At 44.4% G+C, this 116,661-nt stretch overlaps 1 protein-coding gene and 1 pseudogene across 1 annotated transcript; one reads left to right on the top strand and one right to left on the bottom strand.

Moving 5' to 3' along the window:
- Positions 1-15,499: 15,499 nt before the first annotated feature.
- Positions 15,500-66,173, top strand: Tapt1 (transmembrane anterior posterior transformation 1). The gene is made up of 14 exons (XM_075943666.1): positions 15,500-15,746; positions 23,961-24,091; positions 35,813-35,931; positions 44,900-45,062; positions 45,759-45,894; positions 46,942-47,039; positions 47,208-47,277; positions 54,645-54,725; positions 57,563-57,672; positions 58,757-58,816; positions 59,029-59,097; positions 60,874-60,950; positions 62,120-62,280; positions 63,950-66,173. The coding sequence occupies exons 1-14, from the start codon at positions 15,557-15,559 to the stop codon at positions 64,177-64,179; spliced, it is 1,695 nt and encodes a 564-aa protein (XP_075799781.1). The 5' UTR covers positions 15,500-15,556; the 3' UTR covers positions 64,180-66,173.
- On the bottom strand, positions 20,926-21,268 carry LOC142832517 (small ribosomal subunit protein eS27-like pseudogene; annotated as a pseudogene).
- Positions 66,174-116,661: the final 50,488 nt, after the last annotated feature.

Below are 116,661 nucleotides of genomic sequence, written 5' to 3' on the forward strand. Positions count from 1 at the left end.
TTGATTAGTCTCTCTCTCTCTCTCTCTCTTTCTCTCTCTCTCTCTCTCTCTCTCCACCCCCCCCCCACAGACACTTTTTAAAGTATCCATTAAGCACTATTTGTAACCACCATTAGAAAAGCCTGGCTACTAGCCAATCAGTGTCTTATTAAAACAATGCAAGTGACAGGGTACAAGACCATTGTCCCACAGCATACTAGTATTTGTATTAGTTAGAAATATATTTTGTAGTAAAAGGAGCGGTGGACTGCATTCCTGGCACCAGGCCACCTGGCTAGTTTACCCGAAATAATTACACGGAAACTGTATTCATTTAAACACTGGCTGGCCCATTAGTTCCAGCCTCTTATTGGCTAACTCTCACATACTGATTCAACCCATTTTTAATAATCTGTATGTCACCATGAGCTCGTGGCTTACTGGGAAAGATTCAGCATGTCCGACCTGGCAGCTTTATGTCAGGTGGCTCTCTGACCCCACTTTGTTCCTCCCAGAGTTCAGTTCTGTATTCTCTGTGCATCTAAGGGCTGCCCTATCAAAGGCCAAGGCAGTTTTCTTTATTCAACCAATGAAAGCAACACATAGAAAGAAGGACCCTCCTACATCAATATTTAGACAGAATTCACTATTCAAGGGGAACCCTTTAGTGGTTGGCCAAGAGCAAGATACTATAGGGAGCCTCCTTTGGCATTCTGGGTCCTCTGGTTGATTCTGTAGACACCAGAAAGGTTCAGTGTTTGGGGGAATAGATGGCTAGAGTAGAAAATAAAAGCACATCTGATTTACATTCCCAGTTCCTCCACCTGCAGAAGAAGGTGCTAGAGCAGCCTTGGATCCTTAAGAGGAGACTATGGTGTCGCTGTAATCCAGAAGCAGAGGGTCCCACAAGCAACCTTCCTGGGCCTGTACTCCAAGCAAGGCAACCTGGAGACAGACACAGAGACACACACTAAATGGAAGGGGCTGTGAGAAAGTCATGTCAATACTACAAACAAAGAGCAAAGCCAGTTCCCAGTCATAGCAGGCAGTGTGTTCCAGCAACCAGTGGAAGCCCTGTCATACAGGGAAAGAGTCACGGAGAAGGAAGCAGGTCTCTTTCCCTCCTTTCTGTTTTCCAACGGCATATGGTAAGGAGACTTCGGAACTCATATGGAAGTGGTACAACTTAGAGACCATCTTAACGGTGTTTACTGCACACTTCAGTTTGAGGATTAAAATGACACCCGGTATCTCTGACGATATTTCTACCTCACTGGACATATGTCAATCAAAGCATCAAGGCTTGATACGGGGAAGCAGAAACAGCTGTCTCCAGGTTGCCTAGGCTCTTCCAGACTCTTGATGTCCCCTTCCTGTCCCCTATATAGTGTGTGAACAAGAGCTCTGAGAAAGAAGCTGTGTCTGTGGAAACGGACTGGCCGACAGAACTGAAGTACTGTAGGGAGACTGCAGTGTTACAGGTCCACATGCTGATTGTCGTATCTTGGGCTATTTTTAACACCCCCACCCATATAGCCATCTCTGATCCACCTCTGTGTCAGAGCTAACATTCTGTGACTAATAAAGAGCCTTGGGAATTTCGTACCTAGCAGACCCCTTGCAGTGACCAACCCAAAAGCAAGAATGTCATTAGATGCTACCGGATGGCCTATAGAGAAGCTTCCCCCATCTTGCTGTAACCCTGATGTATCCATCCATGTATTTGAATTGCCTTGCTTTATGACCTTCTTTGTTCTATAAACTACAAAATTTCACAAAACTACATTGGAACGTGGAATTTGGGGTAACCTAAATCGGTGTCCCCAGGTCACAGTCACTTATCATGGCACCAGAATAAACTACCTTATTCCCTTTAAGAAGAGAACTGAGAGCTGTGGGGGTTGTTTTGTTTTAGTTGGAGTTTTTGTTGTTCTTTTATTTTGTTTTTGCATTGATCAGTGCCAACACTAGCACCCCAAAACAGTGGCAAGCCGGTACTGAGGTTACCTCAGAGCCAGCAAAAACAGAGGCTTGGGGACTTGTCAGGGAAGAATGAAGATGGTGGCAGGTCAGTCCACTTTTTAAAAAAAAAATCCTCATGCCAGGAACTCAGGTTGGCAGAAGTCAAGCCAGAATGCTAGACTCAAGATCAGCCAACAAAGTTGTTCTGCCCTTTGTCCTACAGGCAAAATGACAAGAACAAGAACAGTGTCAGAACAGGATGGAAGGGGGATGCAAGCTGGAATTACAAAGGGACTCAAAGAGAATGCCCTTCCTCCAGTGTCCTGGAGATTCGGCCACCGGTCTCGACTGCCATATAAGCAGGCAAGTTTCCTTTAAGGTACAGAGTCCTGGAACCTGCCCCATCTTGGAGACGAAGTTAACCTTTGAGGCTGTGTAATCTGGCAGGGAAGAGGCACTGTTAGAAGAGCACATTTCATGTTTGGAGTGGACTCAATAGTTTGTTAATAGATTTTATGGCAGGGAGAGAAAGGGGAAAGGAGAGATGGGGAGTGAAGGGCAGGAGAGGGAGTGGAGAAAGAGGGAGGAGAAGTGGGGAGGACAAAGATGAGGAAAGAAAGTTTACCAACATTGATTAACCTAAACTAGCTGGTTCTTGGCCCATCTTTTCACACAGCAGAGCAAAGAGGACTGAGTTATCTGTTGGACAGGAAGCTCCCCAAGGACTGGGCTTGTTTCTTCATGGTGTGAGCTCTCTGGCCTGGTATTAGGAAATGCCCAATAACCAGTGACAATATGGATGAATGGGTCTTGCTTGATAAATACAAATGATACATGTGTTGACCACTGTCCAGTTTCTGTGAGGCAGCATACATTTTCCTATAATTTGCACAGCCGTGGGACAAATGAGAGGAGTGATGGTGGCAAGGTTGGCCAGAGCAGAGGACTTTGTTTTGTTTTACCTGACCAGTTGAGTGATGGGTCTCCATACATGTGGTAATTAAGTCTTCAGCCCATAGCTAGACAGTATATATAGCAAATTCTATCTGATGCCACGGCATTATGGGACAGCAGCATTTCTGAAGGGCAGTAATAGGCAGTGTGACAGGTGACATGACTGTGGATTAGGAATAGACTCCTTTCAATGAGCTGGATGTGTGTTAAGTGTGTGCGTATACTGTGCGCCCGGACTTCAGAGTGGGCGCTGAGGATCTGAACTCATGCTTGTAACAAGCATTTTATGGACTGAGGCAACTCTCCTCCAGTGAATATTTTGAAGTGCTGGGCAAGTAGGATTTGGCTAATAATTGACCCATAGAATCAGAAGCTGAAGGAGAAATCAGAGGAGAAGTATAATTAGATGAGCCTGGTGGGTGATGTTGGGCATAGGCTGCTGAAGGATCCCGAGACATGGAGATGCAGGCAGGTAGACAAGTCTAAGACCCAGCCTATGGAGGGGACTAGGTTCTTACTATGTTCACCAGGGAATCCAGCTCTAAGTTCATCCTGTTCTTGTCAACCTATTAAGACTGCACCATGCTCAATTCTCCTCCATACTAAAGGGGAACAAATAGACCAGTCGAGAAATAAGCACACTTCCCTCTTGGCAGGCAAGCATTACCAGTTTAAATTATCTCCACTTTCATCTGCCCCCAACTTGTGTACATGCTGAAGGATATATCTTTCTCCTCTCGCGAGATGGCTTTCCGTGAGGACAGGTGCACTCTCGTAGCTGTTGCTAAGCCTCAACAGCACACTTCTGAACGCATCCTCGCCCCGGCAGCCAACCTCAGTGACCACTTCCTCTTCCTTGATCAGACTCCACCCTCTCGCGAGTTTCTCTGTAGCCTTGCCTTTCCGTGTTCCATTCCTTCTCTATCTACTTCTTACAATAGTATTGGTCCTACTGGGTTTGGAGGGTAACCTCTCATGATGTGTTCCCCTTGTGAGAGGTAATTCATTCTCTTGGGTTTCAGACACAAGCGAAAATGACACTGGACCCAGATGAACTTCACAGATCTTTTATCAAGCAAGTCTCCATTCTTGTGTCCATGAAGCTGTTTCCTGGACATCTCCCCTGGGTTATCTCTGAGCACATATACCCCATTGATGCTCACAGGGGCAGTTTTGATCTGAGAGACTATCTAGAAACCGACAAGGGCCAAACTACACATAACAAAACTTTCTATAGATAGGAGGTTTCGGAATCACCTATTACAGGCAGAAAGATGGCAGAGAGGCTAAAGGCACTTGCAGCCAAGCCTGACCACCTGACCTGAGCTCCATCTCCAGATCTTACATGGGGAGATGGAGGAGAGTGAGGGGAGAGTCCACTTCTATAAGTTCTCCTCTGGCTTCCCTGTTCATCCACAGATAGATAGATAGATAGATGATAGATAGATAGATAGATAGATAGATAGATAGATAGATAGATAGATAGATAGATGGATGGATACATAGATGGATACATAGATAGATGCATAGATAGATAGATAGATAGATAGATAGATAGATAGATAGATAGATAGATAGATAGATAGATAGATGCATAGATAGATGGATAGATAGATAGATAGATAGATAGATAGATAGATAGATAGATAGATAGACAGACAGACAGATGCAATTAAAATAGAAAGAATCACTTGCCATGAGTAAATAACAACACTGAAATAATTCTCCAAAGAAAATATTGGGCTTTTAAAAAAGATTTATTTATTTATTATGTATACAGTATTCTGCCTGCATGTGTACCCCAGAAGAGAGCATCAGATCTCATTACAGATGGTTGTGAGCCACCATGTGGTTGCTGGAATTGAACTCAGGACCTCTGAGTTAAGATAGTCAGTGCTCTTAACCACTGAGCTATCTCACCAGCCCCCTAGGCTTTGTTTTCTAAGTTAAGGTAAAATACACCTGAGAATAACAAAAAATATAAAAGAGAAAAATATTACTGCTTGCAACTTGATGAAAAATCAAAACGATCTGATGAAAGTTTAGATGTCTAAAATTTGATGCAGTAAAATTGACACCATAGAAGCAGTTCCATAAGCTCAAATGAGATTTTGCATGGAAAAGAGTTAAACTGCAAATATCTGAAAGACGAAGAAAAACGAAGTTGATATATCAGGACTGTATTGTAAAATTCACATTAGAAAGATCCTGTGCTGGTACAAATTATACTGGTACAATAAAAATCCAAGAGGAAAGAATTTAGATCTGTCATATTGAAAATTAAAGCAAAGATTTAAATGGTGCAATGGAGTTCTCCCAGAACAAATATTTGCCACAAAGCCCACCAGTGTTTGACATGTCATATGATGACGGAGTATTCACATACAACAAGAAAAGAATCAGGGTTACAATATATAGAACTATCACAACAAAAGTCAAAAATGCCCTACTCTTCCAAAGAGCACCCCAAATCCTAATTTCCATATCAGACTCATTTTATATCCCCCACATTCTTAGTTGTTTTTTTTTTTCTCTGTTGCCATGACAGAAAACTACAGACTGGATAAATGACAACAGAAATTTGTTCTGCTGTGATTTGAAAGGCTGGTGTATTAGGTACTTTCTCACTGTTATAAACTATCTGACAAAAAGTAACTTAAAGAAAGGGGGTGCTCTAGTTCATTTCTGTTGCTGTGATAAGATAATTAACAAAAAACAACTTAGGTAAGAAAGGGTATACTTTACCTCTCAATTGAAGCAGCTAGTCACGTGCCATCCCATCAAGAGCAGAGAGAAATAAATGCGCTTGCTTTCTTACCTGTGCTCAGCTAAAATTCTGTACTCTTACATAATCCAGAATCTTCTTCCTAGATTCTTCCTAGATTCTTCAGGGTCTTCGTATCACCACCCACAGTGGGATAGGCCTTCTCGTATCGACTAATTTAAGATAATCCCCACAAGTATGCCCACAGGCCAACCCAGTGTAGACAACACCTTACATAGATATCTTCCAAGGTAACTCTAGGTTGTGTTAACAAAGATAACCATTACAGGGGGGGTTATTGTAGCTCACAGTTCTAGAGTCCTGTCTACCATGGCGTGGTGTCAGGAGCATGAGGCAGCTGTTCACATTGCATCCGCAGCGAGGCAGACAGCAGTGGCTGCTCATGCTCAGCTTGCTTTCCTATTTTGATTCATCCCAGCACCTCGGTCCAGGGAAAGCTGGTACCTATGCTTGGGCGGGTAGGTCTTCCCACCTCCACTAACACAGTGCGTGGACTCCCTTACAGGCACACCCAGAACTTTTTCTCCTAGGTGACTCCAGACCCTTCCAAGCTAACAGTCAATATTGAACACCACAGCTGGGAAGACTTTTCACTGAATCATAACACCGTGGGAAGCAGCACATGATGAGAATGTATATGTGTGCATATGCGCATGAAAGGGAGCCTGAGAGAGACAGAGAGGAACGGAGGGTGGAATGTCCACAACAGGGCCCACTCCCGTGATAAATGCATGAACCTAGACATGAGCGCACAGCCCCAAAACGCTAATCACTACATAAAGACACAGCTCTTAATGCTTATGATAGCAATTAAATTTCAGCATGATTTTTTGGAAGAGACATTTAAGACACAGCAACCAACCGTAGCTTATGAATTCTCCATCTTACATTCCCTATGTTACACAATGGACCATCAGCCCAAGTCAAAATCCTATAATCTTCCTTAAAGTTTCTCCTCTCTTTCCCTCCTCTAGATGACCACTGCCCCGCCCCCCACCTTTTCTGCCTCCTTAAGTTTCTCTGTGTGTTGAGTCTTCCCCATTCCCACTGCTGCCTATGCTACCTTTGGTCTAACTGCAGCCTCCTAACTGGTCATACTGGTTCACGGAACCCTTTCAAAGAACTCCACACCTTGCCAAGGAAAGAGATCTTCTGAAAACACAAATAGGATCCTGTTCCCTTCGCGGGTTCTGTGTCCTCAGCTGGCTTCCAAGGCCCCTTCTGATGCTCACAGCTCTAACAGAGCCACTTCATCACAGAGACATTGCAGCTCTCCCTGTGTTTTGAGCTTGCACTGCTCTGACTCTGACGTAGTCTGCGCACTTGGCCCTCTACTCAATGCCCTCCTGAAGCCCTCACTCCAACCCTTATCCTCACAAATCCTGCTCATTCATCACTGATGATTTTGCAGTTGTCTATCTTCTTGTCTGTCCCTTTTCATAAAGTCTTTAGGGCAGGGTCATGGCCTGTTCACCTTCATGTTCTTAGTACTAAGTATAGTAAATAATAGTTGCAATTACCAATGAGTAATAGGGCTCTCTATACATGTTGAGTTGAGAGATGGAAGTTATTTAATCTTGACCACAATCCAGCATAACAGGTATTATTATCCTCATTTAAGGAAGCTCAAAGAAGGTAATTGGTTCCTGTCCCCAGGGCAGGTAAGGAGGAATATTCACCCTCCAACAGCACAATTATGATGCGTGTGTGCCTTCTTTCTAGTCTAGTGTTTTGGACCTTACAGCTGAATGTCATTAACAAACAAAACCAAACCAAAAACCAGATTCGGGGGAAAGGGCTCCTACAAAGGTGGCATTGAGAACTACAATGACTACTTTTCTTGTGGCTGTGGCGAAAACATCTGACTGAAGAACTTTACTGGCAGGGTTTACTTTGGCTCCTGGCTTGAAGGTAGTGAGGGCCTGGTGTCAGGCGCTTGAGGCAACTGCCTGAATTGCATCAGCAATCAAGAAGCAGAAAGCATTGAATGCTGGGACTCAGCTTGCTTTCTCCTTCTTACTCATCCCAGGACCCTAGACCATGGAATGCTGTCCATATACAAAGTGGCTCTAATTGACCCAATCTAGAAACCACCTCGCAGACACGCTCAAAGGTTTTTCTCCAAGTGACTTCAGGTCCTCTCGAGATGACAATAGTAGCCACCGCAAAGGTCAACAGAGGAGGAAGCACTTTTAACAAAATGCTATGCAGTGCAGTCTGATGTTGTAGGGGGGTAGAAAGTTGTTACAACAGAAGAGAGAGGTGGCCACAGAGGAAATGCTAGTGAAAGATGGCTATGGGGAACTTCAAAGATTTAGGGAGAGATAGAAGGGCAAAGTTGGAGGACAATCCTGGGAAGATAGAGAAACACATAGTTTCCTTATCCATCAACCACTTTATCAAAATGAGTAAGAAATTAGTATTCTCGGTGTGGCACAGATGACAGCGCTGTGCACGCCAATATTTTGACATCTGAAAACACTGAGATGATTAATGTACAAGAGCATAAATGCCAGCTAGGGCGAGTTCTCAGAAGCTTATGCATCGCACAGAGAGTGTCTTTTCTGGACGCTGCCAGAGTCCTCAGGCAGACCATTGTGAATGTATTTCTTCATGTCTTGTGCCTCATCAATGCATTCCACTGTGTTCCAAGTGCTAATTAGAATTGCACACCAATTGCCAAAGTAAAAGCAAAAGCACTTACATTATAACAAGTGTCTAAATGAAATGGCTCAAAGTGGATAGCCTCATTGCAGGCTGACATATGCTCCGCAGCCACCCACAGGAGGGTCTGGGGAGAAGATGGACACGGACCAGAAAGTCAGATAGTGCGCTTTCCTTCTTGGAATTTATAACTATTCCAAATCTTCTAGAATTTCGAAATTTACAAATAACAGCTTCCTAAACGTCATCCCGTTCTACCTTTTCAGCAGAACCAAAGTGGTTCGGTTTGGGACTCTGAAGGAGCAGTGATGTGCATGTGATAATCATATCGCCTGTTAGGAAACTGGATCTAAGTCCCTTGAGAAATCCCCTCAAGTAGTGATCATCTTACAGCCGTACAGAGACAATCTTTAAAATGTTTGCCCTACAAGTGTTACCCTAACTTTCCATAAAGAAAAAAGAAGCCAGGTGCTAGAAAATTTTCCTAACTACATATTGGACTTGCTATTGAGAAGAAGACTTAGGACACCACTATGCTTACTAAACACAAGCTAATCCTCAGCATTTCCGCCCAGCTGTTGTGGAAACAAGTGCAAGTGAATTTCCACACGTAAGGGTTTCAAACTGTTCAGTTTGTGAAGGTGAGGGCAGTGTCTGCACCCTTTTAAGATTCCCTAGCTTCCCGGCCTGTTTCTTGGCCATTCTTGCCCATCCTTCTGCCGAGCCAATGTCTCATAACATGTTCTTTAGGATTATCTGGACACTGAAACTTTGTCTTCAAGTTCAAATCAAAGATTGCTATGTCTTCCTGCCTCACTCTCCACATTTGTCTACATCATCTGTAGGCCCTTCGGATGCCTTCCTTGGCCCTGTTTTCTGCTTGGCAAACTCATCTTTGCAACCCCAGTCAAGGGCCACTTCTTTACAGCCTTTGTGGCTTCCCTCAAACTACAACTAGTCAGCCTCTTCTTTGCACTACCATGACACCTCATCCACTGATCCCCACCCCCGCGTGAGTGTGTCCACACATTCAAACTACTACATCCATTTGTAGTACTTACTTCTGGGAGGGAAGTGCCTCTTAGTTATCTTGTCAGGCTAAGGCTTTGTGTAATACCTACCGCATACAAGCACACCAACAGCATGCACTGAAAAAGAGTACTACAGTCTGTTGGCTGAAGGTAGGCCATCCAAGATAAACATTACAACTGAGGATTCAATACAAAAAAATGATATTAAAAGAGAATGCAAAATCAGCATTTAGTGACAGCCTAAAATAATGCAAAAAGTAGCTAAAATTGCATGGTTCTAGACTAGGAGGAAATTTATTGAGACTCTAGTTTGTCCTTTGCTACATGAATTAGGACAATAAGGCCAACAAGCACAAGGCATATCTCAGGACAAGAGTGGCCAGCCTCCTACCCAGCTTTCCCAGTTCCGAGTCAGAAATTTCCCCTGCCATATTCCATCGTCTTTCTGGAGAACATTTCTTGGCACCACTGAAAATCCCAGCCTATGTTCTAGTCTCATGCAACTATTTTACCCACTTTGATGCAGAAAAAAAAAAAAGCAGTTGTTTTGAGAAACCATCCATTAGTTAAAAACATGTACTTGCCTGGGTGAGTCCACCTGGGTTTACTCGAGTCCCTGAAGGGATACCGGATATTGCCCCAGTAAAATGCTGGTGATTAGCAACTTTTAAAGCAAAATATTCCTAATACCAAGGAAAGTATTTACTTGCCACGGAAAAATCAGTTATACAACCTACAAGATACCACTGTTAATCACACCGGGGGCTCTTTCCATGAGGCACGATGAAGTGTTAGAAACAAATGCAGACTGAAGGAAAACATCACGTTCCATTCAGTTCCAAAGTGAATGGAATCCGTTTATTTTAGTTCCTTTACCTCCGTATGAGACTGACTTTTATGGCTACAATAAGATAAATCACATATCATGTAAAAACCACATTACATAAAACAGCATTGTGCTAAAAAGGAGTATCTATCCAGTTCTCAGATCATAAACACCAGCACCATAATAAACATCAAAATTGAATACTTGAAAATGGTTTGCAGCTTGATAAGCACATCTCGATGTACACATTTAATGGTGCCGGTGCCATATATCTATTACATATGTAGATGAAAGGTCAGCGTGAACGCTAAGGAGAGGAATGAAGATCAGTGTCTAGCCTGGCCTTAACTTGCGTAGCGAGCAGAAATTCATGTGTGACTTACATGTGTCACATTTTAAACCCAGCACGTATGTGCCACCAGAGGACATGTGCTCAGGGGAATGGGATGGAATGTTTGTATTCCTTAGGCAAAGCAGAATAAAGAAAACAAATCGTCCTCAAACACAGTCTGGCTAATGCCACACTGTATGCTGTCTTTACTGCTGTTTTAAACACGTGACCACACGCTGCTCCTTTCTGTGAGGGAGACCGTCTTCCCAGGTTATAGGGGGAAGCCAGGCAAGTTGTTCATTATTTGAAAGTGGCACAGAAGGAGAAATGAGAGGAGCAGAAGCATTTCACAAATATACGCCCAACCCCGGAAAAGAACTAGAATAGGGCAGACATGTGTAAAGACAATTGGAACGCAGGTGGATCTCTAGAATTAGGAAGGCACAGACTAAAAGGATTATTTTGAAAATGCGAAACTTTATTGAATATTTGTAATGATTTGTGGTAATCAGGACAAAAGTGAAAGATTAATCATTTGGTTACTATAAGAACAGCTGATACTGTAGAGTGAACCATTATTTGGGTCCCTTTCATCAGCATTTTAGATTCATCAGCATTTTAGAATTTTCCAGAAAGTTAAACACCTATACAGAGTTATATTGACCATAAATTTTAAATGTTGTCTAACAGAGCATGGATTACGTTCATACCTTTTTTTTTTCCTTTTAGTTTTTTGAGACAGGGTTTCTCTGTGTAGCTTTGGTGTCTGTCCTTGAACTAGCTCTTATAGACCAGGCTGGCCTCGAACTCACAGAGATATGCCTGCCTCTGCCTCCCGAGTCCTGGGATTAAAGGTGTGCACCACCACCGCCTACCCCACACTTTTGTCACATAAATAGAACCGGTCTTTCAGTTTTCAGAACTCAGTATCTTTGGCTAAATATTCCTTTTAGCAAATAAATTATTAGATAAGAATATTTTGTATAATTTTCAGAGTTTAAAATACTGTGATCTCAGTCAAATATTCTCATGCTAAAGAAATACTTGGGGATAAAATTCTGCTGGTGACTGTTAAGTTGTAATGGGTATATTACAATTAAAGGTGTGATTACTTCTTCTAGAAACAAAGTTAGTTTCTATGGAACAAACCCAGAGAGGATAAAAACATGAGAGTCAGCCATTGGAGGGGGGCGAATTGCAAAGGCAGAAAACACTACTGAAACCCAGAGATATAATAACCTCACACCAATTTAGCGCAGACTCATCATAGACCCAACAGTGTCTTTTTATTCCTAACCTTACAGCAAAGCCGTTTAGATTTCTTCAAAAGACCTCAACTCTTAAGCTGGGTGTAGTGGAGCACATGTGGAAGGCCAGCACTTGGGAGGCTGAGTTGGAGGATCATTAATGTTAAGGCCAGCCTGGGCTACATGATACTCTACCTCCAAAGCAAACAATCAGGTGCTGGGCGGATGGCTCGTCAGTTAAGAGCTCTGTGTCTCTTGCAGAATACCTGGGTTCAGCTCCCAGCACCCACACGATGGCCCACAGGTTATCTGTAACTCCAGTTTGAGGGGATCCAATGGGCTCTTCTGGTCTTTGCAGGCTCCAGGCACACACAAGGTACACACACAGGCACCAGGGCAAAACATCCATACACACATAACACAAATCTCAAACAAACCTCTATCTTTTTTCTCTAAAGATAAAATAGCAAATAAATTAAATTCAGAGCTACAGTTTCAAAACTAAATATTGGCTTTCATGGTTCCAGAACTAGAAGTCATGTATTATCAAAGTGGATTCCTACTAGAGACAGACATCACTGTACAAGAGATGAGTTGGATGTGCTATCAGGAGATTAAACTACTTCATAGTTGAAAACTGAAAACATCACAAAGGTGGCATTCTATGTTATCACAAAAGGGAAGTAGTACTCTTTTGGCCTATATATTAATTCCAGGGCCACACAAGTAAATGTGTCATTGCGACAGTGTTAACCCCGAGACTTGTAACTACAAGCCCCATACTCATTGCTGTACTATTCCTTGAAGGAGCAAATACACGGAAAAATCCCTTACACTGAAGCATCACTCTAGGGAATCTTGGCGCTCTTGCAGAAGACCCAGGTTTGGTTCCCAGCACCCACATGTGGCTCACAACCACCTGTAACTCCAGATACAGGTGATCAGATGTCCTCTTCACGGGCACCAGGCATGCCCGTGGTATGCACACATACATGCAGGCAAAACACTCGAACATAAAATAAAAATGAATACAAAATGGCTTTCTGTCTTACCATTTTCAATAGCCACACGGTGGCTATAACAACCGTAACACTCTTCCCAACTTCTCAGCTTCTATCTACTCTATTAAAATTATTTCCCCCAAATAGAAATTTTGTTTCTTGAATTTTTTTTTTTTTTGAGACAAGGTCTCACTATGTAGCTTTGGCTGTCCCAGAACTCACTGTGTAGACCAGGCTGGCTTCCAACTTGAACATCTGCCTACCTCTGCAACCAGATGCTGGGATTAAAGATCTGCACCACCGTGCCTGGCTGGTTAATTCCTTTCATGAACACACCTAGTCAGCAGCATGTTTCTTGCTTGCAGAATTAAATTTACTATAGCTCATTATCATCCAAGTCTAGTCCTACAACTCAATGCAAAATATTTGATTTGGAGAAGGCTGTTATTTAAAACACCTGTTTTTAAATGATAGCGTTGTAAACCTAAGCCCTCGTCTTTCTTTTATAAAAATTATGTTTAATTGGTATCTAAGTGTTCCTCAGAGGTTTCCTGGTTCTGTACTAAGTAAGTTATTTGCATCTTAAGGTTATTTGTAACCTAACTTTGAGGGTTCTGAATGCTTATTATTTTGAGGTTTGGGAGGAGCGGCCTCCGTCACCTAGGTGTAGTTTCCAGTTGCTAATCTTGCCTTGACCTTGAGTGTTAGAAGTACAGGTGTGTACCACCACACCTGGCTCCTAAATGTAGATTAGAAGCACTGCTTCCTGGATTCTGAATTAACTGCCACAGGTCAAATTATCTTTAAAATGAAAAGAAAAAAAAAGCTGGGTATGGTGGTGTACACCTTTAGTCCCAGCACTGAGGAGGCAGAGGTAGGGAGGTATCTTTGAGTTCAGAGCCATCCTGGTCTACATAGTGAGTTCCAGGACAGCCAGGTCTATGTAATGAGACCCTATTGAAAGCAAACAACCCCCCAAAACAGAAATAAGTAAAATAAAATTAAAAAAACCTTTGTATATACAACAGGCTACTTGATGATTTAATTAGATACCTATACAAGGAAAGAATGCTGTCTGCATTTAAAGCTTTTTGTGTGTACAGTGAGTTTGAAATTATGCAGTTTCACAAGTCAGATACAATAATGTAGGCCTAGTATTAAAGCCCAGTAAAAGAGAAGCTCAAAAGCCCTTGAATTTTTCATGTGTCCGTCATGCTTGCTCTGGCTGGAACACCTTCACTTCTTGGACAGGCTGAATCTCCTGACTGGGCCCCTCTCTCCCTCTTTGACTATTTAAGATAGGAACAGCCTTCGAAATATAGCATCTTTCCTCAGGTTTGAGACTCAAAAAGCGACAAGCCCATTCCTACAAACCTCCCTTAGCAAATCGAGCAAATCCCTTCTAGATCCAAGCGAATGGTGGGGGCTGAGGGCCGCAGACACTGGTAAAAGCAATAAAATCGGCTGCCTTCTTAACAATCAGCAGATAAAACAGGGGGTTGTTTGCACAATACCAGAGAATAATGCAATCTAGGCTGGAAGGAACCTTAGAGGCTATAAAACTTAATGCCTTTTGATTTTCATGATTCTGTTTTGACCAAACAAAGCCAAAACTGATTTTATATATATTGCATTGTTCGGGTTTCCACAAGGTAATGGATTGGTATTGGTATTTCTTGGACTTTGCAAGTTCCTCTTTAACCTTTCCTCTCCCCAAACATACTACTCTACTATCAAATGGGATACAAGCTGGGAGTTTACAGTCGGGTGTCAGGCTACCCCATAAGATCTCTTAGATGTACCATGACCTGTTCCATCGGTTCTCTTAAGTGCAGGGCAGATCAGTGCGAGGAGAGGCGTTTGTTATGCTTTTACTCACTAAAAAGTTGCAACGATACAGGTAAATTCAGAAGTGGGCAAGGAGGCAATCGAGGGGCCACCGTGCCAGTTGCTGGAGCGCACAGCAATCACGCGGGAAGCTCGGGTGAAGGTCTCCAACTCTGAGCCGGATCCATTTCCACCCAGCCCGCAGCGGGTGGGCTCAGAGCGGCTAGCAGCGAGGTGTTATGGTCGCGGCCCCAAGGAAAGCGGTGACCAAGTGACAGAACCAGGCCACCTAGGCTGTCACCCGCTGTCACCTAACCCGAAAGGCAGCCCAGAATGTCCGCGGCGCGTCAGGCGCATCAGGCACACTGCCCGTCGGGCCGAGTCCCCCACCTGTTGGCACGCTCCCCCGAGCTAGGCTTTGGACACTGTCCACGGACAGGGAATGTGACAGACGATCATAAATATGCAGGACAGATGCAGCCAAGACAGCAGAGCCACCGGGCCGGCGCCGGCGGGAGCCGCGGAGCTGGAGCCCGGCCTCAGTCGCCGCGCTGCCAAAGCCAGGCGGGTTGCGCCGGCGCACTCGGGTCACCGCAGTGGCACCAGGGGCTCGGGTCGCGCCGACAGCCACGCCGAGCCCCGCCGCCGCCCGCCGTCCCCCACCGCGCCACCCGGCAGCATGGAGCCCGGCGCGGCGGCCCGATCCGCAGAGCCCGCCGCGCGCCACGGCGACGGCAGGAAGAAGATGGCGGCGGCCGTGGCGGCGGCCACCGCGGCCTCCCACGCGCCGCTGACGCCAATGGCGCGCGCCGGCCGGCGGGCTGCGGATGGCGGCGGCCCCGGCTCGGGCGAGGGGCGGGGCGAGGCGGCGAGGGGGCCGGCGGGAGGCGGAGGCCGGGCGGGCGGCTGGAGGGAGGTGGTGGCGGGGACAGTGTGTGGCGCTCGGAACATGGCGGGCGTCTGCGACGCGGCCGCCCCGGGAGAAGGCGGCGGTGGCGGCGCGGACGGCCCCGAGCGGACGGGCCGCGGCGAGGCGGAGCAGCCGGGCGGTGGCGGCCACGGGCCCGCGCCGCAGCACACCGAGACGCTGGGCTTCTACGAGAGCGACCGGCGGCGGGAAAAGCGCCGCGGCCGCGCAGGTGAGGCGGGCGGCGAGCGGGCGAGCGGGCGGGCGGCGCTAGGCCGCGGCGGGCTGCCGAGGGGCCGACGCGGGCTGAGGTGGCGGGGACGCCGCAGTCTCGGGTCGGCGCGCGGAGCGGCCGCGGCTCCGATGGCTCCCGAGTCCCCGCGGCCGGTGACAGCTCCCCCGGCCGCTAGTGCGCGCGGCCCGACGCTCCCGCGGCCATCCCCGAGCCAGGTGCGCCCCGGAGCTCGGCTGTTCTCCTGGTCACCGTCTGCTCCCGGCCGGTCTCAACAGTGACAGGCGTCTCCCGCATCCGAAAGAGGTCAAAAATGGGAAGCGCGGGGCTTTCTAGATGATGTCCATGCCAAGGTGACTTTTCCCTCCTGTGTTATATGCAAAGTTGAGCCTCGGAAACCTGTTAACTTACTCTTGGAATACGTTTTTCGTAGACTCAGCTGACAGTGTGGTCGTGACCGTGAAGTTCAGTAGTTTTCTCCGAAATGTGCGGCACCCCTTAAAAAATGTTATATGTGGACTTTTCCTCAAACTGAAACTTCTGCCAGGAGAAACAGCATTGCCACACAAGAAATCATGTACCACTTTTGAGCCCCGCCGTCCGTAAACACTTTAAAGCATACTGCTAAAATATTAGATTTCCTGTGTGTTCTCGGGCCTTATTATTTAAAAAGAATTTTTAATAGCTTTGGTGTTCATAGGGAAGCTTTGTAGTCAGCCCGGAAGAAAAGGGAAGATTTTGGCGTGTTCCTTTCATTTGGTATACTAGTGATTACATTTTAATTCCTACATGGGAAGCCCAAGGTCTTGGACAGCAACTTGATGGTATTTCTCCCCACTTATTCCAAGCTGCTGCAGCGGAATGAGAGCTGTTTTAGCCTCTAGAGCATGCAGCCTGTATAAACACACCTTCACGTTACCATTCGCTGTGGGGGTTGAAGTTTTAGCAGTACAGAATGACGAGTGGATAGATCTGATAGAGTGGCCCCTTCTCAGTATTGGATGTAGAGTTTAACGTTGGTCCCCCGTATCTTTGAAAACTTGGGCACAGGCTGTGCCTTGTTTGGTCTTTTTCGATTAGCCACTTCAAATTTTTCCAGCATTCTCTATTTGGTTTAGTTGTCGGTTAAACTCTCCCCTGCAAGAGTGTTTGCTCTCTGAATTGGCAGGACCTAATAAGACAAAGTCTTCCATCTCTCGGCTGCTTGTTTACTTAGATTGACTGCAGCAAGCAAATCGAGGTGACCAGGTTTCAGTACAGTTTCTTTGAAATATTTCTGAGCTTCGGGAAAGCCGTTACTGTTGAAACCGTATGTTGTTTGCACGAAGAAGAAAAGAACGAAGCTGTGAGGAGCCCTTGGTGAACTCAGACCTTGAACTTGTGAAGAGGTGGACTTTCCTAGCTAGGGTGCCCCTGGATACTTGGATTTCCATACACTCACCTCTTAGCACACTTGTTCTTCCCCAAGGCGGTCCACTGAGCAGAGTGTACTTAGTAGGTCAGAAGCTAGAGTTGTCAGCTTCCAGTCCTTACTAGGGAGATACACAGCATTAGCTATTGGGATGACCCCCTGGTTCCTCTGTCCATAAGTCTTGTGTAAAGGACGGGTAGTGGCTACCCCTGTTTTGGTAGGTGACATTAGGGACCTAGGCAGGCATCCCGGGACCATTTCAGTGAGAGGTACCAGCCAGTGGTTTTCCTCTGTGGGTTCCATATGAACCACCCCGTTCTGTCCCCTGGTGTCTGACTTTAAAATTCAAGCAGCTCTCACTGCCCACCTCTGACTGGGACTTCATTTGGCAGTGGCATCTGCCTAGAGTAGAAATCTATGCATTCTTGACTCACCTCCAGTGCTTTCTTTCAAGGCTGTTATTTTTCTTTGCCTCCTATCCAAAATATAGGAAACTTACCGGTTGGGCCGGAGAGCACCACCTGGTGTCCGACTGGCGACATCTCTCCCTGAGTCATAGTCTCTCCTAAAACTGGGTGCTCACCCTAAAGAAAGTATTCCTTGACCCTTCTCTGTAAAGGCTCCTGTGGACTTGCCCTGGCCTCCCTCTGCAAGCCAGGGCAGTCTTTGCTGCTCCCTTTGAAAGTCATAATCTTGGTCTCTAGATGGCCCTAACCGTCACTTAGTTCCACTGTCCCCTTTACCATTTTCCCCCAAGGAATTCAGGGCTTTTATTATAAGACATTTGTTGGTCAGTCCGAGCAGTCTAGCAGTCTCTTTAAATGAATATCCAGTTAAGATGCTTGTTCATACTTTAAGTGAAATAAAATGAAGTATAGTGGTCAAGGTTCATTTTGTTATTGTGTTCCTGCCCATCCTAATTAGCTGTTGAAGAAAATATGTATATATGTATATTAGTTTGAGTATATACAGCTATAAATATGACGTGCATTTATCTGTCAGTTATGTTTTTTTTCTGCTTCGCAGACTCTGCTCTCATTTGATTCTCAGCAGCATCTTTTTTTATACTCATGTATTGTCTGACAGATACTACTACTTACACTAGCACAGTTAGAAATGGATACACTACTCACCATTCTTGTATGTGGTCCCTGGCCTCGAACTCTGGGAATAGTGATCACCAAGAACTGCAGTCTCACCTTGTTCTTTCTTCATACTCTTAAATTCTTGCCTGTTCATATTGCACTTTCAGACATAGACCAGATAGTAAGTAGTGCATATCATCCTATTCCTGCGTTGTCCCGTTTGACTCATCCACAAAGTTCCAGGTGAGAGAGGCTCTATGTAGCTGTACTTGCCTTTGGGAATTGATGCCCAGCAAGTCAACTTTGGACTACAAATTAGGCAATCTGTGTTCTTAGCTTGGTTCAGTTGTTGAATTGCTTTTGTTTAGACTACTTGCTTAATCCACTTGGCTCTGTTTCATCAGGCCACTACTAAACAGTATTTAGCTATTTTACTCTCCATGGAGACTTAACAGGTTTGTTATGAGATAAACATGACACCTGCCCAGGAGCATGAAACAGTTCCCAATAAGGCAGGTGTAGGGGGTGAGCAGATAAGCCTTGCTTGTAAAATGAGACGCCTGATGGCAGGTGTGGTCATCAGTGCTGTTGGTGCTGGACTGCTGTTCTCTAGCATGCTGACTTACGGAGCTCACCCTTGTCCCATTTGTTTCCTCTCCTTGCCTTTGCACATCTTGCTGTAGCCCCATGAGCAGAAAGAAAAACGGAAACCCAGAAAAGCCAACTGGTTTTCTGTTACAAGTTCCCACAGATTGACAATGTGCTTCAAACAATTCATAGTTCCTGCATCTTATTGTTTGTGACCTGTAAGCTGGCTATAGGTTTGTTGATACACTTCTCACATTTTTGTACCTTTCTGTCTCTAGACTCTTCCTCTTTACTGTCCTAAATAAGGTCGTAACATTTTTTTAAAGGGTGGGAGGCAGAAGTAGGAAGATTCTGAGTTCAAGGTCAGCCTGGGTTACAAGGGGAGCGAGCCTAAGTCTTAAAAAACAAAATAAACAATAAAAAGCTTCAAGAAATTAAATATAGTATCAAAATGGTTCTTTTTCTTACATTTGATTTAGGAGGGCAAAACTACTATTGTGCTGTCTCCTAGAAAAGTTGATTCCTAGTTTCCCTGTACAAAACACGCCTATGTGTAAGAAAAGTATGTTTAGTATTTAAGGTATCTGTTTAAACTTCAGAAACACTTTCTTTTCTTAAGGCTGGAGATATGCATGTTTCATAGTTTAACAGTCAACCAGCATTCCTTTCCAATTTGCTGTCTTAAATGTGCAGTGCAGTATTTTAAGAAAGATATATTTAGACCTATTGCTGAACATATAAATATATGTATGATTACTCATTATTTTAATAAATACTTTTTGATCCTAGCTTCTAGTTTCTAAAGTAAGCTGTAGTAAGCTGTCTCTGATGAGGAAGACTAATAGTTCTGTTTCAGGGGTGAGGAAAAGGATTGATACAGTTATTTCTCAATTTAAAGAACAGGTTTACAGAGCATTTCTGTGATAGGTGAATACTGATTTAAATACACTGGTGGAATTGATTTGGACTTATGATTGGTGTTATTTTACCTTATTAATGTGTACACTCTTCTAATATAGACATACTTATAATTAAATAGTAAAGTTGCTCTATTTTCAAAAGATTATACCCTAAGTCATAGTACAAGTAAACTCAGATAGGTCTATAGAATGCCACCTCTCCGGGGAGTGAGGAGGATAGGGGCACAGGCAGCAAGGCCAACATGACAGGTCAGGTCCAAGGCAGTGGACGCCCCTCCCTTTGACACGGGTCCTTCTCTAACATAACCAACAGTGGCTGTGGATGTAATCATAGCAGGAGAGAGAGCGTCATGCATTTGCCGGTCAGAGTTCTGGGCTTTGCTCTCATGTTTGTGTGTCCTTTAAGTGGGTCGACAGATCTGTTGATTTTCTCTTTCTTCATTTGTATCATGTGAATACTGTTGTCTCCCCCTCTTTAGTTATAATTGTTCTGAGAATTATATGAGGCGGTGAAGAGAAGACATTTGTAAGCTGCCTCAGAGTAGAAGGATCCCATCCCTTAAACAGGATCTTATCTCCTTATTGTTAAGGAGGCAGGATAAGGCCTTCACGCTTTTTCCTACCATGAAGCCTGGGCTTTAGTAAGCATTATTTTACTGTACCTTTGAAAAGCATTCTCCAGCACATTAGCATGGGTTGTGTGCAGAGACAACTGTTACATTTAGAGCTTGCTTAGGAGGGACATTATAAAAATCAGGTACATGGTACTTGGTTTATGGTCTCCTAAGGGAGTGCACTGGCTTAGTGTGGCTGCACAGAAGTGACCTCAGGTTCTGTGGAAGTACAGAGAATAGGGACTGACGGGGTACTAGGCTTTTCAGAAGGAGTACAGGTGTCTATTTTCAAAAACACTTGGAAGCTGGGCATGGTGTCTCATGTCTATAATTCTAGTAACTTGGAACAGAGACAGGAGGATCACTGCAAGTTTGAGGCCAGCCTGATCTGTATGTGAGTTCTAGACCAGCCAGCCATAGCAACTCCCTGTCTCAAGAAAGAACAGTACTGGAATGTGCAATCTAGTAGTGAAAAACGCCCACTTGACCAGAACTCTCACTTTGGTCTATCACTTGGTTTTGGGGTAACCTCGGAAGTGCCTTTGCTTCTCTATGCCTTGGTTTTCTTTTTTTTCTATTTTTTTTTATATATCCAAAATGTGTTTATTGGGATGGTTCCCACTCATCTCGAATCCGGTGCTTTTCAGTGCTGCTTCCTCCTGAAGGAGCATCCTTCTGTCAGTCTTGCTTTCCCGCCTGTAGGCTGACAGAGGACAGGGGAGCAGCCGACACACAGGACTACCGTCGGTGCATGGCTAAAGACCGTGGTGATTCTATAGCATCCTGGGCACTTCACATCCATAAAGTAGGAATTGGGGCTCTGCACCAGGCGCTTTTTCTTGTGTTTCCTCTTTTCCTCCTCTGGAGAAGGATGAAGGAGATCCTTTGCGAGAGGTATGTTCTCGTAGGGAGGTCGTCACCACTGGAAAGGTGCCTTGGTTTTCTTTTTCTTTATCTGCAAGACAGCCGTAGCTATAGAACTGGTTTTACAGTTTTGAGTACTTGTAATTAAAGAATACTCGTTTATGATTTAATGTTTTAGCATTATAGAATCTAACGTGGGGCAGGAGTTAAGAATTTAACTTGATGCTTAACACTAAGATTCTTGTATTTCTAGAGGTAGATTCCTCACATGGTCCTCTTTTGTGTTTATAATACAGTCATAATGTTTTTGAGCATATCATGACCTGTTTATGAAATCTAATGTAGGGTAGGTTATATTGTTTGTTAAATGTACTTGTGATACTTTTCACTGTAGAACCAGGATTGCAGAAATAGTATTAATAGATATTAGTTAACAAGCACACCAGGAATGGTTACTATTATAGCTAATATGTAGACACAACACTGCATCTGTCTTGTGGCTTTCATCTGCTCTCCCACAAACACTGGCAAGTGCCTCAGGATCTGTGTGGAAGGCAAGACATAAACAGCTGGAATTGGCAGCAGGCTCAGTTTTCTCTTTGGGGAACTTGAGATTTGTGACTTGACCGTCACAGACCTCAAAGGTAGGAGAGTTGGTACGGTAGTCCCTTCTCCAGCTGACCCCACGTTCTTTTCGTGGACCAGAACAAAGCACTGAATATGTCAAAAACTGACCTCCGCAGTCACCAAGCAAAACCCCACTATGGCAGAGAATTTTCCCAGTAAAACAAGGTGTATCCGGGGCTTTTTGTTATAGTTTGCTCTTTTAAAATATAAAGCTATTGTATAATGACCTGCCTGTGTGTCTCTTTAGTACAGATGACAGACTCCTAGTATCCCCTCCTTCTGGCTCATGTTGAGCAGGAAACCTCCGATCCTGAGATGGCACCTTGACACCGCTCCAAGGGGTTAGGCCCAGGCCCCTTAGGCTGTCATTTATAATCATAATCACTGAGAACCATGGGCCAAGGCTGAGGGCCTTAGGTGCTGCCAACTCCCCAGTCTCAGACAGTGCCAGCCATAGCACCCAGCCCTTCTCTTCTAGAGACTTGTATTCTCTTCTTTTATACTTCTGAGTTGATTGTCTTTTAAAGGTGTATCATTGATATTTACTAAGTTCCACTAATGCTGAACATTTGGATTAATCCTCCTTTTATGTTCATGTAGATCATCCTCAGTTAAGTCCGTGTTGGATTCGATGGGTAGTGCCACAAGTTGACACTGAACTCAGTATAAGCGTAGCTTTCTTTAGTGTTTCTCGTATGCAGCACATTGGGGCTCTCTTTTTCCCTTAAAACTTTGCTGTAGTTCTAGAAAGTTTCTCACCCAAAGTTTTACTCTTTGTGGGTGAGGTTATAGCGCTCCTTTAAGTCTGAGCATCTGTTAATATAAGCAGAAGCATTTGTATTTTGTGTCTACTTCACCCCATGACTTAACTGTAACACCCTAAGAAGGGAAAGCAGGGTGGGTGCCCAGGGTGCACAGTGACCCTGCCAACCCTATGCCAAGCAACTATGGGGAAATGGTGACATTTCTCCCCATGAAGTCTTGCCCTCCCCCATTTCAAACTCAGATATTTCTTGGTATATTAGCAATTCTGCAAATACAATATTAGTCTGCTGTTTAGAGGTGTGTGTATGTGTGTACTTACATACAACATTCCACTTAGCAGAAGTCAGGCATGTGACCAGAGCTTGGAATCGTTCCAGTGCTGATGCAAGTAAGCTTTAGGGCATACTGTTCAGACCCTCAGCTAAGCCTGCTTCCGGTTCGCAAGAACCTTCTGAGGCTCATTTTGACTGTCCCCACTTGCCACATTTGTTAGAGCAGAGTGCAAGCTCAGGGGTGAGTTTGAAAACTTTTGCTATCCTGGAGGAAAGTTTGGCCTCCTGTAGAGTGAGTTGGTGATGGCCAGGTTGTTGAGGTACCATGGGAAACATGGCACACCAGAAAGAATGGGCTCGGACATCTCCACCTTATCTGCTTACCTCAAATCCAGCAGAGCCGAACACATTTCAGCTGCTTTGGCCTTGCTTTCCTCTGCTAATCTAAACTGCCCGATGAACTTATGCTGGAGGAGCAGAGGAAACATGCACAAGTGGATCAGCCTCTGGAAAGGGAGGTTCCACTTTGTGTGGCTAATGACCTCAAGGCGGTGGGAAACTTCCACATAGCAGGAATAAGCTGTCACAAGGAGAGGTGCCGCTGCTAGCCCACTTCTGCAGGCTCTCCGGCTTACCCGAGTGGGAGGGAGCTGACCTATATCTGCATGGCTGTCCTGGCATAGGGATGGGCTGAAAGCAGTGCCTTCCAGGCCTCTGGGCTACTGGAATACCTACTTGATGGAGTCTTCATAGCTACTCTTTCTTCTGTGTCTCTACCATCTGTCCACATATGTAGCACCATGAGACCCAGATCTGGTTGGGAAGATGTTCTGACTTCTCTGGCTCTCGGTAACCATCCCTTCCATGCTCGTTAGTGTTTTCAGTTTATGCACCAGCACTCAGTCCCCAACAGTAGCCTCCAGTCATTTGGGTGTCCCTCTCATCAAGGCACAGATTCTGGCATTCCCCTTTTGCTTCCTATGTGTATTACTTATGGTCCCAGCTCCCCTGTGAGTTCCGTGATAAACACTGTTCTTTTTGTTTTGTGTCATTTTCTTTTTTCTGTAGAACTTTCATTATTGAGGTTCCTCAGTGCTGAGCTAACAAGAGGGTACTTCCTTGAACATAACGAGGCCAAGTATACAGAGCGAAGAGAAAGAGTGTACACTTGTATGCGAATCCCAAGAGAATTGGAAAAGGTACTTTTTTTTACTTCCAAACATTATTTGAAAGTTTTAATTGTGAAAAAAAAATTGTGAATAGCTTGTGTTGAGTTTTTAAAATACTGTAACTAACATGGTAAGTAACTGAACATGCTTGGGGCTATAGGATTGCTGTATAGAAAGCGGCTTATGGCAGCTAGTTTTAGTGAGAAGGGAACATTACTGACTCCACGCCTTAATTTGGTACTTACTAAACTTAGATATTTTCATCTTATTCAAACAGCCTTATCCAGGATTCACTTTCTGTCTCTGAGCTCTGCTAGCTCCCTTCAGTTGTGTGCATCTAGAATAGCACTTTCTTTTTTTTTCCACTTAAGGTATTTAATTTCAGCCTTTTCTGGGGCTTCAGTTTCTTAGAATAGCCACATGTTTGAAGACATAGGTGACAAACCTTCAAAGGAAAAAGATGAGTTGTTTAACCCTTGTCACAGAAAGCATCCTGTTAAAACAAGACCAAGTCTTCAGTAGCTCATTGCAAGGTCAGTCAGAGGACAGGAAAGCCCTTTTCCTCTGATGCTACTGGGCTAGGAGTCCTGAGAGATTTCAGATCTTATTACAAGGAAAGATGTATGAGCTAACGCATTGGTTTTTATAGTAACAGAAGGCTTGTCAAGTCTGGCTGCTTCCTCAGAGCTGTGCTTCCTATTAGAATGGCTGTGGGGAGCTTCCCTGCTTGTTCTCTTGCACTGTGAAGCAAGAGGCATGGCAGGCGGTGGGAAACCAGCACCCAGCCACTGTGGATGAGGAGAAGAACAAATGTAGGCAGCCAGCTTCGGCATCTTTACTTTGTTGAGGTTCTTGGTAGAGTGTCACATGCTACAGATTTGAGGGAGCTGGCACTGGAGCGAGATTTGAGATTTAGAGGACTGCCGAGGAGAGGCAGAGGCCCTGTGTGTGCCAGTGAACAGCACATCATTGTCTCTCTGAGAAGGATGGGGAGCCCTGGAGCAGCCTGAGGGACTAACAGAGCAGGGGGAAGAGTAGCTGCATTTTCTCTTGGGGGATTCAGCTAAAATTGTGTCTGGGGTTTAGCAAGGTGAGACAGATGTTTGTTATGGGAAGAAAGGAGATTTGATATCAGTTATGTTGGAAAACACTGGTTGCCTTTTAAATCTCATTGTTTATTTTTTCCAGTAGTAAACCATGGGACAGAAGTGTTTGGACATAGTGTAGAGGCAGGGGTAAGACAATCTGCTGACATCTAGTTTGTCTGGGGTAAGACCAACATGTACCCACCTAGCCTTAAGTTTTTCTCTCAGTGAGCAATCCCAGACAGTGTTTCTCAGTAGAAGACAAAGGAGGAATTTCTCTGCCACCATAGCCAAACTTCTCAAATGCAACCAGGGTCTGCCTTACAGTGGGACCATATATATCTGGCCCCTTTGTTACAATATCCATTAATTGTTTTCTTCATCAGAACAGTGTATACATCATTTTCCTTCATAGCAATTTTAAAGTGGCAAGCAGATGCCATGTTTCATGGTGAGGAAATGCCCACAGGTCTCAATAAGACTTAATACAAGCAAGTGTTCTTAAATTAGAGTCCACTGTGAGACCACATGTGTGTTAAGTAATGTATGTGGTGTGTTGCCATCAGGATTTGCCTTTTCAAAGAAAGAATCTATACCAGGAGTTAGTATTGTTTAGAAAATTGCATTTATTTGTAGGAAGGTTAAATGAATAATATCCCAAATTTGAATTAACTTTCATTTCTCAGTTATTTTGCTTTCCATGAAAGTGACTGCTGGCTGTAAGACTTTTAGGAACATGGAGAATGCTTCAGAAGAGAGTCATATTTTCCAGTTGAGTACACTTCTCCTTGACTGCTAATATAGAAGCAGGACCTCACTAAAGCCTGGGAGACTCTTGGATATTCAGGTTAATCAAGATGATTTCCTCCCTTTTAGTTAACATTGTCTGTATCAACATACAATACCTTATTGACCGTTTTCTTGGTAAACGCTGTCACATAACATTATCTGGGAGAGACACTTGCAATTAGAGAGCTCTGTGCTTCTCTGAATTCTGCAAGGATTATAAACATTGCTGTTTATACTTTAAGGCCAAGGAAAATCAGTTCCATATCTTTTACCAAACCTGTCAACTAATGTGGAACAAAATAATCCCAGAAACTACACGTCAGTGGATTAACAGCTTTACACTTGATGTTGTGTAGAGATACGTCCTCTGTTTAAAACAGTACTTCCAGCTTTTCTCCAACATTCCATTTCAAACTTCTTCAGAGGAATAAGGCCCTGACATTTTAGAGTACTTCCTTGGTCTGTGTAGGGATGAATTTCTTTCTTTCTTCCCCCCCCCCCCTTCCCTCCTTCGTTCCTCTCTTTTCACGCAAGCCTCCCAGTCCTGCTCAGCTTTGAGACTCTTCTGAGGTCTGCTCCTAAGTTCTTATGGTCCATTTGGGGAGTGTCATCCTGTGTCCCATAAAGCTGAGGAGACTGGCATTCTCTGAGAGAGAAAGCACGAGCAGTGGCTCTCAAACCAGGTTGCTGCTGCTGCTGCTGGCTTCAGATCCCAGCCCCACGGCTTCTGGCTGTGACTCCTGGGTTATTCCCTCACCTTCCTGGGCCTGGATTTCCTGCTTCTGGATCAACTACATGTCAAACCCTGTAGAAGTGTTTTAAAATCTTCAGTCCTTCACTTTAGCACCTTTCCAGGAGTGTCCTGCTGTAGAACAAGATGAATTTCTTCATCCACAGGTTTCACTCCTAAGCTTTCAGGATGCGGCAGGAGGTGCTTGGGAGAGACCTGGTTCCAAGGCTCCCTTGGGTCCCTTATCTCCTACTTTGCTTTCATTAAACATGACTTTGCCAACTGTGCAAGAGATGGTTGTTTGCCAGCCTTTCTCAGGTTGCTAACCACTGGTAGACAGAACATAGGGAAAGCCGATGTTCCCACTTCCCTTTTAGTCAGACTCTCTTGGGGTAAACCTGATCTTGTTCATGAAGATTTACCAGACAGGCACACTAGGTAGCATGGCCTACAGTTGATTCATAGTTCACAGCTTTTGAAGTTTAGTTTCAGTGGGATACAACTAGAAGTTAGTTGAGGACAAAGTCCCATGTCTTCTGCCCTGTGTGGCAGTTTCTATGCTGACTTCCAGACTGAGTTCACTTCCCCTCCATATTTTGGTAGGGACCAGTACTAGGGAATGATTTACTATGTGTCACATATGCAATTATCTCTGTCCAAGGGCTGTTTTTGTTGTCTCTGTGAATCTAAAATTACAATTTTGCAAAAATTAAAATTTTGCAAACCTGCCCATCATAGTGTTTTCTAAAATTCCCTGACCAGTTTAAGTGCTAATTTAAGGAAATAAAGATCACATACTTACTGATTTATTTGCTCTCTCTCAAGTACTTGTAATATATCCTAGGCATTTGTAGCATGGAAATGAATAGGTAAATATAAAAATCATATTTTATCTTATGGTTATCTTGGGAAATATTGGATACAGAAGTAATTATAATAGAAGGTAAAGAATGATAAGTGCTTTTAAGCTGTATAAGTAAAATGCTGCTAAGAATTTCAAGAAGGGAAAGTTTGCTTAGAAGGTGAGCTGCAGAAGAAGGCTGGGGCAGAACCTGTGAAGGAAATTGGTGTGGCAAAGTTAGAAAAGGAAAGGCAGATTGCAGAGGTAGAGCGAGCATCGCAGGGTATGTGTGCATGCACCAGGTGGTACAGGTGACGGTGCTGGAAAGAGTCAGAGATGGGCACATGGTGTGAAAAAGGAGCCACCAAGAACTGGAAGATGAGCTTCGTGTAGATTTTGTCTTAGGATCAGGCTGAAGAGTTTCGAATGTAGGCTTCAGGAGGAGACTACCCAAGATGTATTTGTTAGGAGTGCTCTGACTGTGTGTAGCAGACAGTCAGGGTAGTAGAGGCTTGCTCAAACATGCTTTATCTCCTTCCCTTTGAGCAAATGTAGTCCAAAGAGGTCTCAGTTGGTCCAGCAGGCTAGTGACCTGCCACAGCTCCAAGACGTCGTTCCACCCATTCTCCGGTATTTAGCTACTGGTCATCCCGATTATTGATTTTAAATAGAAAGTTGAGAACAAGTTATTAAATCTGCACTATAATCAGAAAAAAAAGAGGGGCTGGTAGTGCCACCTTTTGATACCCTTCCTAGGGAATTAAAGATTTCCCTGAGCTCTTAACACTCCCCTTGAGTCTTGTTGACTAAATAAAAATAAGCACATGGCCACTCCCAACTGTAAGGGGGACTAGGATGATGAATGTGGGGTTTGGGCAACAGAGCAAAGGACTGAGAACAGTTACTGGGTTAGCCTCAGAGTTCTGCTCCTGAAAAACTAGGACAGCAACAGTCAGTGTGGACTTTCTGTAAAATATTATCTACAATTGATTTATTCACGTCTACTTGTCGTTTATCCCTAATGTTGGATATGTATTAGATATAGGTTACAATAATTATTGTTGTTTGTGAACCTTGCCTGTTATGAAAAGTTAAACTAAAATGAAAGTATGTTTTACCTTGTAATGGCATGCTTTGGGCAGCCATTTATTTCACGGTTACCATACTTTGTATATGATAGTTTCTAAATACATCTTATGTAAACTAAGCCCCTCTGTTTAGTCTTAAATGCAGCTACCATTTTTAAGGAATCTTTCTACCACCTATTTACTCATTATTTATTTATTTTGTTGTACTAAGGATTAAACACAGGGAGGTGCAGTGAGGCAAGTGCCCCACTACTGAACCACCCCAATTTTTATTATTTCAAAACAGATCTCTTATTGTGTAGCTTAGACCAACTTCAAAAATGAAAATTTCCTGCCTCTAGCAAACTCACAAATTTTTATGAACCTTAAATTTATCAGGTTGAAGGTTAAAAATAATGATATTTATGTAGTTGGTCAGATTTTTGAAACTGGCATAAACAACTAGGGAAAACAAAATTTACTTGTTCATATTATTTCAGAAGTACAGTGCATAGACCTTAACTCTGTGGCTTCTGAGTTGCTGGTGAGGCAGAACCTAGTGATGGGAGTGGGTGTCAGAGGCAAACAGAAAGCTGAGAGAAAGCAGAAAGGTGTCCAGGATAGAATACAGCTCCTAAGGATAACCCTTCCAAAACCTCTCCCCTCCCTAGGCTCTGTCTTCTAAATTCTCAGGGTCTCACCTGGGAACCACATGGTCAACGCATGAAACTGTTGTAGGACCTTCATATTCATCCACAAGACACCAGAAGTTATTACTAAGCATGGACTTTTAACCAAAAAGAAGAGAGGTTCCCAGAGTACCAGAAACATGTGGTCCACCATCAGCTGCCTGCTCGTTTGAGTCTCCTTAGGACTTTACTATATTCATCTAAGATAAGAAGATTGACAGAGTCATCTCAAGAGGCCTATTAGTATATGAACCTGTCATACTTCCTATTCTACTGATGTGAAAAGACACCATTACCAACACAACTTATAAAAGAAAGCATTTTATTGGGGGTTTGTTTACAGTTTCAGGGGGTTAGTCCAGGATCGTCATGGTGGGGAGCATGGCCACACCAGGCAGTAGGCATGGCTCTAAAGCGGTAGCTGAGACCTTAATTCAAATTCAAAGCAGAGACAGACAGACAGAGACTGACCTGATGTGGACTTTTGAAACTTCAAATCTCACCCCAGTGACACACCTCCTCCAAGGCCACACCTCCTAATTGTTTCCAAAACAGTAACAATGACTAGGGAGCAAGCATTCACATATATGAGCATATGGGGACCATTCTTTTTCTAACCGCCACAGACCTTTTAATGAGTTTGCTTCTGAGAAACAGAGAAAATAGATGGTCACAGAAAAATTCTAGTAGGAGAACTCAATTCTTGCTTTTTTTGACAGTAAGCAAAGTTAACATTTAAGCAGAATAATTCAAAAGTTTATCTCATAGTAATGAACTTAATTTTCATCATATAAAGCTGGTTTTGTTTCATCACAAGGCGTATGTAAAGAAAACTTAGTAATAGCTGTCAGTTCACTTTATTTCGGTGAAACAGCTCCCGATTTCATTGTGAAACTGACATACTGCTTACTCAGACCCCTGTTTCTGTCAGTGACTTATTGGTCATCCTCTTGGTTTCTAATTCCACGATAACACGTTTATAGAAACTTCCTCTAAATCCATCTTGGGATGCAGCCTTTCTTTGTCTGGGACGCACACATTGCCCAGATCCCCATTTAGGGAGTTACCCAGAAGATGGAAGACCAGTGCAGCCTGATTGGACTCGGCATTTTGGCAGGCCTTCCTCCTCTTCTGTATCATCCCTACCTGAGGCCATAGTGGCAGAAATAAGGCTTGATAAGACAAGATAGCAGCCAGTGAATTATCACTACCTCTCATTGTGAAGTTGCTGTTGCTTGCTGGGCACATAAGACCATCCAGCTAATTATAATTAGAAGACGACTGTTTGTAACCTTGCAACTTAGGAGCTGTTGGTCAGGAACTTTTTGTCTTGTTGGCTTTGGATACCTTATATGATGCCACCTTGATCCCTTACTCAGGCTGTTTTGACTCTACTGCTTACTGTCCAACTAACAAGGCTGATCTCTTCCTGAAAAGTAGATCTGAGCCTAAAAGATGTGTTGTCACCTTGTGTCCGCTTCCTTCGTCTGCAGGAGCTGTGAAGCCCTCATGTATTTGCGTAACTTTCATCCTATTCCAGCTTTCAGGGCACACTTACTGTCCTGCATCTGGCCAGCTTCTCAGCAGGACCCCCTCTGCCCAGTCTGTCCCATTAAGAATATCAAGTAGTAGTTCTGCCTGTGTATTGAGAAAAGTCCTAACCAAGTTAACATAAGTGGAGTGCTTAGGACATACCATCAGATAAGAGACTAGAAAATAGTAGGGTCATTCATTGTACTTACCTTTCTACAGATTCAGTTCTTCAGTTTCTCTACCCTTCATGAAGTCTGTCTATTGTTAATTGTGCACCAGATGTGGATTATGATGACTGTGATGCATTGATTGAGATTGCCTTGCTTTCTGTGCTTACAGGTGTGTATATAAACTCACCCAGCACAGAAGAACCTGACTCAGCAGTCCTTTTGTTGGCCATCTGAGTATAGACTTCTTAGGGACATGAATTTTTGAGTTCAGGTACATGGAAATTATTTACTCTGCAGATATCCTTGAATGTGTGGCAATTATGTTCAAAGTCAGATCCTTACATGTGCGTTTGTGAGAATTGCTGGATAAGAAGTTGAGCTCTTTAGCTATGAACTGAAGATGGTATTATGCCTCTTATATAACTGTATCCACAGCCTACACCCCACATTGCATGAGGTGCATGTTTCTGTGTAGAATTCTGGTCCTCTTGACTGCCTGGTGACTCTGTTGTTTCCTCTGTGGAAATCTTTCCTGACTGTCTTGTGCATAGGCTTCGATGCACCCCACATCTACCATCACAGACACCACAAAACACTGATCCTTCCCTGGGGCTTTTAAAATAGTCACTTTAGTTCTTAATTTGTAGGAAGGTTATACCTCATGCCTGGCCTCTCTCACCATGCTGTTGAACACTGCTGTATCCCAGGCACTCCACTTAGCCTTGCTTGGACTCTTCCTTGGCTCACCACTCATTGCCTGCCCTCACTGCACTGTTTCCTTTTGCTCTGAGATCATTAATACCCTGTGGAGCCTCTGTCCCCAAGTGTAGAACCAGATACAAAGGGTCAGTTGGGGCCAGAGAGGGAGCTCTTCTAGGCTCTTTACCCATGTTTTCCAGCCAGCACTCAAGGCTGCAGTGCCTTGACATAGTAGAAGATGTGTGCTGGCCTCAGTAGAGGAGACAATACTCAGAATTCTGATGAACTCTGAAGAAACAAATACATTCCACAACCGTTTCTGTTTCTTTTAGCCATAGTTTTATTTATTTTGAAATTTTAAATGACATTAAGGGAGGGGCCCTGGAGATTTTTTTATTTTCAACTTAAAAAATCAAATTCCCCATGGATAGAAGCTATGTTTTTGTTTGTTTTAAGACAAGTGTTTCAAATGGCTAAGAATAACTTTATTAGGTTCTGTGTAAATGCTTAGAACATTTCACAAGTATTTAATGTTTATTGCCCAGCAGTGTTACAGAAATATTACCACTCCTATAACAGCCTCAACACAGAGTATCAGATGGGAAAAGCCTTCAGTGAATCGTTTTTAATATAGAGGACTAGGAATTCAGCAGTGAATTTGAGCATAGAACATGGTGTGGCTTTCTGCAGAATGACCAACATCTTTGCCATGGCCCTGCTGCTCCAGAACATATCCGTAGTGTCACTGCAGAGTTAGTCCTGGCCTGATGGCCATAAGAAGAGCCTGCACCTATAGAGGCCTCAGTAGACTGAGGGACAGATCTCAGAGTCAGACTAGCAAACAGTCCTGCCCCTTGATTGCACTCAAGGGCTTGCAGTGGTCACCTTATTAATTAAGCCCGCAGTTATTTTTGAAGGAATCTTTTTATGCACGTTTGATCAGTCTGTGCTCTGAAGACTGAAGAGAATATATTTGAGAATGGAGTGTCTGCAGTTTGTAACTAGTAATTCAGATTCACCTTTGTAAGAACTTCCCACTGTGTTCCAGCACTGCCCTCAGCAAAGGCCCACTGTCTCCATGTCTACAGTGTCTGCTCCAGAAGAAACCAGACTTTAACTCGCCTACCTTCCTAGGCTGAGGTTGTTTTCATACTATGAGCCAGCATGGATTGGTGGTTTATGGACTCCCTGAGAACACGTTTCATTTGGCGCTCAGGATTGGAGATATCATTATTTACAGGGAAAATAGAAAACATCAGCTTGTGCTCCAAAAGCAGACACTAATTTTGTGAGGCTTCCCATTGTTTTGAGAATGTATATGAATCTACATAGTGAAATACAATGTAAAGTGTATTCTTAGCTGTGGGAAAGTTCCAGACAGCCAGGAATACACAGAGAAAACCCTGTCTCAAAAAAACAGCAAACAAACAAATCACTGCTGGTTTTGTGGTAGTCACAGCATTGCATTGTTTTGAAAATGAAGTGATTGTCCAAGGAAGGCAGGAGACCTTTGTGTGTCAGTAAAAAGCTGCATACTCACTGGTGTCGTTCTACTTTGTCTGCTAGAGAAGGAACTCATTCACAGATACTTACAAATGGCTAAGTAAGTTATAGTTAGTGTAAATAAAAAAGAAATACAAATGACCTGCCTTCCCAAGATACCACACAAAGATTTGAAGTACACATTATTTATGTTGATGTGTTCTCAAAGCGTTTCATTGGCTGCATAGTTTAAAGCTAGCAGCCAGTCTAATTGTGTGATCCATTAAATTCGTGGATTTTCTAAAGAAAGTAAACAGATTACAAGATAAGTTAGTGAAAAGAAAACCCAGCCTAACCCATAAGACTAGTAAGAATAGTGGAAGTACTCTGCTTGAATTACTTGAAGAAGCCAAAACAGGAAGGACATTTGGTCTGACTGGACAGACTTGCTAGTTTCTTTGCTGATGCACATCCCGGGCCAGCTTTCAGCCTTCACATCCATGGCTTCCTAAAGTGTCAAGCAGAGGTGACCATTTCCTCAAGAGCTGATAGGAGCATTGCGTGCTGAACACCTACACCTGCCCCTTGCCTGGAACGCTGCAGACATTGGCAGGAGGCCAGAGCATCCTGAGTCACTGTGTCCATGAAGTGGATGATGGACAGTGAAATCCTGCACAGGGCTAGGCTCACACTCCGCTCGTCTCTCTAATTTCTTTGCATTTGTAAGGAATTTAGAAGAGTGCTCTTGAGAAGAAAATGTGATGCCACAGTGGCAAGGACTGTCCTCTTCCCACATCTACAAACTGAGGGGCTTTCCTCCTGCTTTTCCTTTGCATTTTGTACTCTCACACTTGTGAATATTTACCCTCACTCAGCTAAAATGGTTTTAAATTGCAGTCACATGCTCTCCTCTGTCTTAGTCATGAGATCTTTTACCAGCTCCAGTGGTCCAGTTATAGGGTCTACACAGTCACTGGGTTTAAGGCATAGTCTTGCATTGTGAAAGGAAGGCCTTTAGACTTCTGCTTCCGCTCTGCACAATGCAGGGTACTAACACAAAACCTGCTGAGCTGAGGAGGAGTTTTATTCTTCCCATCTTTACTGTCTTGCCAGCACCTCACGGCCCTTAAGGCTTATTTTCTCCCTACCCCCCTAGGCCTGGCCTAGCGTGAGCTCATGAGGAGACGGGCACACACTCTTCTTAGTGTTTTGTGTTCTTGTGTAGACATACCCAAGACTCTTGTTGGGATGTGCAGACAGAAAGGGTTTCTCAAGGACAGGAGAGTCATAAGTAAGGACTGCTGCTCGGTCTTTAGTACTCCTCTGCATACCCGTAAACATGGATGAAAACCAGCCCTGCACACCAACAGTGGCATCTGGGTGACTCATGAAGGGGGAGGACCTAAAACTGTAGTCTTCCACATGGCTTAGATTAGCATTCTGCTCTCATTGTTGTTCACGAGTCTAGACTGTTGAAAAAAGCTGTATGTTCAGATTAAGAAATCTGGCATATAGATAAGGTATTTATTTCTTAGATTTTGTCAGAAATTAATAAAAAACAGGCTTTTGCTTAAATACGTATGCATTTGTTGGCTGAGACTACCATAACAAAGTATTGTACATTGTACAGTTGAAGCAACAGGAATGCAGTGGGAGGAAGCCTGACATGTAGGAATCAGCAGAGTTGGTTTCTCCTTGGTTTGTGGACAGGCTCCTTTTCCTTTTCTGGTCATTCCTATGGGTGTCCATGTCCTAATTCCCTCTCTTATAAGAGCACCAGTCTGGGCTGGAGAGCTAGCTAAGCCATTGAAGGCAAGGCTCACAACTGCCATCTCCAGGGTAGCAGTCATGTTGGATCAGGACCTAGCCTAATGACCTTTACACCTAAATCACCTCTTTAAAGACCCTATGTCCTGGAAGTTAGAACTTTCTCATGAGTTTTGAGAAGCTTCTGCTTATAGCAGGGTGAATTTGGATAGTACATACAGGCAGGGCAGTTTATTGCCTCCAGTTATGCAGGGTATTATAGTAAGAGCATATCCATCAAACATGTTTGTATGTCACCACGTTTGAGCAGCGGAGTTTAATAAACTAGGTCCAGTTACTTCAAGCTAAGAAAAGACTTTACTTCCTTTTAGGAAGTATCCTGCTAAATTTAGTGGGGGAAATGGAAAGTATAAATCTATATGAAACAGGATAGGTTAAAAATAGTAATTATTTCTCCAGTTAATCAGAATAGGGCTTTCCAAGTATAGCAGCTATCCATGCTTGCAAAATTATATTAAACTTAGTAACCAGTTTATAAAACTGTTCTAATTAAAACTGCCTCTATCTATCTGATGAGCAGGACATAGAAGAATAAGGTTAAAGGTAGGAAGCTCATCTGAAAGACTTTACTTAGTTTCTCTAATGTTTTAAGAAGTACCAGAAAGTCACATCGTTGAGTCCAAGCCACTCATCTTTTGAGTAGCTAGTTGGCTTCTGTGGATGGTAAACCGAAAACTCTGGGAAGAGTAATGAGAGCCTAACATTGTGCTGGTTCTTAAACCAAGTAATCGGGAATTCATTTCTCATAAGTTTAGAAATCCTGAATGTTTGAATTTTGGGTCAACAACTATTTAAAGAATATTTCTCTTTTTTTTTTTTTCTCTCCTTTGTCAATGTAGCTCATGTTTTTTGGAATTTTCCTGTGCCTCGATGCCTTTCTGTATGTGTTCACCCTGCTTCCTTTAAGAGTCTTCCTGGCGCTGTTCAGGCTCTTCACTCTGCCTTGCTATGGCCTGCGGTAAGTTTAGATCTTTGGCTATTTTTAGTGTCTAAACAATTAATTTGCTTTATAACTTGTAGGGTTCTTAGAATAAAGATAATTCATGTGGTTTCAATCACAGGTCTTTAAACACTGCTTATCTGTTCAGTTTATATTAGATAATGTTACACATCTTATATATGCACTGTTTTCCAGAGAGATTTTGGGCCAAACCTTTGCTTAGCCAGTAAACTGATACTGATGTGGAGGGCTGTGTGGGCGGGTAGGAGAGAAACAGGACTAAAGCAGAGACTGGCTGGCCATGCTCTTAACCCACCTGTATGTGGATTATGGGGTCTTCTGGGCCTCATCTCTGAAAGATCCAGCTTCTAGGCTGGGCAGGTGGATAGCTGAGACCCCTAAGTAGCCCTCACTTAGGGGACTGAGGCTTCTTCCTCTAGTTCTCATGAAAATCACTGTTGGTGACCTGTGAATCCTTCATCACAGACTTCCAGCTGATGGCAGTAGAGAACTATAAAGACACCATTCTGATAGGAAGAAGTCAGCCCAAACCACCTTGCATGGAGTGCCTGCCTCCCCTAAGCTTGTCCCTCATGTGTCAAAAGAGGACATTGAGAGCTCAGTACCAGTTCCCAGAAACCTGGAGATATAAAAAGCATGCCAGGAGGGTGCCTGCCTACAGCACCCAGGAATAAATACCAGTTCCTTTCACTTCCAGGGTGTTAAGCCTATGTGGAGTTGTGTGCTTTTGTTCTTCAGGGGAGTAGGAAGTCTGGCTTTAGAGTTTCCTTCTAGACAGTCATGTCGGCATGCCTCCACTCCCATGTCGTCACCTTTACCTGTGCTACTTGGCTCCAGCACAGCTGTTTGAGTTACAACTCTAACAAGGGTCACTTCTGTAATTTTTTTTAAAAAATTCTTTTCTGTTTGAAATTTTAAAATGCTAAAATGAATAATAATTTGTGAAACTCCATTTAATTATGGTGAATATTTGATGGAACATAACATTTGGAATTATGGTTTTACCACCAAAGTTGAGTTAAAAAAATTACTAGTACATATTCAAAATTGTGAATTTTTTTTAAAGACTAAAGTCACAAAGATGTTTCTTTGGAGGTAGAAAATGAGCCTATACTTAGTACTTCTAGTAAATACAATCCTTTCAAAAGAGCCTCAATCCATTGAGAATGAAGAAATGCTTCTAATGCAAATAGAATAATATAATGATCAGGTTGTGGAAGGAATAAAAATTACTCTTAGCAAAATTGCCGAGAATAAAACAATTGTAAGAGTTCATCTTACATCAGTGTAATAGAAGTTAGTATTTTGTATCTGTAATCTTTCTCAGCTTCCAGAATGATATGAATTATGCCACATGTTTTATTAGTCATAAGTTAACCAGATGGGGAGATTGTCTTAGGAACTTAGGATCTGTCACATATTTCTTTTGACTTTGAGGAGAGTTTTCCAGAGGCTTGATCTCATTATCATTAGTAAGCATTTGGGGACCTCTGTGGCCGGGTCCTTTACTCCTCACAGCCTCAACTTCATGTGCTGCTTTCTGTATTGAGAGCTTGCTGGGTCTTGGAATTTTAGTTCCCTTTTCACAAGCCAAAAGAAGAAAATCAATAAAATGCTACCAGCTGTAAATCGTCATGTGTGGCTGCATAAAGAGGGAGATACAGAGATATTAGATTAATCCAGTGCAACAACCTGACATAAAATAACTAAGGTCTTGCAGGGGTTTCCCACGTGCGTTGTGAGTGAGATTACTTCTTCGTTATTCCTTTATCGGCAGTGTTGAACAGGTTCATGTTCTCTCCGTGGCAGGCTCTGATCAGCTGTTGGCATTCCTGGGTGAGACATTGAAAGGGTTTATAACCTAGAGACTCTTTCTTCTGGATTGGTTCATCCCTTTCTATGTGGGTAGAGCATGGGTGACCTACACTGCTTGATAATGGCGTGTCAGTGTTCTCAAGATTCTCTTGAGGGTCAAATTCATCATCTTATTTGAAGATACTTTGTATTCTTGAAGCATCTAATACTGTTGTATGCTCAAAATCATTTCTGTGTTTCTCTGGCAGTTGGGGGAGCAGAACATGTAAGTAGCATCTAGCATAGCCTTTCTATTCCAGATATTAAGGGGTATTGCAGAAAATAGGAATCTTAAGTCATCTATTCCAGTTTGCTTCAGGTAAATGAGTGGTGCTTCCTGTAGTCAACCTTTTATAATAGTCTGGTTTTTTTTTTTTTTTAGCACGTAACAATAATTGCTTTAACAGATTAGTTTGAAGCATTTTTCAGTCAAAATTAACTTTAGTTACATTTGAAAAGTGCCTTCTATTTCCATGGTTTTGTAACTAAGAGGACTGTAGGGGGCAGCCTAGTATAAACAACTTGTAATACTCTGCAGTGTAGGTTAACTGAAGAGTTACATTTCATGCTGTCACTCATATTTAAATAATAATTGAAACACAAGAATACAGTTAAAATTCTATTGAAGAATTTCAACCATATTGAAACATCTATAAGAGCAGGCAAGAAAATACGAAGTATTGCTTTAATGCCTTACTTAGTACCTTCAATATTGTTTATCTGAGTTAAGCAATGTGTGTTTAGGATAATGTGAGCCACAGTTTATTTTCTCTGATCAGTGAAAACAAAGTCTGTAGATTGTTTGAAGCATGGAAATATATTAGACTGTGAAAAGTGACTCTGAACAAAACTACTGCTAACATTATGCTTACAGCCTTTCGGGTATTTCTGGAAGACCGAAATACATTTGATTTTAACAGAATTATTTTTAAATAACAAAATTCTTCTATCTTACAGCTTCCCTTTCAATGTTCTCTACTTCCGTTAAAGAATATTTGATGGTTTTGCCTATTGCTGTTTCATGTTCCATCTTTTTCAGCAAAGTGCTCTCTCCTCCAGTCTGACTCGAACCTGCGAAGTTGACTGTGTGCTTCTTCCCAGCCGCTCTCATTCTTATCTCTTCTGTTTCAAAAACAAATTTTTTTATTCAAAGAATAAAAATCTTCCTAGTCTCTTTGTTAATTTTTTCTAAAAATAGAAGAAACGTGTGCTTGTTAATTAAGCCCGACATGGAAATAGTAATCTGTAGTGGGGCAGACTCAGCAGCAGCAGAGTTGCCCTGAGTGAGCCTCTCCTCCTCTGCCTTAAATTCTCTCTGGTCAGCGTCTATGACAGGCTTTTTAAAGCAAGCAATGGCCCGGACCCAGAGTGTCTGCTTTGAGCCTGTTCCTAGATCTTCTGCTATCTTGATGTGGTTTTGGCTTTGGTTTGAGGTTTGAGTTTTTGTTGCCATTGATAACAAGGGTGAGAGGCAGCAAGATTTTGTAGCCTATTCAGTAACTCAGCCTTCATTTTGGCTTCCTGGTCAGCAAACCATGTTGACAACTTTGAGCCAGCTAAAATTGTGTTTGTTGGGGGATGTTGTCAGGATATAATTGTGAGTCTACCCTGGCGTGTGCTCCTTGTAAAGGATGCTGCACTGCTCCTGCAGAAAGCGCATCCCACCCTCAGGGATCTTAGAAAGACTTGGCTGCATCTGTTTCTGATGAATTAACAGTCTTAGCCCCTACTATCCAATGTTTAATGAGAGAGAAGGAGAGAGTGATGCATCTAGGATCATGAGAAACAGGTTCTTTCCTTTCCTAGATAGGATAAGATAGCTCATTTTACAGAAGATTAGGATGTTTTTGATACTGAAAACATAGAAACAGAATTGGGTTATGATAATTATATGAGTTATTGGGGTGTATTAAATATCGTCTTCCTAAATTTAACATTCCAAGTTTGTGAAATATGCTAAAAATACCAATTATATGGGTAATTTAAGTGGTATCATTGTGAATCCTATCTCTTCCTAAAATTTGTGTTATTTTGTGCTTTAGAATTCTGTCACACTTAGTTAAACACTGAATGAGATTGCAGAGGAAAATGGTAAGATCTCGGCCCAGAGCCTACAGCTGTTAGTAAGAAAGCCCTGCTGAACATTACATTGCTAAGTGCTAGATTTAGAAATATGTGAGTGGTTTTTCTTTTATAATTAGAGTAAATAAAATTCAGACAAACAGATTTTCTGGTCCCTTGTCTTGGTTTTAGACATGACTCTTACTGAAGGCTTCACTGGCTTCTTTTTTTTTTTTTTCTTGTTTTAGGAAAGGAGAGTATCTTTTTCTTTTGAGTGATGACCCCATAGGAGAGTTCTTAGCTCCCAAAAGAACTATGGATTTCAAGTTCTTGAGTTTCTTCACCTGTTGGCTTTCTTCCATGTGTCTTAACCTCATTCAATATAGTTATGCTCAAATTAGCATTTCATGTGCAGTATAAATAGGCTTTTCTCTTACCATACAAAATTAAGCCTTTGAATCTGGCCCGAATAACTAATGCCACCACAAGAGCATGTATGGAGAGCTCTTAGTATCTTTGTTGGGGAAACAAGTACGTCCATTATTTCCTCTTGGCAGGCAGAATGGTGTGCTGCACCAGTGGAGAGCATTATACTGTTGCGTAGAAAGCCCTCATAGCATCAGGTTTTGTTGTCCCGTGTTCCTCAGCATGACGCTCTAAGTAGCGTAGCAACATTACAACCTTCTCTCTTTCTTTCTCTCTTGTAAATCAGACCGAAGGGAGGAGCACTTTCACTTCCTTTATAGGATGGAGTGTGGTGGCACAGGGACTCCTTGTGGTGAGTAAACCCTGATTTTTCCTTCTATACTCTTGGCCAAATTGACCTCCGTACAAAAGCAAAAGCGCCAGCATAGGACACATAACCACTTGAGGATGGAAGCCTGAGGAACTGGGATTCCCCTCCTTCTCTAGCATCCTCACTTGGTCTTAAGCTTTATCCACGTTTATCCCACAATGTTTGACCATACCTCACCCCTGTCAGTCACCTGTGACGAAATCTCTAATGATTTGATTGGGTCTCTGTGGCAGCAAACACCCCAGTCCTTGCCCCAGGACACAGCCCAGCTGCTTGACACAGACAGCTTCATAAATCAGCCACTTCATTCTAATAACTAATTTAAGGTAGAAGAAAAGATGTTAGCCATCAGGTATAAACTGCCAAGAGATTATTTAGTTACTGTGTGTCAGTCAAACTTGAAAAACTCTTCAGTTTCCCAGGTCAGGAAAAGCATCTTGTTCTTAGTACTTTATTCTAGTCTACTTTAGGATTATAAAGGGACGTGAAATACATAGGTTTTAAGTCTCAGCAGTACTTGTCCTTCTCCCCCTTTAGTTGCACATGTATTTACAGTGAAATAAGTCGTGCTGACACTTGTCCTGTGTCCATGGCTTGAAATTAACTGAGCAGCAGGGCCCTGGTGCCTCAGCTTGTGGTTGCCTCTTCCTTCTTGATCTTGCTAGTTAGTACCAGTTTCACTTTCCAGGTAGAGTATCACGGTGAAGCTGCCTCCTAGTGAGAGTCATTCTCCGCCAAGTAATTCTACTTCCGTGGATCTATGAGACTTTAAATGGCTCAGAGATGTATAATGTATAAAAGTAAAATGTATAACAAGAAATTGCCATCTGTAATAACTGCAAAAGTATAGTGGAAGTATTTGTAGTAATTGAAAGGTGAAATTTAGGATGCAGAGAATCTTTCAGTATGGTTTTTTTTTTGAGACTATATGGTGTTTTAACTTAATATCCTTTAAATTGTGTTAAATATCTTATTTTTATTTTAAGTTCTATTGAATATCTTATTTAAGCTTGTCATTCCATGGCATGTAATCAAACCATTATTCTAAACTATATTAGATTGGTGTGGGGTATTTTAGATTTTTTTTTTTTAATTTTATCCAGCATGCGCTTGAGATTTCCAGCATTTGCTGAAGGAGCTGCCCACAGCTGCTCTTTAACAGCCATCGGAACCAGAACCTCAGCCTGACAGGTTGTTCAGGTGCCCGTTCCAGGTTGATTGGCAGCATTATAGATAAGCTTCTTACGGTGTTGATAATGCTGACTGATAGTCATCTAAAAATATCCTGGCAGAGAGGAGCAAATGCTGTGATTGGTTAAGTTACTTTAATTAGATAAACTCATTTGTGAGCTTAGATCTTGGAGAAGCTGAGGTGCATGCAGGTATCTTGTAAGATGCTACTTGAGAAGTGAGTTTGTTGTTTTCTCTTTGCTACTTTCCTTTTTTATTAACAACACGTGTGGAAGAAGAGCCTTGTTTACAGGGCTGTAAATCATGTTTTGTGCTGTATTTGAATAGTAGTCCTTAATTTTGAAAACCTGTTGTCACCATAGCATCCAGTTAAGATGTTATTAGTCGAAGAGTTCACCAGAGCAGACAGTGACAAATAGCTGAGGAACCAGAGAAGTGTATATTGTCCTGTTTTTTTTATTGTGTATTTTAGAAATTAATAAAATGAGAGGTATGTTTGTTTCTTAAAGCAGTAACTTTTCCAAACGATAAATTTTATAACGTTAAGTTTGCTGACAAGTAGAAAGCAGTAAATTGCTGACTTGTATCAGTTTGAAGGTTCAGTTTTTTAAAATTATTTATGTAGTAATTTTGTATGCAGTGTTCTGCCTGTATATATGACTGCAGGTCAGAAGAGAGTACCAGATCTCATAGATGGTTGTGAGCCACCATGTGGGTGCGGGGAATTGAACTCAGGACCCTTGGAAGATCAGGCAGTGCTCTTAACCTCTCCAGCCCCTGGAGGTTCATTTTTAAAGTGTTGAAAGTCAGTGGTTGTTAGAGCCACACCTGCACTGATGTCTCTCAGGGTCTTCCCTGGCTGTTAGTGGGGCAACAAGCACCCTAGCCCAGGAATGCAGACTATTCAGCATGTCTCCTCCTGGTATTTGAACTCAAAATGTGTTTGCTCTTGACAGAAGAATCCCTGTCCCCAGTTCTAGCCTCGTGTGGAGTGGAGCATGAAATCTCCGGGATTATCAGTTAGCCCTTGGTAGAGAGTGTGCTCTAAATTGGGTATGTGGGAAATGGAAGATAAAATTTGCCCTGCTTTCCATGAGAGTGAGCCTGGGATCTCTGTGGGAGGGAGGGGAGCAGCCCTGGAGAAAGGAAAGTCGGGATAGAAGTAATGATGGTGACTGTGTGCTGGCTGCGCTTCTGCCCAGAGCTCTAACTTGAGCTGCAAAGAACAGTCAGTCAGAATTCGACATCTGTTGTAGGGCAGGTGATCCGACTAGCGAAGCCAGGCTTGTCTCCATGTAGGGTCACTAGAATGTCTTCCCATCGACTTATAACCCTTTCTGAATGTGTCCTTTTCATACCTGCAGTGTCCCATATTGTTTCCAAACTTGCTTGTAACCATGGAAATGCAGTCCTGTGACAGGTGCTTTCAGAGCCGTGCTGCAGCCTAGTCGTAGGAACAGTTTAAAAGACTCACACATTCTTTTGGAAAAGTCCTGCTCATATGGGCTGGCTGAGAAGGAGCTGAACAGAACAGATAGCCAAGAAACTCCCAAGAAGTAGGTGTGCAGCTCAGAGGTCATGAGTTCTGCCCACACCGTTTCTTGGAGTAGCAACTGTTGGTAAAGATGTAGAGGCCACAGCTCCTAAAGAATGCACTGTAGGTAAAAGCTGCCAAAACAGAAGTCTGAACATTGGTCCAGAGGAAAAAGCCTGCAGTAGACTCAAACAGACTCATTCTTGTCGTGGAAATGTTAGGTCCAGTAAAAGGGAATCCTAAATTTCTTCTTTTCTGTTTGTTTCTCCATCTTGTTATTTTCTTCCATAACTTAGGCTTAGTTTTTATGATCTGGTCTCAGAAGGAAGAATCGACTCATTTAATTGTGAAAAAATTCAAGTCATGTCACAAAGAACTAACTTCTGCAGTAAAAGATTGTCCTACAAGCCAGTACCAAAAATGGAGAGAAAAAGAAGAAAAGATATGAGGAAAGGATTCATTAGAAATTTAGATAAGTCTTAAAAATTTAAATGAGTCATTCAGAGCAAGACCTCGTAGCATAGGCCTATAATTCAAGTTATTTGGGAGGCCAGGGCAGGAAGATTGCAAGTTCAAGGCCTTCCGGGACACCTTAATGATACTTGGCTCAAAATGTTTTTTAAGATTATTTTAAATGGTGGTATGGTTCAGTGGTAGAGTACTTGACTAGCATGAGCAAGGCCCTGGGTTTGATCTTCACCTAGTACCAGCTCTACAGAGGTAAAGTAACATTGAAACTATACTGGGTTTTGTTGTTCATCAATGCAACTGGCAGAAATCCAGGAGTTGGTCACATGTTGTTTTGGAGCTTATAGACCACAGGCTTCTCAATACATTGCTAGCAGAAGTGTAAATTGATGCAACACAATAGAGGCCATATTAGCTGTTTCTACCAAAACATCAAGTGAATATAACTTTACACCTAGAACTTTAGGATTTATAATACAGATACATTTTTACTTATGAGACATGTCTATTGTGCTAGCTTGTAGTGAGAAAAGAGTAGAAATTTGTCAAGAATGAGCTGGAAAAATTATAACATGTGTTTTGGTAGGACCTACATTACCATAAAGATGTGAGATCCTTCGAACCACTATGAAAAACGTAGAGCTGGGCATGGTTGTAATTTCAGCACTGACCTCAGACCCTCTATGTGGCCTGCTAAGTAGAGTGGACAAGGTGCAGAATGTGTGCATAGTGCACCCACTGGGCTGGGCGGGCTGGTCCAGCCGAGAATACAGGGAGCTTTGCCGTCCCCGGAAGGCTGCTGTCTTAAAGCACGACCAGCAGCCGGTGCCTGCCCACTCTCTTCAGTTCTGATCTACTTCTAGGATAACGTCTTTATACTGTGCACGCAGCAGAAAGTGTCCTGCTACACAGTCTTCTGGGTGGCCATCCTTGTGAACAATTTTACAGCGTCAGCCTGATTTTCACTGTGACTTTGGTATGCTGTTGTATGCCCAGTAAAGATGGCTTGCTTTGAGAACACGTGAAGTAAAACTCCTATTTCTATTACTTGTATGTTTCAGGGACAGACGTTTGCTTCAGCCTGCACAGGTGTGTGACATTTTGAAGGGTGTCATCTTGATAATCTGCTATTTTATGATGCACTATGTTGACTACTCCATGATGTACCACCTCATAAGAGGGCAGTCTGTCATCAAGCTCTATATCATCTACAACATGCTGGAGGTAAGGCCCCTTGGCTGCTGCAGACTGGCCGGGACACAAGACTTTAAGTCTAGCAGTGTAGAGGGAGTGGGGAGAAGAATGCTTGCTGTAGCTTCTGGCAAAGGTGCTTCATTCACCTGAGGGTCTTGGGAGCTAAGCTTTTATGGAGGTGACGCCTGATACACTGTTCCTGGATCGGTGAAGGGCACAGCTCCTCAAAGACAGGCGTTTCCTCCAGGTAAAGGCAAGGTTCCCTCTGCATAGTTCTGAGGACACACGCTGTCACACTGCACATTCACTGGAAACCCTCCTGCCTATTGGGTTTTTTGTTGTTGTCTTTTTTTTAACAAGAACTTTAAGGATTCTGAGTGACTGTTAATTAATGAGCTTTGTATACTAAATGTAAATTGCTTTGAACTTTTTAGTTTAAGTTTCTCAGTTTTTTAAGTTTTTATTTTTTTGTTGTTGTTGTTTTTGCTTTTTGTTTGTTTGGTTTTGTTTTTTACAAATGGCTAATTTGACAAGGTCAATTCTGAGTCCCCGTGTATTGAGTACTCAGCTGAGCCAGGAGTATGTAGAAGAAGTGGTAAGCTTTGCTCTTCTTCAGCTTTCCATCCAGAATTGTAAAACTCAGGTTTCTAATGATGGATTTTCATCTGGTTGCTGGAAAAGTACTTAAATGAGCAGTTAAGAAACTTCCACAATTTCTCTCTGCAGGTAGCTGACCGTCTGTTCTCCTCGTTTGGACAAGATATCTTAGATGCTCTCTACTGGACAGCAACAGAGCCTAAAGAAAGAAAAAGAGCACACATCGGAGTCATCCCTCACTTCTTCATGGCTGTTCTCTATGTCTGTATCCTTTTTGACTTAGTGGACATTCCAGTCACCAGCGTGATCTACCCTATTTTATTTCTTTACCTATCCCTGCGTGAAATGGTGTATATGTGGAGATTAAGATGAAATCACTCATTCCTTTTGAAAAATTGGTTGTAATATCCATGTAAATTAGTTTAAGGCCTTCTGCATGCCCAACTGCTTTTTCTTGTGATTGGTTGATTATGGGAGAAGTTGATGTCTGTCTATAGCTAGCTGTGTGACTCTTATTATGCTTAACAGCTTTCTTGAAGTTTGTGATTTGCATGATACAGTAATGGAGATTTTGTATGTGTCTGTGTGTGCATATGTGTCTCTTCAAGTTTCTTTTTTGGAAAACAAGTACTTTCCCACATTTGTGTGTGGCTGTACATGTGTGCATACTTGTACCTGTGCTTACCCTCACGTAGATTTACATACACGTGCTTATCTATGAAACCTGTACTCACTCACAGGACTCTACCATATCTTTTCCCCACTGTCAGTGACACTTTGAAGAAATTAATACTTGGGTACAAAATGGGACAAAGCTTGTTCCCATTTTAGTGGAAGAAAGGTAAATTATTCCATGTGCAATATGATATAATTCTGTATGACATGAAGAACAATCTAAGACATTTCTTACCATTTTAATTTTCTGTATCATTTGAGTAACCAAAGAAAAGCTATTCAACACTAACTTTGTGTTTACTTTTAAAACTTTGAATTATAATTCAGATTTATATCTCTTCATCTCTTCTTTCATTGCTTACCATGATTTCTTCCATTTATTTAATACCTGTTTGAAGGCTTAATTCTTCTTAGGTGCTGTGCCAGGCACCAGGGGTTCAGTTTTATATAATAAATGTACAGATTTCTTCTGCTTCTGTTTGTTTCACATGGAGAAATCTATATCAAATAGATAACAGGAAAATTATGACATGATAAGAAAATATTAGATTTGATTTAGAAAATAAGATCATTTCTTCTGTTTTTGATACTTTGTCAATAATTCTGAAAACAAGTTTCTTCCTTGACTTACTGTTAGTTCTACATGCAATTCTCATAATGGTTCAAGCAACGACACTCAATGTGGCTTTCAACTCACATAACAAGTCCCTGCTTACTATCATGATGTCCAACAATGTAAGTGCAAACATTCTGCTTTCTGTTGTTAGTTAGGAAGGGTGTTCACATGAGTACTATGCTTGAAAACAATTCTTTGCTTCCTCTAATCTTAAGAATCTTTTTGTGGAGAGAGTTGATTTTACAACTGTTGAAGTGACAAAGATGGTATTTCTGTTGCTATTTCAGTTTGTTGAAATTAAAGGAAGTGTTTTCAAGAAGTTTGAAAAGAACAATCTCTTTCAGATGTCAAATAGTGGTAAGTAGTTAGATTCTGATTGTAGCTATAATTAACATTTGTTGAAAGTGACTCATTACCATAAACGTTAAATAACATTTTAATGAAAATTAATTGTATCTTAAAATAATTTTTAAAGCTTTAAAAATCGTATTTTCTAAAACAGATCCGTATTTAGTGAGGTATTTTTCACCTAGTCGTGTTAACATCTGGATAAATATTAAGTGAAAGAACTTTGACCTCTGTCCTCCTCCAAACAAGTTAATTCAAAATGTTTTGTTGCCATTAGTATAAGTGCTACATCTTAAAATTTCTGAAATAAAATATGGGAGACTATATCCACAAGAATAGGGGAACATTTTTAGAGACTACGCAAATAAATTAGTAACTATCAGGACAATATAAAAGTTGAATTTCAAAATTTAAAATATATATGCTGATTAAAAATGAAAAGACAGGGACTGAAGAGATGGCTCAGAACTTAAGAACACTGGCTGCTCTTTCAGAGGACCTGTGTCTGTAACTCCAGTCCCAGAAAAGCCAACGCCCCTTCTGGTCTCCTTAGGCACTGAAAGTACATGGAGCACAGATATACCCATAGGCAAAACACTCAGGCACACAAAATAAAAATGAAGGAAAAGCATTTTTTTTAAATGAAAAGGCAGATCACATTTATGTTAAGAGAAAAATGTTGAGGTTATATATATCGGGAAAAGGACTTTATTATCCCTGAATATGTATTGCAAATTCTGCCAGTTAATTATGAAAGAGTGATCTGATTTAGAGGAGCAGAAGACTTGGATTTTGAAAATGAAAATTTTCAAATGGCCAGTATGTTCTCACAAATGTTCCTAGCATCATTAGGGAAAATATCACTGGGAAAATACAAAGGAAAATCAAATGAGACGTTACCACATGGCCACGAGAATGCTCTTGTAGGCTGCAGTGCCCTGTCATGGGAAGACAGGCACTAACTGGGTCTCGTGCCTTGATGGTGAGTGTGAGTGTAAAGGTTGCAACAACTCTGGAAAGCTTTGGAACAGCTTCCTTCTCAGCGTTCACACTCCCTGTAATTCAGCACTGGGAGTTAGTTTGGCAACTCTACTCTAAGAGTAGCCCCAAAATGGAAATGACCCAGGATCAAACAAAACATGAATAAAATAAATGGTCGTTCATACAAACCATGTAATACTACTCAGCAAGTAAAGGAGATGGAGGCTGGAAGTGGCCTGGTTGCTAAAGTGCTTTGCCACCCTGACCTGAGTACCCGAGTCTTATTGTGAGAAACATAGAACTCTGGATGAGGGGCATACGCTTTTAATCTCAGCCTTGGGGAAGAAGACAGGTGGATCCCTGAGGCTCCTAGCAGCCAACCTGACCTACTCAGCGACCGTCAGCACAGTGAAAGTCCCTTTTGAAAGAGAGGCATATAGATCCTTAGCAAAACCACCTCTGGCCTCCACAAACTATACAAACTTCAGCACATTCATGTAATGCCAAACAAATTAAATAAAAATAAAGGAAAAAATGAAATACTGATATAGCCTGCTATGTACATCACAAGCATCATGTTCCTCAACAAACACCAGCCTCAAAAAGTACAATTTCATTTTCCTGAGGTCTGCAATCAGACAGATTAATTTATAATGACAGAAATGAGAGTGGTTACTTGTTGGGGATGGGACATGGCTGGAGGAAGGGTCAAAGGAACTTTCTTGATGGTAGAACTCTTCCGTTTCTAGTTAAAAGGGCACCAGACATTACCAACCTATGTACTCAAGATCTGTGCATTTCATTCTGTGGAAATTAATGACAAAAGTAAAGATGGGTGAATAAATTAAAGCAAATAGCTTAGAATTGTAGATTTCTCAAAGAGTAAAAGAACAAATGGGAAATTAGTGAGGTCCAGACAGTTCTGTGGGGCTGTCCATGATGGGTCTGAAAGCTCTGAGCCACAATGGCATTTATAGATTTTACTTCACTAGGAAAACCCCTTTTTAAAGATTTCAGATATGTTTTAGTAGAACTCACAGTTTATGTAAATAAAGCCTTGACTTCAAGATGTATGTAAAACATTAAAATAGAAAAAATAGAAAGTAGCAGAATAAAACTTCTTTTCACTATTCCTGGGTTTCATTTCATACTTAGGTTGATAGATTTTTGAAATAAAAATTTAATTTTTAGCTTGTCAACTTTCCTTACTATTTAAAACTGTCATTTTTCATATTACAAACTTATATTTACCTATCAGAAATGGTTGATTTTTATTCATTTTCTCATATTTTGGATCACCTGTCTTCTGAACTGTTTTCCTCAAGAGTCCCTAAACAGAATTTTTTTCTCTCCCATCAGTGCCCTTCCAGCTGACACGGCTGTCATGTTGTATGTTGTAGCTTCTATGTGCGAGAGCTGGAGACAAGCTAAATACTGCTATCATTCTGGCTCCATTATCTCAGCAACCCAGTAGTCTTGCTTCAAATGATAGATGCTCAGTTTCCTTGCAGATAATTGGGTTAAGAACCAAGTTTGTCTTATAGAGCCATTCTTAGTAGTACGGTTAAAATAAGTATATTTCTTTAAGTTTGTGAATGAAAATTAGAAAGAAGTCAGCACACATACAGAGACAGATTTGTGAATAGCTGTATAAAATTCCAGTTAAAGGTACATTAAGAAAAGCACCCCCACAAATTCAGATCCATCTCTAATGAAGCACAGAGAATATGTCCTCCCGTTGGGCTGACTTTGCTAGGCACTATGCTAGGACAGACATGGAAGCGTGTGAACGTGTGTTGTGGAGCTAGTCAGAACATGCACTTGAAAACCTCACGTGCTTTTCCAGTTTTAGTGTGCATTCACAGGGGGTGAGTCTGTACTCCACACCTCAAAACTCATTGCTGTACCTACCACACAAATGGTATTGTGTAAGGATTTATACGCTGGCTTCATGGATAGCCCAGCATTTGTGTCCACAAGGGGTTAAAGGCCCAGTTCAGACCCACAAATGAGAAGCTTGGCAGCTCTAGAAGGGCGGGTACCAGCTCTGACTGGAAGAGTTCAAGAACTTAGGGAAGGCACAGACAGTAAAGGTAGCTCACCTGAGAGGATTTGCGGTGGAGGGAAAGTCCAGTCGTGTTGTAGAGCAGCAGCAGTGGGAAATGGCGAAGCAAGGACAATCCTTAGAGGACACTGAGGTGACAATGAGACGCATGGTGCTGGCAGGCGGTGCCACAGTCAGGTGGTATGGAAGCTCTGCTCTGTGAGGGAGAGTTCCTAAGCACAGCTCCCAGGCACACGCACACACACACGGTTCACACTCACTGTGAGGGAGAGTTCCTAAGCACAGCTCCCAGGCACACACACACACACACGGTTCACACTCACTGTGAGGGAGAGTTCCTAAGCACAGCTCCCAGGCACACACACACACACACGGTTCACACTCACTGTGAGGGAGAGTTCCTAAGCACAGCTCCCAGGCACACACATACACGCACACACACACGGTTCACACTCACTGTGAGGGAGAGTTCCTAAGCACAGCTCCCAGGCACACACACACACACACGGTTCACACTCACTGTGAGGGAGAGTTCCTAAGCACAGCTCCCAGGCACACACACACACACACGGTTCACACTCACTGTGAGGGAGAGTTCCTAAGCACAGCTCCCAGGCACACACATACACGCACACACACACGGTTCACACTCACTGTGAGGGAGAGTTCCTAAGCACAGCTCCCAGGCACACACACACACACACGGTTCACACTCACTGTGAGGGAGAGTTCCTAAGCACAGCTCCCAGGCACACACATACACGCACACACACACGGTTCACACTCACTGTGAGGGAGAGTTCCTAAGCACAGCTCCCAGGCACACACACACACACACGGTTCACACTCACTGTGAGGGAGAGTTCCTAAGCACAGCTCCCAGGCACACACATACACGCACACACACACGGTTCACACTCACTGTGAGGGAGAGTTCCTAAGCACAGCTCCCAGGCACACACACACACACACGGTTCACACTCACTGTGAGGGAGAGTTCCTAAGCACAGCTCCCAGGCACACACACACACACACGGTTCACACTCACTGTGAGGGAGAGTTCCTAAGCACAGCTCCCAGGCACACACACACACACACGGTTCACACTCACTGTGAGGGAGAGTTCCTAAGCACAGCTCCCAGGCACACACACACACACACGGTTCACACTCACTGTGAGGGAGAGTTCCTAAGCACAGCTCCCAGGCACACACGCACACACACACGGTTCACACTCACTGTGAGGGAGAGTTCCTAAGCACAGCTCCCAGGCACACGCACACACACACGGTTCACACTCACTGTGAGGGAGAGTTCCTAAGCACAGCTCCCAGGCACACACACACACACACGGTTCACACTCACTGTGAGGGAGAGTTCCTAAGCACAGCTCCCAGGCACACACGCACACACACACACGGTTCACACTCACTGTGAGGGAGAGTTCCTAAGCACAGCTCCCAGGCACACGCACACACACACGGTTCACACTCACTGTGAGGGAGAGTTCCTAAGCACAGCTCCCAGGCACACACACACACACACGGTTCACACTCACTGTGAGGGAGAGTTCCTAAGCACAGCTCCCAGGCACACACACACACACACGGTTCACACTCACTGTGAGGGAGAGTTCCTAAGCACAGCTCCCAGGCACACACACACACACACACGGTTCACACTCACTGTGAGGGAGAGTTCCTAAGCACAGCTCCCAGGCACACACACACACACACACGGTTCACACTCACTGTGAGGGAGAGTTCCTAAGCACAGCTCCCAGGCACACACACCCACACACACGGTTCACACTCACTGTGAGGGAGAGTTCCTAAGCACAGCTCCCAGGCACACACACACACACACGGTTCACACTCACTGTGAGGGAGAGTTCCTAAGCACAGCTCCCAGGCACACACACACGCACACGGTTCACACTCACTGTGAGGGAGAGTTCCTAAGCACAGCTCCCAGGCACACACACACACACACGGTTCACACTCACTGTGAGGGAGAGTTCCTAAGCACAGCTCCCAGGCACACACATACACGCACACACACACGGTTCACACTCACTGTGAGGGAGAGTTCCTAAGCACAGCTCCCAGGCACACACACACACACACGGTTCACACTCACTGTGAGGGAGAGTTCCTAAGCACAGCTCCCAGGCACACACACACACACACGGTTCACACTCACTGTGAGGGAGAGTTCCTAAGCACAGCTCCCAGGCACACACATACACGCACACACACACGGTTCACACTCACTGTGAGGGAGAGTTCCTAAGCACAGCTCCCAGGCACACACACACACACACACGGTTCACACTCACTGTGAGGGAGAGTTCCTAAGCACAGCTCCCAGGCACACACGCACACACACGGTTCACACTCACTGTGAGGGAGAGTTCCTAAGCACAGCTCCCAGGCACACACACACACACACGGTTCACACTCACTGTGAGGGAGAGTTCCTAAGCACAGCTCCCAGGCACACACACACACACACGGTTCACACTCACTGTGAGGGAGAGTTCCTAAGCACAGCTCCCAGGCACACACGCACACACACACACGGTTCACACTCACTGTGAGGGAGAGTTCCTAAGCACAGCTCCCAGGCACACACACACACACACACGGTTCACACTCACTGTGAGGGAGAGTTCCTAAGCACAGCTCCCAGGCACACACACACACACACGGTTCACACTCACTGTGAGGGAGAGTTCCTAAGCACAGCTCCCAGGCACACACACACACACACACGGTTCACACTCACTCTGAGGGAGAGTTCCTAAGCACAGCTCCCAGGCACACACGCACACACACGGTTCACACTCACTGTGAGGGAGAGTTCCTAAGCACAGCTCCCAGGCACACACACACACACACGGTTCACACTCACTGTGAGGGAGAGTTCCTAAGCACAGCTCCCAGGCACACACGCACACACACGGTTCACACTCACTGTGAGGGAGAGTTCCTAAGCACAGCTCCCAGGCACACACATACACGCACACACACACGGTTCACACTCACTGTGAGGGAGAGTTCCTAAGCACAGCTCCCAGGCACACACACACACACACGGTTCACACTCACTGTGAGGGAGAGTTCCTAAGCACAGCTCCCAGGCACACACACACACACACGGTTCACACTCACTGTGAGGGAGAGTTCCTAAGCACAGCTCCCAGGCACACACACACACACACGGTTCACACTCACTGTGAGGGAGAGTTCCTAAGCACAGCTCCCAGGCACACACACACACACGCGGTTCACACTCACTGTGAGGGAGAGTTCCTAAGCACAGCTCCCAGGCACACACACACACACACACGGTTCACACTCACTGTGAGGGAGAGTTCCTAAGCACAGCTCCCAGGCACACACACACACACACACGGTTCACACTCACTGTCACACGTATTTATTTCTTGACTCCTAGAAGAAAATAACAGCTGAAAAAATTAAATATATAAACTGTCTCTGGCAAGAATTCAATTCTTGGTTTTCATTGAATTCATTCCAATTAATTGGCTAGTTATTAACATAGGGCAAACACTTCTGTGAAACCTGCATAAACACACACACACAAGAAATTCTCCGCATACCACCGAGCAGTGCTGTTACAAGGCCAGCATTCTCTTAAGTAGGAAATTACATACACATTCACTACCAGGTTAGATGTTTCCTGGAAGCACACAAAGTCTTGTATTTTATTCTGTGATTCTGTTTTCCTTCTACAAAATGAAAACACTTGTCATATATTCCCAAAGACTGTTGGAGGCATTTAATGACTCAATTTGAACATTTTAATTTTTTAAAATTTGCATACTAGAAATATGTTGGGAAATGAAGTAATGGTTTGCACGGATGGAGATATGTGCACATTTGTGCACACGCGTGTGCGCACAAGTGCACACACACATTCAGCTGTGAGTCCTCTATGGCTGTAGGAAATTCTAAACAGAAGTCACATCTGCATTAAACATGTGAAGACTTTCTTGTCCCTGCTCCCTACATAATGTTGTATCATAACAACTTTATACATTGTTCTTAAGTTGTATCAAATATTATTAAGGATGGAGATGACTTCGAGCATATGACAGAAGGTGATAGATTATGTCCAGATAGATAGTGCAGTGTTTTGTCTGAAGGACTTGAGCACTGTGAATTTTGGTATCTAAAAGGGAATCCCATGAGTTCCAAAAAACACTTTATTTTTTAACAGATGTTTTAATAAAATTATTTTAATTATTTCCCTATTTAATATATTTTAGCACTTAATGTTCAATCTCTTTCTTTTTTTTTTTTAGATATTAAGGAACGATTCACAAATTATGTGCTCTTGCTAATAGTGTGCTTAAGAAACATGGAACAGTTTTCTTGGAATCCAGGTAAGTGCCTCTTGAATCACATATGGTGTCCTGTAAAGTTTACTTTTAAAATAAACCAAGGCTGGGTAGTAATGACGCACGCCTTTAATCCCAACACTTAGGATGCAGAGGCAGATGGATCTCTGAGTTCTACAGAGCAAGTTCTAGGACAGTCAGGACTACACAGAGAAAACCCTATCTTTTTTAGTTTTCAGAAAAACTAAAAACTAAAAAATAAATTTAAAAAAATCTTCTTTTCCATAGAATGAAGTCAGTGCTGGAGGGACTGTCTGTACCAGGGTTTATGTGTTAGAAATGGCTCCTCCAGATGGAGTAGGGTGCTGTCATTTCTCATCAGACCCCTGTCATCTCTGCAGATGTGTGTGGATAAGCATACTCCACCAAGCACAGCAGCTCAGGGCTCTCTGTTGGAGTGGGCTATGTGGTTACTCTGGGCTATGTGGTTACTCTGGTTCCCGTTAAGACTGGAGCCTTTGATCTTCCTCGCATTTATCATTGTTTAAATGGGGTGAATTTTAGAAATAGGGTGAATCAGTAATTGTGTTGCTTATATTCACTCCTGATCCTGGCTGACAAAAAGTTGTCAGAATTACACAAATATTCACCTGTTTGGTTAGCAACTAGGCACTGCTATGCCCCATCCCAGACAAGTGGCCCAGCCCTATGCAGCTTAAAGTGCTAAGAAATGCACAGGACTCACAAGCTAATGGAGTAGAAGGTGATTACAGTGCAAAACTTGCTCAGATAGCTCAGATCTTTGTCAAGCTTTTTTTCTTAATGTACAGTTTGTTCTTAATGGAACAGGCAGTGTTTCATATTTCTTATGTTACTTCCAACATTATGGAAGTCCTAAGCCTCTAAAAGAAGCCCTTGCTTCCTTACATGACCCATGCCCTGTTTTCAGGGACATTTAAGAATCAGGACCACATATGAAGTGATACTGAGTTCGGAAATACATTTCCAGAGGTTACCTTCTTACAGTAAGGTCAAGTCGTGGGTCTTAGCAAGTTCTAATCTGAATAGATTCAAAGGCATTTGATTTACAGTGGGAAAGCCCCCCATGCAAAACACCTGACTTTGAGTTATCTACATGCTTTCAAAATGTGTGCGCACATGTCCTCACTCATGCCTGTGTGTACAAGTGCTCACTTGCACACTCATGCAGTTAGAGAACAGCTTGTGACAGTCACTTCACTCCTTCCACAGTGGCAATTCTTGGACATGAACTCAAGTGGTCAGGCTTAGCAAATTCCTTTACCCCCTGAGCCATTTCTCTGGCCCCTACCTAGGTGCTTTTGGTGCATAGTGTTTACAAGATCATCACAGTTACCACAAAAGACAGAGTGTCTATGTGTGGCTGGCCCTGGGAGCCCAGATGGAATCATTCCCAAAGGAACAGAATCGTTATGTCAAAGGAAGGCCTGAGCCATCTGACGACTGAATGCGTGAATTCCTATAATCATACTTTAAGTCTCCTTTATCTCCACTGTACAGTGACAAACCAACACCATGCTTTGATGCTTTCAGTTTTAGACATTGTGCTTTGATATTTCTGGGGTTTTTTTTTAATTCTTTTTCCTTTGTGCCCAGGCTAACTAATAACAAAAATACTGTTTTGCATGGAAAGCACATGGTTGCATATCAGTATCTCAGTTAAATTTTATAGTAATGAAAAGTAAACATTCTGTTATTCTCATTTTGTAGATGAGGAAACTAGAATTTAGTTGCTTAGAAAATTTGCCCAACTTCCCACAGGTCAGGGAACCCTGATTGCTCTTCGAGCAGATGAGGGAGGGTGACTTGATCGGGGGAGGGGGAGGGAAATGGGAGGCGGTTGCGGGGAGGAGGCAGAAATCCTTAATAAATAAATAAATTTAAAAAAAAAGAAAAAGAAAAAAAAAGAAAGGCAAGATCAGAGTGTCACTAGCTAGGAAGGAAGTGCTAATGCAAACCGCCCCGTGATGATTTTGTAATCACAGGTCTATTGTTGTCTCTGGGTAAAGATGTCTGTGTGCTGCAAGTATAGACATCCCTTTATCTCATCAGCTCTCCACACTGCCATGACGTCTCTGAAGAATGTCAAAGGGAGAGCCTCTCTATGAACTTACCAAATGTGCCTCAATAAATCTGAGTTTACTTTATTAGCAAAAAAAAAAAAAAAAGAAAATTTGCCCAAGAACATAACAGGAGATGGCAGCATTTGGTATTAAGAGTTCTAAGAGTCTCATAACTTCTGCCAGACTCAGAAAAACTGCCCTGTGTTGGCCATGTAGGCGGCCCTGCCCTCCAGGAGTCCATGCTGAGTTTCTGTAAGCTCCTGCTAGCATTTCCAGACATCTTTGCTTTATATCTCTTCAGCTATGGTTTGGGGCCTAGAGAGGATGCCTGTGGATGTGTTTATCAGTTATGTAGCACTGAATTGAGGTCTCTTGCTATAAAAGTAAGCAGTTAAAGTAAACGGATATAGTAAGTTTTGTCTATGTGGCTCTGAAATAAATGAACCAGATCTTTAAGTGATCACGGTGATCAAGGAGGAAAGGGCTTCACCACTTACCCTCTCCAGTGGGAGGTTTCCTCCCAGGCCAGAGGTTCTGGTGGACTCTGGCCTGCGTGTAAAGCGGTGCTAGGATAATACAAACTGCTGAACAAGCATTAATTATTCTTTGACTTGGTAAGATGACTCTGGAATGAAGGCTGTGATTAAAGAACGCTAGTTCTCCACTATTGATTGAAAATACTGCAGTGCACCCTGGTGGAGGTTCCAGATTGCTGGGAGCTTGAGGTGCAGGTTCTGTTTATGAAGAGGTCTAATTATCTGGTTCTTCCCTGCTTTATAGATCATCTCTGGGTCTTGTTTCCTGATGTCTGTATGGTAATCGCATCAGAAATTGCTGTGGATATTGTAAAGCACGCCTTTATCACCAAATTCAATGACATCACTGCAGATGTATGTATTTCTAGCAATTCCTAGTTAATATTTCCTTGACTCCGTATTATCATAAAGGTGTAACCTTTATTTTATTGTATCTATGAGTTATTAAAATCATAATAGATCTATTTTTAAAATAGAAACATCAAAACCTTGATTAATTTGCAAAATATTTCCTATTTAAAATTTTTTTTTCTCTGAATATAAACAGGGACCTAACTCCTAGGAGACAAGATGTACATTTTACTTCTGAACTCACTTTAGGAAGCTTTAAAGAATTTGCTTTATGTTGTAATCATTCTCTCTAGGATCTTTAGAAATAGTTCTGTGCCTATAAATCACTATCCAGATACGTGAAGGTGGAGAGTGTCATGGCACAGCCTCAGCCTTAGTTCCAAATGGAGAATTGGCTCAGCAGCTTTCTTGATTTTCTTGTGTTGTATTTTGACAGCCTATTTATTGTTTACCTCAAAACTGAATGGAGTATCAGTTGTAACATTCTGTTTTCTAAATGCTTGAAGCATGTTTCTGTCCTTTCAGCAAAGCAGGAATCAAAAATGAATTCATAAATTTTCTCTCTTGGCTTCTTCAATACAGGGTGGTTCTCTTTTCATAGGGTCATTTTCTCAATACCTGAAATTAATAGTAAAGGTTTGATTCATGCCATTTTTAGTGAGAATATAGTTGTGATGCTCCCCAGTAGCTGCTACCATGACTCTGATAAGGTCCAGTCCATTTCTGTCTCCCTCACTATCGCCATCCTTTTGTTATTATTGTGGTTGAATACACGGTTATAAAACTTATTTTATAAAAACTTATTTTAAGAATTATTATTTTTTTTTAATATAGCACTGCTTCAAACAGCCATATCTCTGTAACTTCTAAACTCTGGGAATGATAGTCATTGGCTGCTACTCCTCTTTGAAGCAAATCCTCGGGACAGCTTAGAGTATCTTCCTCAAGCTGTGGGCGTCAGGCTGCTCGTTAGCATCTTGCATCTGTCCCTGAGCAGTTAGCAAGCATTTTTATCTACAGAGTCTAAACGTTTCCACTGTGTGTATGTTCTAGACTACATCTTACTTTTTTTCTTATTTGCCTTCAGGTCTACAGCGAATATAGAGCCAGCCTTGCTTTTGACCTTGTTAGCAGCCGGCAGAAAAATGTAAGCATTTCATTAAAGTGTTCTCTGAAATTAACTCTCCAGTAGTTAAATGTACTAGAGATAAAACACTTACACTTATTTTTTTCTAGACATTGACTATTTATACAGCAATAACATTAAATACTGTATCTCTGAAAGAGTGTAGCAATGATATAATTTCTTATTTGAAATGTGTTGTGATAGTTTAGGTTCCTTCTCACCTTTCTCTGCAGGCATATACAGACTACAGTGACTCGGTAGCACGGAGGATGGGATTTATTCCTCTCCCACTGGCTGTCTTGGTAAGTTCATGCTTTTTTGTTTTCATAATGAGATAGCCATCATCATAAAACATCAGTATGGATTATCAGTAAGTTTGTTTCAACAAGTCTTTGTATTTCAAAAAATTATAAGTAACCCGAAAGAAGAGTTTGTCTTAAATTCTAAAATCATTATTCCTTTGGATTTTGAGCTATCCAGCAGAAAAGTGACATCCAAGGAACTGCTTATCCAAATAGTTTCTCTAACAATGAGGCTATTCTTTTTTTATCCATTGAGTAAAGAATTTTCTTCTCTATTGGAGATAGACCCGAAAGTGGGCACTTTGCTCTGGCTACTGGAACATGGAGGTGGCAGCACAACTCGTCTTGTTTCTAGAGGGCACTTTGATAGTGATGTGCTAGATGCCATCGATCTGATGCTGGGAATTTATGCCTAGGAAAGAAATGTAGACTGCAGAGCGTGAGTGGCGAGCAGGTCTGAGCATTGCAGTGTGGTTCCTTACACCTTCCGCACTACTGAATCCAGCATCAGAACATGAAAAGACCTGAAGGCAGTTGTGTCCAGGTCAGCTAACAAGAAACTGGAAGTCATAGCAGCTGTATTTAGATTTTATCCAACATTTTTAGATGGTGGTTGATGATAGGCTTAATCTTAAATTTCAACCACTTAATACATAACCATATCCTAAACATTGTTATGGTTTTAATTGCTTATGATATAATAAAACAAATTTCTTTTGCTTTAGAAAAGGAACTCCTAAAATTTTTGAGAAACTCAGATTTCAAAGGTTATTTAGTGAAAGTTAAAGAAACTGAAAAACAATAGCATATCAAATTTTTCTACTTCTATTTCCTGGTATTAGAAAAATTATATATTCAGTCATGAGGGTAAATCTAGCTTGTGCAAGTGTTTTTTAATAAAAGAATTAGTTAAATGGTAGTAGCCCTTTCTCTACTAGAGGCTGTGGCACACACAGGTAAAGGGCTCCGTGGTGGTTTTCTCACAGTGAAACTTGATTGAACACATGACAGTCCGTTCTCATATCTCATTCCTATTGTACCTTTTAATGGTAACATTTTAATTATATTTAAGGCATCACAATAGAATCTTGGCATTACTGGGTGAGGCCAGTTATCTCTGCTTCATTTCCATGTAGCCACTTCCAGGACCTGCACCTCTAATGTGTAAATGTTTTTTCTCAGCTGCTCCCACCAGATTCCAGGGATAATACTTCTGTTGCATAAGAAACTAGGTGTTAGCCATAATTAGCCAAGGAGACAGAGCTTCATGGCTTTTAAGTAATTAATTGTGTGCTTAGTTTCCTAAACAGTGTAAGTCTTCCTTTGCCCTATAGTCCCTACAAGTTACTGAGTGCTCTTAAAGAATTTGAACAACGGACAGGAAAAAAGCAGGAATGAGAAAAATGTCCAGCCAGTATTTTCTCCTCCAGCAAGAATTAGATGAGCTTCGACAGACAGACCTTATGGATTGAGTTTCCCACAGCTCTGTTAGGTGTAAGCAAAAGCACAGTCAGTGAAGTAGGCCATGTGAGGCCCTGAGAGTCTGTGGCAGCTGCACTGCATGCTGAATTTGCCTGCATAAACCCACGCCACCACAGATGCCATAGGAGGCAGATTGCCAATGAATTGGAAAATCTAGACCCAAGCCCTTCGACCTAGATGCAAGTATACTCTAAAATATTAAAATAAGGAAGAAAAAGTAGTTTTAAAATATTAACTAATCTGTGGTTGTGTTTTGTCTGTGTTTTTTGTGTGTTTTGGTTTGTTTCTGGATAGCTCATCAGAGTTGTAACAAGCTCAATTAAAGTGCAAGGAATCCTGTCCTATGCCTGTGTCATCCTCTTCTATTTTGGGTAAGATTGACTATTCTTGAATATGTTTAGATTTTACAGAAAACTATGTATAACTGTAAAATGTAATAGAAGCTAATTGCATCCAAAAATATTTTTCCTATTCTATGTACTTAAGATTAAATCTTTAACCATAAGTTTACAGTAAGGTCTTTTTGTTCAAGAGCTGTATTCTACCCATACTTTTTTTGGTGGGGAGGTGGGGGAGAAGGGTCTTTCGCTGTGCTAGCTTTTCCATATTCATAAACACCTTTGATTTTCCTGTGTGCTTTCCAAGCTTAATATTCAGCACACTGGACCTGTGCCTTATCAGCCTAATAATATCAGCTGAACCTTTTGTGAATTTGTTGATCCCAACTAGCTTAACATTTCTGGTTGGGAAACACAAGCAGGAAGTAAACAGTTTAATTTATAATAACCATAAATGTCAAATGTTGTTTTGCCATCGTTCGATTTTTCAAGAAGTGAACTAAAATAAAGAGCTCGTCTGAGTTCTGAGACTTTGCCCAAAAAGAAATCTGGGAAATCCATAGCTGAGCTGGCTTATGTGGGGTGCATGGGCAGGAGTGCTGCAGAATGCCCGCCAGTGGGAGCATGCAGCCCTGAGGACCTCCAGAGGAGCAGGTGGCGCGCAGATAAGCAGAGCAGGCCTTTGTACTGAGCATGGCTCTGAGCCTCTCCCAGTCCTCTTCTTTCTGATCAGCTCTGGAGGATTCTGCCCACATCCATAAAGGACTCCACTCACACACTGGCCCCAGATCCCTCTTCTTGCTCCCACTTTGCCTCTACCACAACCTTGTAAATAGGGTGTCATTTCTGCACAGTGAGGAGGTACAGACGATGTACGTAGAGCAAATGGCTGATAATAGACTGGATGCCACATAGGGAATTAAAAATCATCTTTTATTTCTTGCTCACCTGCATCTACCTGTTTCACGATACAAGAATACATGTTGGCTTATCTATACTAGGAAGAGCTGCTGACTGATAGAATTTCTCATGAATTATAATGTATCAGAAGTCTTCCTTTGTGATAAAGCCTTGGGAAACTCAAACTTTGTGCAAGGAACTCATGTTCACCAGTCAAGCTCCCCTCACCCTGTTGTGCATCCCAGAAGCAGGCTAGGAGGTTGGCTTTAGATCAATTCCCACAACTCTGTTCTCTGTCTAAGGTTGATCTCCCTGAAAGTACTTAACAGCATTGTGCTGTTGGGCAAGTCATGTCAATATGTGAAGGAAGCCAAGATGGAAGAGAAGCTGTTTAATCCTCCCCCAGCCAGCACTCCCGGCAAACCCTCCAGTAAATCCCAGAGCAAGGGCAAGTCCACTCAAGGTACGTTGGCTTCAGAGGTCATCTGAATTCTTCTGAGTAAATCGCTGCTCAGCCAAGGCTAAGTGGTTTTAGAGACGCGCTTCATTCCGCGTCACTGTTGGGTCCTGTAATAGTTCTAGTCTAGGACAGATACCCCTGGCCCAGCGCTGTTTCTCATTGGCTAGCCCACTGTTCTGGTGGTGGTTATTAAGCACCTATTACATATCAACACACGGGGATGCAGTAGGGTGAACTGGATCTGACTAGTGGGAGGAGGGAAGAACAACAATAGGTAGAGCCTGTGTCAGGCACAGTGATTGCAGTCAGGAATGGGAAGCGCTGCAGACACAGCCAGTGAAAGACTTTGGTGTTCAGAGGATAACACGAGCCCGGAAGCTGCTGTGCTGGTCAGGGCTGACTTGGTCTGAGGCCTAGGAGGACCGTACCTCCCCATACCACTGGGCCCTGTCACTCTCTCAAGGCTCTTGACTTAGACTTGAAAGGGAGAGGAGGCCAGTGCATCCACACAGCGCCCAACCATGCTGGAGAGTGTAAAGCTTGATCCAGAGAGAGTAAAGGAAACCAGCTGGTGCAGGGTCTGAAGCAAGGTCATGTTCCTGTGTGTTTTCTCAAGCTAAGGTGGAAGCTCAAGTTTTAGATTGTACGTCGCTGTGAGAACCCTGAGCTCTGTCAGTGTTGCGAAGGTGCAGGTGCATCATCCTGCATTCTCTTACTTACATCGAGAAGTTAGTCATGTCCTTAGTCTAATGGGGGATGGCCATCAGATGAGGGGTCATGTCATGTCACATGAAGTATACGTAAGAGGAGTGTCTGTGAAGGGTCCCTAGAGGTCAAGAGACTACAAGCTAGAGATGGTTCAGGGGTTGTTGAACTCAGGCTCTGAAGAGGGGTGGAAGTCAACCCTGAAGACAGGCTTAGCTCTTCACCTTCTCAGAGTCACAGATGACAGTGTCTCAGCAGGACTGCACACATGGCAGAACTTACCAGGTTGCATCTTAGATAGTGGCAGTTTATCTCCAGCTCACTCTAATTTATAGCTTCTTTAGAAGGATCAAATTGGGCTAAGGAGGGGCATTGAATGGGGTTGAGGATGTTAGCTCAGTGGTTGAACACTTAACCTAGCAAGCATGAAGTCCTGGGTCCGGTCCACAGCACCTGGGAGAAGGAAAGGGGAAGGGAGTAAATTTTAAATCAGAGGTCAGTGGGTCCCGGTCTCGCTCAGCTGCCTTCTAGGCCAGGCTTCTAAATTCCTGGGCTAGGACGAGGAGGTGGGGGCTTTCTGCAGGTGATGATGCTGGTCTGAGATGAGCCAGTGTTTAGGGCCTACTTAGCCCTTAGTATGAAGTGAGGAGCAAGTGCTGTTTTTCACTCAAGCAATAGTTCTGTTGGTTTGTGGCCATGTAAGAGGGAACTATAAAGACAGGGAGGATCTTTCCAGAGTTAGGTGGTAGTATTACCTATGGGTGTGCACAAAATTTTGGATGTATGGAGTATGACTAGTCTCAGAACTTTATTATGAATTACAGCTTACACAGTATGCTTTTAGTTTTCATTTGTTTATCTAAGAGAAAGAAAACAGATACTTTTCATCACCCCTGAAAACATGGTGTTTGATAAGCGTTTTCTGTGGCTGAGTCATCTCCTAATCCATAGATCTGCTTTCCCACAGGCCTTTCCACAGAAGAGAACCTGTCCACTTCTGCCACCAGCCAGCCTGTCCATCAGAAAGAAAACGTCATACCCTTACTTGTGACCAGCAATTCCGATCAGTTTCTGACAACCCCAGATGGCGATGAGAAGGACATAACACAGGAGAACTCTGAATTAAAACACAGATCCTCAAAGAAAGATTTGCTAGAGATAGACAGGTTCACAATCTGTGGGAACCGGATTGACTGAGGTTGTGGCTGATGAGTGAAGATGCCGGGCCCTGGGACCACAAATGCTGGTCCGCCAGGACACACTTGCTAAAAATGGCATTTAATATTTATTTAAAAACTTAAATTATTAATGGCAAGCAAATCTTAGTATCTTTCTTCCAGTAATGTGGCCTGGCAAAAGGGCAGATCACGGAACAGCGCCAGCTCCTGGCCTCGACTGGAATGCTGATGGAAGACAATACTTCCTCCTGCTTGGCCAACAGCAGCCGCGCTTCTGGCACCAAGCCAGAGACCGCAGGAGCTCCTTTGCTTCGTCAGCCTGGGCTTCCTGAATGGTGGATTTTCCTCAAGGCCTCGTCAGTATAAGGACATCCCTGGGAAACTGTGAAGCTTTTACCGTGGTTATCTTTCCGGCCTCATACAGTTTCACAAACTCTCTCCAAACTTGACTTCACCTGCCAAAGCACTAAAAAAAATTATTAAATATAAGTCCAGATAAATGTTCTTACCACCAGAGTCATCCTTGGCAATACATCTGAACTAATAAGCAAAATAAAAGCCTACATAAATACATGGTGAATAACAGCATCTTATAGGAAACAGAGCTCTCGGCCCCTCCGTTTACTTCATGAAGGTCATGTGTAACTGTCTCAGAGTCTCGGAGCAGTGTGAGCCATGTGGGTAATGGCAGTGACACAGTAAAAGGCAGTCTGTAATGAACACGCAGAGCAGTGTCAGCTGTAAGGTGTGCTTACCCGGTTTCATTTTAAAGCTGCATCAGTTATTGCAAATTGAAAGACTTGGTGGTGAATTGGCTGAAAAGCTGTTGATACACAAAATCAAAGTGGTTGCCATCAACAGGCCAGTTTATTGGTTTTTGTTTTAAGCAACATTTTGTTTATTTGGTTTTTTCAAGACAAGGTTTCTCTGTGTAGCTTTGGAACCTGTCCTGGAACTAGCTCTTGTAGACCAGTCTGGCTTTGAACTCACAGAGATCCGCCTGCCTCTGCCTCCCCAGTGCTGGTATTAAAGGCATGCGCCACCACCACCTGGTTGAGTAACACTTTTAAAGTATTCACAACGGGTTGAGCAGCATCACCTTGCCGGGCTCGTAGAATGCATTTGTCCTTCCATGGCTCTGTGTTCTATCAGGGAAGGGGACGGTGGGTGCCTTTGCTGGGACAGTCCCTCACATGACTGTAAAGGGTACTGGGATAGGAGAGGGTACTACACTGTGGACACTGGGAATAGCAACCAAAAGGTGCTTTGGGGTTTTTGTTTGAGATGAAGATGCTGTTCCTGCTTCATTATTTGTTGGTATCATCCAAGGGCAAGTTCTCACCACCCCATTTTTATCTTGAGAACCTTTTCTGCACTTCTCTTTAAAAGAAAATTGACCACTTCTGCTTTCTGAACTGTCCAGAAGATGGTATCTTAACTGCATTTCCTTTACTGTCTCACTTGTGAAACTGCTCTCATACAAACACTTCAGGCACAGATGGCAAGTTTTAGATGGTGTGCCTGTATCCTGGATAAATAGAAAACTAGTTTTGACGCTTTGGCTTATGCATTTAAAGTACAGGAGGGTTTCTAATGATTTGCACTAACAGAATCTAAAGCTGTTGGAGATGTAATACATGCCTTGTAAAACCAGGAAGCAGTTTTAAGCTTAAAATGAACTTTGTCGTTTATTTTGTGTGTGTTTCGGTGGGGCCCCACTTTTAAAATAGTCTTTTTACTATCAAGAAAGTGCCCATTGCAACTAGCAGCAGTGTGGAGAGAGCTTGGCCAAACGCAGCCCTAATCAGAACAAGAACATGGCCTACATGTATCTTTCAGTTCCACTTGGATTTTGTGTTTCTGTGTTATTTTCTGAAGAATGCATTTCCTTTGCAGATGCTGTTCAGAGTGTGGATGATACTCACTTCTGTCATAATGGCATTCAGTACTAATTTTATAAGTGCATCTTGTGTGAAACTCAATAAATTCAATTTTGTAATCTTTTTTTAAAAAGGTCGCTGAATTTCTTTTAGTAACTATTACTATTGTATTTGATAGAATGGGTGTCTCATTGTGTAGAACTTATTTCTAGTTTATAAATACTAGGGCTGAATTAATTGTTTAGTTAACTCTTGTCCTAAATGATAAAAAAAAAGTTGTGTTTTTGGTTTTGAAAGGATAGGCTGCATGTTGGTCATAGACCATTAGTATATCTTCTTACATGAAGCTGTTTACATTTGACAAGGATCTTAATGTCACGGTGTCAGCATGTACTTGTGTTATATGGGAATCACATTCAAGATGATACTTTGGTTTTTAAATAGTCTAGTTAAGGTGCAACATATTTCAGACCCATTTTGGCTTTTCCTATAGATCAAAGTACTAACTGCTATTGATGAATTTACCCTGGCTCCCTGAGGACTTGTGTCAGTGTTTGAAAGAAGCATGCTAGAATTGGCTCCTCAGCATCTGCCCTGCCACATCTGTTAGCATCTGCCCTGCCACGTCTGCAATGTCTGCCCTGCCACATCTGTTAGCACAACATAGATAAGTTCACGATTGTTTTTAAATTACTATATTTTCATATGTCTCAGCTCTAGGGCTCCCCCCCCAAACACACAGTGATTTGCTAGTTATCTCCTATGTCAGAAACTTCTGGGCAAGGGATAGCAAGAAACATCAAGGTTTCTGACTGCTGGGCACAACTGACAACATCATGCCTGCTGGCCATAGCTCTCCAGTGGCCAAGTGCCCTCTCAGGCTTACGGCAGGCCAAGGATAGCACAGTTCACATCAGGCTGATCTTTCCCTGTTCTGTCTGCTTAACTTTCCCAGAGCTTTGAAAAAATAATCAAAAAGGAAATGCTTTTACCACATACTGGTAGTTAACCTGCCAGAACCTGATCTTCCTCCACGCTGTGTAGAGGACTGCAGCCAAACTTCAAGGCACCTCAGTGTATGAGCCCAAGTGCCATAAGGCAGCTGCAGGAGAAGCGAGGATGCCATTTTCAAGTCAACACCCCAGCACTCTGAGTCCCCTTTACATCTGTCTCCTTCCTGCCTGCTGGTACGCAGCAGCTGGTGGCCTGCTCCCCACCACAGGTATTGCACCACACCCCAGAGTGGCAGGGTCATGATGAAGAAACTGAGGCCCAGGAAGCCTCTGAAAAGCAAAATTGCCGTTCGGCTTAGAAAACTCAGACTGTCTTAAAAGGGAAACAAGCTCAGAGTTGTTTTGATTTGCATTTCACTGATCACTAAGAATTGAACATTTTCTTAAGTGTCTTTCAGCCATTTTAGATTCCTCTATTGAGAGTTCTCTGTTTAGGTCTGTACTCCATTTTTTTATTGGATTATTTGTTCTCTTGATGACCAATTTCTTGAGTTCTTTGTATATTTTGGAGATCAGTCCTCTGTCTGATGTGGGGTTAGTGAAGATCTTTTCCCATTCTATAGGTTGTTGTTTTGTCTTGTTGACCATGCAAATCAAAACAACTCTGAGATTCCATCTTACACCTGTAAGAATGGCCAAAATCAAAACCACTGATGACAACTTATGTTGGAGAGGTTGTGGGGTAAAGGGAACACTTCTGCATTGCTGGTGGGAATGCAAGCTAGTACAACCCCTTTGGATATCAGTGTGCTGATTTTTCAGAAAATTATGAAACAACCTTCCTCAAGACCCAATAATACCACTTTTGGGTATATATCCAAAGGATGCTCAATCATGCCACAAGGACATGCTCAACTCTGTTCATAGCAGCATTGTTTGTCATAGTCTGGAACAACCTAAATGCCCCTTGACCGAAGAATGGATAAGGAAAATGTAGTACATTTACACAATGGAGTACTACACAGCAGAAAAAAATAACAACTTGAATTTTGCAGGCAAATGGATGGAGCTAGAAAACATTTTGAGTGAGGTAATGCAGACACAGAAAGACAAGTATCACATGTACTCATTTATAAGTGGTTTTTAAACATAAAGAACACCAGCCCACAAATCACAATCCCAGAGAACTTAGACAACAATGTGGACCCTAAGAGAGACATACATAGATCTAATCTACATGGGAAGTAGAAAAAGACAAGATCTCCTGAGTAAATTGGGAGCATGGCTACCTTGGGGAAGGGATGAAGGGGAAGGGAGAGGCAGGGAGGAGAGCAGAGAAAAATGTAGAGCTCAATAACAATCAATAAAACAAGGTCGGGGGAGGGGGAACAAGCCCAGGAAAGGCTTGTTTTCTCAGCCTCTGATGGGCCGGTCTGTGCTACCACAAGTCTGAGAAGATCTGCTGAGACAGTGTTGGTAACAGAGATAAGAGTCAGGCCTATCTGAAAAACACTCCCTGCAGGTACCCTTGTTTACTGTGAGTTTAGTAGGGGGGACAGTAAGGCTCATTATGCCCACGTTTTCAGAGATGCTGCCCCGCTTGCCCTGTTACTGAGCAGGTATTTCTTGCCCCTTATCTCAGGACAGTGTGTGAGGACTGGTTCATAAAGAACCAGCAAGAAGGCTCCGAAAGCAAAAGCCAAGGCTGACAACATGAGTTCGACCCCTAGTACCCACATAATGGAAGGAGAGAAACAATTTGCACAAGTTGCTCTCAGATCTACACACAGAGAAGCATGCCCACGTGCATAAAATAAAGTTCAAAAAAGTTACTCCTAAGTACAACCTAACAGCAAGAAGTAGAAAGGAAATTAATGAGCCAAAAGAAGAGTAAAATTCTCAAGGTCAAGGAGACCACGTCAGTGGTTGTTGAACTTAGTCCTGTTACAGTCCAGCATGGTATGTTGTGTTCATTAACTGCCTCAGGCATCCAGGATGGTCTAGAGCAATGGGTCTCAACCTTCCGAATGCTGCGACCCTTTAGTGCAATTCCTCATGTTGTGGTGACTCCCAATCAAAATATTAATTTTGCTACTGTTATTAATCATAATGTAAATATTGGAAGTGCAGGATATCTGACATATAACCCCTGTGAAAGGGTCATTTGACCCTCAACGGGGTTGTGACTCACAGGTTGAGAACCACTGCTTTAGCGTGTTTTCCTGTAAAACACCTAAGTAGGAAAGGACCATTAGTTACTCAGAAGAAATTGGCTGGTGTAATGAGGAGGTTTTAGTGATCCTCAAACATGTTCTTCACAGGGAACTGTGAATGCCCAGAGGGTGCCGTACAAGCGAGGTCTAAACTTCAACAAGAAATGGAAATATAGTCAGGTGGTGGTAGCGCATGCCTTTAATCCCAGCACTCGGGAGGCAGAGGCAGGTGGATTTCTGTGAATTCGAGACCAGCCTGGTCTACAAGAGCTGGTTCAAGACAGGCTCCAAAGCTACAGAGAAAACCCTGTCTCAGAGTGGGTGGAGGGAGGAGGAGGACGAGGAGGAACAGGAGGAGGAACAGGAGGAGGAACAGGAGGAGAAGAGGAGGAGGAGGGGGAGGAGGAGGAGGAGGAGGAGGAGGAGGAGGAGGAGGAGAAGAAGAAGAAGAAGAAGAAGAAGAAGAAGAAGAAGAAGAAGAAGAAGAAGAAGAAGAAGAAGAAGAAGAAGAAGAAGAAGAAGAAGAAGAAGGAAAGCAAAGGAAATATGAGCAAGGTAGTGAGAGTGAGAGAGGCGGGGCCCTCTGCTGTCTGGTGAGGCCACATGAGATGCAGAAGTAATATGAAAGTAATATGAGAGGCATCAGTCTATAGAGTTTTGCTTTGAACTGACCTAGCAGTAAGGAAACCAAGCAGTTGGTGAGGGTTTGCCTGGCTTTCTGTGTCTATCTTCATATGTGGTATACATGCATGTGTGTGTGTGTGTGTTCTGTGTGTGGGTGTACGTGTACTGGCATGCAAACACAAGTGCATCTGTGTGCAAGGCTGAAGTCAATGCCCACTTATTCAATGAGGTGGGGTCTCTCACTGGACCAGCCAACTACCTGATATCTCTTGTAAGAGATTAGATTAGGAAAGCAACACCAATTTGCAAGGTGACTAACGTGCAAAGTGGGTAGCTCATTTGTAGGATAATTATTCTGAATGTCTACACAGGAGTGTAAATACTGGGAAGATCAGAGATGCCTGCTGTGTTAGAGTTAACCGGAGCAGGGAAATGAAAACTGGGGAACACATGGGCATCAGTTTCCTAGTCCCTTTGAGGTGTGAAAATGAAAAGGTTGTGCTGTATGCTGGGGAGCGGATCTTGTGCAGTGGGCATGGGAAGTACCAGCTAGAAGTACACAGTAACTAGTGTTACTGTCTCACAGGCACGGGTCACAGGAGACCAGCTTATTCGGACAGGCTCTGCCCCATTCAGTGCTGCAGCCCTCGCACACTCGGCTCCTGACACAGGCAGCGGGTATTTATTGCAAAAACTCAGGGGCCAGATATGTATTTAAGGTGCTTGAAAAAATAGGACTTAGGGCAAGGGAGGGGCTGGCGAGGCAGTTGTCATTGAAGGTGGAGGAGCACACAGGATGTCTGCAGCACAGCCTCAGCCTCTCCACACACTCACTGTGCCAACTGAGAGGCAGCCTCTGCCGAGACCACAGAGAGGAGGGCTCCAGTCGGAGAGCTTCAGATGCAGACAGGACTTGCGAGCTATTAATGCCTTGCTGAGGATCCTGCACCTGCTCCGGGGTGAAGGATGGGGAGAGTGGAGCTCGTGTGGGATTTTAAGTTTGGTTGTTATACATAGGGTAAGTGAAGAGGCCATTCTGTAACTGTAAAGTACGGTGATCAGACTCATGTGTTAAGAAAGGCGGACTGGTGGCCTCCTGAAGGACTGGTACCTAAGAGCTTTTGTGTGAAGGCACAGTGCTCTCCTCATCTCCCATGTTATTTTATTTATTTACGCCCCCCTGTGGTGTGCATGCTGTTGTCTCATCCTACCCTAGAAACAAGAAAGGAAGCATAACATGCCCACCACACAGACAGCAGAACAGAATGTGAAGCCCCTTTCCTGCATCCCTGACCTGCTCCATCAACTGTTTTCTGCAAGAGAAGGATTTGGGAAAGGAGGTCCCATAAGGAGGCTATTGGGGCTATCCACGCCAGAGAAAGGACCAGAGAAGCTAAGATACCACTGGTCCAGAGACCTGGTGCTAGAGAGCTGTCTGTGTGGAATGCAATGGACTCACACAGACCTGGGATCGCATTAGGGCAGTGCCATGACTCCAGACTGTCCTGAAGGCACCTTCTAATATCCTTTGGTGAACCAGACCCAGACAGAGGATTCTGAACCCAGACTTGGTTCCTTTGCTTTAGTGCTGTCACCATCTGGAAGGGAAAGCTGATTCCCTTTCTAATTGGAAAATCATGTGATGAACCTTCTCCAAATCCATCACTCTGCAGGAGTCAAACTGCACTCCCAGAGTCAAACTGATGTTGCCCATAGGCCGTAGGTGGAAGGCAAACATTCTATGAGAACAAGGAAGGGACAGTGGTCTGTGACCCTCAGCAGCACAATGAGCTGAGCGCTCTCATGTAGGCAGAACAGAGAGCTTGGTTGTTAGAGCCTCGGTAACATGAAACAAAGCCAAACCAGTTCAGACTCCACCCAGCATGGGTTTCTGGCTGCCATTATATACATCAGCCATATATGCAAAGGTTTCGTTTGGCTTCTGTTTTCCGTGTTCCCGCCCATGGGTCAGTTGTCCCTGCTGCTTACCTAACAGCCCAGCCAGAGAACAAAAACCAAGAGAGGAAGGTATGTGAGTCTCGCAATCCCTTCCCAGGACCTGTCTCCAAAACACACAGCTCCTCCCACAAATACACTCTGCAGATCCACTCAGCTGTGCCACCTGGGGACCAAGGCTTTGACACACAGGCCTTTGAGGGACGTTTTGGTTTTGTTTGTTGTTTTTGTTTTTAAGATTTTATTTATTTATTACATATACAGTGTTTTGCCTGAATGTTTGCCTGCAGGCCAGAAGAGGGCATGAGATCTCATTACAGATGGTTGTGAACCACCATGTGGTTGCTGGGAATGGAACTCAGGACCTCTGGAAGAACAGCCAGTGCTCTTAACCGCTGAGCCATCTCTCCAGCCCCTTTGAGGGACGTTTAAGAGTCAGAGTATCCCACCATCTAGAATTGAAGAATACAAAAGAACACAGCCTTCCTCCTCTAGCAACTATAATGGCTATAGCAATGTGATTCGTTTCCCCTTCAAGCATACACTTGAGGATGACATAAGTTCTGAGCTGAGGGAAGTTGAGCATTAAAAGCAACCCTACCAAGGCATGCAACCTCTTCCCCCAAGTGCTTGCCTTGTCATTGAGCTTTGTCTTGCAGTAGTAACAATGATATTTAAACCAATGTATACTAACCTTCTACCATAACCCACCATGCAAGGTTCTATCAATCCATTCCCTCATCTGATCTGCACTGTGTCCCTGCAAAGCCCCCATTTTGCAGATATGGAAGCTGAGGCCCACAAAGCCTTCTCAACTAAGTCACGGAAGTAAGGGCCAAGATTTCACAGGGTCCATCTGCTTACAGAGTGGGCTATAGTCCACCTTAGGACAGCCCTGCACAAGTCTGTGTACAACTGTCCCCAGCACACACAAATCATCGTCCAACCAAAGCATGCCCAGATAAGTGGTTTTCTGGTCCTTATACTCTCCTGTCAATTTACATTTTCTGGATTCTCATGTGATTCAAATTCTCCATAGACGGTCTTTGCAGAGCACTATTTTTAGAACTGGATTGGGAATGGTTCACTCTGGTTACCCCGCTTATACAGTTGAAGTAGAAGGCAAAGAAGCATGGGTTTATGTAATGTCCAGTGTTTTTCAAGTGGTCTCTCCTTGACTTCTCATTTGACACTGCGGGCTGTGCATAATAGGGCTGCTGCTCATGTCCACATATCAACCAAGGCCATGGTTTTCCAAGAGGTGCTATGCCAGGCCTGGGAAGGAGGACCCCAAAGAGTCTGGTACTACTTACTATAAAGAGCATCCAGGTCATGAGCAAAATATGCTCAGTGCTGCGGTCTCCATGCTGAGAAGGTGTGCAGAAAACAAGCCCCTTTCTAGCTCAAGGAAATAGTAAACATTTTAAAGGTGTTTAGATCCTTAAAGTAATACTGATTTACTATTGTAAAAAAAAAAAAACACCTAAGACCATTTTAAAAAGTAGGGTGAATAAAGAAATAGCTCTGTGGTTAAAAGTACCTATTGGTCTACCAGAGGAACTAAGGACCCAAGTTTGGTTCTGAGCACCCATATCAGGTATCTCACAGCCACCTCTAACTCCAGTTCTGGGTGATCTGATGCCCTCTTCTGGCCTCCACAGGCACCTGCATCACTTGTGTGCATGCATTCACACACACACATGCAGGCTCACATACACACACATACACTTAAATAAAAAGAAGTGTGAGACAGTGAGAGGAATACCTGTAGCTTCACCATCTAGCTTGGCATCTCTTCCTTCAAACTGTACTAATAATACATGAACAGTGTCTTAGGGCTTCTATTGCTGTGAAGAGACACCATGACTATGGCAACTCTTATAAAGAAAGACATTTCATTGGGGCTTGCTTACAGCTCAGAGGTTCAGTCCATAATCATCACAGCAGGGAGCATGGTGGCATGCAGGCAGTATCTTGAGCATAAGAAACCTCAGAGTCCACCCCCACAATGACACACAAGGCCATACCCACTCCAACAAAGCCACGCCCCCTAATATGCTACTCCTCATGAGAGTTTGGGGGCGAACTGCATTCTGACTTCCACAAACAGGTCCAGGTATCCACATGTAAATACATCTCAACCAGAGTCGATCATACATGCTGGTTTACAGCTTGTTTCCCTTATTTTACATGGGAGGGTCAATAATTTAAAATATTTTCAGCAGCTGTATGGAATTCCATGTATGGCCCAGATCATAATTGGTTTGAAGAGTTCCTTTGCCCTGGGCATTTGTCTCCTAGAACTGGAATTCCTTCTACCAGGAAGTTCTGACATGTACCACCTAACTACCTCATACAAGCAGCAAGGGTCTGCACATGCCTGGAGCCTTAGGAACAGAAAACCTGGCTTGAACGATGCACCTAAATAGTTTAATATATGTATAGTAGATATTTTTAAATTTCTTTTACATCATTTAGTAGTGTCATTACACCTTTTAAAAAATATTTTTATTGTTTTTATTTGTGTGTGTGAGTGTGTGCATGCATGAGCACATGACATAGGTGTCTGCTGAGGCGAAGAGGCATCAGACCTGGACCTGGAGGGCTAAGCCTCATGTGTGTGCTGCAAAGAGAGCTCTGGTCTCTACAAGACACAGGTGTCTGCTGAGGCGAAGAGGCGTCAGACCTGGACCTAGAGGGCTAAGCCTAATGTGTGTGCTACAAAGAGAGCTCTGGTCTCTACAAGAAGAGCAAATGCGCTTAACTACAGAGCCTTCTCTCTAGCCTCCCCGCCCCCTATACTGTACATATTTCTTCTTGGTGTTAACATTTTTCTTGATCATTAAAAAAGAATGGTGAAGGTTCAACCCAACTTTTAGGACAGCGAAATGAATTCTCAGAGGTAGAAATTTCTTGTCACACCCAACATAGTCTAGGCCCTCAGTGGGACTCAGAAATCAATGTGTACTCTTGAAATACGTTACTTACAAAAAATGGAGGAAAAAAATGTTAAGGTGTTAAATGCAAGGGCTTGGGAGGGAGTTTAAGAGTGGATTTACGAAGCATCTCTCATGTGACCTGTCTATGAGGACAGACTGCTCTGGGTGGAAAAAAGCAAGTCACATGCAAGAGCTCTGGATTAAGATAGGGGGGCAAAGAATTCAGGGGGAGCAAAAATGGAAAGTACTGGAGGACTCCATGGCTATATTAAACCTTGCATCTCTGTTTCTGCAGTGAGCATCTGTTAGCTAACCTGAGGGTTCTCCCACCTTGCTATTCTGTGTCCCTCCCCCACCTCTCCATTTAATAACCCGCCTCAGAGTGCAGAGACACCCACTGAACTCTGTGTTTTCAGAGGAGCAAGCCAAGTGTCAGGGCTCCAGGAACAGTCATCACCCCTTCCATGGCAGCTACTCCAGAAGACATGGGAACAAATGAAGGGAAAAAGTGAGCTGACTTCCTGGCTGCCTTCCAACTCCTGGAGTCCTGGAAGCCACCATCCTTCATCCCAAAGGTGGGGACCCAAGGCGGAATTATCCCCTAATTGACACCCTCTTGGAGGCTTTCTGGAGCCCTGGAGTCCTAACCGTGGAGTAATTCAGGTGGCAAGAGCACATTCTTGCTCTTCTTCTCTCAAAGGCACAAATGCAGCCCCCGTCCCCACCCCAAGGCTGCTTACTGGAGGCAGTGGAACAAGCAGGACTTTGCAATCAGAAGCATAACCCACAGCTGCGTCACATCTACCCTAGTGAGGGACGTGGGCCCAGTGTCTCACACGCCTGAGGCTCCCTCCCCTATTAGCGCAGCAGAAGTTAGCTACCACCTCCAGAATGGATGGATGCCTGTTCAGGTGACATAGCGAGACCCAGGAGGCTATGAGTAACATTCCTCTGCTCTCTCATTCTCCAGTCTACGCTATCAGCAGCCTCGTGTTTTGTCAAACTCACCCAGCAAGTATTTACCTAAACTCACTGCCTTGGAAAGTGATGAGGAGCCACAAAAATGAAGCAAATATATCACTATAACTGTAGATACAGAGTCACCATGAGAAGAACCTTCAGACTCAGACAGTTAAGTGTGAGGGTGTGTCTGGGGCAGGAAGGCACTGAGCTAAACCCTGCTGAGGGCGAGGGAGGCATTAAAAACTGGATTCTCGCACAACCGCAGTGGTAGGTGAGCAAATTTCAGCTGTTTTTTTTTTTAGCAAGGGGCCAACTGGGGCAGTGTGTCTCAGAGCCTGTCTGGTCATGCTGGCTACAGAGCTGACAGGGTCCGGTCCAGGTTTCCCTGTTAGCCTCAAGGTAGCTGCTGCGGGTCCAGTCCAGGTTTCCCTGTTAGCCTCAAGGTAGCTGCTGCGGATCCAGTCCAGGTTTCCCTGTTAGCCTCAAGGTAGCTGCTGCTTTTCAAAGCATTGCACTGTGCTAAAGGCAGGAAACAAGGACGAGCCAATAGCATGCTTCTTCCATGCCTGTCCTCTGATCAGGAAGGCAGCAGCTCCCCAGACACTTGCTCTGCTGCTGGAAACGTTGCTCACACTAACTAGAGATTCTATGGCTATGCTTAAAAAGCGAGGCTGAAAAATTGGACCCAAGCACCATCATTGGACTGAAACAGCATTTTTCAAACACGTGGAGGCAGTAAGTGTACATGTGAAGGCCATGTGTTTACATGTGAAGATAGTGTGTGTACATGTGAAGGTCATATGTGTACATGTGAAGGCAGTACGTGCACACATGAAGGCAGCATGTGTACATGTGAAGACAGTGTGTGTACATGTGAAGGCAGTGTGTACATGTGAAGGTCATGTGTGTGCATGTGAAGGATGTATGTGTGCATGTGAAGGCCGTGTGTGCACATGTGAAGGCCGTGTGTGCACATGTGAAGGCAGTATGTATGCATATGAAGGCAGCATGTGTACATGTGAAGGCAGTGTGTGTACATGTGAAGGCAGTGTGTGCACATGTGAAGGCCATATGTGTACATGTGAAGGCAGTATGTGTGCATATGAAGGCAGTATGTGTGCGTGTGAAGGCCGTGTGTGCACATGTGAAGGCCGTGTGTGCACATGTGAAGGTGCTGTGAATGAAGACAGGGGACCTGCATGTCTAGTGCCAAGCCTGCTGCACTCCGGAATGTCTGCAAACAGCACTGGAAAGCAAGTTAGGCCCCGCCCCCCACCTCCGTGGACCCGGCTGCTTCAGGAAAGCCCTGTCAATCCTCCTGCAATCCTAGCACCTGGGCAACAGAGGCAGGAGGAGGAAGAGTTCAAGGCTATGTTGGGTTACAGAGTAAATTCAAGGGCAGCTTGAGTTACGTGAGGTCCTGTCTCAAAAACAAACCCAGGTGCTATGGCGAGCACTCAGTTCTGAAGGGCTTGTGACACAAGCGTGGGGATCGGAGTTCTATCCCCAGCAGCAGCAGCAGCAGCCACAGGAAACCTGGGTACAGGGGAATGCTCGTGTAATCTCAGCACTTAGGAGGTAGAGGCAGGAGGTTCCCAGAACCTGCTGGCCAGCCAGTCTAGATAGATTGGTGGGATTCTGATTCTGTGAAAGAACCTAGCTCAAAAGTATGATGGCGCTGGGCTGTGGTGGCACTTACCGCTAATCCCAGCACCCAGGGAGGTAGAGGGAGGTGGATCTCTGATCTTCGGAGTGAGTTCCAAGATAGCCAGATGTGTTACACAGAGAAACCCTATCTCCAAAAACAAAAGACAGAAAAAGTAAGGTGGGGAGATATAAAGAAAGCCATCCAACACTGACCCCTGACCTTTGTACCCATGAACATGCATTTGCACACACACACACACACACACACACACACACACACACACACACACAGGAACGCATACGTCAACACACACCTTCGGAAAACAAGAGCAGACCCACAGAGGCCCATCAGGGAGCGCTGGCCTGAGACAGGGTGTTTTTACCCCCCTAGAGGCCTTCCGTCCTGGGGTTCAGACTTCTAACCTCAGGCTATAAGGTGGCCCACTCAAGGGTCTGTCACCAGGACTCACGGACTGGTTTCTTCTGGCATATTCCACCGCAGCTCATTTTCTGCTTTTTCTTGGTAGGATGAGTGGCCCTGGCGTCTGGCTAACCACAGTGACCACAGCTGCTTCCAAAGGTGCTGTTGAACATTGTCACCTGCCTGCTCCCCAACACTGCTCAGAGCAGCTGTGCTGGATGGAAACTATTGCTTTTGATGATGCTCCCCAAAAGCCATGGTTCACCGAGCCTTTAGTGACTGGAACACAACCTCACTGCCGGTGTCGTGCCCACCCCCCATTCCCCTCCATACCTCCTGCCCCACTAGGCTTAAAACACAACAGTTAGAGAAACGGTCATCCCTCCTCCTCCAAAGAGGGACTTTGCTCAGTCTCCTGTGCACAGAGAAAGGCACTGCTGTCTTTGCCGGTGTGCTCCAGACTCTACCTGGTGTGTGTGTCCCATGCTCATGACGGTTCTAGTGGAAGTCCTGGAGCCTGCTTCTGCCATTACTCCTGATAGACTGTCAGCATTCCGTGTCATAAAGGTGGAAGTTCTGTCTCATGATGCCCCTGTGACTGGATTGTACCCACCTCGAGGCTTATCTCACAGGTCACCATGATTGCTACCAATGTTCTCTTTATCAAGGGTGAAAGGAATCTCAATTTAATATCATTCATTCATTCTCATACCCAATAGGAAGAAGGAAAATCCCAAAATCCCTTTTCTTGTACTACACTGTGTGTAGGATCAGCTATCTGGGGGCCAAAGAGATGGGTCGGTGGCTGAGAGCACTTGCTCTTGCAGAGGCCCCAACACCTACATGGTGTCTCATAACCACCTGCCACTACTTCTAGGGGATCTGTTGTTTTTAATGTCTGCTTAGCAGCCACACCTGAAGCTACTGATATTTTAACTATCGTCTGTGCCCCATGGCCCACAGTCAGCACCCCACCACCCAGACTATGGCCTGGCTGGATTTCCGACCCGCCATCACCAGTTAGGCCACTGCCATGGTCACCAAATGTTTTTATCTAAGTTATAATAAAAATTCAGGAGTCAGATATAGGGGTGAAAACCTGCTAGATCAGGGAAGCTGAGAAGCAACCAGCTGACCTTCCTTTTCAACCAGAGACTCAATGAGAGGGCGAACCTCTCCACACTGCACTCAGTGAAATGAAATGAAACTTACACCTTGGCAATGCTGAAGCTTGCATGGGCAGCCCGCACTGTCCCGAACCAAAAACACTCTGAATCCCAAAGTCCCTCCCTACCCCTTCCTGGGTCTCGCTTTCTGTATTGCTGGATCCTCTGTACTCTATGGCTAATTCGTATCAGCTACTCAATGGCTCCGTCCCCTGAGCCAAGCTTAATTTTATTAACACAATCTTGGAGTTTCACAGTGGGATCCAACATCCTGCAACAGAGCTCTAATGACCTATACTCTTCTCCGTAGGAATGTGGGTTACATACAGACAAAACACTTATGTACCTAAAATAAATAAACCTTAGGGAAAAAAAGCCGTTCTAATTGAGTTGAGTGCAGTGGCATGCACCTATACCCCCTGCTGTCTGCAAGGCCAAAGCTGAAGGATGGCTTGAGGCCAGGGGTTTGAGAAACACAGTGAGACCTTGTCTCAAGAAAAAAAATTCTGCAACTCATTTTGGTCTTCATGGAAATGGCACTGCAGTATGTTTGTTTCCCTGTGTTAGCTTAAAGACTTCTAAAAAAAACAGTGATCAGTAAACAATAAACAAGTAGGAAAAAATCTCCACTCTTTGGAAGGTGGGGCCTCCGGAGAACAACAATGACGATCATCCCTGGCTTCTATATATGACCCAATACTTGATGACTCAGTTTTTAATTGATTATGTTATTTAGTAGATGTTATAGGTTTAATGATTCTCACTTTTGAAGTCAGTTAATCCTGGAAAAGTTAGATGCCCATCCTAGGTCACATCTCACACCAGTGGCAAGAAGGTTTATCCAGATGCAGGCCTCTGACCTACAGCCCTGGGTTAGCCTCACCTCACTGCCCCAGGAGAGCACCCTGCTGTCACTGTCAATTAAGTCCCGGAGACTTCCTAATTAAAATGCAAGTAATTAGTTCTGTCAGTTTAACACAGAGACGTGATCCTGAAGTAGTCTTGGCCTCCACTCTCAGAGGCCGTGTCACTTCCTACTAATTAGGCTACAAGATAATCACCTCTCCACGCAAAAAAAAATCTCATGACCCCTGTTGGGAAGCAAGTCAGCATCTCTTGCAGAAGTGGTTCCTAACCAGGGACTAGAAGGCTCTTACGTGCAGCCTTCTAACCCTCAGATATCATCCAAGAGCATGTCACATGCCCTCTCTGTTGTTATGATCTGAGGATAGTAGCTACTGACAGCTGACCAAGAACCCAGTTCTGTGATCTCGTTGCGTGGCCAGGATGGCAGCTGAGGTCTCAGCCAACAAGATTGTTTTGTGTTTGTAGAGTGATGATATTGTCTCTCCACTTTTGTCTTAGTTAGGGTTTATGTTGCTGCGAAGACACACCATGACCACAGCAACTCTTATTAAGGAAAACATTTAGTTGGGACTGGCTTACAGTTCAGAGGTTTAGTCCATTATCATGGCGGGAAACATGCTAGCATGCAGGCAGGCATGGTGCTGGAGAAGGAGCTGAGAGTTCTACATTTTAATTTACAGGCCATGGAAACCATGTGCCATACTGGGTGTAGCTTGAGCATATGACATCTCAAAGCCTGCCCCTTCAGTGACACACTTCCTCCAACAAATGCACACCTCCAACAAGGCCATGCATATTCCAACAGGGCCATACCTCCTAATAGTGCCCGTCCTTACGGGCCAAACATTCAAACACATGAGCCAATGAGGGCCATATTTATTTAAACTACCACATTCCACTCTCTGACCCACCCATAGGCTTGCAAAATGCATAGGCTATCACAGTTTCAACACAGTTTAAAAGTCCAAAGTCAAAAGTCTCTTCTAAGAGTCATGCAATCTCTTAACTGCAATCCCCTATAAAATCAAAACTAGAAAACATGTCACATACTTCTTCTAACATATAATGGCACCAGATATACATTACCATCTCAAAATTGAATAAAAGGAGCATAGCGAGGACATACTGGACCAAAGCAAAACTGAAAACGAGCTGAACAAACTCCAAACTCTGCATCTCCATGTCTGATGCCAAAATGCTCTTCAGATCGCCAACTCCTTTCAGCATTGTTGACTGCAACACACTTTCTTCTCTTGGGCTGGTGCCACTTCCTATTAGCATCTTTCTTTGGCAGGTATCCCATGGTTCTGGCCATCTCTAACATTTTGGTGTCTCCAAGGCAATCCAGGCTTCTCCTTCACAGCTTCACACGGTGGCCCCTCTAGGCCTCCACACACCCCTGCCCTCAGCTGCGTTCCTTAGTCGAGGAAAGAGATTCTATAACTCCTTTCTTCTCTCCTTGACTCTAAAGCCAAAACCATGTAGCCGAAGCTGCCAAGCTCTGCTGCATGCTGGGGCTGGAACATGGCCCCTTTGTTTATTTATATCTTCACCAGCGTTCTGTTTTCAGTGGTTTCCTTCACTGCCTAAGCCTGGCTGTCCTGGAGCTTCCTTTCTAGATGAGGCTGGCCTTGAACTCAGAGATCTGCTTGCCTGTCTCTTGAGTGCTGGGGTTAAAGGTTTGTACCATCACACCTGGACCTAAGCTGTTCTTTAATTCCTCTTCACATGTTTGCCAACCATATCACTCTGCTATAGTACTGGGTCCGTGAGATTGTCCCTTCTACACACATCCTTTCTTAGGAAGGCATTATCAGAATCACTTCCTTTTCATAGACGGGACAAGAGTTCAAGACAAGCTGAAAGTGCATAGTGACATGGTCAGCAGCACCAGAAAAATAAACCTCAGCTGCTTTGACTTTGGGATCCACAGCATCGCTATCCTATGAACTCCATCTACAGCCTATCTGTGCTGCTGAGGACTGGGTCGACCATTTAGCCCAGGCTCAGTCCATAGAACTGACAAGACCATCAGACCCAAGGAAGGTATAAAATTCTCCACTCCTACGGGGCTGCATAAGCACTAACTGGCCTTTTGAGGACTAAAGTGTGAAGAAAAGAAACCCATTTCTCTGGGTGTCCCATTATGCAGGTTATGGCTATTAGCCACATAAAGTACTAATCCTCAAATCAAGGCCAGATTTATCTCAGGATCCTAACTGAGGAGTCTGGGGTCCAAAAATGACAAGGCAGCCCCAAAGGTTTTGCACAGTTGTAGAGATAATTCTTATACTCAATTTGCCTGACACCAGTGGCAGATTACAGGGTGGCAACGTTGTTCCATGCAGGGTCAAAGGCACCACTCACTAGGTGGACCTGGGACCAACCCTAAAAAGTGACTAAGGCCTTTGGTTGGAGCAGGGAGGAGCAAAAGAAAGGGTATTGGAATTTGTGTCGTCACGAAAGCAGAAGGAAGAGACCATTGGGGTTAAAGAAAGGGAAAGGAGACAGCAAGATGAGGGAAAAGGGGAAGGGAAGGTAGCAGAGGGGGCAGATAAGAAGAAAGTATAATGCTTATATTATAATAAATACAATAAATTCGTGTGACTTTCCCAAAGAGCTATTTGAAAAAAAAATTTTTTTAATTTATTTATTTATTAAGGATTTCTGCCTCCTCCCCGCAACCGCTTCCCATTTCCCTCCCCCTCCCCCGATCAAGTCACCCTCCCTCATCTGCTCGAAGAGCAATCAGGGTTCCCTGACCTGTGGGAAGCCCAAGGACCGCCCACCTCTATCCAGGTCTCCTAAGGTGAGCATCCAAACTGCCTAGGCTCCCCCAAAGCCAGTACGTGCAATAGGATCAAAAACCCACTGCGATTGTTCTTGAGTTCTCAGTATTCCTCATTGTCCTCTATGTTCAGCTAGTCCGGATTTATCCCATGCACCCACACACTGAGACAATGGGGATGTTCTATCGGGAACTCACCAAGGCCAGCTGGCCTGGGTCTGAAAAAAAATTTTTTTAATTAAAACTAACAGCTCAAGTTTTAAAATCAGATCATCTTAAGTTTGGTTAAAGCTTCCACTTTTTACAAGTACCATTGGGCAAATTATTTACCATCTCTAAGTCTCAGTGACTTCATCTGTATAATGGGGTGGATGATAACAACAGAGAACCGACTGGGTGCCAACTGAGGCAACACTTGCCAGGCACTTGGTTCAGTCACAGAGCCTTATTAATCACCCAGCATAAGTTGTCCCTTCATTGTGGCCAAGAAGCAATCCTAAAAACAAGGGCTGTTTTTCTTAATGACCTTCATAATAGCACAAACCCCAGTGTCTTAAAATGTGGGGTCTTTAAACAAATTCTAGATCTTCCGTACAGTAGAGTCCCATGCTGCTATTTTTAAAGATAAGGAAAGCTTTATTAGCATAGAAAAATGGTTAAGTGTGTTGCTAAGTGAAGAAGGAACAGCTCTGAAAATTATACAAAAAAGGCAATCTTACAAAAACACAAAGAATATTAGTCACTGTTGGGAGTACAAAGGTCCTTGTGCTCACAGATAGCACTGAAGGGACCAGAAATGTTAAACATGCAGGGTTGTCTTTTCAAAGGAAAAGATGTGTGACCTGTTTTCTGCCCAGAAAGCTGGGAATAGAGGTGGCTAATAGCTTAGGAGACCCCTCTGCTATCAGTAGGGCCAGGCCATACCTGCCTCCCCCTCCCCCAAACTCCCACAACCCGGACCAGAGACTGTTGACCTCTACACTATGTGAATGGTTGAGAGCACACCAGATCCTGCCCTAGGCTCTTCAGATAACACATGCGGTCTGTCTCTAGAACCCATCTTCCTGGGAGAAGCAATGTGTGCTTTGAGAAGAGTTCTGATATACTTATGTCGTGTTATACACATAGGATTATTTTACACCAGAAAACTTTTTTTTCCAAATTGTACTTAAATATGCCGATAATAAACTGCCTGGTATCAGAATCTAGATGCTTGAACTAACCGAGTCATGTTGAGCTGGATTTCCTTCTTGCCTCACGAAGATTCTTACTTGGCTGAGCCTGGTGTTTGCAGAGACCCCCACAAGTCACACTGTTGAGTGACCTTGTACGTGTGCAGAGATTTCCCCCATCTATATGATTTCTTACAGATAGCTGTTTAAAAAGGCCATTTAGTTTTAGCTTCACATCAAAACTGAGTGTGAGCTACTACGGGGATCCCACTTGTCTTCTGCTTTATGTAAACACAGCCTCCATGACCACCACCATTCCCCGCCCACCAAACTGCTGCATTCATCACACCAGCAAGCCTGAGTTACTCACCACGCTCACTTGCCCAAAGTGCACAATGTTCCTTAGGGCCCACCCTTGGTGCTGTACATTCTTCAGGTTTTAAGGGATACACACACACACACACATACATACATACACACACATATATACATATATTGTATATATGTATACATATATGTTAGAGTTAGGGTTAAGGGGTTAGGGGTTAGGCTTAGGGTTAAAAGTTAGGGTTAGGCTTGCGGTTTAGGGGTTAAGGTTAGGGATTAGGGTTAGGGTTTTAACACACACACGCATACACACTCACAATCATGTGTCCACTTTGTAGCATTGTATAGAATGCCTTCACTGCTCTAAAAATCTGGTATATTTCATCTGTCCATTCGTGCCTCTTTCTTAATGCCTGAAAATACCTATTTTTACTATCTCCATGTTTTTTTCTCCTCTGGAACATCAATAGGGATTGTTCCAGACTATCAACAAGGATCATACACAACAAAACCTTTACGAACTATGTCTTTTCATGACTTGTTAGCATTAAGTGACACTCAAAACACTGTAGACACCATAGCACATCCAGAAATCTACTAAAGGGTTTTTATGCATTTCAAAAATTTGATGATTAAGAATAATGCTTTGCCAGCCTCTGTTTGATAATTCTATGCAGACATATTTTATGACTTTATAATAGCTTCATTTTATGGCTGAAAGACACTTAAGGACATGTTCAGCATCCTTAGTCATCAGGGAAATGCAAATCAAAACAACCCTGAGATTCCATCTTACACCTGTAAAATGGCCAAGATCAAAAACCCTGATGACAACTTACGCTGGAGTGGTTGTGCGGGGAAAGGGAACACTTCTGCATTGCTGGTGGGAATGCAAGCTGGTACAACCTTTTTGGATGTCAGTGTGGCGATTTCTCAGAAAATTAGGAAACAACCTTCCTCAAAACCCAGCAATACCACTTTTGAGTATATATCCAAAGGATGCTCAATCATAACACAAGGACATGTGCTTAACTATGTTTATAGTAGCATTGTTTGTCATAGCCAGAACCCGGAAACAACCTAAATGCCCTTCGACCAAAGAATGGATAAGGAAAATGTGGTATATTTACACAATGGAATACTATACAGCAGAAAAAATGACAGCTTGAATTGCAGGCAAATTGATGGAGCTAAAAAACATTATTTTGAGTGAGGTAACCCAGACACAGAAAGACAAGTATCATATGTATCATATGTGGTTTTTAAACATAAAGCAAAGAAAACCAGCCCACAAACCATAATCCCAGAGAACTTAGACAACAATGAGGACCCTAAGAGAGACTTACATAGATCTAATCTAATTGGGAAGTAGAAAAAGACAAGATCTTTGAGTAAATTGGGAGCATTGGGACCTTGGGAGAGGGATGAGGGGGAGGGGAGAGGCAGGGAGGGGAGCAGAGAAAAATGTAGAGCTCAATAAAAATCAATAAAAAAATAGCTTCATTTCATAATAGCTTCTCATACCATACAAAACATCCATGTAGAGTATACATTCAATATCTTCTCGGATATTCACAAAGTTATGCAATCACTGCCAGAATCCACTTCACAACATTTTTGTTGTATCAAAAGAAGCATGTGAATCATTATTAGTCACTCACCACCACAACGAGCCTAGCTTTCGGCACCCACTTACCTGCTTACTATCATAACCTGTCTCCTGCAATATTTCCTATGCATGGAATCATACAGGACATGGTCTTTTGTAACTGCTCTGTTCTCTTAGCAGAACATTCTCAAGGTTGACCCACACCATAGCCTGTATCAGTGTTTCATATCTCTTTTGGTTGAGCAATATACACCACAGTAATTATGACCATCTGCACTGCTTCCATGTGGGGTTGTTAAGAATAACCCTGTGGAAAACAAACCCTGCACCTTTCCTGAGGGGCACACTAGAGCTGAACCTGTTGGCAAAGATGCAGGTGAGCCAGTCCTATGGACATGAGAGCAGAAGAGCAGCCTCTGCCCCTCCCTTAATGCCATGTGGTGGCGTGGGTGAGGAAAATATGCCCTCCCACTCCTTGCCACCTGTAGCAAGCAGGAGAGCTGGCATTAGGGTCACAAAAACAGAAGAGCTATCTCTGCCCCTCACCAACTACAGCAATTGGGAGAGCAGGCCCTGCACCTTACCGGGGCAAAACAGTAGAGCTGGCCCTGGTGGTGAGGATGTAGATGAGCTGAAGCCACAGACATAAGAACAAGAGGACTGGCCCTGATCCTTTCTGCCTGCTTCCTGGAATGAGCTAGCTGGGGCAGAGCTGGAGAGCTTGCCTGCATGGTGATAATAAGGGAAAACTGGCAAGCTGACCAACCCAGCTACCATTCAGGCCCAGAACCAGTACTATGGGGTAGGCCACCCCAACATCCACCTCATCTATGAACTGTTGGAGTGTGTGGAAGGGGCAGACCTACAGATCCAAAGCTACAGGATCTCCATGACACAGGACAACAGGATATTCAAGAGGAGTCCCAGTGAGGGCCAGGTTTTGATAGGATAGCAAAAGCCAGGAGCCTCAAACCAAACCAATTACTCATTTTAATGAACGTTTACAAGATATATGGGCTAAAGGACATTTGTGTGATTAAATGGGCCACACTATAGCTTCCATGTTGAAAGGTTTCTCGAGACAGGGTTTCTCTGTGTAACAACCTTAGCTGTCCTGGAACTAGCTCTTGTAGACCAGGCTGGCCTCAAACTCACAGAGATCCACCTGCCTCTGCTTCCCGAGTGCTGGGATTAAAGGTGTGCACCATCACCGCCTGGCTTGGCTTTACTTTTAAATTTTGTTTTATTTTGTTGGGGGAGGTTGCAAGGACAAAGTGCAGAAGAGAGGGAAGGGGGTATGAGTAGGACTGGGATGCATGATGTGAAACCCACAAAGAATCAGTACATTTTATTTATTTACTTATTTATTTAAGATTTCTGCCTCCTCCCCGCCACCGCCTCCCATTTCCCTCCCCCTCCCCCATTAAGTCCCCTCCCTCATCAGCCCAAAGAGCAATCAGGGTTCCCTGCCCTGTGGGAAGTCCAAGGACCACCCACCTCCATCCAGGTCTAGTAAGGTGAGCATCCAAACTGCCTAGGCTCCCACAACGCCAGCACGTGCAGTAGGATCAAAACCCATTGCCATTGTTCTTGAGTTGTCAGTAGTCCTCATTGTCCGCTATGTTCAGCGAGTCCGGTTTTATCCCATGCTTTTTCAGACCCAGGCCAGCTGGCCTTGGTGAGTTCCCGTTAAAAGAATAACCCTGTGGTTGACATTCATAGACAGCATCTTAATGGACATATTTCATTTCTCTTGGGCATATCTCTGGGAGTGGAATTTCTGCATTCTCTCAACCCTCCTGCTAAACTCTTCTTTAGAGCAGAAATGATCTGCATTCCTGGGGTGTGATGCCAGCAGGTGTCCACACCCTGCTTATGCCAGTCCTTGTCCATGTTTTTACGGTAACTCTCATGATGGGCTTGGTGATTTGTGTCCATTGTTTTATGGGGAGTGATGTAACACGTTAGTAATTGTGGAGCGTATGTTATCAAGGTAGACAGACGGTAAGTAAGAAAATTATCTCCACTGGTGGGATTTTCCCGACCAAAAGTGCTTAGGGAAAAAAAAAACAGTTCTAGTTAGGGAAGTGGGCTAGGGCCCTGCAGAAGGACATGGTGGCCTTGTGGTCTTCAACTTCTACTGGTCAAAATATTGCCTGACCCATCGGGATACCTGGGTGTGGCAGCAGCCGTCCCAACATGAGCAATTGTCTTTGTAAAGACTGAACTATGTCCTCAAGCTCCTGTCCCTCAGAGTCAGGTGCACCTTGTGTGAACCTGGCTGTAGACCTCTTCTACGACTAACCTCCTAACCCTTGGTATCTTCTGTGAGCTCAATCTCACAGTATTGCCAAGAGTGGAGCCCAGTGTGGCTAGCCATGGGACCCGGAAGAAGGCATGTTCTCTGCTCTCTGTTCCAGCACATTACTTCCTGTCAATACACGCAAAAGTAGGGGCTCCCTGGCTAGATTCGAGGATAGCCCTGGTCTTGCTGCTCTTTTATCTTAGGCCAGTTGGAAGCAGAAAGCACCATGAGGGTGGGAGAGATGAGAGATGTTTCCAGAAGAAGCTGGAAATGGCACTGGGGCCTTGGGGTACCACCTCCAGCAAGACCCAAGCCTGTGGGAGGGAAAGTGCTTCAGAGGGACTGCTTTCAGGCTTCGCAGCTGACCTGTTTAACTGGCGTTGAGAGTTAAGCCTGGAGTGTGTGTCTGTGTGGTTAGAGGTCTGCTCCCAGGCAGAACTCCAGTGACATACCAGACTCCGGAAGTCTAAGGGACAATCATATGACAAGGTCTTTACTTTTTAAATATGAACCTAACAGTATGCTATTTGTCTATGCAACTCATGTGACTGACTTCAGAACACACTGGGCATCGCAGTTGTCTATTCATTGAGGACTCAGGGTTATTAACTCCCTCAGCAAGCCATTCACTGACTCCAACTCCCCAGAGCCTCCCTGTGAACTCCAGTTTCCTGACTTCCTGATAGGTTGGTTCTCATCTTCACACAATGAGCTGGTTCTACGCTAGCCAGAAGTCACTAAGGGGCTTAATCTGGTCCTTTTAGCTTGTGTTCTTGATCCTTTGATGTCTTGGCACTTTGATGGAGGTTCTGCCTCTTCTGATTGCGAGGGGTGAGGAATTGCAGGTGTGGAGCTCAGCAGGTAAAGCGCTTTCCAGGCCGGTGTGAGGACTGAGTTTAGGTCCCCAGAAGCCACATAAGGTCAGACACAGCAGTGTGTCTGTAACCCCAGAGATCCCACATCAAACTAGGCGAATGAGACAGCGCCCACATCAAACTAGGCGAATGAGACAGCGAACACCCAGAAGCTCATAGGCCGGCTTGCCAAGCATACATAATAGTCAACAAGACAGCATGTCTTCAACAAGACAGAAGGAGGGGACTCACCTTGGAACCTGTCCTCTTATGCATGCATGCACTATGTGCACAGGTATGCACACATACACATACCAGGCACACACGTGCCTGCACATAATTAAAATAATTTTCCCCGGTATGTTAGCCAGCATGCTTTTCGTTAGGAGATCAGAGCCATCCTGGAGCCATCTTCCCTCCTAGTCTGGCACTGTTCCTTCTTACTCTCCCCAAGGCTACCTGCTAGACCACTCTGAATTCCCCCAATATTCCAGAGTCCACTGAAGTCATCCAAACCAACCAGTCCAATGCCTACTTACCCTACTTTATCTGTTCCTTCCCATGGGAACCATATAGCAACTATTGCAAACACATTCCTCTCACTCCTCTGCCTCCTGACAACTCTAGGGCTTCCCCCAGCAGCATGATGTTGCATACAGGATGACCTTCTTCTAAGGGTCTGTGGGAACACAAAGCCCTGCCTTCTTGTCATTCACCTCTGGGCTCACTGTGCCTGATCAAATACAAGATCCAGGTAGCTACTAATTATCTTTAAGGGTCCTATCTAAGGCTCTTCTTTAGCAGCTTCCCGGTGGTTTTGGTAGGTTCCCAGATCTTTTTATTTAGTCTTTTCTTGCTTACTAATTCAGATAGTGGAGAGGAACCTGCTTCTGCTCTCAACTCTGGGGACAGAGTAACTCACCTGGCATGCCCCACTGGTGAGGGGCAAAGTTTCACAACACTCTGCTCTCAAACACCTCCCCCTCCACCAGGAAGGAATCCTGCTCTGTGGACACTGGCATATGTAGTGCATGGGTCAATCCCAAAGGAGTGCTTCCCTGGAAGTCTTCCCTCAGCTGTGGATCAGTGGTCTGGCCATTATGTACCTTTGCGGGCCGGCCTCCAGGGGAAGCTTTTGCCCCAGCCTCCCAGTGTTTTGAAATGTCTTGAGGTCTGGATCACTTCCCCCACTGACCTGGGCTCCAGCTGAAGCATCTGTCCCTGGAGAACAGGAGTCACCGTCTTAGTGAAGCCAACAGAGCCTTCTTTCTACTGAGGAAAAAGCCCTAAAGATGGTGGAAATCCGAGCAAGCCTCCTGCCTCCTGCTAAGACAAGATCTGGTTGCACGGGGCTTTAGGGGAAACTGGGTCAGGGCCCATGCGGTGTTTTTAGTGAAATGCTTCTTGCGGAATTCTTTTCTGTTCTTGAATCTTTGAGACAATGCCTTCACTCTAGGCGTGGAAAACAAATTGTTTGGGTCATTGTCAGGAGGCCTAAAAGGAACTCAGGGGCCTTCACACTTACAACCCATTGCCTTCCCCTCCCAAGAGCTAGGATGGTAGGTGTGCACTACCGTGGCTAATTTTTGTGGTACTGAGGGTCGAACCGAGACCTTATGCATGCTGGGCAAGCATTCCACCAACTGAGCTACACCCTCAGCCCTCTTGTTCATTTCAAAGAAGTTTCTCTTGCCTCATCCCAGGCGGGGCAGCTGCCGGGATAGGGCCACTTGTATCCTCTCACCATTTCACAACTCAAGGCCTTACTGTCATAAGCTTCCTTTCTGCTGCTATTGTCAAATAGCAACAATGGGGAGCCAGGCGGTGGTGGTGCACAACCTTAATCTCAGCACGTGGGAGGCAGAGGCAGGAGGATCTCTGAGTCTGAGGTCAGCCTGGTCTATAGAGACGGAGATCCAGGACAGCCAGGGGATACACAGAAAAACCATGTCTCAAAAAAGCAGAGCAACAACAGAACAATTTCAGGGACAAAGTGTTTACTTTAGCTCAGCGCTCCGGGTTACAGTCCATTGCTGCAGAGAAGTCACAGCATCAGGGATGCAAGACAACTGGCCGTATTCCATCCACAGCCAAGAAGCAGAGAGAACGGTTTCAACTCGACTCACTTCCTCCACACCCTTCGGCATCCCCTTGCTTGGTCATGCAACCACCTTTAGGTGGGTGAGTCTTTTCAGGAAGATAACATAATTAAGATAGTCTCTCGAAGACTCTTTCAAGGGACCTAGTTCTGGGTGATAATAAATCGTGTCAAGTTGGTATTGACGAAACAGCATTCAAACGTGTTACATCTGGCTCCTCTAGCCTTCAGAGCAAAGGGAGTTAGCCAATAAGAAGTTAGAGCTAATGGGCCAAGCAGTGTTTTAATTAATACAGTTCCTGTGTGGTTATTTCGGGTGTAAGCTAGCGGGGCGTCCGGGAAGAACAAGCAGCTCTTCCTTGCAGCATTCTCTCTGTCCCAGAAATCCTGCCTAGCCATCAGCCAGTCGGCTCTTTATTAGCCAATGAGAGTAATGCATACTTACAGTGATAAAAAGATTGTTCCAAGTTAGGAAAACAATAGAGAATAAGGAGATGGGAAAACAGAGCAATACAGTTAGTAGCATTAAACCTTATTCAATGAAAAGACAAACAAAGCTGACCTTTGATGTAACAATAAAAAGAAAAAGAAGACACAAACATACCAATATCAGAAACAAAAGAAAGCAAAACCTATCATAATGTCATTAAAAAGATGAGAGTAAGTTGATAGATTGTGTGAAAAATACTAATGTTCTAAAATTAATCATACTCACTTGCTTAATAGACTTATTTACTAAAATAGATAATTGTTCTATATATTGACAAAATTATATAAATCACTGATAAGTTTCCTAAAACAGAATGGTTTCAAATGTAAATACTATGAAAGTATCACAAAAGTGTACTGGTTCAACAAAACTTCATTACATCAGGAAAGTGGGCAGTCCGTAGTAACGAAAACTATGTTAGCAGTATATTGACATGATACATTAGAATTATGTTGAAGACTGTAGTCTTTTTCCAAAATGTGAAATCCTAATCTAATCACAATAAAAATTCTTGACAAGTCAATCATAAAGCAAATTCTACAAACTACCTGAAGAGTTTTGGTCCCAAGACCCTCTCATCACAAACATGGAAAAGTTACTTGCTAGAGCCAAGGAAGGACAAAGGTAAGTGGGTGCCCTGCATAGTTTCCAGAAGAAGAATGTATACATATTATACAAAGTGAGGAAATTTAAATAAATTATCTGTTTAAGTAACATTAAAAAAGATTGTTTTACCACACAGCCCCATGGCAAATCTCCCTCCACAACTTGGTTGAGACATAAAATGCTGCATTCACAGCATGCACCGAGTGAGTGAGCCATTGCCAGTCAGAGTTCCTTGGCCTGCAGGCTGGCTACTGACTCCTTTTACAGCTTCCTCAGCAGGCATAGGGCAGCCATGGCGGGTGGGGACTGATCCCTTGTCCTAATGCATAAAAGACATGTTACCAAGTTTCCCTCTATTGAGCACACAGTATTGTGGTCTCCAGTCCCCTGAACTTGGGTAGATAGGCGTTTCTGCAAGTGACATGAGCCAACTGGTTCCCTGTTGTCTAAATGCAATTGTAAGAGAGCTTTGCTGATCACTTATCCAAAGAGGAGGCCATCCCTACCCAGACAGTATTCCCTGCGCTTCATAACAAAGCAGTTTTCACTATCTGAAAGCATGTCAAGTGTATAGTGTGTCTGTTTGTCTCCCTTCTACTGGAGCAGAAACTTCATGAGTGCTGAGTCCTCTGTACGCTGTTTCCTGCTGTATCCAGGGTTTAAAACAGAGCTGGGCCATGGAAGGTGGTTCCCACCTTTGCTCCAATATGTCAATGAGAAACTGTGAATAGCATTTATTTGGGGAAGGGACATTGCAAACTATGGGTTTCTGGAAGCTCTGAGGATCAAATCGATCAAATCAATGTCCTTGCACATGATTGATAAGGGACTCTGCTGCTGAGCTACAACACTAACCCAAGTTAAGTATTTTGAATTAAAACCATTCTGGGTTAAGTCAGGTCCTGAGCTCACTGATGGACATTCTGTCAGGGGAAGAATGGGAGGAGATTCCAATAAGAAGCCCCTCTGAGGATGAGAAGACTTTGGAGTGATGCAGAAACCGACAGTGACTGGAACCAAGACAGGGGAAGAAGCAGGAAGGAAGCACCATTAGGTCCTTCAGAGAGAAGGCAGCCCTGTCCACATGCTGAGTATAAATTCCGGGTAGTGCTAAGTTTTTGTTGTTTTTCAATCACCAAGGTTGTAGTAATTTGATACAGAATTCCCCTAATAAATGGAGACAATTGACTTTCGGTGAATGCTTCCTGAACAAATAAGATAATTCTGTGCCATTCCCTGTGCAGCATCCAGCACCTTCCTCTGAGGTTCTGGAGAGCCGACTACATAGAGAGCTTACCTTGGAGGGCGGGAGCACTACAGTCGTCCTTACAAAAACTTCATATCAAATGCTTGGAGATCTAGACATGTTTTTGAATGCTGTTGGAAGGCCAACTTTGAGTTCATTTTAGCAGGCCCATGTGGGTTTCTGATGCACTCACTATTAAGTGATAAGCCACCTATAGTTCCCTAGTTGAGCGAGATATTTCCATGGCCCCTCAGAAACATTGCAAAGACCAGGAAATTCTATCTAAGCAGTTCAACATGCCCCAGTCTGAGGCTTAGCTGGCAGAGGGCCCTGGGGACCCCTTCAGAGCAGGGCCCCGGCTGCATGCCCAGTAGCAGCAGCTGCCATGTGTCCATGTCTGCCCACCCCTGGGGCCTCATGGTTACCTTAGCAATCATTTCTCTCCAAGAGCTTGAGGCAACAGATGGGACCAGCTGGCAGCAGGACTTTGGACGAGTTGTCCCCTGGCCAGGGTAGTAGTCTTCTGTACATCCAAGACTTGCCCTTGTAGTTCACAGTGGAGGACATCTGCGTAGGAACATCACCTTTCTGCACTAAAGGCTCATTTCCGCTGCAGAGTCAGGGCTGCCCCTGGTGTTATCATATCTCCTAGTAAGACTGACTTGTTTTCCCAATATATAGTGTGTTATGTGGCGACAGCTGTAACAATGTACAGTAAGCCCTACTTATTTACAGAAATTGTCCTTGTTATCTCCTGGCAGTGCTGATGCAGAGCCAACTCCTTGGTTCTAGCAAGCTTTTCTGTGGGTTTCCAAAATTCAGACCTCCAAATATTTGAGATTAGGTTTGGCTGACCTCAGTCTCCTGACCTTCCCACCCACTCATTGTTCCTGGTCAGCTTCTGGCTCAGTGGAGCAATGATGCCCATGGCAGCTGAGTGAAGCCAAAGAGGACATTCTGGGAGATGCCAGGACAGGACATGCCAGCGTGAGAACAGCCTGTGTGCCCTTGAGGGGTTGTTTCTATATCTCTCTGCATCTTAGCTGACTCATTCGGAAAAGAGAGACCATGGTGTCTGTTCTGTCGGCCTCAAGAAGCTGCAAGAGGACTCACCTACTTCAGAAGGATTTCTTTAAAGGGGACTCAGTGGAGTTAGAGAGATGGCCCAGTGAGCTAACATTTACGCCAGCTTGTAAATACAAAGGAAAATAATTGCCTTGCTGGTTCCATACTCTCAGAATCACTTCCTGCATAGGCTGCTCTCAATCACAATTGCTAGAGCATGTACCTAATATTGGTTTCAGTCTTGGCTCTTAGAAGGACAGCATAAGCTAGGGCCAGCACCAGTATCAGCATCAACACGTGTATCATTCCAGAGATGTTTCAAAATGCAAAGCCTTGGGCTCACTTTGCCCACTGAATCCCATGCTGCTGCTGAGTTCTAAATGGCTCCCGTGCGTCCTAGCATTTCAAGACCCAAGGAACAAAGAATTCTTTTTTTCTGGTGTCAGGAGCAAGGCAAGAACAAGAGCAAGTTGAGCAGGTAGTTTAGTTCCTGCTGTGGTTTTAACTGTTTTCCAAGGTCAGGCAGCCTTAACTTCCGGCTCTGTCCTCAGGTTTGGTCCATGCTTATAGCTGATGGTCTAAACTCTCGGTAGTTTAGATTCAGGGAATCATGGCCGTGGATAGGAAGGGCAACTTCTCCTCAGGTCTCCTTTCTCTCAGGGTGGAAATCCTTTCCCAGAAATCTACAAGGGCTTCTTCTTTCATCTCAGGAACAGAGGCTTCACTGCAGGCCATGTGTGAGTTGTCACGGACACGGGAGTCAGGATGCTGAGGGCGGAGAAGCCTGGGCTCTGGGTAAACACCAGTCACCTTGTCGTTCGTTGCCATTGACTAACCTGCTTTCTGGAACGTACGTCAGAGTGAGTCCTCCGGCTTGATCATAGCCTTGTCACCAAGGGACCATCAGCTGGCTCCCTCCACAAGCACAGACTGCAGCCTGGACATGGATGCTATTGTGCTCTGTCTTTCAGTCACCATCAAGGCAAAGAACTGGAAAGCCTCATGCCCGCTTTGGAGCCTCTGTGGGTCACAGTTAACCTTCACCATGTGTGCCAGTGTGAACCATTGGGGGTCCCTATGAAATGGGGCTCCTGGGAGCACATAACCTGTAAACATGGAGAAGAAAAAGGAGCTGGGTTGTGTATGAAGAGCTCAGGGTAGTAGAGGCATTGACGGAGAGACTCAGTACTGACCTGGGTAGAAGGGAGGATGGTAATAGAAAAGAAAGCCAGATCAGAACTAAGATGTCTTCCAGCATCTCTCCCCACTACCTGTCAAGACCCGTGATCCCTCAGTGGGACCTTGGTAACACATTGGGTTCTATGGTGGGGGAGGGCAGTGATAAGGCCTGCAGTCCACCAGCAATGCCAGGCAGGCTCTTTGGAGCCCATCAAGAACAGGTACCTGACAATAGGACCTAATGTCGAAAGTTTCCCTGGAAACTCGGAAATCAGACTGTCTCTCTGAGGCCAGGCCAAGTCTCCCCACTCCCAGACCAAAGGAGAGGGTCCTGTTTGCAGACTCATGCCCTATGGGACCAGCCACAGGGAAACCTGGCAGCTATGTGGGCCTCTGGTCCCAGGGGTCCTGGAGGTTGAGAAGCAGCTGTCTCTTGGGAGGTATCTGCCCTGGGAGAGCTCTGTAGAAAGACAATAATGCAAAACCTTTGTGCTCTGCAGGGGTTTGAGCATCGGAGTCACTGGGTCCCCTTACTCCTCCAAGTTGAATTATTTTTGCTCTTGGCTTGGGCGAGCCATGATTTTAATTAGCATCCTGGGAAAAGGCTGCAGTCCTACAGCTCTCTGGTGGGTCTGAGAGAAAGCCCAGTGGGCTTGTCGAATTGTTTTGGCAACAACACTAACCATCCACCCACCAGTGAGCAGGTCCCATCTCCAAGGCAGACCAAGAAAGTGTCTTCATTGGTTATCCTGACTCTGAAGCTGCTCTCTCTAATCCCAGAGACTTTAGCCCTGCTCCCAGGACTTCCATGACAGGACTGCCAATAGCCCAAGGAGTGTCTTGTGGCGTTGCCCGGGGGCCCTGCATGGTGTCACAACAGTGCCTGAGTGTCTTGGGCAGAACCAGGGGCCAAGGAGCCTGTTTCCACAGCAAGAGCTTCTCCAGTCACAGCCAGGAGGCATCAGAGCTAACAACGGCCTGGGATAGCCAGGAGGCAGTGCCAGACCCTGGAACCACACAAAGGTGAGGAGGGGTTTTGCCCATAGGTGCTAAATTCCAAATGAAGGGCCTGCTTCCCAGGGAGCGGCTAGAGAATCAACTTCTTTTGACTACTGTCTAGTTAGTCAGAAGGCATGGAATCCTGGGAATTCTTGATCTCTCGATGCCTCAGGTTCCCTCGCTGTAGAATGGAGTGACAGGAATGACCTAGACATGGAAGGATTAAGGACTGTTCATCCCCTGCGCCTTTTGGTACATGCTTGGTCTTCCTGACCCTTGGTTTTGTCTGTAGGTACAGTAGTTCTGACTTCATTGAGTTGGGAGCAAAACACATAATCAAAGTGTTGTGTATTGTGTTGAGCCAGCATAGTCAGTAGATAACACCATTTGTACCCAGTTGTACCCCAAATAAACAAAGGTTACTGTTAACATCTCCGTGTTTATAAATGAGAACACAAGACAGAGAGGCTGAGAAGCCAGCCAAGGTCAGCTAGCAGCATAGTGACCCCAGTGTATTCCCCTAGGGGCCATGGTAGACTTGTCTCTGAAGTATTAGTGCAGCCATACAGAGTGACGCTGTAGTAATTCTCAACTTTCCCTCTATTTTTTGTTCTTTTTAAATCGTGAAATATATAACTTTTAGTAACATAGACAAATGATGTTAATGAAGTTTAAAATACAAAAAAAAACAACCAAAAAATAAATAATTTAACAACAACAACAAAAAAAAGGAAAGCTGGGAGATGGTGGAACACACCTTTAATCCCACACTCAGGAGGTAGAGGCAGGCGGATCTCTGTGAGTTCGAGGCCAGCCTGGTCTACAAGAGCTAGTTCCAGGGCAGGCACCAAAGCTACAGAGAAACCCTGTCTCAAAAAATTAAAAAAAGAAAAAATTTAAAAACTACAGGAAAATCGCAATTCAGTTCTTCTCAACCTGACCCTCTCTGCTGGCAGTTAGATGAGGGTGTCGTGTAACTATCTGTCTGAATCACCAGGACAGGGAAATCTTGAGACAGAAAGCAGACTGGCCATTGCCAGAGGCTGGGAGGGCTGGGGGATTGGCGCCATGGCTCTAGTGCTTTCTCAAGGGTGATGAAAAGATGTCAGAGCTAGATGACCAGCCAGCATTTACAGTATGCTGATTGCTACGAATAAGTCACACACACACACACACACACACACATATATATGTGTGTGTATATATACACTCCTTTTTAGTTCTGAAGATCAAACCCAGGGCCTTGCATGTATGGTCCCAAGTTCTCTGGGTACACATCCCCAGACCTTAAGTGGCTACTTTTGTGATAGGAATTTAACTTCAGTTAAAACACACAGAACCATGCTGAGGGTGCATTACCCACGGCTGATCCTTGCCCCACAACCTGGTCCGTTCAGAAGACCTCCCTGTCTTCTTTGAGGGAGCTTTGGGGAGAACTTGTTCCAAAGTGTCACCTGACCCTCAGAGACAGCCACCATTCTGTGTGTCTCTTCAGCTCCCAAAGGGTGGTGTATATCATCAGAGCTTCTTCGTGGCAAGCATGCTTGTCCAATCACCCTGGTGCATCATTTTCTTAGAAGCTCCAGAGCACAGAGCCCCCGTTTCCAGTCTGGGAATAGTCCCCTAGATGCAGCAGCGTGGAGGAAACCGGTGATGTTTGTGGCAGCATCTAAACGGCTTGCTGCTTCTTCCTCACAGGGACTGGACGTTAGAGGGAAAACCTCTCCCTCTAAGCCCCTCTGTCCTTTCAGTCTGCTCCAGCCCTACAGCCCAGCATGAATCTGGAGAGCTGACTCATGGGAACCATGACACCAAAGAGGCTGGAATGACTTAAAAGCCCCAGACAGTCTGATGACGTGGAACTTTCTCAGTGTTTTGTTGACCTTTGGGAAAAGTCTACTTCACTAAAGCTGGATGTGTAGAGTGGCTATCTCTTACACCTTGAGGACCTAGATGCCATCTTCCCCTGGGGCCTCTGGAGTAGGACTCCCCACATCCTAACTACACTGCCCTTTTATAAAAGCATTACATTATGCGGGTGCGCAGTGCATGTATCATGGTGTGCATGTGGAAGTGAGAAGACAATCAGACACAGTTGGTCCTCTCCTTACTATAGATCCTGGGTGTTAGGAGGAATGGTCAAACTCGGATTGTCGGGCTTTGCGACAGGCCCCATGAGCCGGCGACTGAGCTTTCGGGAAACCAATGGGCTAAAGTGATCTTGATAGGATGCTAGGGGAATCCAGACAGGATGAGAAGGCTGCCTGCTTCCATTCCCATCAGGAGAGTTCTCAGGAACATTTCCAGGTGGATGTGTATGTATGTTACTGGTATGAAGGTGCATGTGTGTGTGCATGCATGTGAAGGTCAGAGGCCAACCTTGTGTATTGTCCCTTAGGCGCCTCCCACCTTGCCTTTGGTCTGTCACTGCCATCTGGGGCTCTTTGATTAGGTTAGCCTGGCAAGCTAGTGAGCCTCAAGGATCTTTTTGAAGATCTGCCCCTCTCTACTTTTTATGGGTTTGAAGGCTCAGCATTAGGTCCTGATGCTTCTGTGATAGGTAGCTACTCACCGAGTGATGGCCCAGCCCATCTACATAGATTTCAAACAGAAACTACAAAGGGCTTGTTTGTTCCTCATGGCTGCTGCTCCCCTCACTGGAGCAACATGAACAAGAATTCCTGCAAAGAAACTGTCTACAAAGGTTAAATCATCTTGGTACATTTTAATACCTATATATTGCCCTCCTCCGTTTGTGGCCTTTTGTGACCATTAGGTAAATCCTTTGGAATGCATGATCAGACTCCTGGTTTCCCGCATCAAATGTTAAGAATGCAGTCGGTTAGCTTCGAAGTCCTATAGCAGTTTTCCCTCCTTTGCTATAACCCAACACCTGCTATACCCAGCAATGTATTAGAAAAGTGTATGATTTTATGGTCCTCTTTGCTCTATTACTATAGTAAGTTCATGAGATAGCAACTTCACTGGAATATGGTATTCGTGTAGACATAAGTCTGTGTTCCCAGACCATGCTCACTCATACTTGGTTCCAAAATAAAACTTTCTTTTCCTTCCTTTAGGATGAGAGTTGCTTCTTTCAACACCAAGTTTCTTTGCATCTTTGAACTTAGTTTTCCTTGACTGTGAAATGGGGAACATAAAGCTAATCTCTGCCCTTTAAGGTGTGGCATGGGCAGACACAGGCCCTCTGATACGGGTAGGCCCCTCTGATACTGTATTTGCATATCAGTGCCTTTAAACTCCAAACATTTCCTTCTGTCTTATGGACTCTCTGGGCTTGCAGAGGCCAGGTCACACACAGGGCTTTGTAACATAAATAAGGAAGTAGCTGCAGGGAACCAGATCCTCTGGCCCCTTGAGAAGCAGGTGTTCTATCCTGTGGGCACCATGGGAGATAATTGGCAGTGTTACCATAGGTGACACTGGGTGATGAATTGCGGTGATTACAGAACCTTCTCTGATTACATTGTAGTTTGTTCCGGGTTGGGATTCCTATGAGGCTCTGATGCCCCACACTGAGAGAAGGTCACACCCCAGAGCGACCAAAGCTTGGAGTGTCCCACATAGAAGGGCCATGCCATGTTGGGGAACATACCACGTTTCCAAGCTTCAGTTTCTGCCCTTATGAGGTGTGGAGTCGGTAAACCTGATAGGAAACTGCCATCAACTGCCTGGCCTATGCAACCGAAACTTAGTGCCTCTTAGCTCTGGAGGCTGACAGTGCCAAAGGTGTGGGTGGGTGGCTTCCTTCCGAGGGTTGTGAGGGTGACATGTGTCCCTACCTCTTAGGCCACCATCTTCTCTCTGTCTCTTGAGACCACCTTTCTTCTGGACACACCTGTCCATGTGTCTGGATGTCCTTTCTTATATGGAAGTGGGGACAGGCAGTCTTGTAGAGTTAGGAGCCAACCACTTGACTTCATTTTAGTTTGGCAATTACCTCCTTAAAGACCTTGTCCCTAAACTAGGTTACATTCTGAAGTCCTGTGACTGAGGAAGTCAACACGTGAGTTCTGGGGTAGGGCACGCAGTTTAACCCCTTGCCGTGGTGGCTGTGATAGTAAGAGTCATGCCCTCAAGTTCCATTTGACATTACGGTCATTTGTTTCTGCTCTCGCTCTCTTTGGTCCCACTTGAGCGTCAGCTCCATGAGGGACGAAACAGTGCCTCATTCACCGTTGACATTTAAGAGCCTGGCTCACGGGAGGTAGCTGAGAAACAGCCATGAACAAATGATTGAAGGCACATTTGTCAATTTCACTTCTTCTAGAGTTGTAAGATGCTCTTCGTGGAGGGTTAGACAGAGGAGCAATTGAATAGCCACTCTGTCCCACCTCATCGCTTAGAGGCTAGCTCTCCATCTCTCGCCACTGTCTCTCTGTCGCTGTCTTTCCTTTTGCTTCAGTATCTCTGTCGTTCTTATTTGCCATCTCCCTGAGGAGATTCAGTCCCTCCTAGGTACATTCATTCCTCTTCCCTTGGTATCCAAGGCAATTGGTTCTAGGACCACCATGGATGTCAAAATCCATGAATGCTTAAGAATAAATAATTAAATAATTATAATTATAAATAAAAAATAAAATCTGTGTGGCACTCTCCTCTTGTGTGATTTAAACCATCGCTCCCCATACTACGGAGAGAATACTATGTAGTTCTTTGGGAACTAGTGAACAGAAAGTAAAGTCTGTAGCCATATCTTTAAAAGATTTATTTTTCCTTATGTGTTCATGTCAGTGAGGAACGTGTGCCGAGTGCATGCCAGTGCCATAGAGGCCGGAGACTATGTGAGATCCCCAGGAGCTGGAGTTACAAGTAGTTGTGAGCTTCCTGACGTGGGTGCTGGGAACTGAGTGTGTCCTCTGACCGTGGAGCCACCTCTCCGGCCCCACAGCCACAACTTTTCTGCCAGATATCTTCAGCTCACACTTTGTTGAGTCCCGAGATGCGGCTCCCATGATGCAGGGACCCACTGTATTTTATTCCTTACCATACGTTCCCTCTCCCTTGTCTCCGCCCTCGGGGCGCCTCTGCCAGTGTCTTCTCCTCACTGTGGCTTTCTGAAAAACTCATTCTTCATTAAACCCGGAACTCTCTGGTCCTTCCAGGCTCATGGAGACTCATTAACTTTTTTTGTGAAAGCATATTAAGGGAACTTAGCATTGGGATCCCAGCACACTTCCTTCCTACTCAGGTGAAGATGTATTTCATCTGCCTTGAAGGACAAAGCAAGGCTGCATTTGCACCTGGAAGACGGAATCTTAAGGGCATGAGAGAACATTTATGTCTCCAGGACTTTGCACATAACACATAGTCAATATTTGCTCAGCTGAACACAACTCACTGACGGTCTGAGAATCGAGGGGGAAAATGGAAATAAATTTATATGTGCGTCACATGCAACAGAGAGCTGCTGATGCCGTTATGCGCTTTGGTTCCAAGGATCCTCCATACAGTTTTTTCAGATGTGCTACCACCTCTGGTTCAGAGAAGTTTGGTGAACTTCCCAGGGTCACACAGCATGGATCAAGGTTTGAAGACAGGCACATATTTAACAACAAATTGGCCTATATTCCTTTAAATTCATTTGATCCCTTTACATCAAAGAATTTAAAAAAAGAAAATAGCTACAAATAAATAGGCATGAGTTGGTAAGGCGGACTTTAATGTGCCCAACCTTAAATCACCGTGTCTTGGTTCCCATCCTGCACGGTGTGTCATTTGCCACAAGATTAAGAATAATCTTATCTAGTCCTCTTTTTGGATGAGGAGTCTTTGAACTACACAGACACAGCCTAGGAAGAATTGAATTATCGTGTATATAACTCCATGCCACTCAATACTGATGCCTAAGGGACATTTTTCTCAGGTTTAGGACTGGAAAGAGGCACTCAGAGCTTCAAGGAACAGGGAGAGAGAGAGAGAGAGAGAAAGAGAGAGAGAGAGAGAGAGAGAGAGAGAGAGAGAGAGAGAATTCATACTATGATTCCTGCGCCTGTTAAGTTTATTCTAGGAGATCTTACAATGTTACACGTAATCACTGTCATATTGGGCTCACCAGTTGCTGAAGCAACAGTTTAAAAATATTATCTTTAAAACCAGGGCCTCACTGAAGTTAAGAATAGAAATACAGAGGGTACTTCAGAATAGAAAAAGATGGAAGGGAGTTTAAGGGTAGGTTTAGCTCACTGAATTTGCCTTGTCCTCCAAAAGGGGGAAAAAAAAGGCTCACAATAGTTTTAAGTGTTGTAAACATCAATGCTATGCAAGAAAAACACCCTCCTGAAGGACGCGGCCTGCCCTGGAATGGAGAAGAGCCCATTCCTTCTTAAAGGAATTCCTTCCATTCATTCTTCCACAGCGACCCTTACACAAGGAAAAAGAATGAGGTTTTAAACTTTCAGCTGTTCTCCCAAAGAAGAAAATGGCTCTAAAGTGTCTCTCCTATAACCCCAAGGCACTGTGGCATTTTAAAGAATGTACAAACACACACACACACACACACACACACACACACACCCAAAAAAACCAAAACCAAAACATAAAAATCAGGACTGAAAAGACAGACTTTATTTAATTCTTGTGATTCATTTTTCTGAAAGGCTTTTTCATAGCAAATTAGGAAAATACAGAAAAACAAAAATGAAAAAGAATTTTGCCCCACTGAGCAGAGGGAAGGGTGTTTGGTGTGCGGTTGAATTTTCTTTCTACTTTGCCTGCTTTCCCCATAAACTTGGTTTTCATAATTTTTGCATTTGCAGTTGTTGGTTACTTTATTCTAAGCAACAGCAATGACCTTGCTGAGGGAGACACAAGCCAGCAGGAACCGGAAGCTGAGCTGCTCCTGGAGCTCTGACCGCAGGTGAGTTCTTCCCCTTCGTCATCTCTGGGCCAGGGGCTTACATGGGTGCAGCTGAGAAACTGAAAGTAGTCACGGTTGCTCCCTCCACACAGACACACATAGACTCGGGCTGTGACATTCAAGGCCGTGTCCAAGCCTGTTAAGATATGATCCAGGAGGGCTGGAGAGACGGCTCAGTGGGGAAGAACGCTGGTTGCTTCTGGGTTCAGTTCCCACAGGGCAGCTCACAAGTGTCTGTCACTCCAGTTCCAGGAGATCTGACAGCCCCACCCCCACACCCAATTCACATAAAATAAAAAGAAGGAGAAGAAGAATGATCTATGGGTCAGCTCCTCCTGATTGCGGGACAGTGGTGGCGCACGCCTTTAATACCAACACTCAGGAGGCAGAGGCAGGCGGATCTCTGAGTTTGAGTCCAGCCTGGTCTATAGAGTGAGTTCCAGGACAGCCAGGGCTACCCAGAGAAACCCTATCTTGAAAAAAACAAAACAAAAAACGAAAAGAAAAAAGAAAGGGAGGGAGGGAGGGAAGAAAGAAATGATCTAGGTAAAACACTGTTTTTAGAAACATATTCTTCTGTAGCTGAAATTTACATGACCTTGAAATTTGCAAGTCCTCTCAGATCTTGCTGCCTCAACCTCCTGAGCGCTGGCCTCAGATGTGTGTCTCTACCCACGGTTTATACATTACTGGAGATCAAACACAGCTTCGTGCTGGACAAGCAGTCTACCAACTGAGCCAGGATATTTTAAAAGGCCCTTTGGCGGTTGTGAGCCCGCCCATCCTCCTATAGAAGCTCGCACCTCCCCACTGCACCTCCCCACTTATTAAGTCTCTGTGAGTTCAAAAGCGGGGATGGGGGAGGAGTGGAAAGGACTTCAGGAAGCCCGACTGGTGCCTCTCCACTATAAATGGAGTGGGGCATGACCTTTGATGAGAAGGGAAGTCAGCAGGTTCTCTCAGCACCATCCTGAGCCCACAAGCCAAGGGGCATTGAGCCTGTCAGGTCAGCAGGGCAAAACCTAGCAGTCAAGCATCCAGAGAGCATTAACCCTTTCTCTCCCTACAAACCGATTCCGGCTCACAACGGGCCTGACACACTTCTTGTGCCACCTGGTGCGCTCACCACATCTGGAGGTTCTGACCACACAGTTCAGAGTGTTTGGAGACGCAGGTGCAGTGACAAGCCCCAAGAGGGGCCGCCCTCCAAACAAACCATCTCCGCTACAAGGTGGCGACATCTACCCTCAGCTGGGGCAACAGCCAACAACTGGCATCGTCATTGGCTAAAACAGCAGACGTGCTGGGTGCAGACAAGACAGCCGCTTTTAGGGGTTGAGTGGAAGCGTTAGAGAGTTCTTCCCTGGAACGAGCTTCGAACTGGGAGTCTGCAGGAGCATGGGGCAGAAATGGACCAGTTAGCGCTCTGCCATGCCCAACGCTATATTGCAGCAATTCTATTCTTTCAGCTTTTCAGTGTACATTTGGGGAATTATTCAGCCACAGATAACAACAAACACTGTCTGAGGTTCCATACTAGACACTGGGGCAACAGCAGAGACTGGAGGGTTAAGTCCCCTGATCTGGAGCTTGCTTCTAACAGGGGCTCCTGAGAAAGAGCCAGAAGGATGTGTGCATACGGTTACTACATTAAAGGAGAACACAGTGGCCCAGAGGGACAGAGAGTGAAGAACTAATAAGCAAAGGTCAGAGAGAGGCTGCTATGTGGGTATGGAGATGCTCCGTGCAGACACAGAAAGGACGGGTAATGAGCGTTTAGGGGCAGTGGGGAGGGAGGGTGACTGGTGTGTAGCTGAAGGCAGAAGGCGTGGGAGTTGGGGACACTAGGCACAGTACACTTTGGACTTTATGCCCTGTAAGAGAGGGCATAAAGTCCATCGATGGTTGTAGAGCAAAAGGTGACAGTCCATTTTGATAGCATCATGATGGCAGTTTAGATTAAATCTTTTTTTTTTTTTAATGTTTTTTCGAGACAGGGTTTCTCTGTGTTGCTTTAGAGCCTGTCCTGGAACTCACTCTGTAGACCAGACTGGCCTCAAACTCACAGAGATTCGCCTGCCTCTGCCTCCTGAATGCTGGGATTAAAGGCGTGCGCCACCACTCAGACCACAAATGGACAAAGAGAAAGCAGGGAATGTCTGAGAACCCGCATTTGCAGATGAAACTCACAAGTGTATCTTAGGCATCGCCATAGCTGACCTTCTCTTCAGACCCCTGCCCCTCCCCTTACAGTTAGGACAGAGCCTGGGGACCCCTGAGAGCCTGCGTATACCATTGAGCATTTCCTCATATAACCTGTCATATACAATCCTTCTCCTGACTCTCTGGAGGCCGATGTTTCTGATACCTCCATGGCCTTGCACACTTGCTCCAATGCCCAAAACACTCTCCTCTGCCTCATCACCTGACTGAATTGTCCTGAGCCTCTGCCTCCTCAGCCATCTTGTCTCAGGAGAACAGCCTGCAGCTTGCAGAATAGTGGACCAGGTGAACTCAGTGCCCCTGCAATCCCTCACTTCCATTTTGGTCTACTTCTTACGTGTAAGCATCCCTTCCATCTGTTGGATTCCCCTTCTGTGCCCAACTGCTAAGAGCCAGTTGGAGTCCCTTTGTTCCGGGAAGTACTTAGGCCAGGCGCCCAGGCTTATGAATCTACTGTCCTGAGTCTTTGAACATTTGGTGTCAAACACTTGCCCAATGTCATGGGAAAAATCAGGGCTAAAACACCTGATTCTAATTTTCTGTTTATCCCTCTGTTCGTCCTACCTTCCCCTTTGCGAGTTAGAGTCTTTTTCTCTGGTACAGGCTAGCCTAAAATCTACCACGTAGCTTCCAATCCATGAAACCTGCTAGCCTTGAACTCTGGGAAAACATGCTCCACAACCTCCCACGTAAAACCCAAGCACAGCTTCATTCTGACTTCTTTATGTCCCAGCAAGCCATGGTTTAGTCGGAGCTTTCCATAGTTGATAAATGAGATACACAGTTTTTCTAGAACTCAAGTTTCCCCAAACATATTAAAAGTTCCCGAGCTACCTGCTCTGTAAGTGTTCCTGAATATTCCCCACAGCCTAAGACATTTTCAAAGAATGCTTACTTCTGGCCTGGGGAGGTTGGCTCAGGTAGAGTGCTTGTTAATATACACAAAGCCCTGAGTTCCAAATCCTCCAAACTGCAAAACCTGAGTGTGGTGATACAAACCTGTAATCCCAGTACTCAGGGTAGAGACAGAAGGATTAGCCATTTGATATCACTCTTGACTACTTAGTGAGTTTGAGGCTAGCCTGGGCTGCTTGAGACCCCCCATTTCAGAAACAAAATCATAACAAACAAGCAAGCAAACAAACAAACAAAAATATTTGTTTCTGACCCCACGCCAACCTATAGGACCATAACTCCTGATCAGACTGGAGATCTGGCTGATCGCTCAGTTAATCATTGACCTTGGGTGATTTCTGGTCCAAAGGAGACCCCAATTTCCCAAACTCCAAAAGACAGACAAAATAGCCAGAACTCGGCTCAGTCTGAATTATAGAAGGATTTCTGGCAGTTAGATAAAAGCCAGCATTCCTCGGGAACTTATGAAGCCAGTTCCCTTCTACCAACCTTGTCCCTGGCAGAAGGGGCATGTGACTACCTGTGGTGCCTATTTGCATACCGAAGTGCCTGCTGGCCTTCAGGCTCCCTCAGCATCAGAACTGCCCGCTACACTTCCTTGCTGACATTCCGCCCTGGGCCTCCTTCCTCCTAGCCACTCACGCTCCTTATAGCCGTGTTATTGTCACCAGGCCTCCCCAGCCCTCCTGATGCTGCACCCTGATGCTGTTCTCACTGTTTCCTCTATTCGCCAGCACGTGCTGTTCTCTCCTCTCTCACGAGAGCCCTGGCCACCATCTGCGGCCCTTGTTCAGTCTTCTTTCTCTGGACTCTCTCAGATGCTTCTGGCTGTTCTGTCTCTCTTGTCAGAGACATCCCCCTTTAACCTTGCCATGGAGTGGTCATGGTGTCAGCTCATACACACACAAGCTTGGACACCTGTTTCTATGGACTTGTTTGAAAAGGATGCTCTTGAGAGAAAAAAATAACAAAAAACAAAACAACAAACAAAAAACAAAAGGAGGAGCAAAAAGAGATGGTGGTGACTATTTCCATGCAAGCGTTTCTTCTCAAATGTCTTTTCTCTTTTATAAAAGGAAACAAGCAACTGGAGCCTCTTACTTATTTTGTGAATTATTTTAAGGATGTCCTTGTTTGCTTCCTATTGCTATGATAAACACTTTGACCAAAGGCAACCTAGAGAGGAAAGGGGTTTATATTACACTCAACGGTTACACGCCATCATCCAGGCAAGCCCGGGAAGGACCTGAAGCAGAACAGTAGACAATTGCTGCTCTCTGGCTAGTGCTCCATGGCTTGCTTAGCTTGATTTCCTATACAACTCAGGACCGCCTGCCCAGAGGAGGCAATGTCTGCCATTGGCTGGGTCTTCCCACATCAATTAACAACCAGACAAGGACTCAGAGGCATGTCCATGGGCCATTTTAACTAAGGCAATTCCTCAATTCAGGTTCCCTCTTTCCAGGTGCTCTAGGTTGTGGCATGTTACAAAGACTAACCCTCACAAGTCTCCCCTTATAAACTTGACACACAAGTTTATATTACTACTACTGTAGTAAGAGGAGCGGCGGGCTGCGTCCTGTCACCCAGCTAGCTTAGCCCTGAAATAACCACACGGAAATTGTATTAATTAAATTACTGCCTGGCCCATTATCCCTAGCCTCGTATTGGCTAACTCTCACATCTTGATTAACCCATTTCTATTAATCTGTATGTCACCACGAGGTCATGGCTTACCAGGAAAGATTCAGCATGTCTGACTCTGGCAACTCCATGGTGGCTCTCTCTGCCTGCCTTCTTTCTCCCAGCATTCTGTTCTTCTACTCCTCCCACCTAAGGGCTGCCCTATCAAAAGGCCAAGGTAGCTTCCTTATTCAACCAATGAAATCAACACAAATACAGAAGGACCTCCTACACTATACTAAAGCATAACTTTTCCTTTCTTGTTTATCCTCAACACTTAGCACTAGTATAACAATAGGAAACACAGTCCAACTTTAAAAGTTCCACTTTTTTTTTTTTTTGGTTTTTCCAGAGAGTTTCTCTGTAGCTTTGGAGCCTGTCCTGGAACTAGCTCTTGTAGACCTGGTCTCGAACTCACAGAGATCCGCCTGCCTCTGCCTCCTAAATGCTGGGATTAAAAGCATGCGCCACCACCGCCCAGCAAAAGTTCCAACTTTTAAAGAATTGCAACACTTTAAAACTTTAATCCCTCTAAAGTCCAGGGTCTTAACCATGAGCTCCTGTAACACTCAAAGTAAGTTAAATACTCTCTATTCCAAGGGAAAAGAACCAGGGTATATTTCATATCAAAGCAAAATCAAAGTCCCAAAGTGGCTGGTACCTGGGATTTACTGTTTTCTGGGGTCCAAAAGACTTGTACAGTTTACTTCTCTAGCCCTTCCAATTTCATCACATAGTTGGTCTGCATAGGATCAAGCTGGCTCCATTCCACACCCGCCACTGTTGTTAGCGAACATCCCTTGGTTCTAGAGTCTTCAATAGCCTTGCATTTCTGCTGCCACTGAGGGTACACCTTTCTCAGTGACCTCCCCAGCCTTTCTACAGGGACTCCGATCCTGCCACACAGTGTCAAACCTCAGCTATTCTCCTTGACCCCCTTCAACCGTGTAGCTCTCATGTGTCCAAAATCAGTACCATTTGGGAGACTCTTAGACATTAAGAAATTTAGCTCCCAGATTGAAATGCAGCCTTGGTCCTCCAGACCATGGTTCTGTGTCCTGATCCTGGGAAAAACACCCCAGAAGATTTCAGCTTAGCCATTCTTGGCTGTTATTAATCATAGCAGAATTTTAGTCACAACTAACCAGTAGAGATTGTCCCAGTAACACAAAGGTGTTATACTTCAGTGGTACTTGTCTCTTGTTAATCCCAGTTGATTCTTCAATTCCAACAGACCAGAAAATAAGGGTTATTAATTTAAGATCTCACATGAACACCCCAGATCTAATCTTTCAGGGGCTCTCCAACTTCCCTCTAAAATTCCACAAGCTTCTGAATATTTTTTAACCTTCTTCTCCAAGTTCCCACAGAGAAACACATTCAGTTCTAGGTACTCAAAGCCTTTTCTAGCCCAGCACTCGAAACACATCACAATCTGCCCCCCCTCCCCAAACCACAGCTAGGTCTCTCACAGTAAATACCCACTTCTCTGGGACAAGTCTCAGTCCTAGTTGGCTTCCTAGTGCTATGACCAATAGCAACTGAGCGGGGGGTGGGGGGTGGGGGAGAGAAAGCATTTGTTTCTACTGACAGGTTACAGTACATCGTCATCCAGAGTTGGGCAGGGCAGCCGCTCAAGGCAGGAGCTGAAGCAGAGACCATAGAGGAAAGCTGCTTCCTGACTTGCTTAGCTTATTTTCTTATATTACCCAGAATGATCAGGGGTGCACTCATCCATAGTGACATGGACCTTCCCATAGCTCTCATCGATTAGTATGCCCCACAAGCTTGCCTCCTGGTGCATCTGATGAAAGGAAATCCTCAGCCAGGCTCTTCCTTTCCAGGTGTCTTCAGTTTGTGTCAAGTTGATTAAAAACTAGTCAGCAGAGGAGGCCTCGCGGAGGGCGGCTGATTTCCCACCGAGTGTGCAATATCATCTGAGCACTCTGGATAGCACTGTCCTGTCAAGCTCTGACCAGGTCTAAATTAAGGTTACGAGAAAAAGAAAAGCATAGGAAAGCATGCAGGGTTCATTTTAGAGCCCATCTGTGGCTCAGAGATGTCAACCAATCATCTTGAGGACACACAGCTAATGAGGTGGTAGAGGTAGGCACAGTCACCGTGTTCTGTGCCCCTGACTGTATTTTCCCTTCCCAGCTGTAATGGTGGATCTGGGTAATGGGAGTTCCACACAGACAAATGTGGGGTCCACGCTCCGTAGCAAATGATGCTTTATCCACCCTGCATGAGTGGCGACTTCCCCCAAGAGCAACAGCCGATAACAGTCCTCAGACTGGCTAGTTTAACCTCTCTTCACTCCATCATGGGAATGGGGCATTTTTCAGACCTGTGGATCACCTACCTTGTTGGAGCAGCTCAATGCAATACATCAAATGGAGCTACACTGGATAATTAAAAAACATAATTCTAAATATAGAATACAGGCTCGACAAAGACAGACTCATTTTTAGTCTTTCATTTCCTTACCTCCTGACCCCCAGTTTTCTCATCTGAAAGCAAAAGTACTGTCCCCATCATTGTTCAGTCAATGAGGGTTAAGTCAGACACTAAACAGGGCCTGGCAGAGGGTCACTCACTGCTGACTTAGCAGGACAGACAGATGCATGGAAGGAGGCGATGGGCTTGCTCTGCCCTGTTTGGGATCCCATCCTCTGTTCCTCCAGAAACTCTTATTTCCATCAACTGTGGAGCAGTTGTGACTGGACCTGATCCAAGTGACGAATCTGTGGTTTGGGTGACAAAGAAATCTAAAATACATTACGTGAACATGTGTAACATGTGAACAAAGACAAAGGCTCACACAGAACCCTCCGGCTTCCACTGAGTGAGATACACTAGAATTGCATTACTCATGAGGAACTTTGGTCACTAGTAATAGAAGACTCTCCATGACTGTGCCTAGGTCCCTAGGAAGTTGGTCATTTGTGTCCCCAGCTGTTAAAAAGAAAAAGCCAGTGCAGGGCTAGAGGGACCTGTTGCATCAGGCACCTACCGTTTTCATAGGCTGGTGTGTGTGAAATTATTGTTTTCAATATCAACTGATGGACCACAATGACTTTAGAGGTGCAGCCATCAATCGAGATTTGGATCAGCAGATAGGAGGAAGAACCGAAAGGGGCGGGGTGGGCTCTTTTCCTCTGAGACTATTTCCATTTGGCCTGAATTTAGTTACAGGCACACTTAGCTGCAGAGAAAGTTGGAAAATATAATCTTTGCTCTAGGAAGTCTGCTTTGTTCAAAGTCTCTATGAAAAAGGAAAGCAGGAGAATGGATGTTGGGAGACTCGTCTTAGCTACCTCCTTAATATATTTCGGTGCTTGGCTGCTAGCCAAACCCAGCGCTTTACTGATGCTAGTCATTTTACAATGCTGAGCTGGAGGCACATGACAGAACACTTCCTTTCTTGGGGAAAAATTGTGTTAGGAGTTTACCGACTTTGTCTGACACAGCTGCATCTGACTGCTTTGAAATGAACTGGACGTCTGAGGACGGCTTCCCAGTTACTCTCCAGGGCTCTGTGTGGGGTAGCTGGCAAGTCACCATCTCAGTGAGCCCTTCACTATGGCGATGGAAAAAGCAATCTTCCCCAGCTCAGCACCCATGGTGCTCACCACCCTCATGACCATGCAAGTTATGGGCTTTGGGGAGGGCTGGGGGCGTTTCCCATTGGCAGTCAAATAGCTCTGCTGCAGTCTCCAGCCCAGCTTGTCTAGTCCAGTTCTGCTTTGCCGTTCTTCATGATGACAGCTACATCAGATCTCACAGGCTGAGGACCCTGTTCCCAAGACAACGTCTAGATCCTACATGAGCCCCAGCTCGCTTAGTCTGTACTGCTGATGATAACCTACACATTAGCGATCCCTCTTTAGATTCTACTAACTTGCTGGAATAGTGGACAGAAAAAGAAATTTGCTACTTATTACAGTGGACGTAACGAGGACTACAGGTGAGAGACGTCCAGAGTGAGGCCTGAGAAGATGCTTGGCATCCCAAGCCCTCCTTGCCTGCCACCCTTTGGGGACCTCCATGAGGTAGAATATTCCCTGCTGTGCCACCCCTGTCCTTTCGGTTTCTATGGGGCCTTCATTACGAACGCATAATTGAAACTTGGGCAAGTATGCGGAAATGTGACTGACTGGACCCAGAGGATAACACACACGAATGGTAGAGCAAGTGAGAACAGGCTCAGCCTGCCTTCACGAGTGTTCCTGGCCTCTCCTTGACACTTTTCCCTCTAGGGTACAGGGTAGCAGTCCTTTGGAAATGGGAGCCCAAGAGCCAATTGGGCAATGGAGACCAGAGAAATCCTTTCTCAACAGCGCCCAGACAGAAGGATAGAAGAAGATTAGAATTTTCACAGGAGAGGGAAACGAAGACAAGAGCTATAGGCTTTGTGTGTGTGTGTGTGTGTGTGTGTGTGTGTGTGTGTGTGTGTGTGTGAATATATATGTAAGTAAATACATCCACACATACACACGCATTTGTAGCATCACACTTTCTGCGGATGGATGGCATGACAGGCTTTGCTTGAAGACTGACTTTTGCTGATGCATGTTCTTTTAATGTGTTTCATTTCAAAGCGCAGAACTCGAGAACCAGGAAGAACAATCAGTTTGGCTAACGTCATGGTTTCATTCACCCACATACCTGCAGCTTTCCTCTCCCTCCTGCCTCTCATTTGGTCAAGGGGGTCTTTGCTTAAGTTCTAGTATCTCCGACTGTGAAGCTGAATGACGGACCCCAGGTCTGAGGAACTCGGGGTGCCCATCTTTCCATAATCTACTCATAGTCTATGACCAATGCTGCTGCCACCACCTAGATCAAGGACCGAGTGCAAGGGGAACGGTGGAAAGAAGTGATTGGAAGGAGGTCTGAACAGTAGGGGTGTACCAGCAGCTCACTGTCAGCCGGTATTCAGTCACCCCAGGCACCTGGCATCAGCACACTGGGAGGGAGGGACAAGTGGAATATGTGTTCTAAGTGCTAAAGTAAGGGGGTGGTGGGCTCTAAAGAGGAGGTGACCTGGGTTTGCTGTACGTCCTTGGGAGATTCTTCTACCCGATTCTCTGTGCGAGGTGCTGGGGTGTTTGAGAGCCATTGGTGGAACATTCTCTGAATCTCTATACTTTTACCTCACCCTGCATTGAGCATTTTAAGGAGCAGCCCAGGAATTAGAGTCAGATCCATGGCAAACAACACATGAGTCTTTATCCACAGATAGTTCAGATCAGGCAGATGTGTTGTTTGGCCCTCTGGTGAAGGTGATTGATGGTTCTACATCACAGAAAGAGTACATTCAAACAGGAAGCTGACAGAGAAAGTGGGGGGGCCACATTGGTTCTGTTTACAACTAGCCTGCCGTAAGAACTACCAAGGAGAATGGAGTTACCTTAATCCTTTCTAAGGGTGTATCACCCAAGAACTTCTCTGTAGACCCACCTCTTAAAGACGTCATCACTTCCCAAAAGTGTTCCTCTGGTGAGTATATCCTTTGGGTACAGCAGTGTCCAAACCATAGCAGTGTCCTAAGAAGGAAGCTGCCTTCACAAGGCCGATGCACAATAAAGATTTATTGATAACTATGTGTCAGGTGAGGTGCACTTTGTTTTTAGTGTGTATAAACTTATTTATGCCATGTCAGGAATAACATACAGACTCGGGGACTGAAATGCAAAGAGGTTAAGTAATCCGGTTCTGTTTAGCCATTTGACACTTTGATGCAAAGTTATCCACAAAATACAAACTCAATTGTACAACTGAGCTACAAACCAACAAAAATGGTTCAAGTAAGTTTATGGTTTTGTGTTGAGCTATGTTCATAGTTGCCCTGAGTCATATGGATCCTGAAGAACACATTTTGGACATTCCTCGAAAGCCTTCATTTGAACGCTGGGGTTAAGACCAAGGTGTGACTGATGTCTTTATTCTCAGAAGTTCTTCAGGGCTCAGGTTGGATCAAGGAAACTGAGGAGGAGGCAGAGATGGGAGAGCTGGAGGAGGGTGGAGAGTCCAGGCAAGACAGAGGCTCAAGACCATGCATCTCGACAAGTGGTGGGGCATGCTTTTAATCCAAACACTCAGGAGGCAGAGATGACAGGTGGATCTCCTTGAGTTCAAGGGCAGCCTGGCCTACAAAGTGAGCTTCAGGGCAGGCTCCAAAGCTACAGAAAAACGCTGTCTTGAAAACAAACAAACAAATAAAAAACTCAAACAAAAAATAAAGAGAGAGAGAGAACATGCAACTTCTGAGAGAAGCAGCAGTCGGCCATTCAGTGGAACTGTTGTGGGGACTCCCATGTTTTCTGTGCTGGTAACACTGAAATGTGTGCTATGAGAAGACACGCACAAGCACAAGAACACACAGTATGCAGCGGTAGCAGTTTTGAAACTAGCTCAGTGTAGCTCTCAAACTCTGCTCTCCTTCCCACACCTACTCCCTGTCTTTATCTGCAGCCATTCCATAGAATACACACTTGTCATATGAAGACGTCTTCAAGGACCCACGTAACCATGCCGCCAGACTGTGCAGTTTCTTACAGTGTCCTCGAACCATCATCAACAAGGCCGTGGCTACACAAAGCTTTATGACATAGGCAAAGCTAGAGTGGCCTGGAAGTCCCTGAAGAAAGGGGTAGCTGGGTCGTATAATACAAGCTCGCACACAAATGATATCCAGTATGAACATGCTGTAACACCACGAGGTGTTTATTTAAGGCCCAGGACAAATTGACTTATGAAGCTGCCGAATAGCCCAATGGTGTCGATTAAGTAATGTAATGTCATTTTCCAAATTAAAACGCATCACAGACTTGCCTCAGTGTTATACTCACCTTGGAGAGAGGTGGAACATAAATTCCAGGCATGAAGAAGAATCCATTCCACACTCAGATCAGGAAGCGATATCCAATGATCTTAGGCAGTTCTCTCAGCATCTGCGTCTGACCAGGGCCAGAGTCAGGCCCCAAACCTCCAGCCCCTGCCTCATTCAGCATCTAGCATTAGTCCAGAGCCCAGACGAAAGCAGACCCCACCCATGCCACACATTGATCCTCATGTGTTGGATCGAGGAGGCAAAGAAGGCAGAGCTAGAGGACAGTGGAGAGTCCAGGCAAGACAGAGGCTCGAGAACATGCAATTCCTGGATGGTTTATTATTAATTTATTCCCTTCCCTTCCCTCCGTGGTTGCTAGCACCATCTGCAAGCTTTCCTCTCTTCTGTTGGAATGCTGTATGTCCTGAACACTGGGAGGGATGTCCGATAAGCGTGCTCCATAAATGATTTTATAGGAGGAAGGGAGGGAAGAAGGGAGGGAGACAGAGACACAGGGAAGGAAAAAGCAAAGGAGGGAGGGAGGGAGGAAGAAAGGATGAAGAAACACCTGTTAGCATCTGCTGTGTGTTGTGTCTGCCCCCGTGATTGTAGTCATTCTGTTGATTCACCCCTTGCTTTGTTTCTTCAGTTCAGCTGCATGCTTCATTTCCAGCGTGGGAACACACGCAGAAGAGAAAAGCGATGGGACTAACATGATTTAGCCATGCAGAGAGGAGAGGCTGGTATGGGTGCTGATGTCAACTATATTCCGTCTACATGCCTCCTGATTGCCGGAGGTAAGCACTCCTTCATCCAGCATGAATTTACTGAGCTCCAGTTCTATGTCAGGTGCAGTCAGTTCTAGGCTCGTGGGGTATCCTATTGAACAAAACCAGATGAAGAGCCTTGTACTTATGAGGCAAAAAAAATTGACAGTTTAACATTCCAGCAATGCACAACAGAGGCAAGCACCATGGCTTTACATTGAAATATGAGGGAGGAATCAGCCCCTCAGAGGATGTTCTTAATCAGCCAAGAACATCCTCTGCCTTGCACGCTCAGGCACAGGATGCTTTGCAGAGTGGGGCTTCAGATAGCCTTCAGCCACGAAGAACTTCAGCTCTTGGCGTCTTGGTGGGATGAGCAACTGAATGCTGAGCAGTTGTCTAAAGAAGAAATGGACCATGCTATTAATTAAGTAATTCCCAACAGGGCATCTAGTTCCACAGTGAACTCAAGCCCTTCAATGAAGAGAAGCAAACTTGATGAACACTAAGGTAGAACACGAGCTCCTGGGCTGAGGTACGAGAGAGGAAAGGCAGGGAGGGGACTTAGAACAGCAGAGAGGCCCAAGGCTTTTCTCTTGCCCATATCCGGATGAAGCGCTGGTGTTTGAGACCTTCTGCTCAGAGGAATAAGATCACAAGAGCAACAAAACCATTCCCAAGCTTCTTAGGAACGTTCTGGACAGTGTATAGGCGTCTTGACTTCTGAATTATAGGTCAGATCTGTGGGAGAGTCTCTTCTCCCCACATCCATGCAGCCCCTAGAGCCCGGGACTCTGGATGAATCTGTGATGGCTGTTAGCAGGGCTCTGAGTG

This window comes from Microtus pennsylvanicus, chromosome 12 (genome assembly GCF_037038515.1).
Source record: "Microtus pennsylvanicus isolate mMicPen1 chromosome 12, mMicPen1.hap1, whole genome shotgun sequence".
Lineage (NCBI taxonomy): Eukaryota > Metazoa > Chordata > Mammalia > Rodentia > Cricetidae > Microtus > Microtus pennsylvanicus.

Coding starts and splice junctions, on each gene's coding strand:
- Tapt1 (XM_075943666.1), top strand. CDS start 15,557: ATGGCGGGCGTCTGCGACGCGGCCGCCCCGGGAGAAGGCGGCGGTGGC. Junction 24,092..35,812: donor TCCCAAGAGAATTGGAAAAG/GTACTTTTTTTT, acceptor TTGTCAATGTAG/CTCATGTTTTTTGGAATTTT. Junction 60,951..62,119: donor GTCATCCTCTTCTATTTTGG/GTAAGATTGACT, acceptor TCTCTGTCTAAG/GTTGATCTCCCTGAAAGTAC.